Below are 144,179 nucleotides of genomic sequence, written 5' to 3'. Positions count from 1 at the left end.
TCCAAGAGATCCAAGGATAACTGCAGGGGGTTCTGATAGAGTTGTTTGTGTCTCTCATACCTATTACCTTGATTAGATTTGTGGTTCTTCCATCACATACAATGTCGGCGAGGGCTGTCAGGGAGGGAAAAGTGCAACAAATGTGCAAGACCTAAGGCCTCTGTACAAAGGAAGGAAAGAGCAGGCGATGTTAGGTGATGAAATTGCATAAGGAGAACACTGTGTGTGTTTGTATGGCTGTAATGAGGTATGGGTGATGCCTACTTTTCCCACAATCACTGCAGCTTTTTTCCCAGTGTGCTGCGCAGTCAAAACCTGGCAGACCATTTTCTGCTCATTTCCACCACATACATTTGTAAGATGAAAGCTGCTGGGTTTAGAGAGGAATATTGAGCGTGTACCAACAGATGGTTGGAAATTATTGTAATCACTTTAATGACATGGCTCCTCTGCTTCCCCGATGTTCGATTTAGATCAACCGCTCACAATCAGAATATGAGAATATTACCAAACGCTGTAATAATTGAAGAGTTACATTTTGACTAACTAGAACAACATGAGCCGTGTCGGAGGCTGATGTTGTGAACACATTTAGCATCATGGCTTATATTGATTTCTATCCTCACATGTAGTAGAAAAAGAGATATCTACACACTGCTCCTGCTGCTCCAGTATGAGACGTACCCTGATGAGGGACTGCAGGGACTAAAAAAATCAGTTTGATGTACTCAATAAATAAATCTCTTGAATGCAAGAGCTTTTGTGAGGCTAGAAAGCACATAAGACATGAGTGAGTGAGCTCATCCCCAGTGAATTAATACTGGATGTGCCGGGTGTATTTTTACACATGTCACAAAAAGCTGCACACATTAGTCAAAGTGTTCACAGCTAGAGGAGAGTTCATCATTTTATCTAACTGCATTCATACTTTAAATAGGTTAACATACATTGACTCAATCAAATGAAAATGGAAATTAATGTTACCAAATGTGAAGTTTAAAATGGTAAATCTTGGCGACATTATGAGAGAAAAGTTGATTGAACTCTTATTAATTCAAACTCTATGTAATTACCAAGTCTGCAGTCTGTGGCAGTGGTGGAAAGTAACTAAGTACATTTACTCAAGTACTCCACTTAAGCACAATATGCTTTATTTATAATATAGCACATGCTTTTGGACTTTCACTCACAGAAAGTAAGATTTTGAAAGGAGGACTTTGATAGACTGGCTGTTTTTGCTTCCTCCACTACAGGTGTGCTGTAGTGGATTACATTATAAATTGTTCGAGCATTTTCATATAAAATACACTTTAATTCAATATAACCTCAAATGGCTGACATGAAAAGTTGCATAGAGTTGACTCAAAAACCAACTACACTGAGTTGCGCTCAACTATATGGGAGTCTGTGTTATTGTTCTCATCACTTGTATTTCTTCTTGGATTAACTACTCGCCATTGACTCTCATTGTCGTGGCCACATATATCCCTCTCCCTCTCCCCCTTTCTCTGCAGAGACAAGCCAGCCACCCAGTCAGCCAACAAGGCAGTCGACCAGCCTCTAATGCTCTAGCGTGTTTGGCTTAGTCCTAATCCCCCTTGGCTCACTTTAGCCATTATCCAGTCAGGGCTGCAGTTAACAGGCTATATTATGATCAACCAGAGCCATCCAGGGTCAAGAAGAATATGCAGTTATGGGAACAGACAGCTCCCAAGCTTTGCATTTTCTCCTAAGGAATGCAAAGGCTTCTCCAAATCTTCACATTTCACTCAAAATTACTGACAGATATGAGGAGAAAGGTGCAGTCATAGTCATCTGTCTTGGCATGACATTAAAGAGCATAATACTGCCTATTCACAGCTAAACCACCCTTTGTATGATGTAATGAAGGTGTGGAACGTTTCAATGTGAAGACTGTGCGGTTTGAAAGAGGATTGAGGTCTTAAGGTAGATTAAATGCAGCAGCGGGAGATGAATGTCTTCCTTTAGAGTTTGTATTTAGAACATGTCATGAACTGTGTATTGTGTTCACATGCAATCACAGATGATTGATAGGACTCCTGCTCTACCTACCAGTTCCTGTCACTTTAGGCACACTCACAGACTCCGTTAGCGTTTCTTGTGATGTCTACAATTGTCTTCTTGATGATGATTGACTTGCTCCTGCCTGACAGTGCTTTAAATGTGCCATGGAGCTTCTGTGCCAGTGTTAATCTCGTCTTCTTGCATGGGACCTTTTGAAAGCAGTCGTGGAAAGATGAATCAATGCCAGAGCTAGCAATAGACCTGCTGGTCCACTGGTGTCAGGGTTACATTTTTCCTCACCTGGGTGTGAAGAGCACGTTCTCACTTCGCAGTCGAGTTGATAATAAATAGGCACAAAGAGTATGAATATACTTGTGTACAGGTATTTGTGACTGTTACCTACATGATGAATATAACTTAACGCATGTAAATTTTAAAAAGTCAACTGATTTTCAGATCCATGTGGGACACAAACCCCGGTTTCCTGGGTGAAGGTCCTGTGCTTGACCCATCCATCCACCTCGACCTCCTCCATACTTGTTCTTTGTCACTCTTTATACTACGCCCATCCATCCTTATCGCCCCCTGCTGGTACCGCACCTTCATACTTTCATACTTTTCACATCCGGGCAAGACAAAATGTAACACTTCTACGTTATCCTCTTGTAGCTCGGAGGGTATATTACAAGCTTTGGTGCATACTATCGTGGAGTAGAATATAACATGACACAGAGTTGTTTTTGGTGCCAGAGAGTGCCTGCAGCACAAATGTAAATCGCTGTGTTTATGTCCTTTGCAGGGAATTGATGCCCAAGTCATCAGACGGCCAGCTGACCATGGAGAAGACCCCCAGCTACTATGTTACCAAGGAGGTCCCTGCTCGTATCTACACCATGTCCAAAGACACAAAGCTCATTGTAGTTGTGCGGGATCCCGTAACCCGGGCCATCTCCGACTACACCCAGACTCGCTCCAAGAAGCCGGACATCCCCTCTTTCGAGAGTCTGACCTTTAAGAACATGTCAGCAGGTCTGATTGACACCACATGGAGTGCCGTTCAAATTGGCATGTATGCTAAGCACCTTGAGCGCTGGCTCCAGTACTTCCCCATGGAGCAGCTGCTGTTTGTTAGCGGAGAGCGCTTGATTAGCGACCCTGCAGGTGAGATGGCTCGCGTCCAGGACTTTCTTGGGCTAAGGAGGGTGGTCACGGAGAAACATTTCCACTTTAATCCGGCAAAAGGCTTCCCATGCCTTAAGAGACCTGAGGGGAACAGCAAGCCGCACTGCCTGGGCAAAACCAAAGGCAGGACCCATCCTAATATTGACCCAGAGGTGGTGCAGAGGCTAAGAGACTTTTATAAACCCTTTAATAGCAAGTTTTACCAGATGACTGGTCATGACTTTGGCTGGGACTGAGTGGAAAACTATGATGACAGACTCATATGGTCCCTCGTCTGTGTTTTTATAAGTTTATCATGGAGATATTGTTATACATTGTATGTACACTATTTGGTGGATGTGTAAAAAGTTCAGAAGTCTATTTTATGATAATTTATTGTTACGATATTAACTCACTAAGCTGCCTAGCCAGGTTCATTCATGATCCACCACACACAGTTTTAATTCTCGTTAAGTACATGAACATTTTTCTATAAGCACAATGTTTTTACGGGTATTATGAGCAGGGTCAGTATACTTTTTTTTTTTTTTTTTTTGGCTTCTTGAGGATAACCACTACTCCTCCTTTGACTTTTTGAAATTGCTGCTTTCGCTTCACCTTAAACTGAACGAGATCCAACTTTACAAACAACTGGTAATATCCCCTTAACATTTGCCTGACCCTCTGAAGTCTGTGGACCCACTTAACCCGGTCGATACAGGCCTCAGCTGATCCAGTGCCACTTGCCAGGTGGATCAATACAGTAATAGCTCCTCATCATGTCAATTAGACCTGAGTGATGGCACTGCCTTGATCTCTCGAGCGGCGTAATAAAACATGGATCCATTAATGGTAGTAAGTTTATGGTTGACCCTTGAGCCAACTTCAAGTTAATATAATAAGATAAATTTCCACTGCAATATTTTGACGTAACCACTATTTATATAATTTCTACAAAGGAATGTGGATCCGGATCCAAAGTAGGGTCGTCTCACGATATTTTGGGATGTTTTTATCTGTTTTCCAACAACCTGCTGCACAGGCTTCAGAATGCCTAATCATTTAATGGGCTCTCCCAAAAGAAAATGATTCATAAGGCTTAATCACATTCATTGATCTGTACTGAAATGGCTCTCATTGATCATCCTGTACAGCTTTTTTGACCAGAGGTGATACTAGATGTATTCATGATACGCTTACCCATGATGCACCAACTGACAGAAATAAACATTAGTCTAAATCTTTGTAGATTCAGTGCGAATTCAAATGAGCCTACCCTGAGACAAAAATTTCACGTTTAAATTTCATGTACGGTTGAGTTTTAGTCAGCCTTTATAAACATGCATTTGTTGGCATTTTAACAGACGTCATTCCATAAAGATGCACTGCAACCCCACTGAGGCACTATGTCGCTGTATGCATCGCTTTACAAACACGGGAACGAAGCAGGTGAGACTGAGAAGTGGAGTAAAAGGTGCAGTCATGTCATTTTTATGAAGTAAGAAATAAATCTGTTTTACCAAAATCATGAACAGTCTTTGGCTTCATATTCTATTAAAATTCTTTTTCCGTATTTATTTTATGTCATTGCTCAACTTTAACTCTGACCTTGTGTGACTCGTTAATGCACTGCTCCCGCCTTACCTGCACAGACTTCTGGATCCCTGCAGGCAAAGGTGCACCGCTGTGTCTAATTCACCATCTTGCACATTATTACGCTAACGGGCTAATTAGCACAGCGCTGTTAACTATTTTTTGCTGTCTCGGCCACCCCGCTGCCACCAGTAAGAGTGTTTTGTTGCCATGACCCCCACAAACACAAAACAAAGTGTCAGGTTTCTCATCTGGAGACAAGTGACATGTGAAAAACACTGGCATTCTTTCATGTCCCTGGGTGACACTTAACACGCCACAATATGAAGCGAGGTCAGGTTTCTGTTTGAATGTGTTCATGTGGATGTAAACATGAACCACCACCTGAAGCAAAAGTAGTCTTTGTCGAGCTGCTAATGCTGCTGATGATACAATATTCAGTCGCAGAATTACACAACACACACATTTGTTTTTATCCCAGAAACAGGTAGTGTCTTCTGTCAATACATTCCATCATATTTTAGCGATGCGCCTCAGCTTGTCTTGTCTTGTCCCAATCAACCTGTCCCATCCATCACGCAGCACGGCTAACCGCAGAGCTAAAGGTTATGGTCAGATATGAATCGGCCCGCTCTATTAACAAGCAACCTTTATTTAACTCTGCAGCAAAACACACTCATTTACCTGAGGTGATGAAGCCAGTCTCCCTGGTGGCAGGCTAGCAGTCTGATCGCTCAGGAAGCGGCTCCCTTTGCAATTACAGGGATAGAGGAGGGGTGCTGTAATTGCTTGACTCCCAACTGGGGAATTGCTGTTAGCACACATCCCCCCAGGCTGTTGTAAGGGAGGCTGCTGTTGTTTGAAGGTTGGGAAGACAAGGAAAATAGACACCTGGCAGCCCTGAGCATCAGGCAACTTCACACATTCACTTGGCAGCCACCACTGGGGAATAGAATCAGAGCTGCTCAATAAAAGTGAAACAAAATAAAACATCACAGAACAGCAGGCTGTTTGGTATAGAGAACAAATGCACAGAAATTTGGAGTTTGGGTGCTGGCAGCAGGATGAACTGTAGCCTCATTATGATGTCAGTGAAAACAATGCGTTTTCTGCCAAAATGTCAGTCATGCAGGAAGTGAGTTAAACATGTTTGGTCTGTGGAAGTGATTGCAAGTCATTCATCCACTCTACATGTGACTCGATTGTGAGTCACTCCTGTCAAATCAGTGATTAAGGACTTTAGTCAGGTTCTCCAAAATCACGCTGTGAGGTTAATAATTCAGCCTTTATGTGACATTACAGGCAGCGAATGACAAAGAGAGGGAGACAGGAGGTGCTGACATGAGCGGAGGTGCCAGACCACCAAAAATATATCAGGTGTATCACAGTGTTTGCATATGAAGGTAGAATACTTCCCAATTTAGCTGAAAGAATGAGAAATCAAGGCTGAAGACTTTTCCTAAGCAGCCCTTTTTCTAATTTTTGCTTTTAATTTTTAGATTTATTTTTATTCTTAACATTTTAGTGACTGTACTTCATACACTACATGCTTTGCATTATATAACTTTTCTTTATGTTAAATTGCCCTTCTTCTTCTTCTTCTTCTTCTTCTTCTTCTTCTTCTTCTTCTTCTTCTTCTTCTTCTTCTTCTGTACTGTTTTGGACTATAAAAGACACCGTAGAGACAATATCAAAGACAGAGCTGAAATGTATTGAGCACTGCAGAAAATATGACATCAGTCAGGTTAGCTTCTTCCTTCACCTTGCTGGGATCAAATTAACTTTTGTTACTCTTTTCATATTTGGATTGCTGACCTTTTCACTCTCTCCTGAATTGACTGAGCTCTTAAACAAGGTTAGGCAGCGCATGCCAGCCAAACAGGATGTCAAGTCTATTTTGAAGCATGTGTTTGTATTTTTAGCTTGCTCTGAAACTTGTCTTGAGAATCTAAAGAGGATCGCGAAAGTTGAAAAAGGCTAAAGAACAGCAAATGTTCAACACTGTTGTTTCGGCTGAGTCATCGACAGGAAGCTCAGTTTCCGTCGCAGCTGAAGCCTCTTTAAACACTGGAGGTTTTCATCTTCAAGCAGCGTGAAAGCCTGATCTCTGGGACAGAACCGACACCTCTGATATCTGCAAAGCACCAAAATCAGACAGAAAAGACCAGCAAGAAAAGCATTGTTAGCTAAACTTTGTTTCAGAGGTTAATAAGACAATTGCTTTCCTCTCTGTTCCTTAATCTTTTCTTCTGCATTGTCCAAACCCTAATCCTAATCCGATAGGAAGGGCAAGCATTAATCTGAGACAGTAGACTTGGAGTTGACACATATGTGCTGACATAGCTAATCCAAATCTAATCCCTCTTCCAAAAGGGCTTCTGAGCAGTTAGTGGGACCAACTTGATTTATGTAACTTCAAATACAACACGGGTGAGAATTTATATTGGAAGATGAGGCAGATGTTACTCTAAATGACTGATTTGTGCACAGCACACCCACAGTTTGGGCTTGTCGGGTCAAATCTAAGCACTGAATTCACTGCTGTCAGACTCTGATGTGCTGCTACTGTACCTCAGATCCTCATTGGCAGCATTTAGAGCAGTGAATGCTCTGTTGCATCTGAAAACAACTTGTCATAACAGATAGCGTAACTCAACATTTCTGAACACGTTGTCCCTCAGACATTTAGGCAGATTTCTCAGGCATCTGTTCAAAGGCAACAGAGCTATTCACGTCCGAACGTCTCTCAGTACAGTTTAACAAATCGTCTGATTTTCTCTTGTGGGTATCTTTGCTTCTGGGCTCAGTGTGTAAAAAGGACAATTCAGTGTGAAACAGGATTTTCATAATGTGTGTGCAAATGCTTATTCAACATCTGTGAATTTGAATGATCTGAGGAAGAGGGGTAATCCCCCCCCCATGATAGCGTCTTCAAAGAACTTACCGCTACATAATGTAACAGCGTCGCTAACAATGCGACTGCTTCATTAACACTACATTCTGCACACATTCGCAATCATGTCAGCTGAACATAAAAGCTCAAATAAAATATATTAAAACCACATAAATCTGCTTGATTCACTCTCAAATTAATGTTGTTATAGTTCAGCAATTGTCAAGACCTTGCTACAGCTGCGAATGTAAACAAGTCTCTCGAACATCTTTCATCCTGCTCGTGCTCACAATGATCTGTGGCTTCTATTCAGCTCATCACAGACTGAAACTGATAATGTAGTAATTGCTTCAACTCTAATTAGCCTTCAGGTATTAGCATAGCTTGAATGCTGTCGGCATTACTGTTGAAAACGTTGTTTATTGTTGCAGCTGAAGTGTCCAGAAGACAGAACCTTGTGTTCTCTGTCTTTAAGCCATTAACCTTATGCAAAGCAGCTGATTTCCCCAGTGCTCTCAAAGGGTCGGCACTTCAGGATTTGTCCAATGAGATTATTAGACTTGACATATGGCACTTTAGCATGGCTGGTAATTTGAGCTTGGAAGTTGATCTGAATTTTCCTTTCGTCATCTTGCCATCACGTCAATATAGGAGGCTTATCAGTCCATACTGTTCAGGGGATAAACACACTGTGATGTTGCGAAGAGGGGAAGTTGCATCACCAGCAGTGAAATCCACGTGTTGTAACCAGAGATTCCCTGGAGGGCAGGGATGAAGGCAGAAGTGCCCTCTAACCAATACTGGCAGTTCTGTTGTTAATGTTCACTCTGTGGTCTCACAGCACTATTTGACGCAGTCGCCCGCCTGCCTGGTACCACTCTGGACTCTCCATTAAGCCAGACCAGTCCTCTCCAAATCCCAGTGGCATGTCATTGTAATGACTTTATCACGTAGCCTCTCATTGAGTCCCTGATCCCAAAACCATTTCTGCTTCAGAATTGTGGCTTGCTTGTCTTATCAGATTCAAGACATTTTTTAAAAGCATTTTATGTCTGCTCTTATTTCCTTTAAATTACATCTTAATCAGCATTAGTTGCTTGAGCTTTACCACCTGTGACCCCATCCAGCTCAGACATCTCAGTGTTTTTTCAGTTTTATCTTGCTTTCTCTGTAATGGGGTGCGCATAGCCCCCAACTCTCCATGGACCAATGTCACCTTCATAATCCAAGATTCGGACCTTGAGGGGCAAGGGATATGCAGGACCCTCAGTGGGATTACTGACTAGACTGTCTGTTGCATGGTCTGTCGTCTGTCTGCAACCTCCAGAGAGGCCGAGCAGGAGGATCATTGCCCCTTTAGCTGCTACTAATCTGGAGTGGAAGGCATAGTACTGTCTGAGCTGACTTCAGGGCCAGACAGTTACATTTATCTGTACATATGTGTGTCACAGATAAGGATATTTTAAAAATAGTGCTTCTGACTGCAGGACAGCTCCTTCTGAACATGGCAGATACAAGTCCTACATGGCGTAAAGTTATGTTGTGGAACATATTTCATTATGACAAGCATAAAAAGGGCGGCTAGCGGAAGTTCATGACTCAATGACTTGTTGGCTTCAAATAGAGATCTTACAATAAAAAATGAACTAGGGACAATATGTGTGCCTCGAGCGTCGGAGAAACACTTCACACAGAGATCATTTCGAGGCTTTCAGGGATTTAATCTGATTTTGCAATTAATTGGTTCGTTAAACTTCTGCTCCTGGGATTAAATGAAAATTAAAGCAATGCCAGAGTGGAGCTGGAAATTTCCCAAGACGGTCCCTGTACCAGACTCTGCCGTTTATCTGCCATCCATGCAAACGCGTCGCTTCTCTCTGTTGTGTATTTCTGGTGCTTCGTTGCAATAGGCCAGGTGCAAGTAAGAAATAATATTCCACATATTCTGATATATTTCTGGTGGTGATGGGCGCGACAGTGCTATCCATCAACAGTTGGCTGTGTTGTCTGCAGCTGTCATTTGCTGAAGTCAAATTCAAGGCAGAATCCCTGGTAGGGTGTTCCATGTGTCATTGTGGTGATTCTACAGTTTATCTCACAGTTGTTGAGAGAAAGGAAAAATGTTTTTTAAGTTGGAGTTGTAAAATTTGGCTTGGAGGGACCATAAACAATTCAACAGTATCTTGCATCTGACAAGGCTTCAGACTGGAGTTCTCTGTATCATGCATTCGTTCAGCTCTGTCATTCAGTCTGAGAACAGACTTTAGTTTTTTCATTCCTCTTGTGGGAATTAGGATTGAGAATGTTTTAATCTTAAACTAGATGAAATAATGAACAACAAGAGCAAAGCATAAGTCATATGTCTTTTGACTGATTTGGAGATTTCTTCCTTTTTCCAAAGGAAAGTCATGAGCGCTGAGAAGAGCACAGAAAAAGGGAAAACTATCAGACCATTCAATGATTTCCGAGGTAAATTACTGTAAATAACAGATACTAATCCTCCCTCAAGGTTCACCAATGATGACAGATAGCCTGCATCTTATATTATGATCATTATTGGTCTCACCAGACGCGTCCTGAAATTTCAGCTGCGGTAGGCCAAGCGATGCAAACCTGAAATCTTGATCTGTTTTTTCCATTTTCCTGATTGAATTGAATAATTGAATGAATACTTGGGTCAGCTCCCTGGATCGTCTTTGATTTTTCCCTTTCGGTACCTGTGGCAACACCAGCGCAGCGCTACAGTATTTATGGTCGGAAAACGTCTCAATACATTGCAGAGCCGACACACTCGTCACAGAGCATTAAGTGCTAAAACAGGTTAAAGGTGGAATCAGAGGAATCCAGACCGACGGTAAGTTAGCCGCAATAAGTAATGCTACACGGGTGGAAGTGCCCAATTCCAGGATAAAGAATGTGAGGTCTGCTGTAACATATTTTAATAGCAAGTTGGCAAGGTAATGCCTCACATGTTATTTACGTTCATCTAGCTATCTTACTCACCGGTGTAGCTCTGTTGTTCCTGGATGAAGACACGGTAGAGGAAGAGGGTGCAACAGGTTGCTGATTGGCTGGAATAGGGTTGTGTGACTCCGTCTGAGCCGCTTTCTTTCCCATTTACAGAGCCAGGGCTGTGTATGAACACCTGATTTATTTTCAGCACGCACACAGAACAGCCAGCTGGCCCACCGTGAAGAGATATTTGCTGAATTTGACGAACGGTGTAGCGGATTAGAATCAGTGAGTGCATCTTTAAAGGAAATTTGCGGCTCTTCACACTTCCAACCCCTAAATTGTTGTGGTGATTCATAATGGTGGGCCTTAAATTGATTCCCAATAAGAATCCACTCTTGCTATCAAATTTCTTTTCTTTTATAAAGCTTGTGAACCGTTCCTGAGCTGAATGAGTTCTGTCCTTGATCTCCCTTCCCCTGCTGTCCTCAGTTAGAGAGCAGTGAGCATCAAGGTCCTCATTCGTCATGGGCTCTATTGAGTAAAATTCCTTGTGTTGCCATGGTATCAGGGAAGTACCGTCACTCATTGTCACTGAGATGACAAGCTCTCATTTCTTTTTCTGCGGCTATATTCGCTCTTTTGAGACAAGAAGTTGTTGCTCCAACTCGAAGCAGGCTGCAAAGTAAAACGTGTGAGATGACAGGAGGGAAACACAGATGCTGATGGTTCATCTGCTTGCTACCAAACAAACTCTAATCATTAATTTAGCCAAACAGTGGCTCTGCCAAAGAATTTATCCCAAGTCGAGCTCCACCAAACTACTAGGAATCTACCCCGGTATCTTCCCACTCCTCTTCCTCTTCCCCTCCATATCCAAGCCTGTCCTGCATCGTACCACATCTAAAAGCCTCAGCAATTATCCTGTAATTCATTCAAAACCTTACTCTCCGCTGCTCTTCCCTTTGATGACTTCCATTAAGTCAAATTGTGAGACAACAGGCTGAACCCCAGAGCCCAGTTTTTCCATTCTGTGGGTGTACACCAGCTGGTCACAGTTATGTGGAGGAACTATTATGGTAGCTCCTCTGATCCTGTCTCTTTCCGTCCTTGCGGCACAATGAAGCTGCTCTGTTGTAGCTTCACACACAGTCATTGGAACATGACATATAGAAACTCTGCATAATATCAACCATGGGTGCTTTCCCAGTGTTATTAACGTCTTCAGGATCTTTGCAGCCCTGCACATTCGTCAGTCACAGGTTCATCCTTGATGAAGTACTCAAAGTGATGCTTCCATTCTCACAGCTTGGCACTGTATGGAATTAATGTCAGCCTTTAATGCAAAATAGATCTTTATCTGGGTCATCCATCCTTTCTATACAGCAGAAACTGCCTTTGTTCTGTTGTTTTCCGTCACCGTCTATTTATCTTTTCACTGAGTGAGTGTTACATGTGTGTCAGCATGGGTGCTGAGGGTGCTGAATGCCGCTGTGCTAGTTTGAGAAGGTGAGGCTCCAGACCCATCAAGGTCTGTTTCAATCAAATACCTCCAGTTTATCCTTTATACGCACACATTATCCAATGTCAGAGCCTGTACGAGCAGTCAGAAAGACTACATGTTACCAATCATACAAACAGCAACACTAACAGGTGCAAAAGAAAAAAAAAACAATTACAATAAATGAATAAATAAAGAAACATAAATAAACATGGCTCTCAACCATCTGCTCTTTCATTCAGGTTATCCTCCATCCATTAGATTAGCAACATCAGCATATTTGACAATATAAAGGCACTTCATTATATATAACACGCACATACTGTAGTGCTTCAAAAGTATCTTTTCCATCAGCATTATTGATGCCATCTCTCAAAAGCAGGGGTGCCCAAACCTTTTCCTTTGCCGGGCCAAAGGAGAATTTTTAAACAGCATTTTACCTCAAAATACCTCATAAAAATAAAATTGCTTATACAGTGATTTCTAATTTTTTTTTTTTTTTTTTCTCACAAAAAACATCTGGCAGGCCAAAGAAAAACTTATGGTGGGTCAACTTTGGCTTGTGGACTCCACGTAAACCAGCCCTGCTATAATTTGCATTGGCACTCAGTTGGTCATTGTTTTGTCCCTTTAACCCTCTGGACATCCTGAACGTGCAAAGTAAAATACACTCATCATAAGCAAAAGCATAAGCCAGCTTCAGACATGTTATAGGAAATAAAGAACTGAAAACTTCTGTTCAAAAGGTTGTTTCGAAACCTTACATTATCTTCAATGCCAACCTTTTTCAACATGCACTGCCAGTAGTTTTTGTCATTCTCACTCTCTGCAGTATCTGTGCATGGAAACTATGGCTAAGGTTCAACTATTCACTCCAATTTCACCTTTAAATGCAAGTCTTTGAGACTTTATTTGCTATGTGCCCAGCCTATTGGATGTTAGTTCTGTGTGTAAATGTGACTTCATTACCATTCCTTGTCTGAACTCTTTCTCCACTTACTGTAATTTAGATCTTGAGGGAGCATAAATCCATCACACATATGAATAAACCACTAAAACTAAGGCGGTCATTAGTGATTGACAAGAGGCCATAACTTGTGCTGCATTGTTACAGTGACGAGATTTAAAGGGTTACAGCATGGCACCTCAAGGATGGAGAAGAAAAGCAAATAGTTGGGTAACTTATTAGATTCAACAGAAACCTTTTTAGCACAAGGCCAAGGATATTTCCTCACCTCATGCACAGAGATGTTTTATAGAGCGAGCTTGCAGACGACCACCCGCTCGATCCTGCTCCCTGCCCATCGCTGACTCTCCTGACTTGGACACGGCTGCAACCTTCGTCAGTGCACACAGAGGAAAGGGTGGGAGGGATTATAATGTGGGTGGTGTGGTTCAGCTTTGTAACGCATGTCCTCATTGTTTAAGCACACACACATATACACACACACCCTTGCGAATGGATGTCATCCCACATTTGCAGCACGGGGTCACTATCCCCGCTCTATCCAGTTATTAACACAGTTAAACAGTTTGCGTTCCTCTCTGGTCACTTGGTAAAGCATTTCCACCAACCAGTGACCCATAACTCAGAGGACTGGGAGTTTCTCTATATTAGGAGAGACAAGGCAGACTAATTCAATTATTTCTGCAGTATTACGGTTACTATTATCATTATAATGATTGTATTATATTCAGAGAATAGGCTGCATGTGGCCGTTTTATGTGACTCATTATTCAAAATAATTGAGTTTCATGATTGTAAGCTAACTTTGACATCAATTTTCTCTAATTTACTCGTTAAACTGGTTTTGGAAGGACTCTTGAGAGAAGATATCCTTTACAATTTACAATCCTCCAGTGACGCTGTACCTTGTCACAAGCAGGTTTGTGAGCTGTGTTTGGTGTTCTAGCGTGACGTCTTCGCCACTTGCACAAGAGTTCGCTTTGGTTTTATTGGACCGTGACCTTCACATTGAGGACCACAGCCTCCAAGTCTGATGGACTATGAGGTTTGATGAGGTTTATCTGCAAGAAAAAGGAAAACACCCTCTCCTTCTTTTCCTCCACACTGAGCAGAACCAGCTGAGGTATTATGGACCTCAAGTTGTTTTTCGGAGATGTTGTAAGCATAACCACCTGCCTGAAGACTGCTGAAGGCATTAGAAGTGGACTTGTTATTCACTTTAGGGGTACAGCATAGAGTGCGATACATCATACATGACCTCTTGCTTTCCTTTTCACATACATGCCAACTACAAATCCAGCTTTAATCTCCCAGCTGGCCTGAAAGGGCCTGAGGATCCTGCAGGAGTCACTGGAAGAAGCTGCGTGCTCTTTTTTCCTCCACCGTAACACTGACCAGGACAAGCAGCAGGAACATTGATGGATGCCACTTTCAGGTTAGAACCAGTAATCCTGTGTTAAAGTGAGTTTCCACTTCCATACAGAGAGGGCATGCAGTTCAAACAGTCTGCTGTGGTTACAGGGATATAAGGAGTTTAAGTGATGACAGCTTTTATTTTCTCTGGGCCCTGTAAGCATGTGTTTTATGTCTAAAAGGAAATAAAATGAAAGGTAATGTTCTGTTCTTGTTTACACCTGGAGCATCCTCTGTTCGCCACGTCCTGTGCTGTAACTGCAGTGTATTATACACTGTGCAGTAAATTCTCAGCGGAGCCACTTTCCAGTACTATGATAGTTAGTAATCCGTTATTTAGCAAATTCTTTCCCTACGTTTTTTTTATTCTCTAACATTTGGCCTTCGGGGTGACATTTTTCTTTCCTTGTTCTCCAACCAGAGGAAAACAGGCTGTGTTCCCTGCAGTGCTGGGATGCAGTTTTTTTGGAGTCAGCTGCATGCTGGCGTCTCTCGCGTTTGGTCTGTCAGCGCCGTGCGACTGTGCTGAAGCACAGTTAGGGCTGAGGATGAGTGCATGTGTGTGCGCGTGCGTGTGTGTGTGTGTGTTGACAGGAGGGGACGTATCCACATGAATGAAAGGACCAAATTCCACATTAATCAGAAACAAATCATGGCAAACCGCAGGATCAAAGACCTGTCAGCTTTAAGGATGGCTTCATGCCCTACAGACTTTGAAAAATCGCTTTTAGCTCATCAAGAACTCAACTTCCACCGAGAGACATCATGACTATAGCTCAGAAGGTTCAGAGGCACTTGGCTTCTTTGAAAGGGCTTTCTCTCTTCTCTTCTCTTCTCTTCTCTTCTCTTCTCTTCTCTTCTCTTCTCTTCTCTTCTCTTCTCTTCTCTTCTCTTCTCTTTCCTGCAAATAATGAACAGACTGAAATAAAGCTCAATATCTGACCTACATTGTGAGAGCCCGGTCTGAAGCAATTAATCTTTCGAAAAGCTTCTTAAGACAGGAAGCAAGTGTGCACCACCGATTGCCTAATTTAAAGTGAAGGCAGTATAATAGCTGACATGGCTGCGCTGTCGTCGTCCTCATCACTGGTTATCCCAGCGCCCAACACAAATCCATGTCAAAGTTCAGCCACAGCCTGGAGTTCACACGGTACTTCATGAGAGATATTGTATAGGGCGTGAATCAGGAACTGATGCCATATGTTATCATAAAAAGTTGTAGGATTTTGTACAACAAACATAAATTTTTCCATCATTTCCACTGAGAGTTACGAATTCAAGAATGTAATTTAATTTGGTTAAAGATCCACACATGTTTTATAGCATATAAAATAGCATGATTATCTGGACTTTCTGTAGAAAAAAGTTCAATTATCTTGTTAAAAAATATTTTGCTCCATTCACATCGCACTTACATAACTATTGGACAAGGATTAGCTTCCACGCTAGTTATAATGTAACATAATCCTGCTCATACTTGCATGTGTTGAACTCAGATTTAAAGGTCCGGTGTGTAAGATTTAGGCAGACTGTGGCAGAAAAGGAATAAAGTATCTTATGTATAATGATGTGAAAAGAAGAATCGTTGTGTTTTCTACAGGAGCTCAGAATGGACAAACCAAACACTGACCCTAGAGAGTGTTTTTCACATTTCTCACGTTGTAGTTGCAATTTGCAGCTTAAGCGTTAGAGGCTACCGAATCTGACACACCGGACCTTTGAGGTGTCACAGGAAGTTTCAGCAGATAAATGTGAAAACAATCTTCCAGTGTCAAGCTCAGCACATGCATCATTCTGCACAGGGAAGGTCAAACATCCAAGTGAGGCAACAACAAGCAAAACATATTTTTAAGTGGAGTAGGGGGAAGTCAGGAAGTTATTTTCTCAAGTTTTTGTCGAATAATTGAAAATCAAACAGCCCTCTGGCGGAGTCCACACATTGCTTCGACTGATAAAACATTTCCAGAATCGAAACTCAGAGAGGATTTGCAACAACTTAACTTCAAGGTGTGCCAACAAAAGAACCTTGGTGAGAACATTTCTGGTGCTCTATGTCCCCACTTTATTGAATTAACTTAAGGTTGCACCACAACAGACATCCTGCAACATCCTGCCTCACAGTGACTTTCACAGGCTGCACCGAGATCTGACAGACTTTGGTGAGCCACAGCCGTCAGGGTTGGTCAGCTCCACTCACCACTCGTCTTCAGCGGTGGTTGAATAGGACTCGTGAACCCTCACAGGCTTAGCATGAGGCCGCTGTGGTCTGGACATCTGGCTGGGCAGTAGCCACACCAACACACACTGGACATTAAATGGGGCAACTGGTTGTGTATTTGTGTTTGCATGCAAGATTCTGCTACAGCTAACACGGGCACGCTTCTTGTTTTTGATTGTAAGTTTATAAGAAACATTTATGAGAGGTTTGAGAGTGTGTGTTGAGCTCATATTCATACTAGTCAGGATAAGAATAAGGTGCAAATCAATGTGTTAGTGACTCAGTAAATGTTGACTTTTATGGCCAGAGCAGATTTATGGTGCTTGTTGTGCAAGCGGGAAATAGGGGGCAGAGGTAGGAACGTGTGACTTACAGTCCTGCCCTTGCATAGTTCACCTATCACGCATCGAAAATCGATGCACCTCTCTGATTGAGGTGGCACTCAGGAAAGAAATGACTGCTCTCATCGATATGTTTTGCTGCGCTGAGTTGTTCTTTATGTATATTTATGTACATGTACTTTTGCTGTGGCCCCTTTTCACATCATATTGCATGTCAAAGTCCCACATGATGCGTTCCACTGTTGGCAAATCTGTTTTATTTTAAACAAAATGAAGTGTGTAACATGACACATGGTGCCTTATTAAATGCTTACCAGTGGTTGTGCTTTACTGGGATGATGTACAGCTTTAAGGCCATATCAAGACTTGACTGCTGGCCTCCACCGCAGCAAACAAATCCCCATCTCACCCCTGGCTAACCTAGAACTTCCTCCCATGAATTCTGCTTTTTATGACCCAGAAGTTTAGTGCTGATGTTTGCTCCACCAACGGTCATATGTCAGAGGGGGGTGAACTTGGCAAAAACGAACATGGTGTGAACTTTGGAGCTGTCAAAAGCCTTCTTGACACCTTGACAGCCATAGATGGAAAAGTCTCGTTACAGTGCACATGCACAATCGAGGTGCCAATGGAGCTGCTCGTTACTGCTGTCAAAGACAGCAGGATATCCACCAGAGCTATTTCAGACTGTGTGTTTAACATATTTATTTTTTCACTGAGTGCCCTCATTCTTACTCAGCAAAGGAATGAATTCATGGAGATTTTGATGCATATCTGCACTGTACAGACAGCGCAGAGAGGCAGGCTTATTTTTCTTGGATGAATCAATGGGAGGTAGCAAAAGGGTCAAGGCCCTGACAGTCATCAATTCCTGCTACTAGCTAAAGAGGAAGCACTTACAGAGATTATCTCCAGCCAAGTTTGCAAATATCAGAAAACCATGAAAAGAATGTGGATCTGTCCATGTTTAGCCATCAGACAATACAAAAGTATCTCTTCGGTCCATCAGCCTACTCACTTTTGGAGAGGTGTAATTTACATTTGGGATGAAGCATGATTGTGCCATGCATGCAGCATAGAGCTCTGTGAAAGAATGCAAATGCTTCCCCTTTTTAACAAACAAGAGAACAGAAGAAGACGGATGATTGTCCTCTGCTATCCCGGTTTGATGGAGGTGACCCAGGGCTTCATGCTCGACTTCATCGGCCAATCAGGAACCCTGTGTGTGCAGGTTGAAAGGTTAACTGGCTCATTAGTCGATGCTCTTTTTGATACGGCTAATGATCGCCATTGTTTGCCGTTGCCACTTGAGGCTTTGCAAAATATCCAAAGAATGCAAATTCTGTTTGAAGTCCGACACTCTTGAAGAATGAAGCAATCAGGCCTTGCATGCGGGATAGTGTTTCTGATAATATATAATCAACTTATACTGCCCATTTCTATCTCTGTACTTTTAGTTTTTTTTTAATAATAGATGTTTATACATGCAGAATAAACCACATTCCACGAGCCACAGATATATCAGGGAGTTATGAGGTACATGATGCCAGCTGTGCAGAGGGTGCGCCTGTTTTTGGGAGAGGCATATTTTAAGTGTTTAAGTGTTTTCTTGCTTAACCACAATTCACTCATCAGATCAGACTTTTCCAAAACACATTTATAGGGTTCACCGCCTCATGTGGGCCCGGGGCACTCTCTCTGCCCGACACCATCAATGAGCAATTGAACAAGAGGCTCTTAGAGACGTTTGAATTAAGCTGACTTGTCTCAGTTAACTGTTGTTTTGACACAAGCTGCATAATAGAAAGTGTGTTGTTTTCCAAAGAAGCAGAAAGACACATCTCCGGGGCAAAACGGTGGTTTTCAACAAATCATTCCTCCAAGGAGCTCCAGACGAATGGTGGATCATAAACTTACTTAACTTTTAATCACTTCAGTAACAGATTCGAATTGTTACGTGAAATGTGAAACTGATTGAGTTACACGACAGCCTCACACGTCATCGTCTTGATCTTATGTTTCATGTTAATTTGCTCAAATGTTTAAAATTACACTTGTTACCCAATAACACAGTGGCTGAACTGAAATTGCATTGTTCAGATAATTAAATAATGTCCCTCCCCAGACATAATAATATCATTATCTATTGAAAATATATAGTAGGAGAAGATATTGTTTCTTGCCTCTCATTAAAGTCAGATTGCTCTCATGTGATGCCTGATGAACTAGTCCGCTGTGCATCCTCTGTAGCTCTCCTTTTGTAATACATACCCCGAAATCTCCCATCTCTGCTGAGGGCAGTCTGGGTAATCATTAGCGATATGGTTTTTAGTACATCTGGACTGGTCTGGATTTGCTCAGGACAAGAAGTGAAGTGATCACAGAGCAGCTGTTTGGACTCTTCAGCCTGTGAGATCAGACATGGACCGGGTCATTAGATGAGACTACACTGTCAATATTTGCACTAAGCAGATGTTCAGGGGTGCCTTTTAACCCCATTTGAACCTAGGGGCCTGTACTCTGAGCAGATATTTCTCTGGGTCCTTGTTGTCTTTCTCTTCATGTGTCTCAGTGTTTAGGTGTCTGAACATTTTCACTGAGAGGGTTAACTTTGGGATCACAAGCGTTAGACTGGCTGCTTACAACTGGGGTTCCTTAGTGTTTACAGGTTTATGCCAGCAGCTTTAAAAAAAGTTTTCTGGCCTCCATGCTGCTTACATTGTCCGGTCTCTATCGCATCAACACTCTTCAAAGCCCTAATTGGGATTTCTTGCTCCTACACTCTTAAACTTGAAGTTGGGAAGTAATCGCTGCCACTTTAAATCTCATCAAAATAAAAGTTCAGTTTGGTCCATTTGAGGATAACACAGTGTTTATACCTTCCGAACATTATCAAAATGCCTTTTTAGTGCTTACACTCAGTCGATCGTTGTATTTGAGTTCATGTTTGTCACTTTAAGAGCAGACAAGAACACAGAGAAGCAGCTGAAACAGACACTAACAAAGCTTGTAGCTCGTGGTGTGGTCCTAATGCCATAAGTGGACCACACCATTAACGAAGCTGCAGCTGGTGCTGTGTAGCATAGCACGTTTTTTTATTTGTTTTTTACCAAAAATACCTTGGGGCTTTCTTGCAGCAAGATATTTAGGCCTCAGCCAACTATTAATTGATGACAAACGAGGATGAATTTGTGTAAACTTAACCTGGTTTGAAGAGATGAAGAGGAAAGAGGGGGGGAAACACATCCAGAGGATGTAAGCGATCCAGGGGATTTTGCTGCTGGTGAGTCGACCCACCAGAGTGGCCACAGAGTCAGAGAGATAAGAAAAGAATCCTGGCATGGACTCTGGCTCTGTCTGAGCAGACAGAGTCTGGGAACGAGCAACTCCTGGAGTATGTGAAGCTTTCAGCTGATGTAAGCGACATCCACCTTCTTTGCTGAACAAAACTTGAGTGTTTGCTAAAGGTGTAATTCTAGCTTTCCTTCTTCCAGACTTCAGCAGCCACCAGGTCTCTGACTCATCAGTCACCCTGAGAAGGGTTTCGAGGCTGGGAAGACAAACAAAGACACCCACTCTAAACACCTACAGCTTGGCTGATCTTGATTCTCCGTCCACTCTGAAATCCACCGGGCAGACTGGGGCCAATGGCTGGGGTCAGTGAGGTTGAAATAACACAGCTACTTCAGTTTGACCCCTCAATTAGGCCCCGACCGCCATCCTTCATTTGATCTGCCAGCAGATATCACATCCGCCACTCAGGCTTATTTAGCCCACTGACAGAGGAGTGGCTGATTGGATCTACTTATGCTTACTGCATGTATGTATATATGGATGGATGGATATCTATGGTCTATACTACTGAGAAATCCAATAATGGTGCAAAGCACACAATGGATTGTAAAAATAATTACAGGAAACTACATGTAAATAAGATGTCAATATTTGGATTCTATTATATTGTGAACAAAATGTCAAAATAGTGTTCTGAGTTATCTTAAATGTATTAATTTGAAATTTCTAGGAAAGATTAATGTGCAGCAGTCAAACACATGAAGACAGTGAGTCTGATGCAGATGCTAATACTCTACAGAGGGATTTCTTTCTTCTCTGACACCACAAGCAGTCACCTCATGTCACAGCAAAGACGCATCTCCATGGACAAAATGATCAAACATATCTAATATCTTCATTTTGGGGTTAATGGCTGCTCCGTTTACATACAGACAGCAGAGAATCTCTTGCCCCCTCATGTTTTTAAATCATTTTTGTGCCATCTTTGTGTGTAATTATCTTCATGTGCCTGTATGTGCAAGCTCTCCCAAGCTCTCTCAAATTATCTGCATATTTTCATCTCCATCTCAAATGTGGGAAGCGTATTTGAAGCCCATAAATGGATCAGCAGTCGTGTAACCGCTGCTCCGTGTTTCCCCACAGTGATGCATCTCGGCACTGTCACAGTGCTCTCTAATTTGGAGGAGCTCTGCTCGGGCCTGAAACACCAGAGAGCGGCAAGACACTCTCCAGCTCACTGTTGTATAATTAAAGGAGAAACGTATGCCTCAGTAGCCTCGTCACACCAGTATAGAAACCCTTGTTAGCCACCAGTGCTGGATTAGAAGGTCTTTGTTGCTGGCTAGTGGCCACACAGCTTTTGAGCGAGTCTTAAGTGTGCAGGTGTGTGTGTGTGTGTGTGTGTGTGTGTGTGTGTGTGTGTGTGTGTGTGTGTGTGTGTGTGACAGAAGAACAGACAGAAATATGAAGGGAAACAACATACTGAAGCACCAAATGTTAGAACTGCTCCCCAAATCCCTCCCCGATATTTATGGAACCAGATTTAACGTGTGTAAAAATAGCAGTGAATAATTGATTTTTCTCAGTCCCCCCCCCCCCCATACAACCACCTCACTTCTTACTCAGTGATTATGACTGGCTGAATCTTGCTGCTGGCACTAAATTATTAACAACACACTGTTTTAATTAAGTCTCGAGTTACGGGTGCAATGTTTTGAATCAAACATTATTCAGGGTCACTTGGGACGAGCGGATGCACATTGTGGTGGTGTTTTTTTTAAACTTTAATCTAAAACTTCAGCAAAAATCTAGTCTTTTTTTTGTCCATATGCAGTGTTGAAGTTTTGCAGTACTTCTGGCTCAGCTCGATTCTTTAGGAAAATGTTTCACATCTGTGCTGTGCTATAAAGAGCATGAAAGATGGGTGATTTAGTGTTTGTGGGATTTTATGAACTCATAATTTAGAAGGAATGCATTAACGTTGGTCTGGGCATGTTTGTAAGTTAATTGTGCGGGTGTGCGTATGCATATGTGCAGTCGTGCATTTGTGGTCACGAGCGTGTCAGAAGACATTTTTATTTGAAAACTTTTCTTTCTTGTTCCCTTGTCATCTTCATCCTATATATCTTCATGTTTCCCTGTGAGTTTTTAGGCAGTTTAAGGCAGGAAATGGAGCTGGGAGATTCCTCTGCATGGCGGGGGTCTGAGGAGGACGCTAGTGGCAAGATTTAACGGCAGGGGTCATGGGTCAAAGGTGCCTCCAGGTTCCACATTTGCAACTTTGCCCAGATCCTATCCGGGCTGCCGTCAAAGTGGGCAGCCAGCCGCACTCTAATGTGTATTAGCAAGACAAAGGGAGAGGAGAGGGGCGGGCATTAGATGGGCTTTGATTTCTCTGAGATTTATGGGCGTGATGAAATCAGCTTTGAATAAAGTGGGATCGCCCATTTTCTCTATCGTTTAGCTACATCTGAAGGCTCAGGGGTTTGTTCCGGGAGACAGACTCCCTGGATGAAAAGGCAACAAATCTAAAAAGAAAGACGAGAGGAGGGCTGCAACCTCCTCTGAAGTCCTCACATGTCCCATTCAGGCACCCATCAGCTGGCTGCAGCTCATTGTATGTGCTGCTTCACGACCATTACGGCCTCGCCAGAGAAATTCCCAACCGTAGACGCATGGAAATGATCCTGGGACACCGACATGTTAATACTCTCGGCTGTTGTTTTTCAACAGTTTAACACTAAAGTGAGTCAGACGTGTCAGTGAAATATCCTGGTCTTTATCAAGTAGTTAAACAGTGTTGATGTAGGTATACAGCCACCAAAGTAAGTACCCAGAGGATGGTGATGAGGATGGCTTCCTCTCCATCGCCTCTCCCCCAATCCTGCATGTCCTGCAGTAAATACTAAGTGCCCCCCAGTGACCTTCCCCGTGATAAATAACCCTTAAGGTTAACCACGTTTGAAATGGAGCTGTGAGGCCATTATAGGCCTCCGGAGTTTTCTTGACATCCCCAATATGTTATCTGTATGCCCAGGGACTTTTACCGGAGCAGCATTAACTGGCCTCTCTTTTGTGTCAGGACTGATGAAGTGAGGTGGAGCTCTTTAAACCAACCAACCTGAGGACGAGATTTTAATCCTCTGTCTGCATGTTCAGTCGCCATAATATACAAACAGGTTGTATAGGATGTGACGTGTGTGTGTGTGTGTGTGTGTGTGTGTGTGTCCTTGCACAGGGACTGCAGGCGACGTGCACATGAGCATACAAGTGTGTTCACAGATGGCGTTGGGTACTATGTGAGCTAATGGTAATTGCACCTTGGCGTCTGGTAGGCAGCTAAAAAAAGCTTGCTGTTTGTCTTTCATGGCTGCTGCTGGTTATCTGTGAAAATGTCTGGAGTCTGAAGATGCTCTGATTCACATCGTGTATAAGCAACATGAAAGCAACAGTAATTCTGCATTTCATCTGATCAGCATGTGCCTAACATGTATGCATGCATGCCGCTGAATAAAATGAATTAAATAATACTGTGTCTGATATAATCTGCACATAAGATGCATATGTTTTCAAGGACTGTAAAGGAGAGTGATTGTGATTAATTAATACTGTCAAGCTTGGTGCATATGGAGACACTGGGGGCTGTGTATTTTTTAATTTGCTTTAACTGCTTTACTGTATTAGAATAATATTTGTTCAGATCTCACTTCCTCTAATGTGCAGCCATCGCTTCTCAGAAAATGTAAAAAAAAAAAAAAAAAAGCCACTGGTTTTGTAGTTGAACATCATGTGCACACTGTATCGTAGTTTTGCAGATTTGAGAGCTGGAAGCCGTAAACTTTGTTTCTGATGTTAAGTATAAGACATCTAGAAACTGCTTTTGATCAAAGGCAGAATCCTATTTCAATAATCCACTGTGGTGCCAACTTCAGAGAGGGAGAACGAGAGAAGATTAGTGTCACGTTACCCCAGTATTGTATACTTCAACTTGCAAACAGAGCAGGAGAACGTGTCGTCCTCAGTATGGGAGAAACAGCAATATATTTTATACTATACGACTTTGATGGTTTTTCAAACTTCAGTAGAGAGCTGTGGAGGAACTGAGTGACATGAAAAGTGTGTTGCAGTCACCACCTAGTGGAATTAAAAGCAATGAGATAATCAAAAGATTTTCTCTTTGCCATGAACGTTCACTTGTTGAGTGCTGAGCTGCTTTACGCACGTTAGAAAACAATTTAAAGGATGAGCTGTAGGTTCTGCAGTCAGCATAAAAGCAGAGGTGGAGCGTACTTAAGTGTATCACGCTTAACTTAACGCACTTGATATTCACATTTCAGGCTACTTTATACTTCTACATTACATTTTAGAGGTAGATGTAGTACTTTTTAGTGCATTATACTGCATTTATTTGACAGCGTTAGTTACTTTACTTTTTATTTTTGCTTTAATTCAGATTATCATTATAACTAAACTAATGAATGATGGTATATTTTTATAGATTAACCTACCAAACATTATAAAGGAAGTTCAAATGAGCTCCACTTTTCCCGGCTCTAATATTACGGGTGCTTACATATTAAATTAGTTTTACTTTCATCCTTATTCCATCTTACTTTTACCGTCTTCAAGTAAGTTTCTCTTTTATTCTTTTTTTTTTATCCATTTTCATGTTCATTATGTAATTTCTTTGTTTTAAAACACTTTGAGCTGCAATTCCTGTATGAAAGGTACTATACATATCAAGATTATTATTATTATTATTATTATTATTATTATTATTATTATTACTTTGAAATAGGTTATTTTTCAGAATGAGTACTATTATAGCATTACTCTTGATATTCAGTATATTTTGATAATATTTTGGTTTTGCCACTATTTCCTCCATTAATAAAACAAATACTAGTAGATAAGGATAAATCTTCTACTGACATCTAATGGTGATTCTTGGACCTTGGAAAATTCAGTCTCCAATTATTTATTTATATAATGTGTAACATTTTTGACTACCACAGCGAGGAGAAGAGCTACTTGGATTGAAGTGCCATCGCTGTGATCAGCTCAGTATTTGGAGCTTAAGCATGTGATAAATGTAAAATCTGTCAGGAAATCTTGTTTGGCTTAAAGAAAACTCTGTCTTTTACAAGAAGCTTCACATTGCTGTGTAGCGGCCAGTGATCCAAGCACAATATTTTTAGAAATGTTATTTACTTTTCCCTCACAGAGACACTGTTGAGGGATTTTTCCCCTGAACTGTTTTAACTGGATTTTTTTCCTTTTTTTTTTTTTGCTGTTTTGTTGAAATAATGTCTGCACATGGTGCCAAGTTTCCAGCAATTGATAAGCATGTCCTCAAACTGAAGCCAGGTGGTGCTATTTGAGTTTCCAGCGTGTGTTTCCTTACAGTCTGGATGCTTGGAAATCAATAATTGCAGATACATGAAGAGCTATTTGATCAGCTGTGTGACTCAGAAATAATTTTAATTAGAAGGAACTTTGTGCAAAACAGTAACTTTTCAAAAGCTTTGGTTGTACTTGATTGTTCGAGTTGTACTTTTCCCTTCATGAAGACGCCGATCTGTATTCAAACATAATGTATTTGCCTGAAAATAAGACTTTGCAGTGCCCAGATGTTTTCCTCAGGTGAGTGAAGGGTCAGTACTGGGATTGTTTTGTGTGTCGTGGCTCCACCTAGTGGTGAATACAAGAAACTACAAGGAGTCTTCAACGGTTGGCACTTGTTAGTCCATCAGCATACCATACAGCTAATATATCAGTTAATATGAGTTCAGAATACAACCACTGAGCAAGAAATATATGTAAAAATGTCACTGTGTGGTGTGAACTCTATGTGTACACTCATCAGCAGTGTAATTATGCGTATAACTGGACGTTGCAACAGTCAGTAGAATTAATTTCAAAGGGTTTATTTAGAAGAATACTGTCAAAAATGCAAACTTAGGTTTGTACAAAGCAAATTAATCACAGGACATGACACACTTGCAACACAAAGTATACATTTCAAGAATAGTAGATAAAAAGCACCATTTTTCAAGACTAGATTACAAAATGCATTAAAAAAAGGGTTTACTGGGCATATCAAGTACAATGATAATTCAGGAAAACTTCATGAGTTTATGAACACTTCTTAACTTTAAACTTTTAGTCTCTGAGGATGTTCTCGTTTCCTTCAAGAAGAACACAGCTATTCTGAATAAGGCACATGGTTCAAAGCATTGGACACTCAAAAACATAAAAGAAAAAAGAAAAAAAAAACATTTAAGAAGCTTGATACTCTGGCATTTGAAGCGACATCTCTTTGGCACAGCTGCATGATTTTGTGAGAGACATGAACTCTATCACGTAAATGAGCATGACAATGTTAACTTGACAACACTATGTACAAAATGTATGTAAAAATGTTATAAATATGTCTAAAAACCACAGACACTATGTACATCTTTGTACTGAAGCAAGGCAGGATTACTCGTCTTTGTTATCACGCACGATGGATTTGTGGAAGTCGGGTGCCAGCATGCAACAAAAGTCAATATGTCACCAATGCCGTTCTAAACACATTCTGAAGTTACCGCAGGAAACATGTGCAGTGACACTCAGCCTTTGTTAGAATTCACAATGTGAACGGGTTTGATATTTTTCAGCATGGGATGGGAACATAATGCTTTCTGAAATACAGCTAAAAACAATCCCCAGCAGTGATAAATGTCTCCATTTTGTGTTTACAATTGTTAGTGACACATGCACTTTTGTTGTATTGTTGGGATGTCAGTCTATGGTCTGTGGGCAGTAGGCACAGTGCGATGTTGTTGTAAGGGGTATCCTTACTACCCCTCCTCTTCTCTCCTCTGCTCCTTCTCTCATTCTTTCTTCCTAAGGACGATATAAATGAGGCCGCTGATGAGACAGAGAGGGAAAGCCACCCAGGCCAGCACGTAGGCATAGCCGAACTGCAATCCATTATCCGGACTCATCACCGTGTAGATGATCGCCCCGCACATCACGAACACACCTAAGGGAGAGACGACAGGAGAGGTGAGGGGGATCTTGCAACTCCACCCTTGTCTGCTCTGGGTGTGTCCGGCCGGCATGTGATCGAGTCATACTCACATGCCAAAATCTGGAAGATGGCGGTGAAGAAGAAGCGTCCGCCCTTGACCAGTCTGAACAGCTGATACAAGAACGCAATGAGGGAGAAGAAGCAGAAGAGTATCGACAGGATCATGAGGGCTTGAACTGCCTGGATCCAGTCTGGAAGAGAAAAGATGAAGAGCGAGAGTTTAAACACTTGAATGCACAACGCATCACTTTGGCTTGTTTTCTGGGATTGCTGACAAACCTTCATTGCTGGCTGGTTTGCAGTGGTAGCCTCCACTAGTTGTCATGCAATTGTACCATAGATCTGTGCTCCCATCTCCACCTACAGTCCAGGCCTGGGACACACAACAACACAGAACCATTTAAACACACTGCAGCACGAGTCTGACCCTTTAACAGCAACAACGATCACACAGTGAGCAGCTGGAGTGTGTGCCAGCTTACTCACATTCACAGTTTAGACTGAAAGAAGTGGAACCTACACTGGCTGCTGTGGACACAATGAGAAGAATGAGGGCGATAAGGTGCAAGATGAGCACTCCGAGCAGGATGAGCAGCATTTTTCGAGTAGATCTAGAAGAATACAGACAGAAGAAGTCAATCCACATGAAGTTACAACCCCGCCAATCCCCCTTGTCCACTATCCGCGCGTCTCGACGCTAGATGGCGCCGTTTCCTCACTTGGGCACCAACCGCAATGTTTACCTCAATGTGAAAGTATCCGCTTACAAACGTAGAAAGAAAGACGGAAGGAACTTTAATTTCTTCCCGATGGTACTAAAAATGGTCAGAGTTGACTCTGGGCTGTACAAATCGATTCTCGAGTTGATTTCAATGAACTTTTGATCCGCGTTGATCCATTTACAAGATTTAATTACAGTTCGTTAATTTAAACGAGGCGTGTTTGCATAATGAGTCTGAAAAAAAGAAAGCCCCAGACGATGAAAAGCTTGGCTGTGGGTCGATAGGAGTGAACGAAAGAATGATTCACGACTAATCGATGCATGCTGCTGGAAAAACAAACTCAACCCATCTGCATGAAAAACATTCCAGCGTAGTGCCGCCATGCGTGCGCCTCCACCTTCTCCACTTCAGTCTCTGCTGTGAGAATATAAAACATATCTACACCTAAAGCGGGAGCAGTCGAGCGAGCCAGGCGCCACATATGAGACTAAGTGCGTTTTCGCGTCATTTACGTAAATCCAAAGTCGATTTAGAGTCCAGGGGTGAAGTCCTGTTGCATGAGTGGAAAAACAAAGTCAATGGAAAAAGAAAAAAGAAAAAAGAACAATCATTTCACAGACTAAAACAAAAACTCCGACACATTAAGTCCAACTTACAAGAAAAGGCAAAGCGAGAGGTTTTGAGTCCGTGAAAGGGGAGCGCCGGAGTGAAGAGTTGGGGAAAGTATCGGCGGGGATCTTCTCCTCTCGACTCTTTCTCTGTAGCTACTATTCCAGATGTGGCTCACACACCCCAGTCAGACTCTTTCTCCGCCTGAGAACACCGCCCTGCAGGCCCTGCACGTCACCAGAGGCCCGCTCCAAAGCCTTTCCTTTTTTTCTTCCTTTCTTCCTTCTCCTCGCTGTGGTAGCCTATCATCAGGATTGTACTAAAGTCCGCAGGATGGAGTATCCTGTGGTATCACTGTGCAAACCGCAACGCCTTAAAAACGTAGTGTGACTGACTTTGCATTTATGCCCCCCCCCCCCCCCCCCCCCCCCCCCCCAAAAACAGCTTTTATTTCATACCTGCTGATAAAACAAAACGATTACATAACATTTCAGTTCCAGTGAGGGCATGTTGTGTCTGTGGTACTCTGTTTTTTTTATGAATCATGTGTTACTGATGTATTTTATGGCTGTGATCTTTCTATGATCCCTATAAACAGCATGATCCTGCACCCCAAGCTGTCCACTGTCAACATACTGCACATTAATTGCAGGATGAGCATATTCCTTTACTGTCATACAACTAGTCTGTATTCTACATCAACACAGCAGAAATTCAAATTTTAAGTGGCCCCATCTGGCCACCCACATGAAAGATTCTGGGGCCCCACTGACCTGAAATCCTCACAACTTGAGCTTTAGCTGGCAGGACAGTCAGGAGGACTCTTCACCTCGTTCCAGATGGTTGACAGTGGCGCTACTGACCCTCACTGAGTGGCTGAACTTAAATGTACACATTGAGCTTCATAAGCCACACATGTCTGGCAGTTTTCTATCCAGATAGTGTGTGTGCTTGCATGTGAATCAGCCCTCTGGAGGCCCCATGGTATGCCCAGAATGCCCGTGTGTGTGTGTATGTGCGTGTGAAGCAGGCCTCCTGTTTACTCCTGCGTCTGCAGACAGAAGGGAGAGTTTGTCCGCTGCCAAAGGGAGTTAACACGGTGCAGTGTTTCGGTCATGCTAAATTGATGCAACGGCCTGGCTCTCCACGCACCCACGACTGAAGAGTGAGTGACAGGGACTGCCCGGCACAGCCTGCCGTGGTTCCACATCCCTCATTTTGCTGTGGTCTCAGGCCATTTCCTCGCAAGTGACGAAGCTGTAAACCAAACCAGAATGCGAACAACAACAACAACAACAGTGTCAAAGGAACGAGTACACATTTGCTTGTTTTGAAACCCTCCCGGTCCAAACGTGATTGTGATCAGCTGCTGCAGTCAGAGAACACAGCTTTAACGCCCCCTCCAGCACTCTCTCCTCTTCCTTGCAGTTTCTGGCTCATCAGGTGGATTCCTGTGGCCTGTGTTTGTAAACACGCGAGGGGAGGAACTGCAAGCTGCTGCCCAGGCTCGCTGTGGGATGCCGGGGTGAGGCAGGAGCCGAGAGTCCCGGCAGAGCTGGAGGAGGCAGGGGGAGAGGCGGCTCTTTGACAACCAGCCGACCACTCAGCTGGACGTGGTGCTGTTCATGAAGATGTAATTGGTGCAGTGGTGAGGTGCAGGGCAGTGCCAGCAGCAGCAGGGTGAGGAGAAGTCAAACCTGGCTGCCCAGCTGGAGCAGGTGTGTGTGGAGTCTATAAAATGTCACAGTGGTCCAACTCTCCTCTTTGGTCAGGGAGGATTCACACATAATCCCGCCCTGTTACTCACCATGTTCAGGGCAGAGGAGGAAAGGGCTGGATTGCTTTTTCCTGCTGAAGTGTAAAAAATGTAAAGAAAACATCAACAAAGGTATCTTTAAATTCTAAATCTGCTCTGTTGTTGTTGAAGTTCTCGTAACGGAGCATCTGTGATGCATTCCTCAGCAAATGAAGCTTCTCAGAGTGAGCTACGGTTACAGGAACCCCACCCTTTCTTCATTACAACTTTTATTAACTTTAATTTAATAAACCTTGAGCTCGCACCCATCTTATCATTACACAGCGGTTGGATTTTTAATAATTTTTTATAAAACTGCAGTTGTTATTTGAGGTTTTGTGACAATTATTTCAGTCTGAAACACACCCAGTCATAGTGAGGACACTCTAACAGATGTATGTGCCTGGTTTCACACACTTTACCTCGCTCGCTTGTTAGCACCAACCTCTCTGACTGATTACTTTGTGCTGTCAGTGATAGCTCAACCATAACACCGGAGAGTTATGATCTGTTTCACACGGCTGATAACACTGGAAACCATCCAAAACCTTTTACCCCCATTAAAGGAAAACACACAGCTCCTCTTCTTTTGAAGGATTACAGAGCAAACAGGCTGGAGCAGCTTCACCAGTAACTATAGTCATGACCATTGTGACAAGGCCGCGGCTGAAATTTAAAACCGACACACCCTGCTTCATTGATGGATTCACCAGGAGACAGGTGAGCTGCTTTTTAGAGAGCTGGTTAGTGGAATTGCCAAAGTTTCAGGATTTTTAACGGGAGTATTTTTCCCCAGATGAATCTCACGGAAAAGCAACAGTGCTGTTAAAGCAGTACCTCGAGCAAAACAGCTGACCTAAAACATAACCACAGTGGCGTCATTGTGATTTCACTGATATTTACTGAAAGTACAAATTGTAACGCTATTAAAAAAAAATGCTTTGGAAAAAAATCTGTTTTTAATAGGAAATCACACCATCCTTCATGAAAATGCACGTGGATAGCTCCAGTTTGGACATGATCCTCTAATTCTTCTAATGTCCCTACAACTATAATATATTGATTTTACTGTTGGCTTGATATGGCTGTTAAACTTTAGATCTGAATGTACAATTGCACCAGTTATTCTGGATCAGCTTCATTGTTAAGGACAAGGTGAGTGCTAACTTTCGGTTTTCTTTTTGATGATGTCAGGTTTGTGTTCACCTCACATCGCATCAAAAGTCAAGTCGAGACTTGTGTTATAATCGAGGCGTATTACTGGAATGGTCTTCTGTTTCCTGACAATGATTCATCCTCATTTCAGGCCCAGTCTCGGTATACAGCGCTGGGCTCCACCTGCAGGAGTGGCCAAATGACTGTTGGACTCTGCCAGCTCCAATAGCAAACAGAGACTGAGAGAAGAGTGAGACAATTAGGGATTAGGTGGTTTTGGATCTGACCCTGGCTTGCCTTGCCTGGAGGACGTCTTAGTAGGACAGCTGGACAGGCATATTTTACTCGTGGGAATATGAAGGAATGGCGGAACGCCTCAGTGCTCCTTCACCTATGGAAGCCGCTGCCAAAACAAGAGGAAACACTAAAGCTCTGAAGTCAGTCTTGCCACATGTCATCAGGAGTAGCTGACAACGCCTCTCCAAACACACACAAAAAAAGTCAGGTCATCTCACTGGTCATCTCTGGCTCATCACAGCTGGGAAATCTTGAAGTCTACTCCAGCTGCTCTGCAGATCTCCATGCTTTTGTTACAGCTTGGGTTAGTTTCATCTGTTTGTGCTGTGACCCTGTTTGGTGAAAATGCATCCCTCAGCTCGCTTTGAAACCATAGACAGCGACATTCCTCTTGCAGATGCATTCTCGGCTTTCCAGGATGTGTACGGCTCTTTCCTTGTGCTGCCCCATCCTCAGGCCTGGACTGGCCTGTCTGTGTTGCTCTTAGTGTTTGTGTTTCACCACTTAGTGACTATCAGATAACATCCCACAGACCACGCAGGAGGAACTATAGAGGAGCCCTCCAGAACCAGACCTATGTTAAAGGATTGCACACTTTCCAAGGCCATGTTAACACTGTTCACCCACTATGACAGTGACGCTAGACAGCATGTTGACACGACATGGACCATAAATATGCACAAAACGCACTCGCAAAGAGACAAGCACCCTGGATTCTGTCATCTCAAATGTGACCTGGCCTCAGTCTGCAAGAGGCAGTGTCTGCAGCTTATCTTTGTGAGGCTGCTCTATCAAAAATCTCTCTGTCCTGTGTGAAAGCAACATAATATGCGCAAGTTTAAAGCAGGTTCATATTAGAGCATCTGTGCCTTGCATGCCCCATCTCACCTCTCCCATTTTAAACTCTGAAGCTCCAAAATGGACCATGACAAAGCTGAAGATCTCCATTGGCTGGGAGCAAAATCAGATAACACGGGCCAAGATGTTATAGAGAGGAGAGTGGCTCCATTTCTTTCCCTTTAGAAATGGGCCTGTCCCTCCCTGTGAAACAACAACAACCAAATAAATCAGAGACATACGGCATGACGAGCTCCACATTGTGGCACCCTAGTGATCCTAAACATGTGCTAATCATTAGCCCCTGGCTTCCTGTTGGAGTCGATGTCATCAGCGCACACATCCCAACAGGCAAGACCAGCATACAAACTGTTGCTTCAAATCAGAGTGATACTGGCCTCAGGGGTTTGGAATGAAGCAATAAAAGCTATGAAAAAATTCAATTTGAATCGCCTTGCTCTGATTTCTACAAGATCTCACAGCTCCATTATCTACAGATAAATGTCAAAGCTACATCAGATACACTCCATGCTAGTTATTTTCAATTGCAATCAAATGTGTCTGAATGAACACTCATGGTCATATGATTCTTTCGCTTTGAGATCTGCAGCTAAAATCCCCTTTAATTCCCAGCGAAGAAAAATAATTCTTGCCTACTTCTTATCAGTGCCTTCCTCATTCCTGCTGTTGTGCTATCTTTTCCAGGCAGAGTGTCTGTGCTCCTTTGACAGCTAACAGTGCAACACTTCCTTTATAGGCTGCCAGTTCAGGCGCATTGTAAAGAAAGGTGTGCGCCAGGGTTTTGTTTCCTAAAGTGTTGCCAGTACTTTGTAGATTTGGAAATCTAATCTAGCTGGAGAATAAAGAGATGATTCTAAGTGGTTATTATATAATCCATTTATTTGTTGGATGTTTGTAGAAATCATATATAGAGGTCAAAGGTCCGAAAAGGCCATTGCAAACAGCTATAGCACCGAACTCATTTACTCTCTGAGATGAGATGTGTTTACATGATGAGCAGGGGTGAGCGCAGCATGGTACCCTGAGACCATGAGGACATTTTTACACCAAGTGTGAGGTTCTGACTGAGGACAGCTAGCAAGTGCTAGCTATTGTGTTGTGGGAAAGAACAGGCGCTAAAGTAAAAAGCATGAATACGGGCATCCTTAAGCATGCTGCTGAGCGAGCCTTATCTCTGTCCAGATCAGGCTCTCTGCTTACATTGTGAGTCATGTAGCTGCTGATACATGAAACCAAACTTGATAATGGAATCCATAATACTCATGATGTTTTGGCTTCCTTGTCTGTGTTTGTAGAAGATGATGGCTGGTCAAACTTTGGTTTGCGTTTGGGGAATGTGGTGATACACATACATGTCTGACAGCTAGCCTAGCGACTGTACCGTGGCCTGGCCAAAGGAAGCTGCGGGTGTGCCGTAAAGCCTGGCTTGGAGCGGAGTCTGTGTGGGAATCTGTGTTGTGTGTGTGCTCATCCGTCGGCATCGGTCTGGACTGCAGCCTAGAGCAGCCACTCACACGAGATGTGCGCCGAGCCCACTGACAGCTCCGCTCAGTGGAAGAGTGAAGGAGGAGGTGAGGATGGACTGATAAATCCTGGCAGACGCAGAGATGCACAAGCACGTGCTACAAATCCACACATGCACAATGCCTGTACTTGAAAACAACCACAAATGCACAAACACCCTTCCCATACTCCAAAATGAACACAAACACTGTCTGTGAAATGCCTCTCCCTGGCCTTAAAGCAATAATGTGTGAGAAATTCATCTTTTTTATGCTAGCAGGATATGGTTCTAGGGATGGCAAATTTGGTTGGTCAGTCTGATTGGCAGTTGCTCAAATGCGTGAAGACTGAAATGTCTACTTGATAAATTTCCATGAAATGTTTTACAGATTTACAGATATAGTCTCCTCAGAGGATGAATCCTACTGACTTTGGCGACCTCCTGATTTTATCTCTGGCACCACCAATAGGTTGACATTTTTATTTTTTAGTGAAAAGCCTCCACAACTATTGGATGTATTACCATAAAGTGTTGTACACACAATAATTTTCCCCCTTACAGTGAATTTTAATAACTTTGATGATCCCTTAACTTTTCATCTAGCACCAACATGAGGTCAATTTATTTTGTTTATGGCCAAAAACCTGAAAAACTAACTACATTCCCATCAGCCTGTACTTTATTTTTGGTGCTAATTGCCAAATGTTAGTATGCTAAATGCTAAACCAAGGCAATACCATCGTAGATGGCATGACATGTTAGCACACTGACATTAGCATTTAGCTCAGCACAGCCACACAGAGCAGCCGTCAAAGCTGTGGGCTCATTGTCTTTTTACGCCTTTTCATCATTTGTATGATGTCATTGTGATGAGTTCATGAAGATTTATAAAAGCTAAGTATGTGTGTGTGTGTTTGTGTGTGCGTGTATGTGTGTGTAGGCTTTTCCAAGAACAAAATCTTCTCTGGCTAGTAAGAAATGAGCACTAAACATAATTGGATTGAAATAGATAGAAAAACAATTGGTTAACCGCCATAACTGACCACAAAAAGGAAAGCCTGTTGCCACAGAAACTGAAATCTCCTTGGAGGAAAATCTAAGAAAAAAATTATCATAGTACTGGCCGCATTGTTTGTCTGCGGGACGACATCTTTAAAATGTAGAGCATCAACTAAACAGCAGCCACTGCCCATCATGAAATATGTGTCCAAAATCCCCATAAAACACAGATCTACAGTTGATCTAATTCAACTCTAACTGCAAGACAAACTAAAAAGTTGCCTCCTCCAAAAAGTGCAATTTTTCCACAAATATAAAAGAAGGTGCTGGAAGAGCTTAATTTATACAGACTACTACATGTTCCTATATACTACTCCAGCTGGATTTAAGACATAGCAGATCCTACCCACTCCCATCCCCGCCTAAACTCACTCTCCATCCAGAGCGATGAGAGATGTTGGGATGTATTGTTATGCTTTATGCATTCCAGATGAGACCATAGCCTGTTCCCCCACCCATATGAGTGTTTCAAAACATGTGTTCTGCTACGTTCCTTTGACGTAATGCATTTCACCCTCTCATGACAAATGAAAAGTTGGGTGTGGCAGCGTTACAATGATAGTAAAAAACAATATCTAAACATATTCAACGTTTCTTTTCTTTGGAAGCATTTCCTCCCGATTCTTTCCATTTGAAAGCAAAAGGCTTCAGGAGGAATGATTAGAAATGAGGCCTCAGCTATGACACCAAAAACTGAGGTTTAAAATGTGCGAGCGGAAAAATTACATTAAATCCCATTCTTGGCCATATGCTACAGGCAAGTTGTGAACTCAGAGAAGAAAATATAGCATGGCAGCTTGGATTGAACTACTTCTTCAGAATCGTGGGGGGGAGGGGGGATGGGGTGGAAAGACTTAATTGAAAACAGGGGTTGTTTTTATATTTTTCCATTATAAAGTTACCCTCTCAAAACAATTACCTGGGCTCTCATTACAGTGGGCCTACAGTTCAGTTTCAGCCTTGTTAAAAAAAAAAAAAAAAAGCTGGGCTCTTGCAAGACCTAATGTCTGTCTTTTGGGCTCAATAACCAATGTATTGTATAAATACCACAAGTGCAACCATGTGCTGACTACATACACAACAGCAAGCATGAGCTGGAGATGCATGCTCATGGAAACAGTCAAATATTTGAAGCCGCAATCAATATCTCTCTCTCTCTGCATCTTGCTCTCTCTTACACACACAGAAACTACAATCACAACGCAGCTGACAACCTAAACTACCACTTTGGGGATGTGGGGGTTTTCCAAGGAGAATATTTAATTCTCTGAGGTCATGGTTGTGTTTGTAGATCTCCCAGTCTGTAAAAACTACACACATGGTTGTGGGAGGAGGGAGTGGGCCGTGCTGGCCAATTCCTGAGAATCACCAGACTAACTACAGTGTAAGTGTTGCACAACGGATGACTGGAAACCTGACTGGAAAGTCTGTGGTGACGGCAAAACTGTTTCACCTATCACCACAGCATCCAAATATCAGGAGGCTCGATGCCAACTCTGTCAGTCTCAGGATTGTATATTATATTTCATATTTGTCAGTCTGTGGTTGCCCCATTTAGAATTATAATGAGCAGTGTGGGATTATCTGTGCCACCGTTAAGGCCTAAAAATGACCAGTGATTAAGTCCCAATGAAAGTGCTGGTGACCAGGAAATTCCAAATTCTTTAAGCAGTTCTTTCCATTGAGTGGCCTTTCCTCCATCTGTGTGTGTGTGAATGTGTATTACTCACGTTGTGGGGACATATGTAAATCTCTTACACAGTGGGGACTCATCTTTCTTATGGTGACAAACACAAGTCCCCGTGAGGTAAATCATTCAATTTTAGGGTGAATGCTTGCGTTAGGGTTACGATTAGGATTAGGGTTAGGCAAGCAGTGGTTATGGTTATGGTTAGCGTAAGCCTTCAGGAAATGAAAAGAAGTCTATGAAATGTCCCCAAAAGTGAAGCAAACACAACTCTCTGTGTGTGTGTGTGCTTGAGTCACTGTCTGGCTGGCTCTCTTCCCTCAGTGAGAAGTGATGGGACAGGCTGTAGACGACAGGCAGCTGGATCGACCGAAACACACACAAACACACACTGCAGGCCACCCTGGTCACACCCAAGGCATCCCAAGCACGCAGGGCCAGGCACTCACACAGTGGTCTCTAAAAATGCCTACGGCTTCGTGGGCGACTCACTCTCACTATGGGAACATGTGTGAAAGAGGGGGTCAGTGTTTGATAGCGGAACGCTGTGGATATACCATATGGTGAAGGGCTCAGTTAACAATAAGATTAAGAATGAATAGATAGAGCTGTGACAGTGGGCCAAGTGTCTCTCCTCTATCCTCCCATCCCAGGGGCTAACAGCATGATGACCTCACCCTGCCTCCACCCCAAACACTCCCCCTCCAACACTTCCTGGCTGGCCCACAGCAGCAGCACAGCTGGAGCATGCAACAGGAGAATAGTGAAAAAAAAAGAAAAGTGATTTGGATGATTACTTAAGCGTTCCTTCTCTATTTGTTCCATCCTGCTCTGATTCACATTTTGTCCAACCTCGCTCTCGCTCACCAAGTCGGTCAAACACCCACGTAAGCATACTTGCGTACTTGAACACACACACACACACACACACACACACACACACACACACACACACACACACACACACACACACACACACACACACACACACACACGCGCGCGCGCACAAACATATGCACGCCCCATTCCCTCAAAGTTTGAGGTTTTCTCTGTCAACATGACGTTTTGCTGGAGATTGTGGTGTGAATGAGGCAGTGCTTCGCTTCAGACGAATCTGGTACAACTTTCTTTGCCTCTCTGAGTGAGCTGTCAGTCAAAGTAAACAGCTACAGATGGAGAGGGCCTTAACCAGGCTTAACCATGCTAGGTACACTGCCAAAAGGCAATTGTCTTATAGAGGAAAAGCCAGGAGATGGCCTCATGCTCAGCTGCGTCTTGCGTGCTCAGAGCCAGACTTGCCTTTGCTTTGCATGTAAAGCGTCACATTGTTTATGTTTAAAATAAACGCTGCAGTTAGATTTGAATTTCAAGCCTAAATCCACCCAGACAGAAAACTATCTCATGAAAGATAGGAGAACGTTAAGGTTGTTTAAGAGATCAAATAATTGTGCAGTTCTGTTTTTGGCAGTGGTTTTAATCCAGCATTTAAGTGAACATTTGCATTTATAGCACGTATGCCTGCAGGACGGTGGCTGCTTTTATGAGTGATTACCACTGCGGTACAGTCTTCTTTTTTGACACTCAGTAGAGCAGGAAAACGTATACTCTATGGTGAATTGATTATGTGCAATGTGTAAAAATTTTGCAGATTACTGCATCTTCATGTGCTTCATCTTCTTTTAGAACTCTTTGAGAACACTTTGCACATCACCCTGTTCCTCAGTCTGCATGCTCTGCTGGTTTTGACCTGTCTAAATTAAGTGTTTTAATTGTTTTATTAAAGTGAAATATAAATATAAATCCAGAGTTCAACTGTTGAATAATCAGAGAAAATAAAATAAACACAGCTCAACCCAACCCCAACAGTCACACAAACACACTCAAAACATCTGTTTATGGTCTGCTGCCTCTGATTGGCTGCGTAATCTCAAAGGAGGAGGAGAGTCAGAGCCTGGACGGTAGGACGATGAAGAGAGCCAGCATCGGCCGGACTTTTCCCCCTCTCCTCTCCAGCTCAGCCCTGAGGGAATCCTGGCCAAAGGGAGGGGAGCGAGAACTGGATGACAGAGTTGTTAAATGGAGGACCAACACCCAGTACAGTGTGTTTTAAAGTCATCTCTCCACATGGAGCTCTGGGATTCTTCACCCTAGTGTTGTTTTCTATCTCCAGACACACCCTGATTTATGATGCTGTTGAGATTTGAGGAAAGTCAATGAGCCTTTAAGCTGCTGCAGTGTTTCCACTAGTGGAGGCTGCGTATGAAGTCCCATGAAAACAGGAAGGTGATCAGCTGTAATGGAAAGTGATATTAGCGGGGTGCGCTGTGAAATCACTGAGGTTCAGCCCTTGTGAACAGTGGACACTGTGTGTTTTATGAAGCTAATGGAGGAATGCACAGCGGCCTGAACACGGCCCCTCATCTCACCCGAGCGAGTATGAAGTAAGAAGTGAATAAGGAAAAGTTTAAATAACCTTTAACTTAGCTGTGAAATTTGAACTATTTTGAGTCGCATATCTTGGTATCCTTTTTGACCCTTGCTTATGAGTGCAAAAAAACCTCCAAACTAATATTCACTCATGTAGACTTTAATTTAAAGTACTTTGGAGGATGTGGAAAGTTGAAATTAGTTTGGAGAAACACAGAGAACCTTACTTTCAACATGCAAAGCCAGTATATATTAAAAATAACTTTAAATTGCTGAAGAAAAGAGGTGCTGAATGAAGGAAATGTGGACAAAAGGAGCCACTTATTTCCAGATAATCACCAGGCATCAGAGTGTCCTTCAGTTCCTCCTGTCCCTGCAGTGAACGAGTGGCACTGGCATTACTCATTATGTCAGGAGAGAGAGGGAAGATTAAGTTGAAGAAGGACTGGAGGGTCAAAGTTTAAAGCCAGCCGATGGGAAGTGACCTTTTGTGATCCCTCACTTCCTGGTCAGCTTTGGAGTATTTCGCTCCACAGTGGGCATGCAATGTCTACTAAACAAGGAGGGTATTGTATGGACATACAACCTCTGTTGGAATGGCGCCAAGTCTGTGTTGGCAAGGATGTAGCCTCACTGTGTGATCGGCAACTGAAGCCTCCTTTTATCAATCCTGCACTCACCAGTCAAATAACTGCTCCTATGGCTACCTCCAGAGTCTATATGTGGAAATCCATCAATGCTAAAAAAAAAAAAATTGATGCATGAAAATGTACTTTATTAGATGAAAAAATTCTTAAAAGTTTGTGCATGGAAGTTTACATTTCCCAACCTAAAGGTGTGGGTGTATGGGGCAGTGCAGCATGTGTGTGCTCTCCTTCCTCCACTGTCAGCCAGCCGTGGACAGGCCCTGGAAGGGAAGCAGCCCCTGGCAGAGAGGAGGGGGCTAGAGAGCAGCAGAGCCCCCAGCCCCATCCTATGTGGTCATGGCTGAGTGCAGGCCAGGCCAGGCCAGACCTCCTGGGGACGCACATGGCTGCAGGAACCGCTCTTCTCTTCAGCAGAGTGAGACAGGGTTTGCACAGCAGCGCACAGACAGAGGGACAGAATGGAAAATGAAGGGATGAATCATTGTGTCTGTGCTTATGGCAAAAATGAGTCCTCCACGTTCTGGATGCAGAAAATGGGACAGGACATCTGAAGAACCATGGCGGAATGTGATTGTGAAAACACACTGAAAGTTACATATATTTGTTCCAACTGTTTGTTTGTTCATTCATGGCAAGAACAATAAAACTTTGTTGCATACATTGTTTCAGTCTGCTGAGTTTCAGGCGGATTTAGCAATTGTGGTTCTGCAAGATGGAAAAACACGCTGCAGCGCTGACGAGCTCAGCCCAAAGAGGTTATGACACAATCTCCAGATTCATAGAGGAAACTGCTCCTTGCACAACAACTGGGGGAGAACGAGAGAGACAGGAGCTGCGTTTCCCTTGGAATAACTTTTCCATCTGAGAGAGCCGTACCCACATTCTGACATACCTGCAACAATCCCAGAGCGGGAACGCTGCACCGATGTTTAGAGGATGGGCTAATTTTTCACAGTCTTCGGCACAGGCATCTGAAGCTCTTTAAGGCAAGGACACCGGAGAAGTCTGGCATCCTCCCCGCTCCTCCTCCCACCACGTGTGTGTGGTCTCCTGCAGCTCCAGGGGTTTAGAGGTCAAGAGGTCAAATCTGGGTACTGGAATGTTTATGTTCGCTGCTCCTGTTAACACCAATATCCGTAGTGCTGCGTCTTGCACTCTTAGAGCGATACCTTGAGCCTATCTGTGAGGACACAAAGGGGAAGAATCCTAATGACAACATTTGTTAGTTTAATTGTTACTTAGCAGATTGAACTGAGGGCAGATGTTGGAAAGGCAAAGATAAATTACTCTGGCAATAAGTACTGAGACTCAATCCACGCAAAGGCAGCCAAGGAGACATGTCTTGAGTGAATGACTAACAAATATACATGATGATCTCATCAATGACAAAAACGTTTGAAATACAGTCAATCTTTAGCAGAGGGAGAGAGAGATCTTACTCCCTGGAACATTCATTTCCCTCTTTTGCTTAAAACTCACCCCAGTTCAGATTCTATACATCTTTTTATGGGCGAGCCCACTCACTGGGGTACAGTATGCCCTTCCAGATGTCGTGCATACATTTGGTCAGAAATGTGTCTGAAGGCATGGGAAAGGATGTCTGGATGCCATCCAGTTTTTTCATTCTCGCTTCCAGCCACAAACACACAGTTGGGGCTTTCTCGACCATCACGCTCGCCTTCCAGTTCGATGCCAGCAAACAACTCAATACACACACACACACACACACACACTCTCTGTCATACACACACCACACCCACTCACACTCCCCCCTCAGCGCAGAACTATCCAGCAGAAACGGCTGTTTGTTTATGACCCATTAAAAAAAAGGATTCGCAAAATGCTGCTGCAAACATAAAAGAAAAATGCTGGAGCTGCTTGGGGAGTGGTCTGGATTTTTTTCGGGGGGCTCACACGCTAATGTGTGTGCATGTGTGTGTGTGGGAGGGGAAAGGGAACAGAGCCAGGCAAAGGGCGGTATATGAACAATTTTGTATTCTGTTCCTTTTCTCCCCCATCCCCCACTTTTCACTTCCCTCCTTCACCCCCCTGTTCCCCTCCCCCTCCCCAGTCCCCTCCACCAGCAGGTTGTTTAATACTTTCCAGATTTCAGCATGCCGTCGGCCTCCTGGAAGAGCTGCTAGTCTGCTGATGGAATTTGGCGGAAAAGGTTGTGGGTCCAGGCTGGGGCTCCTGACATAATAAACCTAAAGGCAATGAGCGCCTCCCATTGGTGGCTCGAGTAAGAAAACACGATTTTCAAAGAGAGCTGGGAACCAAAGGGAAATGACATTTGACAGCCTCTGAAGCAGATGAGAAACTACATCCAGGCTGTTTGAGAGGGAGGAACAGCTGCAAGGCAGACTCAAATTACAATGAGTTTCTATGGGGGAGGGAGGTGAGCTGAGCCTCCTGAACAAATCTGCCATATCAAGTTCAAATATGCAACTCGAACAGTTGTGTTCACATCCTCCCTCTTACTACAAATCATCCAAATTATCTCATTTGACAGCCTTGGTGAGGCGTTAAGATTTTTTTTTTTTTTTTTTTTTCCCTTTGTTGACTGTTTGTCTGTAAAGTGTGGGTGTTGTTTTGGAGTGTAAAATGAAATAAAGCTTTTTACAGCCCCCAGTGTTAAATCAGCCAATTCTCTGACACACCCATCACTAGATGTGAGCCTCATGCTTCCACCACTAGGTGGCAGTAGATGATAATATTTAGACCCACAGCACACAAGAGAGATGTATAATTCAGTTAAGAAAGAACAAGACTTTTTGAAACAAATGCAAAAGGGGCGACTGGAGAAGATTTAGTTTTCCCCTCTCAAAGAAACAAACAAGAAAATCCAACGATCCCTAAAAAGAGTAACGACTGTATACAGAGAAAAGTAGGATCAATACCCCCACTGGTTTGTATTGACCATAACAATCAATATAAATGGCCTGTTTTTACCACAAGTGTAAGAATAATGACTTTTTCCAGCCCTCTGGCAGATCAGATGCAAGTATAATGTGAGGTGAAGGATTGAATGCGGGGGGGGGGGGGAGCAAAGGAGAAAGGAGTTCAGCATGTAGCTTCAGCGTGAGAGAGGGACGAGGGGGGACACGGGGTGAGACCTTGAACTGTCTGCACCGGGTGTTAACCACACAGAGCGCACTGAACTTTGACCGAGCAGCGAGGGGCTCACTAGCGTGTGAACAGCCAGAGCGCAGCCCGCAAAATGAAAAGTGACAGAGCTGTTCTGAGTCCATGATGACGAAGAGGACCCTGGTTTTAGGCGACCGCCAGACTCATCCATCCTCCAATCAGCAGGTCGAGAGGAATTACCTGTCGCCGTTTATGAATGCAGCTCCCCATAATGAACTTCACCTTCCTCCATCCATCTTTCACCCCTCCTACATCTGTGCTGATGAGAATACAGCTGCTCCATGGGGGTGTTCACTCTTCTCTCTCACATACACACATTTATTCATGAGTCACACATCATTTTCAGCTTGTATAGTAAATACTTAAGAGATATGTCCAACTAGGCCTCGATTGCTTCCTTCCTTCCTCCTCTGGGAGAGCCAGAGAATAGTGACAGGAAACGGAGGAGGAGGCACTCAAAGAATTCCTTTGCTAATGCTGCCGATTGAGCAGCACTTCTACCGCATTACCTTTTGACGCACGACCACAATAAAATATGCAGCAGCAAAGATGTTCAGGATCTCTTTTATTGAAAAATATAGGTTATTTAGGATAATACAGAAAAAGGGCTGTAAATATACAGTAAAGAAGACAACAGTAAGGCATAATATACAACATTATACAGAAAGACGACACTTCTCATTCGCACAACATTGTTAAACCCTAGAAACGACCTTGAACGCATCATGTAGTGTTTGAGTGATTGGAAATATAAATATCCAGTTATGCAAATGCATTAATTTCCTTCTACTTCCTGCATGATATCATACCTCAGAACACTTTTTTTTTTTACCCAGGAGATGAAACTCAGTCTGAAGTTAAATTCAACAGTGATTACCCACACAGACAAGGAAGCGACAGAGAAACTTGACAGGCCCTTGCAAAAGTGAGCTTCGCGACTGAAATTATTTTTGGCGCTGAAATTATGATTTGGCACATCTGTCAGCTTCCGTTAAGGCAGTGAAATCAATCAGCACTACTGAGCCTCAACACTTCTGGCCACAGCTTTTAATGATGCAAGAGATACAGTGAAGCTGCAATGACTATGCAGCTTGCATAAAAATAGCAATCTTTTCTTAATGCTCTTGCATGTATTACTGGCTGTGTCTTTTTCATCCACTCTTCAAACATAGCAAAGGCTTTTTTTCATCCAAATATAAAAAAACAACAGGTATTAAACATCAAATGCTTGTAGTGTCTGGTTTAATTGTGCATGTTGGTGCACTGATTTTCCCACAACACATATCCTAAAGCCCTCCTCGTAAATAGTAGTGGAAACTGTTTTGTACGTTAAGGCAGCCCGTGGACTAATGAGGATCAACATCTTTTACAAGGTTCAGTTGCACCACTGCAGCTGCTCGGATGTATGAAAGCAAGGAAGGAAGTGGTTACCAAGCTCATTTCTGTTTCAGCTTGAACTGACAGATTAGTCGGAAGAAGGTAGCCAGTTCACGTCCGCTCACGGAACTCTGTAAAATCATCATCTTTATGGCTTCAAGATGAAGAAAACTGATCTGATCATTGGGAATGAGTCGACATACACATTTTACAGTCCCTCTCCAGTGTGACACACACCACTCTTCACACCTCTGGTTTCCTGTAGTAACAACAGGCTTTATCGTTAATTCAGGCCAATGTATTTGCATGAGCTTTACAGCCCTGCTTTTCTCAACTCGACACTGAGTTGAAGCCTGTGTGGCGCTCATAGGGAAGTAAAAAGAGAGGAGAATTTTGGTTTTGGGCTTTGTGGTCCGGCTTCACAGCAGGAAACGACAGCCTTTGAGCAGCGTCGCAAGGACCCTGAGTTACATAAGGGAGAAAGCCCCGACAGATCTATGGCACTTTAGTTTCAGATGACAGAGGCTCAAGGCAGGGCTTCACACTGCAGTGCCAAACACAGACCCCTTTATTGTGACAAGGTACCTACCAGTGATCCTGTGGCGACAGAGGCATGATGTCCCACAGCCAGAGAGAGAAAGCAAAACAAGAGACAAAGCAAATGAATAAAGCACATGTGACACATCAAGTGAGAGGAGTTGGAGAGAGAGAGAGAAAGCGTGAACTGAGCTTTAGTTCTGGAAAGTGTTTTTCCTACAAAAGTTTCTTTCTAGCCCGTCCGCCCTGCTTACTTCTGGAATGTTCCATATTTAAAAAGTGGCTGCTCTTCCATGTCGGTTCCCTCAGTGTTCAAAAGGGAGCAGCAGATTGACAGACAAACAGAAAGTGAAGGGTAAGGCTCTCTGACAGATGGAGTTTGGGCTCGGCCTAAAGCAGCAGTCAGCAGACCTACTGTACAAAGCAGGAGTCCTCTTCTTCTTCACAGTTCCGTTCCCAAAGAACCCGACAACAGTGACTTATTTCAAGTGCAAATCCACGCCGTCAAAGGACTTGCCATTTTCACAAAAACTTCTCCCAGATCTCAGTCCTATTTTTTTTTATTTATTTTTTTTGTTAAGGAAGGCTTCGGGTCTCATACGCGAATCTCATCGTCTTCATCCTCCAGGAAAGAGGAGAAGTTGCTCTCCTCCTCTGGTGGGGCACTGAAGGTGGCGCTGTCTGTATCTCCTGCATAGGTCTGGCTGCTTGGTTTCTCATCCAGGGCAGCAGAGCCAGAGCTGGACATGGAGCAGCTGTCCAGATGTTGCAAGTGTTTGGGCCGAGTCTCGGGAGTATACTCCGGGGTGTAGGGCCCTCCGTTCTCATGGCCCAGATCGATGGAGCTGCCTGGATGCATACCGGTCTGCTGCTGCAGTTCTGCTTCTTCTTCCTCTGCTTCCATCTGCTCCTCTGCATCCTCATCTTTTTCTCTCTCCACGCTATCCTCTTCCTCACCGTGGGTGCTGAGAGGTGGCGAAGCACGACCCTCGCTACTCTTGCCTTCCTCGTAGCCGAGGTCATCATCCTCCTTCTGCATCACCTCCAGGATGTCACCCAGCATGGAGGGCCCCAGGTCGACATGGAAAGACATCACTGACTCGGCGTGCTTCATGCCACCTCCGTAGTGACGGGAGCTCTCCGGAAGCTCGGTCAGCTCACCAAAGCTTCGCTCCTCCAGCTCCAGGAAGTGAGTAGCTGCGGCTGCACCTCTCCCATCAACCTCCTCGTGCTGCTTTAAAGGGCTCGAAGACAAACTCTTTGCCACCATGCAGTCCCCTCTGTCTCCGTCACTGAGGAAGGGCAGAGACATGGCATTCTTCACATAGGTGGGTGACTCACCGGGGATCATCAGGGTGTTGTCTCTCTGCTGGTCCACTCTGGTCACCGACTGAGAGCGTTTGCTGCTTCTGAAGGTGCGAGACAGGAGGCCAGGCCTGGGAGAGCTGGGGTAGGATGTGGTCTCTGGGGGAGGTTCCCCTGAGCGGGTGCTGAGGAAGGAGGTGTCTCCAAACGCATCACCACTGCGGCCTACATGCATGGTGTGGCGGAAGTCGCCCAGTGGAGCACTGATCATCTCCCTGGTCAGGTCCATGCGTGAGCGGCGCTTGGTCTGGGAGCCAGACACTAGTTGTTTTAGGATTGGCATGGTGGCTGATTAGTAGTTTTGTTTTGCACAAAGAGGTAGTCAAAGATGCAGCCAGGCTATGAAATGAGCTTCCAAATCTTGAATATAGTCCTTGTTAGAGACCTTGGAATGAATATTGACGGTTCTCAACTGCAGTCAGCCTGGGAACCTGAAAAATGAACACAGAATAGAATAAATGTCAGCAAATTTATTTCCATTTAACTTTGCTGATAAATTTATCCTTCTATTTATATATTGAAAAAGGTAATTCCAACATTTTTACACCTGGGCTGGGGTCTAAATGACTAAAAGGTAAGAAAAGATTTGGAATTAGGCCAGTGCATCGCCTCAGCCGACAGCCACAGGACAGGCTGCAATAGCTGCAACATAATCGTTGAAAGCAACTGCAACCCCTGAAAGCACATCCACAAAAAGAGCAAGATCCTTTTTGTTTAACCAGAAACAGCCGCTCTATCACTCTCCTTAAAGGCACCAGACTCCACTGACAAAACAGTAATTTTACCTTGCAGGCCGTAGCAAAACACACTTCATTCAAACTTGACAGAAACAAAATAGAACTCACCAAAACCGCGTCGGTTACTCTTTCCACTCTTCCACCAACTATCACCCACTTGGTCAAAATAAAACCTTAATTCACAGAGTCAGACACCAAAATATCGTGAGAGGAGCGAGAGGGCGGTCAGGCATCAGAGGCAGCGGGGAAAACAGCGTGCAGAGCAGGGATGTTTTCACATGTACCGATGATCCACTGGACCAGCTCCTAAGCTTTTGTACAGCTTGGTCATTTAGACAATGTAATATGTAAAAAGAAAATAGCCTGCGTGTTTAAAACTACCAGAATTACCCGTCAAGATGTAATGCAATCAAAAAAAGAGACATGAAACCTGATCAGAAAGCACTTACTAACACAGATCTGCTCTGTCGAATCTCCATGCCAAACACATTTGCTGATGTCGAAAAGCAAATCAAATAAGCGTAACCTTTAGACACCTATCCACTGCACGACGTCCACCTCAGTGACGGCAGACTCTTCGCATTTGGCTGTTTAATCCCATCAAGTAAATAAAAACATTTCGAGGAATTTCAAACGTTCCACTAATTACTGGGAGCTGAGGCTATCAATTATGCAGCTCCGTAATGATAAGCAGCATCTCTGTGAGATGACCTCTGAAATGCACTGAAGAAAAAAAAACAAAAAAAAGATGGGGAACACCACAGGATTCTGCTTCAAAACTGCATTATAATTGAGAGCAAAACACCAACCACAGGCCGACATGAATCGGAGGAGGATGGCTGAGAGCTGCCAGGGATTTTCTGGTGGGAGGCTCAACTTTGCACAACATGCAGCATACGACCAAAACACTAATATACCAGTCACAGAAACAAAATCTATTATACAAGCATCAGAGAATAATAACAGCCCTCTCAACTGGGTATGCTATTCAACAGTCACAGAATTGCTGTTTTGACAAACGTACAGGAAATTGCGATCAGAGAAATGAGATGCGATATTCCTTTGCCATCTCTTTTTCTTTGACAGCAGCGTTGAAGCGGCGAGAGGTTTGTGACTGGCAGTCGCCGGAAAACGTGTTTCTGCATTATTGAAACGTGCAGCCCAGAGAGAGGAAACCTCACCACGGGCTGCCAGCCAGCCAGTCACTGCTGCTCCCTCGGGTGCTGTCTCATTAGCGACACATCCCAACATATAAACTGCACATACTAAGATCACGGTGGTCTGCAAAGTGAGGCGCAAGCGGTTTCTGCAGACAGACATCAGAAACACATGTGCCTCTCACATGTGGGCGGAAAGTCTCCATGGTTTTACACGTAAGCTGGCCTGAAGAAGAAAGTGCTTACCTTGCCGCCTTGACTGTGCACCTCTTTGGTTTGCACATAGCGCCGCTCTCTCTGTTTACTCACGCTACCGCTGGAAGATCATTAAAACAGTCAGCGACTTAACCTTGACTTTGGATTTCTAACAGGCAAGCCTTCAAAAGATATTTAACTCAGAGCTGTTCTTGGTAGAAGTGCCGTGGGGAGATTTCAGCTGTTTAATGTGACAGGCTTTTCAGTGCGTTGACCTCATTCTTGTGTCTCCACCCCCAGTCTTTGCCAGCTGAGCCTCTACTCCTCTTCCTGTTAATGCCCTCACCTGCTTCGGTTTCCATGGAAACACCCTCCAATAAGCAAGCAACAGCGTTTCCTGTCTGGGGCTGCAGGAGGCTTCAGGCTTCATGAAAGCATGCAACACATGGCCTCCCTCTGTGTCAACCTCGAGCTCAGACAATACACCGCTACCCCGTTCACACTCTTCATTTTTGATGTTTGCTATGTTGTTGCTCATTCACCTCATCCATGTTGCGCACATTTTTATTGATAAAAATGGAAAATCACAAAAAATATAAATGTTTCAGCACTTCCGGCAAGGAAAGAGAGGCCTCTGTATCAAGAAGAGAAAGAAGAACATTTAAGATTGCAGCATTTTTGACTGAAGCTTAGACACGATATAAAAACTTTTCATGAACTACAAATGGTTTTGTGCCAAAACACATAAACAAGGTTTTCACAGAAGCATATTTATTATTGAAGCTGTATGTCCTGATTTGTTTTTGGGGGATATAATGAGGGGAAATAATTCACACCCAGCCAAAAAACAAAGTTTTTTTTCTCTGCGCGGTTGCTTCTGGGTGGCATAAACAGATGAGGGAAAACAACCAGCGGATGAAAGAAGGGGAGATGGTGAAAGCCCGGCTCCCACTCCTCCAACTCACCACCCCCAGGCCAGGATCAATCTGAAAAGCTCAACGGTGCCCCCTTGCCAGGACTTGGGTTCTTCTTCAGCTGGATCTAAAACAGATCCGGAAGCTCAGCGCAGGCCTTCAGCAGTTACTCCAAACCCAATTCACGGCCCTGCCGTATTTATAGCTTTGTGTATCTTAGTGAAAGGGTGCGTGCATGCACGAGTGGGTGTACACGTGAATGAAAAAAGTGGAAAAGGGCCTGAGAAGGCAGCAGTTAGCGTGGGAACTACGGGGTCACGGTGGGGGGGGGATTGACTTTATAAACAGACTTTCACAACACTCGGGATCTGGCTGCAGCAGAGCCCTGCTGGAGACGCGCAACGTGGGACAGAAACAGACTGAGCAGACAAACCAAGCACATCTCATCATTTCGTTTTGGCGGCAAAATTGAGAACACACGCTGCACACTTCTCTGACCGACAGACCTTGAGCCCTTTGACTGATGTGTGATCCTGAAGACGACAGACCGGACTTGACGTGGTATTTCTCGGCTGCTGGGTAAAAAAGCAGCGGTGCATGCATGCATGCATCCGCACGGCGATAAACTCGAACGCACTGGGAACGTTTCCAAACCGCTGCCAATGCTGCTTCACTCCTCTCGTCTGTTCACATCTGCTTGCGTAAATGATATTCCAAACCCATTCCCCCAAATGTATTTATGTCATGGGAATGTAATGTTAGCTCTGTTTACGGATCACATAACTCAATTATCAATATAAATACCTAGCCTGGGTCTAAGGAGGGTTCTAAATACGCTTAAATATCATATGGTTATAGCCGCTACTTTGTGGGAAGAAAATACACACCCAATTCTTCTGAGGGAAAAGCTCAGAAATAACACAGGAAGGAGGTAAACAGAAATGGGTTCTTTTACTGAAAGGGTGAAAAGTGGAGCACTAAATCGGAATGTATTCACCCGGGAGAATTTTGTATCTCAAAGGAAACGCTGCATTCATTCCTTTGCACTGTAGAGAGATGCTGTAGAACAGGAAGTGAACAAAACAAGCTTAAGCTATGACTCAAAAATCAGTCAAGGTTTCAGGTCTCAGCTAACAGAGACAAACCGCATCAGGGGACTAAATTGACATGTTCGTGTGACATCCTGCTAAACATCAGAGAGAGAAAACTGACCCCCTGGGGAATTTGCGTGTAAGACGAGCATAACTTTTCACCTCTTGTCAATTCTCTCACGCGCGGCCGGTCAACATCAATACACAGGAGATCACTCACAGATGCGCACACACACAGACGCTCACTCTCAGACTAATGGCCCATTTGACTAATCGAGTATTGATGCGTCTTCTTTGTGCTCAATTCGTCTAGTGTGTATTCTACTGTCTGGGTGAGGGTGGCTGCTGCAGTGGTGAGGGGCTTTCTGTCTGCCTCATTTGAAGGCACTGACCTGGATGGACAACTGCATGACCTGAGGGTGAAATGACATGGGGGGGTGGGGGGGTGGGGGGTTGGGTTTGGAGAACACATGCACCCAAATCTGTGTGCAAAACAGGGACTAAAATCACCGGTTTCCTATTGGACATCTCAAACCGCTCTGCCCAGAAATTACTCCGCCTGTCAAACCATTTGCAAACACGCCATTTGCTAGTGAAAACTCTCACTCATTCCCATATGTTTAAGCCCAAGAAGCACACAGCTGGTCAGTAATACGCTAGCACACACATGTTCGAGTAATTAAGCAGACATATGGCCTCTAGAAGATAGGTATCTGCCATGCAACTCAGTTAGCAGGGCTGAATATCTCATTTAAGAAGGAGCAGCCCAAGGAAAAACAGTGGAAATCACATTATCTCTCAATCACAGAGCGAGGGAACAACAGGCACCAAGCTAATGCTGCCCTCTGAGATAAACGCTGCGATGAGAAAACACACTGTTCTAATGAAAATACAAATAAAGCCCTCCCAACTTGCATAAAAGCCAGATTTAATGGTTGCTTAATTGGCCAATTTAGAGCACTGTAAGCATCCTGCAATTTGATTACGGTGTCGTGGATTCAGATCCAGTTGCTGACCTGCAGGGTCTCTCAGGTGCCCTCCTGCCTCACCGCCCATTCTCCGTGCCATTCTCCGCTATGCAGTTCCAATACAGCGAGACAGCCGAAGGCTCATTTTGATCAAAGTGTGAATCCTCTATGGTCGAAAGAGTAAGGCAAATCCAAAATGTGCTACTGTGAAATGCCGGACGTGATGAGGAAAAGAACAGACTTTGGCTGAACTTCCTGACCAGGCGCTGTTGACACCAACCTTGACCTGTGTGTGTGTGTCTGCTTCTGTTTATCAGACTTTTACATCATAGAGCTCAGACCCTCTTTTGACAATCGATTCATCATTTGTTCGAGCAAAAACACCAAACACGGTTGTTCAAGTTTGCCCAATGTCACGATTTGCTGCTTTTCTCAGTTTTACATCAGTTAAAATGGAACATTTTGGGGTTTTAGACTCTTGATCAAGACAGCTGGAGACATCTCTTTGGCATTTTTCATTGTTTTATGGACAAACCCATCGATAATTGGTAGTTGTAATCCTGAACAATTCTAATCAGATAATCACACACACTATGTTCACCATCCTTAATCATAAATAGAGGAATGTAACACCTCAATATGAGCACAATTGCTCCAAAACTAAGAATAATGCAGGAAGGAGCAGATGAAAAGCCTGTCTGAGTGTATTTCTCAGCCACAAACAGCTAAAAAATCCTCACATGTCAGTGTTTCTGCTCTCCCCATTCATACCTGGCAAGCTGGTGTGAGGCGGTCTGTTATGCTAATGTCACACCTCGCCCAGCAGGACATTCTGCTCGGTAAGGATCAAAGCACAACAAATTGTTAGAGCTTTCCTGTTAATGAAAGCGCCTGTAGGTCTTTGAATTGGCATTCATACCAGCGAGCACTAAATCTGCAGCTATCCTGAGATCAGTGAGTGGAATATTTGAGGTAAGCAGCTTTGGCTGGAAGAACAAACTCACAAGAATTCAGCAGTGTTTAAAAATAACACAGAGTACATTGGGAATTTAACGCGCACCTAAACAGACTGTTAATTTGATGCAGCCACACACAGTGTGGCAGCTGCATTAATGGAGATACTCCTCAAACCTGAAAGCGTCAGCGGAATCATCAATAGGAAACTATAAGAGTCCCCATTAGCTGGACGAGCAGAGGGGAAAAGTGATGGACGGATGATGAGCAGGACCAGAGCAGAGACACTATAGTTTTCAAAAGAGCCTCGACAGCCAATGAAAGGGTTCCTGGCAGAGGAGACAGCCTGCAGCCAGTCAACCCGACATGTACCAGCTGACCTGTGATACCCGAGAGGAGATGACTCGTCTCTTTCACATTTACAGCCAACACAGCCTCCAGAAACAGCACTCCGTCTCTTTCTCCTCCGCTCTGATGCAACTGACAGCTTTTATTACTGACACGAACGGCGAGTGGCAGACAAGAATGCTGCGCCCCAGTTTGACACGTTCGAGAATGATGAGTGTACTCTGGGCTAAACGCGATAAACATTTTCATGGATCTAAAATTTTTGTTTTTAATTGCCACACGATACTGATATTCCCGCTCTGCGCAATCCTCTCTGATCTGGTTAAAAGTTGCACACGTGCAACTGAAACTGCAGCCAGCATGGCACGACATCAACGTCACCTGTGCGCTGGGCATGGCATCTAAAAACAAACGGAGGGAGGTGGTGGGGTGGGGGCAGACAGTGGCACCACTTCAGCAGTGTCTCAACATAATCAGAGAGACTGAGCAGAAAGCAGGTTGACACTGGCGGTGTCAACACAAGAGCATGCCAGAAATAACCACTTAACATTATTTAGAGTGTTTTTCTGTGATGAGACATGGCTAAACCCGTCCCTGCTTTCTCATTCTCACCCAGCCGGACCTGCAGGGGCAACGACAGGCTCCAGGTCATAAATCACTGCCCCTGCAGGCTTAAACTGCGTATTCATGCACAAATACCACCCTATGACATCAGCTATTAGCTCACTGCTTCCCAAAAGCACCGACTGCACGGGCGTAACAACACATGATGGAAGCGTTTCACAGAGAAACATGCTAGTGTGGTAGGGGGTGCATCCACAGGAAGGGCAGGGAGAAAATAAGGCAGTAAACCCTCCCATCTCTCCGGAAATCTACTCAGCCTGCCCTTCCTGGCCACTCGTAATGTAAACAAGGCTGTCCTCCATCATACTGTATTACCGGTGGGCTAACCAAACAAACACAGCTTCTATCTCCATCAACATACAGTTTTAATAACCTACAGGGCTGTGTGCTGGCGTTGGGGCTGTGTGTTCGACAACAGGCCTGTAAACGAAACATGTATCAGTACATGGAGAGCCTCGGGTTCAATGACATTTAATTACAAGAGAAGCCGAACACAACCGGATCTCCTGATTCATCGCTGATGACAGCTCCGACCTTGGGCCCAGGTGTGCGTGTCATCGGCCGGGACAGACCGGCCAGGTATCGCTCAAGGGCTGCAGAAGAAGAGCGAGGGTATATTTTGAAACCCTCGAGTGGAAACCCGTGCTGTTCCTCGGTGGAAAGAATGCAGGGAAATTATGGGATCTGAAGAATCTTGCTTGAAAGTGTCATAATTATAGGGCAACAAATGCGCAGGCTGGAGAGAAGCCAAAGGAGCAGCTATCAAACAGCGGAGGGCTCTTTTTGTCAAACACTTTAATTTTTTAAAAATACAAGAAACCACTCGACTTACGTATGGCAGCTGACTCACTCCTAAGTGGATAATAAGTGCACTGTACATGGGTTCTCTTTCAGTATTTAATATCCAATTAGTGGATAATATGAATCAAATAAGGGCTGCATGGTGGCGCAGCAGGTAGTGCACGTGCCTCGCAGCAAGAAGGTCGCCGGTTCAATTCCCGGGTCGGCCCTTCTGTGTGAAGTTTGCATGTTCTTCCCGTGCATGCATGGGTTCTCCCCAGGTACTCCGGCTTCCTCCCACAGACCAAAAACATGCTCATTAGGTTGATTGGTGACTCTAAAATTGCCCCAAGGTGTGAGTGTGAGTGTGAATGGTTGTTTGTTTGTGCCCTGCAATCGGCTGGTGACCGGTCCAGGGTGTACCCCGCCTCTCGTCCGTTGACAGCAGAGATAGGCTCCGGCCCCCCCGCGACCCCGAAAGGGATAAGCGGCATAGAAAATGGATGAATGGATGAATCAAATAAAATAGGCTGAATCAAAAATGGACTTTTTTGTCAAAAAACGCCCATCTTCTGGTCAGCCATCGTGACATAACAAACCCTCATCATTGTCTGCCGCTGCGCTGATATCCACTCCATCCAATATTGACAGCTCGTAACGAGGAAACGGGACGGCAGAAAAGAATAAGCACTTCCTCCAGCTCACAGCACCAACCCCTGCCTCGCGGGTCACAGTTCAGCATGCTGGATTAGAGCAGAAAACAATGCCACCAAACAAAAGGCACAGGAACAAACACGGCATTCACACACTGACATACGAGACGCCGTTAGAATTTCATGTTGGGACAACAAGGGCAAAAAGAAAGGTGGGTGGCAGCACATTAATGAACTGTTGTCTTGTGTCGCAAGTCAAACTGGAAAAACATATCCGTGAATGGTTTACTGACAGGAAAAAATAAACTTTTTGCAGGCCACTGGTAGTTCACTAACAGCAATGACAACAACCCAACATGTTACTTATGCTAAAGACCAGTCGTGTTCTCTATAATAAACCAGCAGTTCACTATAACCATCCTCGGAGGCATTCCAGGAAAAAAAATAACAGTTTATATTGGTATTTCCTGGAATGTGAAGGGGCCGGACGGGACACACACATTGCCTCAAACGAGCACACAAACTGCAGACATGTTCAAACATGGACGCAGGACTTTACACTCGCCGGCCACAAATTACACCACGAAAGTTGCACTTCAGCACCCCCGCGAAAGGATTTTCAGACGCCAATTATCTCCAAAATGAAAGTGAGGCGCGCAAGCTTGCTCACTTTTGTAAACTAAATTCTGAGCAGGTTGTGTTTCCTGGGCCGTGAGCCAGCAAATGCTGTCTACGCTGCACTGTGCCCAATAACAGAGCGCTTGGCACAGTGTCCAACGCCACACAGAGGAAAGGTAACTTTCACCTTCAGGCACTAAACACATGTCTCCTGCAGGCAATTAGATGCTTTGTAATTTAAGAGACAGAAAGTTTGAGAGAAGCAGAACCTGTGCAGGCTGGTTAAAAATGCTTTCAGGGGCACGTCTTGAGGAGAAAAGCAAACAGGCCGAGCTTAGGATGCATAAATCTTGGTGATGAGGGTTGCTCGTTTGCTGTGTCGTCAACCTAAATCCATCACAGTGTCTGGGCAGGGCAAGAGGACATCTGACAAAAGGCCTCTGCGTGTTTTGGATAAGACAGGTCAAAGGTCATATTTGAACCTGCGAGAAGAAAACAAAGCAACTCAATTTACCTCACATGCAGAGACTTCTGATAACAGTATCTCCTCAAACAACTGCTGAGGAGTTCTTATCAGCATGGCGGTGACGGAGCGCTGGCTTACAGAGCTCAGGCCCACTTTATGCCAGTCAATGAGATGCATCAGATGCCACCAGGACACCCCTGCCAAGCGAACTGGACATGGCTGCCAAGCGGACAGGCTCTGGGATACATGGGTAATGGACTGGACAAACAGAACAATCGTGCACTGCATGTTGGGTTTGCTGAAAGTGTGCAACGTGTGACTCATCTGATCATGGAAAAGCCAATGTGTGCCAACACAAGTTCCTCTACTACCAAGAGAAGACATTTCACTCACTCTTGAAGTTTGCTCAAAGGTTTCAAAATACATCAAGGCTGAGAGAAACGTGTGTTTGTACATCACACGAACTCCAGCGCAAATCAAGACGTCATCTTCACACACGCTTGGCCTAATTTTGAATATTCTGAAGCTCTTCTGTTATGAGGCCTGTGAGAGTCTTCCTCTGATGAAAGGAGCACAAGCAAACGAGAAATCAATGCATCAGTTGCAGCTTGAAAGCGTTACAGAATCAACTAATATTACGAAGAAAGGAATATTGTTGCTGAGGGGCTGCAGACAAATGAGCTCGATTCTCAATCGTCACCCACCCTCACAAAGAAACGCTTCGGAGAGTAAAAAAAATACTTCTTTCTAGGGTCCATTTGACAGCACTCAATCCGCTCTTGCGTTTCACGCTGTGCTGTGATTCGATCATATAACAATAAAGCGCTGATTCTGGGTGGGTCAATGGCAGGAGAACAATAAGCAGCTGACCACAAAAGAGTCAGCTGCCTGGCGCACCGTGCGCTCCACGCTGAATAAAGCCGACTCTGATAAATAAACACGTGAGCCGTACAAACAAATGCAACAGCATTATTATTATTATTATTATTGTCATTAATATCCTCGTTTTTTCATATGAAGTTTAAGCGCTATTGCAAACACTGAAGCGCACGCACTTACCGAGCATCCCATTCATAAAGCCGGGTGCTGCTTCACTTTTAGGCCCCCAGCAGGTTGACAATGGGGGTGCGTTCATCAACCGAGAGGAGACGCAAAACGCTCAGAGCGACTCTCGGAAATCCAAATACCTGCTTTAGCCTCTCTTTGGTTCGTGTATGTTTCTGTTGCTGTCACCGCATCCCCAGAAGCGGCGCGGCTGCTCTGGAGCGCACTCAGACAGACACTACGATGCCTCCTGCCTCGGTAGTGACTTTGAACACGCCCTCTTTACATGGCTCCTTAAAGACACAGGCTGCCTGCATGGGGGCCGCTCACACAGGCGCGCGCTCTGAAAGGCGGGGTCATCTGTGTCATGAGAGGTAATGACACAATGTGGAGAAACAAGGGGAGTGAATCGTCATAAAAGCTTAAACGTCACCGCTGCATGGTGTTTCAGTGCCATGGATATTTAAAGACTAAATAATGAAACCTCCAAACCCGTGTGTGCTGCCACTCAAGGCAGCAGTTAGGGCTGTATTTATAATGCAAATAGCAGTGTTAACCTTTTGCCAAGGTGCTGTTTATACTCAACATACTTTGCTTTCTCCCACTGAGAGGGAGAATCTGTAAAGTCATCCTCTGTGACAACACCAAACATATTCAAGAATATCCGTCTTGCAGCATCCTACATTACATTTTTGAGGAGGTGCATTGAACAATGAGACACGCCTCACTAAATTTACATGGAGAGTAGAACACACAAGCTAACAAGGCTAACAATGTTTCTTTTTGTGCAAAAAATTGAATTTTCTGCATCTTTTTGCATCTTAAATCTGGTACAATTACAGTTAGGCAATGAGGATTTCATATGTCAGTGGGATTAAAGTGAAAGTATGGAATTTAAAAATAGCTTTTAAAGTCACAAACTCCAAACTTTAGTCAAATTATTCACACTTTGAGAACAGATGGTCAAAAGCTTTTGTGGATTTCTCCCATTCTGTGATCACTAAAGGCTTTTTTGAGTGAGTGAAGCTTTTTTATTTTGACCTTGTGTATTCCAGGATGATCAGCTGCCCTCTGCCATTGACTGCTCATTAGTACCTTTTGCAATGGAAATGAGAGGGAAGCAGCCACAGTACACCCCAAAGCTGCGCTTGAGCTCAGGGGAAAGGAATGTGTGAATGGTTGATAATTATTAAAGGGCAAATGTCAGTCTCCTCCACTACCTGGACGGAATAACTATTCACCTTTGTCTTTCACAGCCGTTTCTCAGCCTATCTACCAAAGCTATTCTTGAAAATCTCAGCTCTGAGTTGCATGGAGAGTATCCATCACACACATTCAAAAGTTATTTCCTGCCTTTGGCTATGTTCCCAGTATGCTCTGTCCCTCCAGCTGATGGGAGAACAGGGCCCTTTATGGTGAGAACTTGACTGCAGTGGCCTTTTGTCCAGACGCAAGCTGTGCTCACATTTTCATAAGTTGCTTTTTATTACATACTCACGCCGCAAAAGTATGAATTCTAACACTCTTATCTGGCATAAGCTTAAAATGAACATGAAACTTGTGTTTAGGTGCTCCAGCCTCCAGTCTCCTACTGTTGCAGCTTTGTGTATTGCATTGGCATCTTTGACGTCTTTGTTCAGTGGTACATCAGCACAGCAGAGCACTGCAGTTTGTACAGGGGTGTCTCAGCCTTTGTCGTACCCTTTGTTAAGGTTTGATGTTTCTGAACCTGTCAAAAAGTCCACTCTCAGTTATGGCATTGTGGACATTCAGGAGCATCTTAAGCTGTCTGGCTTCTCTGTTTTTACCATCTGCTGTGCAGTGACGCTCAGAGCATCAGATGTTGAGGTTTCCCCCAGATTGTACATGGGACCCCTTTAACCTTCCAGTATCTCTTCAGCATGGCTGTTGTGATGCCGGCAGATCAGATGAGGAGCTGTGCAGAGGGATCTTGGAATGGATCAAATGTGACTGGTACGTTGTCAATTGTGTTTTTTTTTTGTTATTTTATAGTGAAGGGTGAAAAATAGGTCCTGGCTTCACAGCTAGGCCTAAAAGCATACAAGATACGACTGCTTTGTGGATGACAATTGCTTTATGTAAGGACAGATACCATGGCAAAGGTCTATCAGCCTATCTATCTGCCTCGCAGAGAAGAAGAAGAACCTATAATCCAATCCATTCAAGGGCTTTGCCCGTGCTCCCAAAACTAACATTAAGATGAATAAGATCAGTTTCACTGATTGCTATGAAGGAGTCTGAACAGACTGACTAATGTGCCACACTTGTGTGTCTGTGAGATGAAATACCTCAAACTGAAGGACAAAATCCTTTGATCGTCAAAACTTTTTAAAACATGCAACGTCCAATTTCCCCCTGTGCCATCCATCGTGATTTTGTCCTAATTTTGGAGTCACCAGTCAAGTTGTGTTAGCTGTGTTGCAAATGCGCTCTGATGCACCCCAGCAAGCGCAGTCAGAATTAGGACGCGGTCTGTATAAGCCGGTCCCATGAGGAGATACTGAACTGAAACGTAAAAAATGTAAGAGATTTGTTGATAAGGAGCCATGTCTGTGTGTGTGTGTGTGTGTGTGTGTGTGTGTGTGTGTGTGTGTGTGTGTGTGTGTGTGTGTGTGTGTGAACAGAAGATTTATCTGTGTGTCTTCTTGCAGTGAATTGGCAGAAGGTGGAAAATAGTCACGGTGGCGTCGAGTGTGAAGAATTACCATAATTCTGAGTTACAAAATAGAATTATTTAAAACGTTACAAAGCAATATGTCATATTTAGTTTTTAAAACTGAGCTTTAGTTTTCCTGCAGAAACAAGTTGGGCCATGAAATATACATGAGATGTGATGTGGCTGATTTCTCCTCATCACTTTCAGACCTTATGCGGGGGAACGTAATGATTTGCATAATGATCAATTATCCATATGTGATGGCCCATCCACTTTTGCAGATTTATCTGTCAGTGTCATTTACACTGACATTTTTTTCTGTTAGAGCTTTTGATGGGGAAAATAAAGATGTTCCAACTATCTGTACCCTTGACATGACATTTCTTTTCCCATTTGCCTTGCTTAAGATCAATGTTTTCCGGCCTGAAATAAGGAGATTACCCAGGCGCACTCTCCCACCCTCCCCCAGCCTTTCAGCATGCTTGCACCGGATCAGGTTCTTCTTCAAATTCTTCCTTGTAACTCATGCTCTTGTGCATCCCAATTATGTCTCTGTTGTGGCTGAGAGAATCAGGTCATTTCTGCACTGTAGGATCAAGTGTCACCTACACTCACTTTGTCTCACAGACCATGAAAATAGGTCTGACTGTCAGTGTAAAATAGCCGTCTGCAGGCTTTGATATGGTTTCTATTTTCTTTAAACCCCTCCACTGTTTTTAAGATTTACCACTTGCTTTATTTGCCGGTAGATATTATTCCTTTATATTGTAAAATATTCAGATAAGCCATGAAGAAAAAGCCATTACAAAATAGAATAATTTATTTTTGAGAGCTACCATGAATAGGTCCATAATGTTTCCTTTATGATGTATACAGTGATGTTCACATTGGAAATTTGACAGATGATATTTTGGACCGACTGTCTAAGTTTATACACTATGGGTCCACCTCCAGCACAGCAATGTCCCATTCAACTTTTAAAGTAAAGATCCAGCATATACAAAAGTCTTGTAGAAAACATCTCATCATGACATAATGTATCCGTATGTACTGTGAGCATAAAACACATTTTCAGTCATCGTACCGATGCCATGTTACACTGTAACATGTTGAACACACATAATCTCACATCCGCGGTGATGCATTTCATGTACAATGCATGCATCCTGTCATTGTCCATCGTTAAGTAAAGCTTCTTAAATACACACAGATGCACAGTTAAGCTCCTCTCCAGCCTCTTCCATAAACAGAGATTGAAATACATAATATCAGCTGTCTCATTTTGGATTTTCACTGTCTGTAAGTGACCAATTTCATGCTGTCTTTTTTTTATAGTGCTATCAAGAAAACACATTCTTTAAAAAAAGAAAATTAGAGCTTTCAGTTTAGTCAAAGTTGTGAAAAATAACATGCCGGTCTCTCTCTTACATTGGTAAACCTGAAGCAAACCTTCTTTGCAAACTCATCATGTTCTTTATACCGCAAAGACAATTATTCCTGTACTTCTTTGACAGCTATTAATAGCACAGTGTTGTGATGTGATTGCGATGGGGTAATATCATTTGAACCAAGAAGATTTGTGCTTTTGGTCCTCAGTCGTATTCTGTGAATAACGTAAAAGCGAACAGATGCACATTAAGAAAGTGTTCTTAGCTTGTATATCTACTGACATGAGTACCAGTGCACAATCAACACATTCCCCAGACTACTATAAAGGTGCCACAATGCTTTAATGTGATTCATAACATTGTCACTAGCGATGTTCTGAAAATGTTTAGCTTGAAGCTGATTGATATAAATATCTGGTAAACAATATGAGACAAGTACATATAATTAACACATAATGCAGTTCCAACAATGATTAGGCAGAGTGAGAAAGTCGAAGGCAGCCGAGGGCCACAGTGACCTCTGGCGCCTCTCTCCAAGTCCGAGTCTATTCCTCACAATAAGTTTTGTCCTTTGTCCAAACATCACATTATTCCATCAGAGTTGGTTTTTCCATTGTACAGTCTCAGCAAGCCAAGTGGTCCATACTCTATATGGTTCTATGTGGTTGTTTTTCCATAAAGCTCTCATATTAAACAATAATACAGTGTTTTTAAAACAAGGCGTTCTTTTTTCAGAACCTCAGGTTCTGTTCTCCCTTGTTTACATGGTTGTACCTTCAAATAAATTCACTTAAGCAACGCATAAAAACTTTCAAATGATTGTCTTTTCATAAAATACAGACCACATGAGATTAACCAACCATACGCGCTGCACACAATCATACACACACACACTCTTCACAGAGGAGAAAACGCAATTCAAGATGCCTGCAATGCTTAATATTTAGCAACAACTCTGTCAGTGAGACAGAAAATAAAAGATAAAAAAAAAAAAAAGAGCAAAATACAAATAAACCAACAACAACAAAATCAAAGACTCGTCCTCAGGGTCCTGTTGTTATTGGAAGGAGAGCTGTGTGTCAAACAAAAGAGGAGAAGCCAGCGGTAGGGGCCTGCGCGGCACAGCCCAGGCTGCTGGGGGGTCGGTAGAGGGTGCTGTGCTGGCTAGGGGGTTCGGAGGACAGCAGGGAAGGGGTGGGAGTCCGGCTTCCCTTAGACCTGAACAGAGTGCCCTGGCCCTGGCACTGGGGCTGTGGGGACGGGGCGCTCTGGGGGAGGAGAGGGGGCAGGGGGGGCACGGGTGGCGGGTGCTGCCGTGACTCCTGCTCCACCAGGGGCTCGGGCTGGGAGTAGCCATACGCCGGCGGACGAGAGACGCCCTTCTGCTGCCGCCGCCAGGAGTTGTAGTAGGTGGGGTCGCTGATGTAGTGGTTGACAAAGGAGTGGGTCTTCTGTCGGCTCTGATCCATCTCATATTCGCTGTCGCTGCCCTGCGAGCCAATCGGGAGAAAGAGTTAGAAGAAAAGTTTGAAGAGAGTGAGATCACTAAAGGGACGGTGTTGGCTGCAGAGATTAATGACAACTAACGCTAATACAGCGTCCCTACAGTCAAACCACACAATACTGAGTCAGAACACAGCAGGATACATATACTGAGAGACAAGCGGAAATCTATTTATCCAAGTGCAATTCTACAGAGCACATAATCACGTCTATTGCGCCTTGTTCACACACAGGAGCTCACCCGCAGCTCTGCGGAGCACAGATGTGATAAGTGTACAAAAGCGAGTCCTGGAATTGGACAGAGACAATGTTTACAGGATTAATTTGCTTTTGTCATAATATGAAGCCATCAGTCTTGGAGGTTGCTTGTAAAATGTTTGCGTGGGTGAATTCTGTCACATTTCCAGTAGACTGAACTGGCTGAGAGACGCAATTGCAAAAAAAAAAAAAAAAGAAAGAGCAAATTGCTCTCACAGAAAACATAACACACTTGGCACATTTGTGTGCCTGACAAGTGCCTGCCCATCTACTGCTCTATTGAGACACTGCAGCTTAACAGATGTTGAAGCACCATTTATTTGCACAAGTGGCAGGTAAACAGTGGGAGGCTATGCGGAGGAAAAGAATAACACCAGTTTGTGTCTCCCGCGAGAGCAGTGTTTGTTCAAACCGGGTTGAACAATGTTTTGACTGTGCAGGTACCAGATAAATTGGCCTGCGAGTGTGGGAAGACAGATGTTCGCGATCTGCCACAATCAGCATCTCCGCCTTTTTGCCTCATCACTTCTAACCTCCCTGCCTCTTCATCAGACCTCCCTATTCCACACACACACACGCACATACTGTGCCGTTCATATCATCACATGACAAGCTGCAGCCCAGATTAACGCAACATTTCCTGTTTGAGGGGAATTAATTAGATGTGAAGACATCGCAAGACGCACGGGACATGAGAATCAGCCCCCTGCTTCCTTCCCGTGAGAGAAATCAGTACGAAAAACTCAAATCCAGAGATGTCAGCCATGACTGGCCTATGCTAACAAAGGACATTTAATTTTGAGGCTATCCACTTGAGTCAAATTGTTGTTTACCCTCTGAAATTTGGCTCCATAATTAGACAGCAGTCTAGTTTTGCATTGTGAGTGGGATAGAAGGAAAAGAAAGTGGAATGAGAGAGTATTTTTGAGTTTGGAAAGGTCTTTGCCATGGAGGACTTTCTCCCTTCAAACAGTTGAATTTTACTCTTTAATTCAAGTTCACTGCCTATTCCAGACCCGGAGGACCAGACATGGGCTGCAAGCCAGAACTGCCGCTTACCTGAGAGTCAGATATCTCAGAGGGTTTCTCGGTCAGACTGCTGCTCTCTGCTGGGATCAGGTCATTGTACTTAGTGCTGACATCTTCATCCGAGTAGTGCAGACTTCCAGGACTGGGCCTTGGCGGAGACCTGGACGGATGGAGAAACGGAGACAGAGAAAGAGTGTCTGTGAGAGAGAGAAAGAAAACTCAGAAACTGAGAGAGAGCAAATGGTTTTATATGAATTTCATCATCATATTTCCCTTTGAGATTCTTCTTTGAGAAAACATTTGAGTAAACACTGAAACGCTTGATCATTCCAGTGACTGACATCGTTCAGATGACTAATGAAAGGCTGCAAAATAGTTCTGAAAATGAAGAGGCTTCACATCCCACAGAGGGATCAACATGCACAGAAGCAGCGCAGGTTCGTCGACTATGAAAATGATATCTTAGTTCAGACAGGCCCAGAACGGGTTATATGGAAGCCACTAATACACAAAGCAGGGAAGAGATTATAATTGGTTTAATTCTTTGACTGTTTCCTTCTGATCTTTGCAAGGTGTCAGGTTAGAGTTCTGCATGAGCTCAGATGCACAAACATGATCCTGTGCAAAAACAGATGAGCATCCTCATGAAAAGATTCTTTGCGGTGATTAGAGACGAATGATGTATGGTTTGAGTCAGTCAGGGATTTAGACCTCCTGCAGAAAAGCTGCCCAACTAAGCATGGCCCTGAGCTCAGTAAAGTATTATAAAGTTCTTTTATGAGCGCAGGTCAAGTAAAAAGAACCCCACGCTTCTTTTCGGGCTCCGGTCATTAAGCCCATAAAGTGAAGCGCAGAAAAACATCTGTGCGGACAAGCATTTTTCTTCCTCTACAGTAATGACTACTGCTGCGTTCAAGGTCTGCTGAGACTGAATTGGACGGTCAGAGGGCCAAAACTGGACCACTACCCCTCACATCACTGAGCTACATCAATGGGCTCAGTATGTAACTCAGGCTAACAGAGCATTAAGAGAAGAGATGAGGAAAAAAAGACTAACACATTATATAACCTAGGAATGGCATGAAAATAAATGTTTAAATGGTCTGAAATGGAAAACGTTGTACGTGGGGGCAGAAGAGACAAGCATCAAACGCTGCGATGTCAAGTGTAATATTAAGGCATAAAGCAGACAACCTTGACGAGCTCTCAAATGAAAATTAATATGTACTGAGAAATATGCGGGAGCTAAATCACTGGAAATGCCAAGAACTGGAGGCTTAAGACACAACATGACAACGGCCATGAAAGGGTTGACACAACAAAGGGACATCTCCTCTGGGTTAAAGGGGATGACGTGAGTGGGCGGACTGTGGAAGAAAAAAAAGAAAAGGAAAACATCCACTTAGAATTCAGGTTGAGTCAGACATTAAAAAGATGAGGCCACATGAGCGTATGGGAGGAGCGATGGATCCCGCTCCCGATCACACTCCGAAATGCTGCCAGTGAGCGTTGAATTATTTAGGAGTACTGTATTTTTCCCCTTGCCTTATCTGTCTTAATTCATCCCTCTTCCCCTCATCCTTTCAAATATCCCGTAGGGAACCCTCCCACTCTTCCTCCTTAGTCCACAGATCATTAGCAAAGAGTACGTTACCAGATTGGAGCTCTTCAAAGAGCGGGAGAAACTCAAGACCCTTTGATCCCCCTCTTGGCCTCCTTGGTCAAGGAGAAAACAGCACAGATTCAGCTGCCCTTAACGCAGCCCTTCTAGCACATTCCACCATAATGTGCACATCGATGTGTAAGAAAACATCTTTTTTTGTTGTGACAAGAAGCAGACTCTGAACTCCCATCCTCCCCAACACACCACATCACCATCCATCCAGTCCCTAAACGTGTAAGTGACCCATGCCCCGACACAGAACATTCCCTTTGCTTTACTGCAGAGTTTGTGAAATTCCTCTTATCTAATGTTTACCTAAACATTGCAAAGAGCCAGCTGCCAAAGTCCTGCTGACGGCTAGAAGGACGTGCTCATACCGACGGTGCTGCACTTTATGTTGAGAAAGCTCTAACAGCACTGCACTCGAGAGAAACTCCGGGCTGAGGGCCAGAGGAAAACGGCCGGCTCTGACCCATAAGCGCCCTTTGTCTAAAGCGGTGATGGACAGACAAAGAGCACACGCAGAAGCTCATGAATGCTAATTAGCTGGTATTGTGCTGTCGCCTTTCTATAAATTGTTGCTCCACACAAACACTGAATATCAACGAGGGGAGCGGAAGGAGGCTCAAATCAGCAGCTGGGCTTCTCGAGCCTCAGCCTTGTTCTCTCAGGACTGACAGGCTATTGTGAGGGAAGAGGGGAACACATAACGCTACATTATTAATTCCTGTCAGTATCATGAGTAACACTCTGAATAGCAAGAGGAAACTCAGACAAGACTGAGTTAACAATATGCCTGAGAGCACGCAGGAAATGAATGGTTTCGACGGTATGACTGATGGCACGCTTGCTGCGGTTGTGACTGACCGTGTGTAGATGCCGTTCTTGCGGCAAAAGGAGTTTTTCACGGAGAGGCGTCTGTTGTTGAGCTCCAGGGCCGGGAAGCGTCCCTCATCCAGGCGCACCATCTCTCCGTGGGTCAGAGGCAGAGCCGTGCAGTTGGAGTGGTTGCCTGGACAGGGGTATGAGGACAACACTGTGGGTTGTGGAGTGAAACAAGTGATCCTCAGTCAAATCTAGATTTAATTTCAGTCTTAAGGATTAGCTGAACACATCACAATAAAGCTCAAGCACAAGGCTTGAACTTGCACACAGTCAATTTACGACAGAAGTAAAAATGCTGATTCTGTATATCATCCATCTGTCGGTCAGGCGACTGTCCAGCTCTGGCTTCTCGTAAAACAAACAGCCAGATCAGCTTCATGGCTGAGAAAATTGGGGAGGGCTTGAGAGGGGCTAAAAAGTCTTCTTTGTGTCCCGACACAAACACAGTCCTTGTCTGAAGTGGTCTTCCCAACTCTGTTTACTGACCCTGCTAACCCGGACACCATGCTAAAGGCTGACCAAGCTAAAAAGTCACAAGCCCCCCCCAAAAAAATCTCCCACCTCTCTCTCCTCTAGCTGCTCCAAGCTGCTGGCTGACTAGACCAAGTCTAAAAAAATTAGCCGCTGATGCCCTCACTGTGATTACTCGCCAACCATAATGTGAAGTATTAACAGTAAGTCTACTAATATTGATTAACTTCCCCTACCTCATGTTTTTGGGATTGAAAATAGAAACGCTGATGAAGAGTTTCTTCTAGCAGCAATGTCACCTGGGATAATTCACAACCATGAAAATTGGCTTCTTGCTACAGTGCTGTAGTTATATAATTACCCTGAGTCTGACTAATGACCTGAGCATTAAAGCAGTGCCGAGCCATTTATCCCAGTATTGATCCTCACTGCAGTTAAACATGAACAATAATGTTTATTCACCTGCCTATTTCAGCTCTTTCACCGGTAACCTTTACTCTCATCTTTCCCCTGTCAGCCAAACAATGCTGATGAAATCTAGGTAATTTGTCTAATTGTGCGAGCCTTCGCACTCCCGTTTCCAAAAATAGACTTCGGATGTTCAGTCGTTAAAATGCACTTCTCAGCAGGGCTGTCCGAGAGGCAGACAAACTCCAGTCGATAGCTTAAGTTGCAGCAACGGACAGAGAAACTGAGGCATGGGCAGCGAGTTTAGCAGACAGTCGCGCTTCTTACCTGAATCTGCTTTCTTGGTGTACTTTTTACTCTGGCCTCGGATGATGAGGATAAAAACAAGGAGGAGGATGAAGATGAGGCCCACCAAAGCGATCACGACCAGGAACCACCACTCTTCATAGAACGGAGACACTTTCTGGGCTGAAGTCATGACATATAACAGACATTAATAAACAAGGAAGAGCCAAACTGGCATTGTTTTCTGAACATGATTTTTCCATTTAAAGTACCTGATATAGAGGGGGAGGGGGCGCTGGGTGACCCGTAGCCATAGTCATTGACCGCAATTACTCGAAAATCATAGGTGACGCCTTCCCGTAGCATGTCCAGGTTAAGTGTGTAGGACGTCACTTCTTTAGGAATGTCTTTGATGAGGATGTCCCACAACCCTTCATCTAAAGGCAAGACGAGGAAATATGTGAATAAATTGACAATCAAAGCTGTAGTCACTGTGTCGAGGCGCTGGAAACCCAAAACCTGCTCCTGTACGTGACTCACCAGAGGGTCTGGCCTCGATGACGTAACGAGTGATGGGTGCACGGCCTTGGTCTCCGCTGGTCCAATGCAATGTGAGGGCAGTGCCATACCGAGAAATGAAGGGTTCTCCAGGAGGGCCTGGGGCTCCTTCAGAGGAGAAAAATGGTGGATAGTTAGAAAAAACTGACTCTATCAGCAAAGAAGGCACTCTACAAGATTATCATTGACACAAAGCAGTAACACGTCCCAGATTTAGAGAGTCCCACCTTCTCCGGGCCCAGTCGTGATGTTGGCCTCTACTTCAGGACCATAAGTGAGTGTTTTGGCCCGGATGCGGAAGTTATAGGTGACACCATCAGCCAGGTCTTTGATCTTCATCCACAGGGGAGCACTGCCCTTCACATCTACTGTCACTATCTTACTGACACCTGGAGTGCGAGGAGAGGAGTCTGTACAGAAAACACTAAGACTCTAGATGCTGCTTTCTACAAGCGACAAATAGCCAAGCTTTGTGCATGTGAACAGACACACACACTCACACAGAGTCAGTTAGAAGACAGACTCAGACTATCAGAGACATGCATTTTTGCATAAATAGCAGAAAAGGTCTATTATTCCAGCAGCCCTCTAGATATCCAGATAGGAAGAGACACTAGGACCTTTTTGTAATAGACTTTTTATAATATTCCCCGTCTTTACTGCTCTGTTCGGCTTTGCTCTGGGTCCATTAGTGGATAGCTGAGGGACCACAGCAGCCCCAGCTCAGCATTCCATCTCTGCTCCCAATTACTTGACAATCTGGTCCAGGCAACCACACTTAGCCAGCTATTAGCCATGTTTCTCTCAGTGAGAGAAGGAGTTGTGAAGTCTCACCAGAGCATTCCAACATATTCCTTTATCAGCCGTGCCATATATGTTACTGCAGGGCCTATACTCATCTGTAACAGATTAGAGCATGAGCTTAAGCAGCGTGAGTTAAAAAAGAATATGGTAAGGCAAGGGGTTGTAAATCACTGTCTGCGAAAGCCAGCTGAGGAATGTCAAGACATGGCAGGGTTATTAGGCTCCAGACAGAGTTTCTCACCATCTACAGGAGTGCAGGGCTCATAAACCAGCCGGTAACCCTCAATGATGCCGTTGGCCTGCTTGGGCTCTCCCCAGGACACGTTGACCGAAGTGGTGGTCAGCTCGCTGAAGTGGATGAAGCTGGGAGCGCTCGGCGCTGTTGGTGAAGAATGAAAGAGAAGAGGTGACAACAGCCGGATCTCTTCACAGCGCTGAGACGACACACTACATGCTGCAAAACTGCAATGCAGTGCAGCAAAACATTTGTAAATTCTCAGTGACATTGTTAGACTTCTGTAATTAAAGCACAAACTGGGACACACATAAATAAGAAAAAATAAATAACTAAACTCATTATTTATTTAGAATACTTATACAGCAAGCAATCTGAATGTCACCAATACTTATTTCATTAATTCTTGACACTCCTCTCCAGTTTTCACCAGCCAGAGTAATAATTTAGCACATTTCCGACTAGTTAAGTTGCTTTTGTTGCAGCTTCTTTCCCCATTTGTTCCTAACTCTCAAGACATTTGGGCAAATTGGCAACAAAAACAACACTGGACCAGAGCAACAGAGGGACATCCAAAGGCAGAACTCATAAAGTCTGCAGCAGGCAATTTGACATACTTAGAAAAAGAAAAAAAATCATGCTATGAAACACAAATACGAGAAGATTTTAGAATGAAAGTTTCATTGTTGAATACGATGTTTTGTGCATGTAAAAACGGGTACCCTGGTGCACAGCGCGTTTAAGCAAATGAGTCACTAAAAAGCAAACTCCAAGTTGACAAAAGAGTCCGTAAAATCACACTGCGACCTTGAAAGAGAGCCGTGAGAATTCTGCCTGCTGACTCAACTCAGATCCAGCTAAGTGTCAGGATTTCGCCACAATTCTGCATTAAATTCACAAAAGCTTGTGTTGGCTCACTTCCCAGTACCCTGTGGTGCAGAGAGCCAAAATTCCTGCCTGTGTTTTTAAGTTCTCAGCACTTTGTACCCCTCGCCAATGTCACAGCCTTCAAGGGGGCGGAAAAGACAAGAGAAATTTATACTGTAAACCATTTTTGTGCTGAAACCGCAGAGGAGGGACTCTCGCTAGCTGGTAAACACAGACGTCTTTGTGCAGTAGCGGCCAAAAAACTAATCTACATGTGTCCCCCGCACTCCGCATTCAGTGCTCTGCCGCTGTCATTAGGCTTCCACCCCCATGACTTGTCCTGGAGGAGGTGCCAAGGAGACTCTGATCTCTTAAGTTGTATCCCACAGGACGGAGCTAAACTCTTGCGTGAAAGTGTTCTATTTCTTGGTGAACAGGAGCCGGTCTTACATTATTTGTCTTAAAGCTGCAGTACTTCAGCTCCAGATGGAGTTTGTGTAACACAGTGAGTCGACATGAAAACACACTCATCATCTATTCTTCAGCTTCTGTGACTGCGGAGAGGACTAACCTTGAGATATTGCTCTACGCAAGCACTTGAGGAGCATAAACAATGCAGTTAAATGAAAAGAACTGTGTAGATAACAGAGGGAGACACATAAAGACAAGACAGAGGGGCATAAACAAATGCAGAAACTAAGACTGTTAGTGCTAAGTGGTGTTGGCAGGTGGTCTTAGCTGCAAATGAATGCCACTGATGTTCAGAACGTCAATGCAATCTCCTCCACCGCATCTGGTTTAACTGTAACTCACCTGCTTGCTGAGTGCGCCCTCTAGTGGGCACAGAGCGGGGCCCATCCCCTGCAGCGTTGAAGGCTGCCACACTGATCATGTAGGTGGTGTAGCCTGTCAGGTTCTTCAGCTTCACCCCGAGCTCCGGCAGGAACAGAGTACGCAGGCGCTCCGTCTCATTCTGGAGCTGAAACTCCCAGAAATAGATCTATAAACAGAATTTAAAAAAATCAGGGTGCAGAATTAATATGTTTTTCAATGAAAATATAATATCAGAGAGGCATGATGTAATCTTGGCTGATATGCAGCAATACAGGAAAAAAAAGACACATTATTGATACCTTGTAACCCTGTATATCCCCATTCTGAGCATCCAGAGGAGGAGGGTCCCATGTGACATCCAGCTGAGTGGCTGTTGAGGACTGGACCACTACACTTTGGGGAGGGGAGGTTGGGACTAGAGTGGGGCAGAGTGAGAACAAGAATACTTGTCATATGTTTCATGTGACTTACTAAACTTAAGGGTAAGAGGACCAAGACACATGCGGCACAGTGAGAGAAGAAACATACCCGCCTCTCCAACAAACACTTCCTGCGGTGCACTGCTGGGACCCTCCCCCACAGCGTTGTACACACTGAGACGGATCTCGTAGCGTTTGTGTTTACTCAAATCTGCAAGAAGAGAACCCATAGCAGCATTATAATAGAACAGTTAAGATGAAAGAGCAAAATGAAGCTACTCCAGAGAGGCCACACAGTCATAGAGACGCCGGTGGCAAGACAACATCACAAATTGAACAAAAAAGACAGAAGGGTGGAATTATAAGGCAAACTGATGAAAAGATGGGGTTGTTGTGGGGACATGGGGAAGATTTGTGAGTGATTAAAAAGAAAGAAAACACACTGAAATAATGACAGGGCAGCTCAGAGAGATTAAAGTCATATACACATCATAAGAGCGAGCGACAGCCCCTCAGAGGATACAGCTGGGAGTGTGGGAGGATGGTGCAATGTGCACTTGCTGTAAATTATCATACAAATGGCATAATTTGTGGAAGTACAATACAACAGCTGACACGCAAACAGATGGAGAGTGAAGGAAGGGAGACATAAAGGGAGGTGTAAGACTTACTATCCAGTTCGTATTGGGTGAGCGAGGATTCACTTAAGTTCCTGACGCTGTAAGGAGCTGGAGTTCGGGTAGAGGATGGGCAGGGTTGGGAACACAAGGGTGGCGCACAGGGTTGGGAAAGAGGTGCGGCAGTATTAGCTAACTTATCTGTCTATTTTGCAAAACACACTGTGAGCCTTGCTGATAGCATCAAGGCAATGTTTGGTTGGAAAAAGCAGCATTTCCTGCATATAACCAGTAGCTGATGGGTAAGCAGTAAAAAAATGTAACTCACCAGTGAGATCAGCCCAGTTAGCGGAGGGACTGTTAACTGTGCGGACACTGAAGCTGCGTAGCCGGTCGTAGTGTAACTCGCGGTACCTGACCCTGAACCCCAACAGGACTCCATTTATGTGATCCTCAGAGGGGGGCTGTGAAGAGAAGATGTCTGCTTAATGGCCAATATTTAACCAACTTTCACCCCTTTCTTCCATTCACAAGCAGTACAACAGCTTACCTGCCAACGGACCATCACAGACGTGGTGGTGTGAGGTGTAACGGATAGAATTGTTGGGGCTTTGTCTGGGGCTAGAGGAGATAGGAAAAAAAAAGAAGTTTGGTATAAGCAAACCAACACAGCTGAAGAGAGCGATACATAATTCAAACAGTCTGGCAGCGAACAGCTTGAGAGTAAACACGCACACTGTTGACGTAAAGTATGCACCGTGAAAATCCAAAGTTAAAACACTGATGTAAAGGCATGTTCACACAAGTACAAAAGCGTTCCGGCACAACTCAACAGAAAAGCAGCAGATTATGACTCGGAGCTGCATGCTGGCATGTTTGGTCTAATTACATCAGTCACAAGCTCTTACCATCCTGCAGTGTGGTGATGGCCTCACTCTCCTGGCTGTATTCACTGTCCCCAATGTCATTAGTGGCTTTCACACGGAACTGATAAGAAGTGAAGGGCTTTAACCTTAAAAAGAGAAAGAAAAAAGCAGCGTGCACGTCACGCACAGCATGTTCTGCCCGTCTCCTTTTTTCTGACTGTGTGAATAATAAAAACTGCTGACACAAGCTTCGCTTTTACCTGTCCACGATGTAGGAGTGTGTCTCGTGGCTGACGGACGCGGAGTGGACAGTCCAGTTGCTGTCTGGAAGCTCTCTGTACTGGACTGTGTAGTAACGAACCGGGGACAGGCCGTCGCTGCCTGGTTCCCATGACAACAGCACTCTACGAGCCTGGACTTCCTCTTGAGGGACCACGGGACGGCTCGTGGGTTGCGGTCGGGCTGGTGGGCGCACACACGCGGCCAAACTCAATATTTAAAGGTGATTCATTTAGAGGCACAGTGCACCCCCAGCAGCATCGTATGCCGACATGTGACTCTGCATCAGCTCATGACTGGCGTACCTGACACCCTGCTGGAGGATGAGTGATGGAGCAAATATTTTATCACATCATGCATTTAACGTGTGGCATTGTTTGGGTATATGAACGAACAGCAACAGTAATAGTTGGATTAGTGGCTCTAATTAGCCAGCGAGTTTAGCCATCTTCAGTCTCGCTCGCTAATAGGCATAGAGGTAGACAGTAATTACGTGTCACGATGAGAACGTAATTACAACATAATCTGTTGAGTTACAGCAGTGACAGCGATCGGCAAGACAACAGCAACACCAGCTGATTATTTTTATGTCCAGACAGGAGAATTTAGTGGAGCCTCTCGAGCTTCAGACACAGATTACACAGTGTCAGCCTGGCTGCTGCCTTTTTATAAAAAGTCCAGACCTCACCTGTGTGCTGTTATCGGCTGGGGGCTACACACCCACTGCCCAAAGGTTGCACCCCAGACGCACCCCAACCACAAGGAGAAAGTAAGAAAATGCAGGCAGAGGCCAGGATCCCTGCAGATAAATACTCCACCACGCACTTCCAGTGGGTCGTAGGCGATGGTTGAGAGGGATTAATTTTGTAAGAGTCTGTATATTGTTTCTTTTTTTTTTAAAAAAAGAAAATCCTGCATTGTATACCTTTGAATAATACATTTTACCTGCAGCATTGTACACTTACCTCTCTTTTCTGTTGTGACAACCAAAGCCTCAGCAGCCTCCCCCCATCCCTTTCGTGTTTGAGCAGTCAGGCGAAATACATAAACCAGTTCTGGTTTCAGTCCAGTCGCTGTGTACTGTCGCGCGCTGGGGCTCAGCACGTCCACGGTGGCGGCATTGCTGTTTGAAGAGTTCCTTCGGTATGTGATCTGATAGGCTAAGAAGGCAAACGCTTATCAGTATAAAGCCATGCATAAAAAGGAGCGAGAGCAAAGAGAAAGATTCGGCTGCACTGCAAAATCAAACCACAGAATACAGAGACGTTTGAAGGACAAAAGCAGAATACTTCGTCTCATGACAATATCTAAGTTCATCGATGAAAGTCTGTAGAATGTAAACTGACCCAGGATTATGCCATTGGGTTGTGCTGGAGGTTGCCAGATGAGCCTAACTGATGTGGTTCTGACTTCTGGGAAGAGGATGCCGACTGGAGGGCCTGGGACTATCACACAGAAAAAGAGAAATAACAATAAGAGTATGACATGTGGCAGGAATCCAAGGATAGAAACTGGATCAAGAAAATATATCCATCTTAAAGGACGAGTGTTTAGTATTAAGGAGAAAATGGTAATATTTGTTATAACTGGTGTATAATCACCTGAAACTAAGAATCTTTGTGTTTTTGGTATCTTGATACAAGATGATGAAGGGAAATGATCCCAGCACATTGAAAAATACAAATTCAAAGATAACAACCAGATGAAATAGGCTGGTAGGATGCATATGTTTACCATCGTCCAGGGTCCTCTCCAGAATGGGTGGCGAGCTGCTCCGTCCGTCTCCTATACGCGTGAAGGCCAGGACCTGGATCTCATACAGGACGTACTTGCCAAGACTGCTCAGCTGGACACTGTGGCTGGTGTTGCCTTCCACTGCCCAGAAGTTGGGAGCCGTGTCTGAATCCTTCTCCTTATACACAACCTGAAATACCCAGATGATGAACTTAATACATATATTCTGAAATAGACCTCAGATGAATGGTATAATTGGGGGGGTTGGCTGTACACTGCTGACCTTGTACCCTAGGATGAGTCCATTGCGATCTGTCTCTGGGACTTCTCCCCAACGCACCAGGATACTGCTGGAGGTGGTGGCGAAAGCTGACACGTTGGTGGGACCACTTGAGGGCACTAGAGTGAGAGGATGGATCTTAGTACACTTCAAACACACCTGCATGATTAAGCATGTGTTTGGCATGTGGAACCACGTATTTCCATCCTCACCAGACTCCCTGGTCCTGCCGTGGACTGGCTGACTCCAGGGCCCAGAGCCAATCCCATTGATGGCCTGAATTCTGACCTCATACTCGGTCCACTCCTCCAGGTCCTCGATTGTGAACTCCCTCTCCAGCCGGTCCATAATGGCATGAGAGAGAACTCCCCCTTTAGACCCGGCTTTGGAGTACTGCACCCGGTAGCCGACAAGATCTGGATTCCCATTGTACTCCCACTCTGGAAGAGGCTGTGTGGATTTTTTTTGGTTGTTTTTATTCCCCCGGTTCAAGCGAGATCAATATAAATGACATCATAACTGAGTGCATAATGAAGCAGTAAGCCATGAGAGGTCGTACTTTGCAGTGATTTTACAGCAGCTAAGAGGGGCTATCAGGAGAGACAAGAGGCAATATGGGAAGTGAAGCTAAACCCTCTCAGCATTTAGCGCTGCACTGAGTGGTTTTAATAAAATGTGACAACACTCCATTGTTTTAAAATAATAGCACATTCACTAAATCTGCTCAATCAATAATATAATCCAAATCTGTAAATATCTTTATTTCAGCAGACAGCAGAGCTCTTGAAAGGCCATTAAAAACATTAATACTGAAATAAACTGTTGTGCAAAGGTGTGTTTTGAGGGTGTTTGCGAGCACTGTAAAAGTCACTCAGCCAGCAAGAATCTGTTTTCTATGCAGTATATTGTACACCGACACTTGCACATAATTGAGCATGATAAGTGATGTACTGGGTTTATTTCTAAGAAGGTGCTAGTCCTCTTGAAATTAATGTGAGCTTGACTCAGACTAAGACTTCCGTGTCACGGCCATGAAGTGGACCACAAAATTTTACTACAGTTTAACATCCAGCTCTTGAAAAGAGGCGCAATCATCGAGCTATGTCATTAAATTGTAGAGTCATATCACACAGCTGACAGCCGTCTGCGGTTAAATCCAGGTAACATGCACTCTTTATAATCCTGCAGGAGCTGCAGGAGCATCTCGACTCTGTCTCTCACTGTCTGGCACCGCTCAGGCTCTGGCACAGTGGTGATAATGGACAGATGTAGCAAAGAATACATTGGCCAAACGCTGATGCAGGGAGCAGCAGCAATCAAGGACAGAGTGTGTCCAGCTTTCCAAAGCATTATCAGTGCCATCACCTGTATTTGTCACATAACAGCTACAAGAGCACGAGACAATAGCACAGAAGAATGAAAAGGCAACATTTCCCGGATGAAAAAAACAGCGCGCTATGAGGACATAATGAGAGCTAAAGAGCGGTGCTTGTGAGACAGCTGAGTTGAAGGTAACTGCCATGGAGAAAGTCATCACTTAATGTCAAACTTTTTAATATATGAAAAATTGGATTTTGATGGGCAAAATGAAATTGCCTAAATCTGATTTAACAAAGCTTATCTTGAAAATGTTGTATCCAACTAATATTCCAAGGGCATTTGGCCTATTCGGGCACAACGTGATTTTCCTCCATAGCAATGAGAAGGACAAAAAAGAAACACCGACAGCAATTTCTAATAGCTTATATGCATGCAAAGGCATCTACAGCACAGAAACTTTCAACAGTCCAAGTCTGAATAGGAACAACCCAGACATGCATATCCAAATCTGATAATAATCTTATGAAACTCCACCAACTTCATACACACTGAGTCAGGCCTGATGTGCAATGAGTCACGACAACTTACCACCCAGCGCAGCCACAGGCTGGTCTCACTGGCTGTGCGCAGGGTGACATTGGCGGGGGAGATGTCTGGAGGGGCCTGCAGGGTCTCGATCTTCCTGGAGGGCTGACTGGGAGGACTGGTACCCACAATGTTTACCTGACGCATTCGGAACCTGTGGCAAAGGAAACTCGCTGGGTTTAATCACGGTGATGGGGGAAAGGATTAGATTAGATTACTTTAGATTAGATTAGATGAAACTTTAATGATGCCCGAAAGGAAACTAGGTCATTGTAGCAGCAGAAAATAGGATCTATTTACGAGTAGAGAACTAAAGAAAATAATTCTGGATTACAGTAAGTTGATTGAATTCATGAAGATAAAGGATAATCAGTGACACATCTATAATTTATCAGATCTTCCACTTTGCAACATTTTCATAGTGTGCTTTTTATAAGACAGGTGTGCAAGAGTTTGTCTTTTCATAGAAATACATTTCACATAAAGCAGCTGTATCAGTGTACACGTCGTGTCTATGCGTGCTCACCTGTAGAATGTATAGGGGTTCAGGTCCAGGACCTCCAGTGATCTGGCATCAGGTTCATTGGACAGCTGATGAACCATCAGCCACTCTTCATTCTCTCCTATTATACCAATCTGAAATGCACAGAGAGAATGGGGTGCAATCAGCAGCTAAACTAATCAAAGAAACTAAATGGTACTGTGTGCACCAATACTACGACAAAACAAACAACCCCCCCCACAATGCTCACACCATCTTACCTGGGCTTCAACCAGCCAACGGGAAATGGAGGTCTTGCCATCGTAGCCAGGTTTGAACTGCAGAGTGACGGAGCGAGGGCCGATGTTGGAGATGGCTAAATTGGTTGGAGGACCAGGCAACTCTGCAGGAAACGATGAAGGAAAGATAAAAATATTCCAAATTATCACAGCCTTGAGAATCAGTCGAGCTACAGTAAGAGGAATGACTCATTTTAAAATAGCTGTAACCCTTTCAGTGGAGTCTTCAAGCACTTCTACATTCTCAATTTTAAGTCCAATAGTTCATCTGACCTGGTGGTACACCAGAGGAAATAGTGGAGGCAGACAGCTGGCCCTGGCCCTTGGAAGTCATGGCTGCTACCTGGATGGTGTAAGTGGTGAGGGCAGTGAGCCCTGTCACCTTGTACTCCTGTGTTAAGTTGGGCAAATAATGGGTCACCCGAGTATTGGTCCTGTTGAACTCCTCCCAGGAGATACGATAGCCTGGAGGAAGTAGCGTAAAGTGTTAAGGACAGGAAACACATCTTGGTGACACATAAATTGAGAGGAGACGTGCGAACATTACATAGTTACCTGTGAGAACACCATTTTTCTCCTGTGGCTCCTTCCAGCTGACTTTTAGTGAGGTGTCCAAGATGTCAGTGAAGCTAAGGTGTCCTACAGCACCAGGAGCTATAAAAACATAATAAAAATGGGTAGTACATGAGCAAAACAACCACCTGACTTCTACTTATCAGCATATAATACCCTGACTGGGAACACTCACTATCCTCATGGGTGCGTAAGCGCTGAGGCGGGCTGCGTGGGCCGTCTCCAGGGGTAGTGAAGCACAGTACTGATGTGTAGTATTCTGTGAACCTTTTCAGGCCAGAGATGTAACCAACATGAACGCTGTCCTGGAAGTTTGGACGCACCGTGACCACAGTGACCTCGTTCGCGCGACTGGGCTCCCATGCCAACAGCTGGAAATGATGACACAAAAGGAACGGGCACACAGCTGGCAGCGTGAAGACTTTTTTAAAGTCAAATAAACAGTCAAATAAAAACTGCTCACGTTTATTAAATTTATGATCCACTGAGAAATTTAGGCGTTCAGCGCAATCAATGTGACAGCTTAATGGGACTTTGCCGACAGGGTGCTGGTCTGCCTCTGACCACTAGAGTGCACTAGTTGACAGAAAGGGGCCGCTCACCTTATATCCCTGGTTGATTCCATTGATAAACTGAGGGCTCGGGGCACTCCAGGTAAAACGCACCGTGGTGGAGTTGACAGCCTCAGCTTGTACATTTCCTGGTGGCACAGTGGGCACTGATCCAGAGGAAGGAGAAAAGAACAGAGACAGAGAGGGGGAGAGATAGAGAGAGAGGGAGAAAAAAAGAGAGAGTCGTGATGAGATAGGGGAGGGAAAAACTTGAAAATGTACAACAGGCACTTTCAGACAGGCCTCGTGTACAGCGTGAGAAAAAGGCTGGAGATTTTTTTTTCTGCTCATTTGGGGAGGTAAGAACATGCCAATCAAACCGGGTGTGAGAGCGGTTGCCTCAGGCAGCTTCCAGGTGAACCCTGCAGCAGTTTGTTTGATGTGAGCTTGCGATTCTGATGCAACACCGGAAAACGGTCGGGGAGCCACACGTTAATGAAGCTGATTGGCTGGTATTGGTCCTCATGTCCCCACGCTATCCTCCACACTCTTTGAACGCATTTAAATGCACATCATGATCTGTTCTTGTGCCTTTAATGGAGTGGGTGACGGAAATTGTTCCAATTAAACAACGCAAACGTCTCGTTCACTGTCATTTTTCACTGACAGTGACTTGGATGATGAAATTATTATTTATTATCTGCAAGGGAAGTGGCTTGGAAATATGGCAGCCATGTTTGCCGTAGCTTGTGGGTTTCAAAGTTTCGCTAATTAAACACAACAATCTTTCTTTACAAATGCAGTACATTTGATTACTTGCAAACGCATCAGAGTCTAATTTCGCGGCGCTCATTAATTGATAGACTGATCGGACATCACAGAAAATAAGGCGAAGTTTCAAAGGTTTCAACGATAATGTGTGCCAGGTAGAAGGCGTAATTTCTGAAGTGTTTGAAGTACTTTGTAATCATCCAGCCAAAATAAACTACTGATATGGAAGCCATCTTTCTGCACAAACAAATACGCACACACCTGCTCAGTGCTAATGATATAAATCATCTGGAGAAAATAACGTTACACAGCAGCAACGCACCGACCCCCGTGTTACACTGAGAGCCTGGTTCAGGTAAGGATAACAAATACTTTATACTCTGCGAGATTTCTGGATATTTTTTGCTCTTTTTTTGTCTCTGCAAAGTATTTCAGATTTTCTCATTACAAAAGCTATATAAATAAATTAAAACCAGTGTAAGAGCCTCATGTACAACCTGGACAATCTAATGAAATCAAAATATCTGCTGATTCACCCTCTCTAATAACAGCATCGGATCAGGGAGTGGAACAGAATAGGAAATGGAAACACTCCCAATTTTCTTACGAGTGCTCTTGAGAATATTTAGCGAGCCTGGTGTAGAGGATCTCTGTTCATGGAGTGGATTTAACATGACAGGGATTCAGAGATATGTGAGTGTGTTAAGCCGTTCAAAGCTTTATATACAAGTTAAAGGAATTTAAAATCAAACTGGGAGCCAGTGCAGCATATCTAAACCTGGAGAGATATCCTCTTTCTTGTGTTTGTTAAAGTCTAGCGGCAGCAATTTGAACGCACTGTAATCTATGAATTGACTTTTTAGGAAAGCCAGTAAAGAGAGCGTTATTCAGGATTGTTGTACTAAAAACACAGATTAACCTTTCAACTCACTGATGCATTCAATATATCTTATTTGAGCTATATTTCTGGACAACAAGTCAGCACGTTAATGTGACTTTTACAGTTACGTTGTTAAATCTTTGGCTTTTTACGCATCCTCTCTTTGGCTTTGGTGCCAAAAATAATCTTCGATTTGACTTTGGTATAATTTCACAGCAGAAAGTGTCACTTTCATCCTCTGAAGATTTTGAATAGACAGGGAGAGAAGGAGCATAAGGTGTTGGAATCACTGGCCGTGACAGAAATGTGTAGCTGTTTGACACCGGGGAAAGTTCACAATGTGTGTTCTAATTATACTACTCAGCATGTACAATGAGAAAGAAGTCAACCGAGGCAGCTTCCTTTGGCAGCACCGAAAGGTATGTCTGACACACATCGTCACCTGGTAATTTATGTGCAGAATCAATTGAACATGTGCACAGAGAGATCGACCAACATCTCCAGGTGGCCACTATCAATATTTTTCTTTTCTGTGAAGTAGCGCAGTCACAAAAAACCCTCAGTTACAGCATGTGTTTTTACTTCAGAATCCAACAGCGGAGATAAAATCGGTAAATTAAATCATACAAAAATACAGCGAAAATCAATAGGATTAAAGTCAATCTGAACAAAAACCGATGTGAAAGCTTGGACGGATTTTTTTAAAGGCTTTCATGGAGCTACTGTATATTCTCATGTCTGCGCACAATTTGCTCTACAATACTGCAGCACTTATTGAGAAATTACCTACATTAAACCTGACAAAAACAAATAAGCAGTGCAGAGAGGCAAATAGCACTTACATGACCATCTTAAATTCTTTTAAAAGCCCTCCTGCTGCTGCTGCTGCTGCTGCTGCTGTCTGCAGTCTAGATGCTAACTTCTGATTGAGCCGAGGGTAAGTAGTTTTCTTAACAATGTGTGTGAATCACCTTTCCAAGGTTGGCAGAGGATTTAGGAAAAAGCTGTGCTGGGGAGAAAACATGGCCGTACAACTGTTAATTTGATCGTTAAAAACAGATGATTGGATCTGTCACAAGTTTTGCGCCGCAGGCTTAACATTATCCAGGGGACTAACATGATGAGGCTGCAGGTAATGAATGGAACTTGTAGAGCTAAATAAAGCCTTGTGCTTATAGCAACTAAGCTGCAGGAAATATGTTGAAATTCATAACGTGGCGCTTGCAGACAATCCTTAACTTGAGCTCGGCTGCTCGGATCGCTGTTGGGAATACACAGTATTTGATGTAAAGCCCTGTGTGTTGGCCTCACCTCCTTGCAGTGTCCATTCAGTGACTTTGTGGCTATAGGTGCCCCTGCCTGCTCCGTTATAGGCTGCCACCTCGATCTCATAGTTGGTCCAGATGATGAGGTCCTCCAGGAGCAGACTGTTCTGGTCTGGGTTGGTGATGTTTTTCATCTGACAATCAACTGGGAGCCCCGACAGACAGTACCTGGCAGCAGAGGGAGTAATTGATAGACAGAGGGAGGGGGAGACAGACCACACAGACGCACATAAATATAAATACATTAGAACACAGATTCAAGGAAAAAAGAGAGGGAGGGAGAGTCGTAATGGAAGAGAAGTCATGCAGAACAGTTATAGAACGGTTATAAAAAGAGAGGTGACAACAGATGAATGGAGAGGAAGGTATTTAATTGGCACCAATTATTCTATTGCGGCAGTGAGCAAGAATGAAGCGAAATGGAGAGGAAGAAAAGGCGCTGACATAACAGTTATTATCGCTTCTGAATGGCATTGGGCCAGACAGGCACCTATCCCTGGGAAGAAATTAGGCAGGTTGTCATGGTCTTCTTACCTGATGATGTAGCCCTGGAGTGGACCATTCTGATGACTCTCCGGGGGTGGCTGCCACTGGATCATGATGGACTGATTGGTGCGGCCGCTCGCGATGACTGTCTGAGGGGGGGCGCTGGGAGGCTCTTCGGGGAGAGTTAGCCTGAGAAAGGAAAAGAGGGGTGAAAAGAAGAGACAAAGAGTGAAACCATGCATTAATTATCGTGAGTTTCTGCATATTTCTATCCCATTTCATCATAGACATCAAATCATAATAAAACCCATTTTTTGTATTTTTTAGAACTCCATAAAGGAAAGGAGTGAGTGTGGCTGCGTCTTTGTCCAAAACATAATCTCTGTAATACTGTCCGCAGAGGGACATCTAGCCGTGGCACGACAAGGATCAAAGAGGCCTCGGTGAAAATGGAGCAGCACAATAGAGAGACAGCACGAATGAGAGAAAGATATAAAAGAACAAGAAAGAGCGATCCAGGCAGACTTTTCCCTTAAGTCAATTTAAGATGACATCTTGATTTCTTCCCAGTGCACCGGAGCACTGCTCTGGAGGAGATGAAGCAGAGTGTTTAGGATCAAAGAGGTGTGCCCGAGAGATGCCTCAGAAAAGCCCTGCACTCTCTCTGACGCTCAGCCTCCCTCCTGCGGTGCGCTCTTGTCTGGGCACATTCACACAGGAATTCAGCTCGGTGAATGAGTGTGTGGTGCAAAAAGGTGCGTGATGGCTTTCAGTTTGAGGGAGTTCCTTGCTGCAGGTGTAATGGCGGGAAATGGGTTGCGTTGATGCGGACAAGGTCAGACAGCAGCGTGCTCAGGTGAGTTGTGATGGGCTAAGAATGTGTGTGCTTGTGAGCGTGTGTGCAGGGCGCGTGTGTGTGCTGTATAATTATGACTTGCTAGTCAAGAGAATTTACTTGAGATTTGAGTCAGAGTGAAGCTCTGCCTCTTTCAAGCCTCTCTGTATTTTACTCATGAAGTATGGCAAAGACAGTTAATAGGAGGGAGAGCGATGAAGCCGGGTCAGCGCACCCATCAAGTCTTCACAAAGCGCAATTTCAGCTCATTCACAGTTTTATCTTGAAAAAGGCCGGTCCTGAAGCTGGCTCATCTCTCACTCCCTCCCACAGGAGCGAAGACCAAAAAAAGAAAAAAAAAGAAAAAAAAAGTGGACTTACAGGAAATAATCACAGGATTTTCTGTTGAATTGCCAAGACGAGGGGGAAGAACAGGCTGTTCCAGAGCTGTGAAAGCCCCCCTGTAGCGCAACACCGTTCTCATGAGCAGCACATGCATGAAGTTACACAGACTAGCAACAACATTTCTAATATTCAGTCGATGCAGAGCAAGCTAAATGCAGCACCAACCGATCAGTCTCTTTGCTGAACTGGCCTCTGCCCACGTCGTTGACAGCACACAGGCGGAACTGGTACGAACGTGCTGGGATGAGGCCACCAACAGTAACCCCGGTGGACTCTGGTTCAATGTTGGCCAGCAGCACTGTCCAAGGGGCATCTGGGATGGAGAACAGTGAATAGACACAGCTGTGAGCAACAGCGAGTGAACGGTAAATGACCTTGCGAGAGCATTTACATTCTTGAGAAAGATCTCTTCAGCACTTACAGACTCCAATTCAAGCTCAGTGTTATTCCTGACGATTATTGCACACCATTGCTTCATTTCAGTAATAAAATCGCAGCTGATAAAAAACAAGTCATTTATTTTGTATACACTCCCTCTAAATATCAGATTGAAATTCAATTATCCAAAAACCAGATCCCATCTGCATCCTCGGATTCATTTTCCTCTTAATGAGTTGTCATCTTCTCAGTTAGCCCGAGCTACGATGAGGAATGGCTGAACGATTTACTCTCTGTGGGTGAAAAGCGTTTCCCCTTTTTTGATTTTATCAAGCGAAAGGAAGATAAGAGCATTGGCCATCAACACAATTTGGTTCCCCTGATCATTCACAAGGAAGCGTGCAGGTGAGGCTATTGAGTTATACTGATTGCAGAAGGCAAGAGAGGACGAAACTGCCAATTTAAGGGACACAATGGAAATACAATATAACAGTTGGTGTAGCAAATGAGCATTTCCAGGGAGTATGGAGTAAGAGCATTGCCTCTAAAATGACTAACAAGAAACAATAAATGCATCAATTTTCTCAGCAACACGCTGTGTTAATGGTGACGTTGGCACATCGGTGATGGGGAACCGTACTGAACCACTCACTGTTTTCTGAGACCTCCAGGATGTAGCGGATCAGGGGGCTGTTGCCATCAAAGGCCTGGGCCCATGTGAGGTTGATGGCCCTCTTCTCTGTGGCGCTCAGCACTGCTACTGGGTTTTCTGGAGCGTGGGGCAGCTGCCTGCATGTACATTTGTGCGTGAGGGACAAAGTGATAGATAGCGAAATAGAATCAGACAAGAGAGGCAGCAAATAACAGAATTAAACAGCCAAAGCGAGAGCCTTGCATTGTAAATATTAGAGGGTTTGATGGATTAGAGAGGAGAGCAGTGATAAACCACAACGGTGGAGAAAACACCCATCCATCACGTCCAGGTCTGACATAAATATGAGAAAAAAACAGACAGCAAGATAAGACAGGAGAGGCAAATATGCAGACCTGACTCTGAGGTGGGCATTACGGGAGTCATTGCCACCCACTGAGGTCACCCTGCAGGTGTATGTTCCAATGTCACCCGACCACGTCTGGGAGATGTGCAGGGTCCCGTCGGGATCCAGCCGCAGGCGGGGCGACGTGCTCACGTCAATCACCGCGCCGCTCTTCTCCCACACATACCTGGAGGTAATACGTACATGTGTGTGTCAGAGCCCGTACACACTCGTGCACTTTAACACTCTGTAACTGCGCGTGTTGTGACAGTAAATCTGTTTGCTCTGTGTCAGTTCATAGAGCAAAACACAGAAGGCGCTGACACCGATGAAAAGCCTCGTGAGGCTGATGGCCTCAAAGTGATTTGAATCTCAAAACCATCTCTCTCTGTCACACATACAGTGCATAACCTCTCCTCCATACATTTCTCTTCTTGTCACATACCCAACCGCACATATGGACGCCACCCTTCCTCACATACACGCGCACGCACTCAGAGCTCCGGTGATTAATTGCGACTGTTCAGGCTTTCCAGCTAATCTCCTCTGTGTTGCGTTTAATTAAAGGCGCTGTCTGAAGTTATTACTCTGTTTACATATTCATCTGTTTACCCCCCGATCTGATCAATGCCGTGGGCCCACAGGTGACAGGCACTCTAATCACTGGGCTCCACAGACATCATTTCACTCCCTCTGAGACAGATGCGTGAACACACAGTCTATCATGCTCAAGACTGTCTGAAGAGTGAGGAACTAATTCCTCAATCAGACTCTTAGAGTTTCAAAATCTTCCCATAGGAGGTCGTCTAAGGGTGGATAAACACTATAAGATCTCTCGCCGATTTCGTAAACTAATTAAGTGCGACAAGCTTGTTTTCTAGAATGGGGTTGCATCAAGAAATAGTTGTGTGTGACATTCATAACATTTGCAAAATTTGAGAAAATTCCAACATGTATCGCAGGTGGATGCAATCATTACCTGATGGTGACACTTGGGTCGTGGGTCACGCCACAGGTCATGACAGCCTTGGTCCCTTTGATGACACTCTGGTCCTGTGGAGGTTTAGTGATGCGGGTGCGTGCTGTGAACACACAGAGGATATTATTGTTTGAACAGCGGGTTGAACACAGCTCGCCGGTCTCATCTTTCACTGAACGTGTGCCTGAAATGGGGTGAATCATACAGGGTTTCCACTGGATGGAGTATTTTGCAAGGCTTTGAGGGAGCAGAAATGTGAATTTGTGATTATAAGTACACGTATGAGTCATTAGACTATAGTCAGAATATCTTGACAATGACCTCCAGGAACCAGGCTTACTGCATCTTCAAGTAAACAAGTCATGGATTAAAAAGAAGGATTTTCTTTTCTTTTTTTTCCGATATCTTCCAATGGTTTAGCTTGTACTTTGCAGCATCTTCCACATGTGCTAGACAGGGTAGAAAATGAAGGCGCAGGGATTTTCCAGACGATGCAAGGAGCATGAATGATATGCAGATAGTATCCAGTTTTTGTTGTGCTTACCCCAGACCACGAGGTCAGCTGAAGCTTCATCAATGCCCCTGGAGTTACTGGCCATGCAGGTGTAGGTACCAGCGTCAGACAGGTGGGAGGGACTGATTAGCAAGCTGCCCGACTCCAGCAGGGTGAACCTGGGCAGCTGGACCGAACCACTGGCCAAGACACGTTCACCTGCAGGGAAGGGCGGAAGTGATTGATGGTATGGGGTGGAGGGGAGAAAGAGAGATTAGGGTATTGGAAAAATGTCAGGGAAACAAACAGGAGGGAAAGCAACGAAACAAAAGTACAGAAGCAAAGCTTGTTTGGAGAAAATGCATATGCTCAGTCCTTTCCATAGCCCCCCCCCCCCCGCAGAGGCTCACGCTGTTAGCCCACGCACCTTTCTGCCAGGTGATGGCTGGCCGTGGGGCCCCCGAGGTCTCACAATGCAGAATGACTGACATGCCGTCAATCACAGCGCTGTCAGAGGGGCCAGCAGTGATGTTGGGAGCAATACCTGAGCGGGGCAGGGTTAGCCACACACACACACACACACACACACACACACACACACACACACACACACACACACACACACACACACGCACACACACAGACACACACACACACACACACAGGCAAACAAAATCAGGTGAGACAGAGGTGATAATGAGAGATATAAACAGCTTTCTCCCTAATAAAGCAGACGGCAGCTGAGAGCTTAATAGACTTGACAAAAGGGGCGGCTGTCAGGTCTCATTTTCAGGGACAGCTCTGAGAATCTGACAAGGCAAGCCTCCGTCTCTCTCCCAGCTCCTCCTGCGCATTCTCTGATTCAAAAATAGCCAATAATTGCCCGAGCATCCAGGGTGACAAATCTGTCAGTGCAAAGAGATATATAGATAGATGGGTGTAGGAGGCAAGACAGAGAGAGGGAGAAAAGAGGATTAGAAAGGAGAACAGTGGAGCGGATTTAAGAATAAAAAAGGGAGGGAACAGAGAGGGGAAGATGAGCAGAATTAAGCAGCAGACGCGCAGATAGCTTTGGAAATTTTTCAAGGGGACATACTTGTAACAGCTAGGTAGGTGTTAGTCTGGATCTCTCCGGCGAGATTGCGGGCAAAGCACTGAAACATCCCTGTGTCATCTGGCAGGAGACCGTTGATCTGTAGACTGCCTCCTACCAACACCCTGTACCTGGGGATCTTTACCGGGCTGATGGGCACTGCATCTTTATACCACACTATGTCTGGTTGCGGTGTGCCTGCAGAGGAAGGAGAGGATTAATTTTTCCCCTCTTGTCACCGTAACCCTCATGTTCTTTTGATTCTTTTTGCTCTTCCGCACAGCACACAGAAAAACAAACAGCACTAACCTCGTGCCTGACAGGGGATATCCACCACCTTCTCCATCTCTGCGCTGATGTGACTCGGAGGCTCTTTGACAAACAGAGGATACTCTGTTTGAAAGAAGAGAAAGCATGAAACATGGCTCCATTAAAGTCTTTAAAAACAACTCACAAATCATTTGCACTTTTTTAATCTCCCAGATAAAAACATCAGCTCCATTACTGAAGTATAAAATGGCAATAAAATGTTCTCTCAACATGGGGTTAGCAAGCTGATGCAATATTTGGATAATGTAGGCTCAGCTGCTGTGTGCGAGGTTAAGCTGTGGGTTATTTACCAAGAACATGTAGGAAGGCCCCGGCAGTGACTGAGGGGACGCTGCTGCTGCGGAGAGACGCCTCGCACTCGTAGTAGCCGCTATCGCTGACTGCAGGCAAACTGATGACCAATCTACGGCCGAAATCTCGGATCCCCGTATTGACCACTGCACCATCTTTCTTCCAAGTAATACTCATTTTGACGAGAGGTCTGGAGGAGAAAAAGATGAAACGGAGAAAAAAGAGAGCAAGAGATAGAGAGTGTGGTTTTTAATACGGATTCATATTCTGTTTCAAGGTTACGGAGCATTGAGGGAGCAATGGGATACATCTGTCATTCTGATTAAGTCTTTGAATAGGAGATAATAGTCAAAATTCAGGGCTGGGATTGCGCAAGACAAGGAGAACAGAGTGAAGCCTTGAATCAAAGGGAAGAATGGAGGCGAGGTACAAAATGAGAGACGTACAAAATACTTTTCCATCATGTTCAAACAAAAGATTTCAAGATTCATTCAAATCACAAAATATCAGATGTGAAGGTGAGAGAAGGCGGAAGTTTTTTTTCATAATGTGTGCATGTCTGCCTATTTGTATTTGCATTTGTGCTTTTCCGAGGCGTCCATGTGCGTACGTGTTAAAAATGTACCTTGCATTGGCAACGCACTCCATGATAGCCTCGTTTCTCCCCACGGTTACGCTGGTGTTCTTCGGGGGGACGATGATCGACGGGGCGATGGGGTCGGCAGGTCCTCCCACATCTATCACATACACAGAAACGCATAGAGGTGGATAGAAAAATGTGGAAAAAAAAAAAATCTATAAACTATACGCAGCCTTCAGATTAAACCTGTGCATCTGCCTGATATGGCCAATTGGGTGTGACTGGATCCTGACATAGAGACTGACAGTCTGCCACTACCACCAGCAGGTAGCCAGCATGCTATCACCCAACTATTAACACCCCTGTCTTTACTTTAGATCCCTGTTCTAGTGCACACAGAGTTTCCTGAGCACGGTGTTAGCCCAGGTGTTAGAAGCCATTATGTAGCATAATTGAGACAAACACAAAAGGCGATTAAATGCAGCACCATCACTCACGGGTTTCACGGAGCCTCCAGCCAACCATCGATTCACTGCCCTCAATCAGTGATCTCTCTCTGAATCTGATCTCATTTTCCCCCACCTCCCTGGAGTACAGGCATGGACCTGTGCGCTTGTATGTGTTTGAGTGATTGCGCGTTTACGGTGTGTACTGTATGCATGCGTGAGATGGTGCGAGTTTCTGTCAAGGCTACGCCGGGTTAATAGGGTGCCTAATCAAGTTTTTATTATCATTATTGCTATTCTGTTACCTCACTGTAAATCACAGCCTTTCAAGGCCCATTTTTTTGTGGAATCTCAGCAGTGTAATGGCAACGCTTCCTCCACAAATACTGCCTGAATGTTGGAGCGGCCCACCTGATGGGTTATTGCTGTTTGGTTCTGCTCTCCATTTGATTGCTTCATTCAAGTCTCCAGCTCTCCAGCCGGAGAGTTTAAAATCATTATTTCACAATTTTAAAAAACCCAGTTTAATACAGAATGTTGAAAAAGTTGCTATAACAATACTTTTAAACAGTTCTGCCCGTGGAGCTAGATTTTTTTTTTTTTTTTTTTGTGGGGCTCGCATAGCATGAATACTTTTTTATAACATAAACACACAAGGCTGAGATTTACATTTTAAAATCAATGTAAAGCACAGCCTTGACTACAAATGTCCACAGCAGACAATAAGGTGCCAAATGGATTTAAAAGCAGCGTTTTTAGCTGATAATCTGGACACTGCTAACTATGATTTTACCACTTCAAGCACAAACTCACATTAAGCTGCGGCTGACATTTTGCTGGAGCGTTTGAAGAATGCATTTAATGTTTTTAAATTGCAGCATTTGAATTAACCTCAGAGCAAACATTAACACAGGTGCCACACATGATTCCTCATGGCACCAGAGAGTATATTAAACAGGTAAAAGGTGACCCCTGACCCTGACAAATTGAAACAGACAAATGTGTTTTTTTTTTGTTTTTTTTTAAAGAGACATTGATTGATACTGTATGTAATAAGATTAAATTTTGCAAGGCTCATTCCATCATGGTGTTGCAATTATCATCATCTTGAGGGCATTATTGACATTATTATTAATTAGCGTAGTGAAGATCAATCTGTCCATCTAGAACAGCTTGCTGTCAAGTCATCAGAGGAGTCCACAAACTGAAAAAGATGAAATTAAACAGGTTGCAATGATTCGCCGAGGTCCTAAGGATTTACGAGGAAAAATCTAAATCACTGGGATCAGGAGTTATTGGCTGAAATGTAAGATTACAGGCATCTGACTGATCTGTGTAATATTTGTTGCCTAATTAATGGGTGAGATTATGTTGAAAGTTTGATCGGTGTGGGTTTCTGACCGCCTGACACACTCAGTAGAGAAGACGTTGATGTGGAGAGGAGAAGGAGAAGAAGTGATGGATGGAGAGCGAAGAAGAAGAACTCTATCAGCACTAATATTCCTGTTCTGAGACGAGGAGCATGAGATGAAGAATAAGCAAAGTCCCTGCAGTCGCTAATTGGCAGCAGTATAAACAACAATAACGACAATAATCTATGAAAGGTTTATTAATTGTAACTGATGATGGGAGCTGTTAAAAAAATATGATAGTAGTTGCACTTTAATATCTATTTAATGAAATGCTTTCCAGTTTTGCGCAAATATCCAAACTCAATTGGTTTGTGGAATTAAACTCGACATTATGGAACGTTGTCTATGTTTGCCAGTGAAAAGTGGGAATCCATTTGACTTGTCAAATAACTCATTTTATTTTCTAGAAGACATGGTTGGCTTCTTGGCAGACACTAATTAATGTATTGCAGTGCATAAACACTCAGTGTTGAGAATACCTCAAGTGTGTAATCTCCTAATTAAATGGGCAAAGTAAACAACATGATGACCTGCATAGCAAATTCAAGCTCCTAATGTCACCATATTGTTTGCGTTTCTCCAAAGACAATTGTAAGCCCAAGTCAACTGTTGTGAATTTCACACTCTGAAGAATAAAACAAAAGGCAAAATGTCTGCCCAGCTGGAGCATTAACCAATGTCAGTTTTGACTCAGCTCTGTCTCATTTGTATGTTCCCTTTGGAGCGACGCGCTCCCTCTCCTGCATATCTTTTCCGTCTTTTCTCCACAGACTTGCTAAAATGAACAAATGCAGCTCTAAAAAGCTTATTGACTTTCAGATGCGAAATGCAGTTGTGTGATCCACGAGGCCAGATTCAGTGATATTCCGCGATATCTGGTCCCCGCAGATTGCTGCGTCATGCGCATTGAATTGCAAACACTGTATTAATGATATGATGAGCAGATGCTGGAGCCAGCAGGACGCTGATACTGAAAATGTGCAAACGTGAACTGGCTAAAATCCTCATAAGATAGTCCAAACCAGGCTCAGATAAATAATACAAATAATATGTTTTATCTTTTATCAAAGGTGGCTATGTGTAGCACATAGTATCATAAACATTATCTTCAGAGCCAGTCAGAAAATACACTTGGTGGCGCCTTTAATTGGCCGCTCGTAGTGAGCAGAGAAACACTGAGTTTGTTTTGATCAAAGTAAGTAACGGCGAAAGGGACTAGCACGCAACCACGCTTGCACAGGCAACGCGGACCCTTATTTGAAGTGGTGAGCATGCTTTGTTTATAAGTGAGGCCGACCTTCTAATCTGATGTGTGTGCTTGAGTGGGTGTGCGTATGTTTGATCACTCCCCGCTCGCTCAGTGTCATTTTCATAAATCTGCTTTTTGTGGGGAGCGATTAAACTGAAGGTCCACTTTATGGGCCCTTACTTCCAGTGAGTCAGAGAGGTGCTGCTGGAGCTCTACCTAAAACACATCTTATGAGCGTATAATTCACTGCTTGAGCCAGAGGTTAGAGGAGGACTGCGGAACAAGAGGACAACTATTGTGGTGAAGGTAATGGGTATGATTACGCCTGCTGGACAGATAGAAGAAATGGCAGAAGGGAGTGATATGATGAAGGGGCGCGCCAGTAGAGGGCGCTATCTCTGATTCTGCCAAGCCACCTGTTGTGTAGCTGCTGTGCTGATTGAATATGTGCATTCAAGTGTTGAGGAATATGGGGAATACATCCAGTTTTGCCTTTGCAACAACCTGTTAACGCAATCTGCTGAGTGCCCAAACAATCTGCTGCGAGGAAGTCTTGCATAAATGTGTGCAGATGCATGTGTACTTACTCTCCACTGTGAGCGTGATGGGCTGACTGGTTTTGTTCTCCCCATTCTTGTCATTGACCGCCTGGGCGTAGTAACGTCCTGCGTCAGGCGCCACAGTGGACAGGATGACCAGCGTGTTTTCCAGGGTGATGGCACTGCAAACATTCACGCACACCACACTCACACGTCAGTTCAGCATACTTTTAAGGACGCTGCATTGGCTCACACTCACTCCCGTGACACCCACTTAACCTCAACCTTCCCCTAATAAAGACACAAACAGCTTTAGGTAGTGTTGAATGTAGTTAAATCAAATTGGGGTCACCATTTTGGCTTCCAATTAATCATACATCCCCAGTCCACTGGTGCTGCATTTCAAGATTTGTCCCCCAACACACCCCCGAACCCTGCACACATGCGCACATTAACGAGCTCACAGACACACTCACATCATTAAAACCAGTGAGTAGTTGTTTCTCACAGTCAATAAATCCTGAGGGTAAATTGACACACTAGCACACGCACACACACACACATACACACACATATAAATTATATCTGCAAAGAAGCACACAAAACCAATTTTTATGAGCTCTTCCGTCTAGAAGGTACCACAGTGTTTTAATGGAAATGCTCAGAGTTTCTCTGGTTATTTCATACCCTGTTCCTGCAGTACTTGGTACAAGTACAAAGTTTTCTTTCATTTTAATCGCCATTTAGATAAGTTAGGTTAAGTCAGACTGATCTTGTGAAATACCATCCTGGAAAAGAGCCTTAATATATCCAGACAAATAATTGGTCCCGCAACAGCTTTGTGCAACTAATAAACTTGTCTGCGCATTTGAAGTATAGCTGTTAGATGAAAGCCACAGTCAAAGCTCTTCGTTGTGCAACCTGCCCCATTATATACAGATGAATAATTGCAACAGACAGATGCTAAAAGGATAAGCACACAAAGTCATTAATTTAGTATAAAATATTAGCCTGGCTCATCTATGGAGGTTCTTTTAGGCTTGAAATAGATTTTTGATTTCTCCCACATTACAGTAATTATGACAAGCTACAGAGAACACAAGAAAAATGATGGTCAAGTGTAAAAAACTGCACGTTAGCAAATGGCTTGAAAAATACCAATCTATTCCTTCAAAATCATTTCTGTGACTGTTGCATCCCAGCAGCCTTGAGAGCGGCTAAACGCTGGTTAGGCTGATGGTCTCGAACGTTTGAGAGGGCGCCATTAAATGAGATCTGACGCTAAGCACGCGGCCAGATTAGACTCTTCGTGTCTGCTGGCATCTGCCTGATCGGGGAGGGATACACAGACACACTCCTGGACAATTAGGAGCCGTGGCTCTAACCGAGTCAACAGACACTTATACAAACACGCAAACACCAATATACACACGCGCCTGTGAATATCAATGTGGCCTGACGCAAAGCGAGCAAACAAGCAGTAAATGCAGAGTGTCCTGTCAGTGCCTCTCATCGTCACAGAGCAAAGCTCCACCGTTTCACTTGTGATAAGAGTCAGCGGCGTAGTAACCAGGCCTGGAATCGGTCGAAACGTTCATGGAAGGGGTTGAATTTTTTTTTTTTTTTACAATTTCCATCTGCTTGTGGTGTGTTCCTGCAGGCCGGCGGGCGGAGGATGCACACAACAATCCATTCATCAAGCGAGAGCATGCAACTTGAAAGTCTTCATGTCAGCTGCAACATGGTAGAACTCGCCGCTGAATAACAGATGAAGAGGTGGTTTCTGAGGAGTTGTGTACTGCCTTCCTCTATTTGTCTGTCTGGATGGCAAAATTAATCTCAGGTGATTACCTTCACAGTAGTACAGCCTTACACAGATTCTTACCACATGCAAGTAAGCCCACACACACACACACACACACACACACACCCCCCCGCACATAAATCCACCCAGGGGTGAGTGCTGTCAGTCAAACATATCATCAATTGAGGCCTTTTGTCCAATTTTGTCTAATTGGTTCCCCTGCTGCCTGCTCTATCTCTACCCTTCAATCATTCTGCCTGCAAAGTCAATAGGGGCGATATAATAACCCGCTTTATCACTCAGAAGTGATTCAATGATGAACACAGGGCCTGCGCCAAAATTCGCTCATCAACCACTCTGCTCAACTTGAGCATGGTGTGAGGAGGATTGGAGAAAATCTGCACGCGGTATTGAACTTCTCGGAGTGAAAGATATTCTGCTTCGGCAGCTCAGCCTTGGCCAGCAGCTCGGACGCGAGCAGAAACACACCAGTCACAGGCGCTCTCCTCGCACCCAACAAGCCGAGCTGAGATGAAAGTCGACTTACATGCGGCTGCTGGAGGGAATCTTCCGCCCATCTCTGAACCAGGTGATCTGCGGCCTGGGGAAGCTGTGTATCCGTGGTGCGTGGATGAGAGCACCCTCACCCTGGGATACGGTTTGAGACCTCTCACCCTCCACAAAACCACCCATGTCTAGCCAAAATGAAAAAAAGCATGTAAGAGGGGAAGACAAAGAAAATTAAATATTAATACTAGAATGAAAAATGTTGCCAACATGTTGGAAACGCATGCCAGTGACAAAGAAGATGAAAAAGAAGAATTGTCATTATTACCACATTTAATACCTTTCAAAACCTAAGCTCCTTTACTCAGAGTGACTCATCCACATACCGTGCATCACAAGTCTTTAAGACAAACACTGTCTCCCCCTTAATCTGTAAGAACCGGGGATGTATAGAAAGAAACCCACACTTACAGGCAACCTGCACTTCAGTGCTGCACTGCATTATGGCACCCACTCGATTTCTCACAATGCAGCGGTAGTGGCCAGCGTGCGCTCGGTCCAGCGAGGGGATCAGGTACCTAATGGGCACACACACAACACAAAGTGCCATTAGTCATCATCAGCATGACAGACAGCGACATTTGTCATCTTGACGCTTTTATCCCCCACACTCAAGATGCTAAATTAATCAAGATGTTTCATTGGGCACCTGAAACACGGCTTAAATGGCGCTCCCCTTAGAGTAGCCAACAGAAGGGCCTTGAAGTGTGATTTGGTGCTGACGCAGTTCAGGATAGCGGATTGTGAAGTTATTTTATGGCTAACCGTGGAGCGAATAGCAAAGACAAGAGTGTGGCAGGACAAAGCCTCATTGCTATCCTGCATCTTCAGTCAGTTGAATCAAATCATATGAGCACCTCTCACATGTTAGTCCTGGGCAGCCACAGCTCTGGCAGTCCCCTGATGTGCATTCATGTTAAATGGTGTGTGTGAAATGCGAGCTATAGATAACCTAAAGCCGAGTCCTCTTTAATTGGTTTGCTACAGCCACTTAGGAGTGCGGAGTCCGCCCCTGCCATGTTCCCCCTGCACTGCAATTCAGGGTGGGGGTGGGGGTATGGGGGGGGTCTGATTAAATGGATTCCAGTTTTCCTCTTTGATCAGGGCTGGTGAAGAATAACAAGCAGAGGGCTGGCCTGTAAAGCCAACCCAGAGACTAAGCCACGTGAGAGCACAGCCAAATGCTGAGGAAAGACAGGGAAAGAAGAAGACGCCGAGGGGGAGAAGGGGTAATGTGAGAGAGGGTGTAAGACAGATGTGGAGGGTAAGGTGTGTACAGGGAGGAGGGGGGCAGGGGTAGTGATAGCAATCAGACAATACCACCTGAGAGTGTGTCTGTCCACGTCTAGGCGACGAGACAGACTAGAAATTGACTTTCACTGTGGACTGCAACTGAGACCTGTGAGCTCACATGCCGGCACACCAGCACACAAGCATACAGTACATGTACAAATGGGCATCTTGATGCATACGCACGCACGCACGCACGCACGCACGCACGCACGCACGCACGCACGCACGCACGCACACACACACACACACACACACACACACACACACACACACACACGAGTGGCCTTGTTAGCACAGGCTGGGGCTTTCTCTTGCCACACTCTGTGCAGTTACTCGAACTGTTCAGCACTGTGGTTAGAGGCTGAAGTGTGTAATAGAAAGTGCCCAGTAGGAACTCCACAGTCAGTGAAACAGCATCTTATTGCTGACATAGCAAAGCCACCCACACTGTACGATCTGAATCAGAAAAATATGCATTGTGCCATTTTGTTGCAGCAACGATGGTTTCAGCAAACAGCACGAGGGAAAAGAAGAGTTATCTGCTAACACCATCTCTGAATGTTGAAAGCAGTGTTAGATATAAATCAGAATAAATCTGACAATCCCCTGAACACAAGATGTTATGTCTCAAGGGAGACATGCAGCCAAATCAGTCCTGAATAAATCCATAGAAATGAGTCTCGAATATGAATAAAAATGAGTGATTGAGCTATTAGTTACAATTAAATGCTGCTAAAATGTCCTCATGTAGTAAGCTAATTATAGTTGATGAATAATAATAATAATGAAAAAAAAAAAAAGATAATAGAATCAGTTTTGGCAGGCAGGCTTGTGTTCCTCACCTGTATTCCAAGGAGAACCGTGTGAGCTCGGTACCGTTGTAGATCCACTTGAATTCCAGGGGCCAGCTGCCCTCCGCCATGCAGGTTAGGACCAGGCGGTTCCCCTCCAGGTGAACCTGGGTCTGAGGAGGCTCCATCTTAAAATAAGGTGGGACATCGTCTACTGGAAAGAGAGGAAGAAGGAAGGGGAAAAAAGTAAGGGCGATTATAAAAAGACAGGAGGAGATGGGATAAAAGAACATGAAGCAGTGAGAGGGGGTAGTTGGGAAAAAGGGCAGTGATTCAGACATCCTGTGGGCAGCCACACAACACAATTCCAGCAATTCACAGGAAATGAGGACTTCAGAACAAGCTATTTCCATTTTTCTTCGGCACTGATTGGGAACTTGAAGGTCAACAGAGAAGCCTGCCAAAAAGCGTGTGGAATAAGTTGTTACTGCACAAGCAGCTTACTGTTTTTATTTCATTTGAAATGCACTGGCAAAGAGGTAGACGAGCAATTTGTGCAGCAGAGGAAGTGTAAATGAACACTTCCATACCTCTAGATCAGTAAAAGAGGATGGGGAGAGAGAGACAGGGAGGCAGAGGGAGATTGAGAGAGGAGGGAAGGGGGAACAGACAGAAAGCAGATGGAGAAAAATCCAGTTGAGATTGTGCACAACAACAACAAAAAAGATCGCAGGCAAGTAGGAGGAAGAGAGAGGGTGGAACTGGGAAGCCATGGGGGGTGGGGGTGGTAGGGGCTGCTTTAGAAAACACAAAGTTTCCAAGCCTTAAACCCCCTTCTCTGACAGGATGAGTTATGCTCTGTGCCTCCCTTCATTTATCTTTATAGTTCCCTAATGCAGCCAGATTATACAGGCCCCATCCGCAACACTGCACACAGCGAGTGCAGCCCCAGAAAGCCTTTAAGGTGAAGCGCAAGGTCCAGGGCTGAGCTTGGAGACAAAGTGCTTTCATTTGAGCTGATGAAAAAGGCATGATCAGACCTATTGATCTGTCTGCCTCACCAGCCACAGGCGACACTGAGCCGATTGTGCCAGTGTTTGTGGCGGGCTAATTAAAGTCTGTATTAATAGTTGCAGTAAGCCGCCAAGGCCTGGAGCACGCCTGGTTCTTGGTCTACCACACTAGCTGACTCACTCTCTCATGGCTGATTACTGGAGCCTCTCTCTCTCTCCACAATCATGCGCAAGTTTGCACCCAAGATTTATGGTGGTAAATGCAGATGATGGTGTGGTGGAACTGGGTGAATGCGAGGGCAGCCGGCCTTGCTGAGCAAGGAAGGGGATACGGAAAATTGAACCTGATTGAAACTGTAAATAAAAGAATGACTGTGCACCTCTGTGTTTCACACAAGCAGCCATGCGTGCACTGTGTACTTACACACACACACACACACACACACAGCAGATAGCGGGACGCACACATACACACCGGGGCACACAATATCCCTTTGAAAGCTGCAGCTTACTCCCCTATCAATAACCCACAAACACACCACTCATAAAAGGAGGCAAGCAAACAACAGCCATCTCATCGCTTTTCTGTTTTCAAAACCTTACTTTTTCATTTTTGGGCGACAACAATACTCCAGGCAAATCTGTTCTTTCTACCACCTTTGCATGGACTTCTCCAAAAACAAACAGTCAAACCCAACAGGCCCTTGAAACTGATCCCTGTCTGAGCCCAAATGGAGGAGCCATCACTATTTTCCTCCCCAACACTAGCCGCGGCAGAGGTGGCTTTGCTGTAATTCCATCCACTGGTAAATGCATCTGTACTTCACACACACACACACACACACACACACACACACACACACACACACACACACACACACACACACACACACACACACACAAAAAAAAAAAGCACACAAGTACACACACAATCCCAAAACATTCACTTATGCCTGAACTCACGTACACAGTCAACATCCATCCACTTCCAGCTTGGTGGCATCATGCACTTAGCAATGCAGCTATCAACAAGCCACCATTAGAGACCTGCACACACCAAACCCAGACTCACACAGTGATTGTCTCTAAGGCAAGGAACATGCATACTACCAAGTTACCCATGTGAAATTGTGGAACACGGCATTGAGCGCACAGCAATCACCAGTGTGGTTACCTGTTTCCCCCAACATGGCGGCATTTGTGACCAATTTTACATTTACAGCGAAGTGTATATTTTCAGGAACAAATCCAGATAGAGAGAAAAGCCATTGTTTAACATCACATAAACCACGGAAATCTACTTCCATGCTGCTAAACCCAAGATTGTTACACAGATTGCTCCCCATGTAACACAACTGAAGTGCTCTTCTCTTCGAGACTCAGTCAGAACTTAAATGGTCACTGACCGCTGACAGTTCTTACTGCTGAAGGAAGATAGGACCAGTTCCTCTGCACACTGGGCTCTGAGATCTAATGAGTTTCCAACAGAGAACCTCTTGTCTGACCCTCATTCCCCCCTTTCCTCTTCATCACTGTGCTTTTGATCTTCACAGGGAACCTCTGAGGTCAAACGCCGCTGATGCATGTTTCTATCTGTGGTAGACACAGTGTGTTTAAAGTGTGGTTTCCGTGTTTCTTCTGATATTTTTTATATTTTTTTTCTTCGGATACTCATCAGCAACTGCGGATGAGTTCTGAGAGTACAGTCATTCAATCAGTTTGTACGTGTACGTCAGCGTGGGAATGTCTTATTTTGTTCATGCTGATGTGATATTTCTCAGCACAAAGGTCCATACAGTACGTACAGTAGTGGCAGCTCAATGCAATTGCTCTTGTCACTAATATGTCAGCTTGATGCGTTTGCCTCCAATCTAATGCGATCCATAATTTGTCTCAGGTGTCATCTCGTTTTAGAGCACTGTCACTTGCGGGACACGTTTATTTACACACATGCTTGTCGACACAAACACGCAGCAAGTCGATGACTGGACGACATGTGTCCATCTGACTGCGGCTGACTGGCTGCCCTGTGTCAAGGTAAAGCTGACGTCTTCTCTGCTAGAGACGAGGATGGAGGGAGGACGAGACGGAAGAGCGCTGGCCACGAAGAACTGTCGCCTCCTCCATCCCAGTAATGAACAAAGGGAGGGTGGTGGGTTTGGCAGGTGCACAGCAGCGCCTGCTGCAGGCTCCAAATCCAGATGGAAACCTAGAGGGCAGTCCTTCTGGACCAGGCATTCCTGCAGCACTATGAGGACAGATAAAAGCCAACCAAAATGGGTCAGACCCAAAACAGGCATGGGAGCACCAGGAGGGCTTTAATGTGGCTGCAGCTGCCCCCCCAACAGTCAAGCTACACCTCCACAGCCCATTCACCACAGATATAAAAACACCTTATTCTAACCTGACAGCTGAGGTTGAATGGTGGCATGGCTCCAGCCGGGTCCCCTGCTGCATACACAGAATTTTAATGGCTGTGAGACAAAGACCACAGGCGCTGGGGCAGCTTTATAAACCTAGACCCATTGTGCTCACATTACACCATGCTGGCACGCAATCACACAGACCGTGTTCACATTCGACTTTTGTCTTGCATTTTTTTTCCTGCTTGTTTTGTGCCTCAGCTCCTTACCCCTGTTCCCCTCCAACAGCAGGGAGCTCTTCCTGCCCTCTGTTTAATCCTCAGGCACCTGTGTTTGAGCCTTCGTAACCATATCCTAGCTGGCATTTGGCACTACTGTATCACTGAGAGATGCAGCGATAAAAGTGGAGCCCCTGCTTGTCGAAACGTTCAGAGGTCTACTCGCTTGTTATCCTTTCGCCCTCCATCTATTTCTCACTCATTCTACCTCACCTCATTCCCAGACAGACATGCACACGCATACATATGCACATAACTTCCCTGCTCCACCGACCACGTCCCGTCCACCTCGTGGTGCTTCATGTCATGCAGGAAAATTTAGAGCTATCATTTAGCCTCTCCAATTGGACTTTAACGTGCAAGATGGGTCATGGTTAGCCTCACTGATGGGGGTCATGCAGCAGTCATGGCAGTGGCCTTGGTCTAGTAATGGGTTGGTGAAAGGGTGCTGATTGTGGGGTTGGTGGAGGAGGGTTAAAAGCATTCTAAAAGCTGATGAAACACCCCCCCCTATGGATACACACATGCACAACAAGCACACGCACACATTCATACTGAGTTGTCTTCTACGATTCATCTGTTGCTCCACAAGTTGAGATGAAACATTTGGGTCAGAGCATGAAGCTGTTTTAACAAACGCACACCGGCGCCCACCCACCCGGTGAAAACACGGCCCGTCCTGAAGGTCAGGCTCATCTGTCACTCTGTCACAAGTTGCTGTCACCGTGACAACAGGCACCCCACCGATTTACACTCCATCACTTAGGTGAGTCAGAAAACAGGCGGACACCAGGGCGGGGATTAAAAAAGAGAGCGAACAAGAAAAGACAGAGAGGAGGAAGACAGAGTGACGGCGAAACAGATGGTGAGGGAAACGCAGGGCTTAATGACGAAAACAAAGAGAGATGGAGATGTGATGTGGAGGCAGGATGAGGTGAGCTACTGAGAAGGGGGGGAAAAGACGAGAAAAGAGAGAGGGGGTGGGGGTGGGGGGGCTGTCCTCCAACACTAGGCAGCAAGGTGAAGCGACCCATTATAGCCGAAGCCAAACAAGCAAGCCAGGCCTGAAAGACAGGGAGGGTAGATGGAGAGCCTCCATCTACCCTACATTCATTTAGAGAAATGGCCCATGGATCAGCATCTGCATGCTGCATCTGAGGGCCAGTCCATCACAGCTCGATGTCCCCCCCCCCAATTATTTATAGCCTCTAGAACATGTTTGTGCAGCAGTTAGTGCGACTACGCACTGTGCAAGTTCCCTTGGTATCTATGTGTGGCAATATAGACTTCATGGCCCAAGTAACAAGCATTTAAAAGCTCATAGAGTCATGCTCACTGCTCACAGGAGGAGATGAAGTAGAAATATGGATTTTCATGTTAAGCTGTCTAAAATGTTTTTCTTTTTGATGATGCGTCTGCTTTGATGTTGCAGAAAAAGTCCCCAGGTCGCTGCAGATGAAATGCTGCCTGCATCCCAGCTGTGTTTAGCGGATCGCCACGGGTTAATTGATGCGTAATTGATGTGATTAATTGAGGTGTAATGTACCGCGGTGACGTGTCTGGTATCCCACTCGCTATGGGCCCTGTGTGTATGTGTGTGTGTGCGCGTGTGCGTGGGCGTACCTGTGTGTCTATCTGAAGCTACGGCAACACAATTAGAAGCAGTAGCATCCAGCCAACAAATGGAGATTTAATTAGGAGTGAAGACGGAGCGGGAGGCCAGTCAATGGGCAGCAGATTGAATTATCTGGACACACACTCCAGCAGGCAGCGCAGACAAATTCACAGTCGCACGCGCACACACATACGTATGCACATGCACACACACACACACACACACCCTTTCTGTTTGGAATTCTTCCCTGTTTGCCTCGCTGCTCCTCTGAGTGCCTTCCTCTGCCTCTCTGCTATGCTCTGCCTGCCTCACATTATCTTTGTCTTTTTTGTTCTGTACCCATCTTAAGTTTCTCTTCTCTTTTACCCGCCACAATAACAGTTTCCTCTCTGTGTGTCGTGGCAGTCTCTCTTTCTTTGGCGGCCTTGATCTCTCCCAGTACAGTAGTTTTCATACTCTCTCTCTCCCTGCCCTCTCATCAGTTGTCATCTCTCACACACACACACACACACACACTTCTCGCATCCTTTCCTTCCAGCTCTCAGACCAGAATCTTCTCCATCTTATTCTGTGTCTCTGTACCGCTCCTGACTCTCTATTTTCCCCCTTGCCCTGCTCTCCCCATCTCTTTAGCACTCTGTTTCTGCTGTTTCTGAGTCACTAGCAGTATATTGTATGGCACACCATGGGACATGACTGTGATATCCAGGAGCCTCATTAGCAAGTCCAGCTCCTGGCAGAGAACACGGCACGCAGAGGAGCACAGGCACAAGGCCCGGCGTCAATTAATGAGACCTCACACACCCACAGCCACCATTACACGCCCTCTGCAGCATCGAGTCTCTCGTCAGCTCAGCCTTGTCCGATGAACAGCGGGAAACCACAGCCGAACAACTGTAGCTAGATGTAGAAAGTTATGTCTTTAATCACCAAGGGATAGTCACAGCTTTGTAAAAGATAAAAGAGGGATTCTCTTCTGACTTTGTGGCACTCAAATAAGATTTATGTCTTGTAGCAGGGAGCTGTGAGCATATTCTTGGCGCCAACAGATCAATGCATCAACTTAGAAACATAAGCCAGACACTATGGCAATTTCTTACTTTCTAAGGACAAGATATATGAAATTGTTTTTTTTCTTACGGAAAGTGAGGCTTGGAGAGATCTTATTGAGTGGAACACAATGGGAAATGATCCAGCCTTCCCACCCGTTGAAGCGCGTGTGTGACTGACATCACAGTATTATTTCCCAGGTGTGACAGACAGCTTCGACGATTTGGAAGAAGAAGTAAGGTTTTTGTGCGCCAGATCACACACACGTTTCTCTCTGACTTTCTCTCTTTTCTCTTTACACCAGGGAGAAGGGAGACGGTGGTGGTGGGGGGGGGGGGGGGGCGGAAATAGGTACAAATTTTCACTTGATCTTTGAGAGAGCTAATTGACATTGTTTGAAAAAAAAAAGCCAAAAAAAAAAAAAACAGAGAGAAAGCAACACAAAACAGATAAACGACAGTAAATGGAAGAAATAGCAAATGAAAAAAAAAACAACGAGCTGCGACGGGAATAGGAGGCGGGCAGCTTTTCTCAAGGCATGAGAAGGTTGGAAATAGGCCTAAGTGAATTTAGAAAGTAGGGCAAAGACTAATGGAGGAAAATAAACAAACGCGCTGAAATGTGAATTCCACAGGGCCCCGGGTCATTAGAGTTAATACTGCGCGCTATGCCATCTGCTGCGATTGTTTACACTAGCCTGGATAATTAGATCCTAATTAGTGGATGGTATGGTGGGGGAAACATTATTTCACACGCATTGAGATGGATGTGATCAAATGCACCTGCATTGCTGTGCTGCCCGTCCATCCTGGGACCTCTGCGGGCAGCTCCATGTAGACATAACTATCTGACAGGTCTTGATTTAATTGCTTGATGCACCAGACAGACTCTGGATCTCTCTCTTCCACCATTAACATATAGATAGAGTTGTACATTTTTGGAGGAGAGAGTCATCTTTGCTCTTGACATTATGAAAACCTGTCTGCTCCTTGTTCTCCCTTATCCCTCGCACAGTATGTGTGTGTGTGTGTCTCGGTGAAAATGTGCATGAATACGCTCATCTTTGTGTGTTTGTGACTGTGTGTCTTGAAGATATGCACTCTGGAATATTATCAGACAAAATGCATGGATTCAAACTGCCATGTCCCATCCGTGCTTTTCTCCCCAGCCGATGCCTTTGAATCTCTGAATTGGTGAGATACCACTGGCATGCTAATAGTGTTTTGCTAGGTGCGAGGTGTCGGGGCGCCTGCCATTGTAATATATGCATGTGGAATGGCTGGTGATTGTGATTCTTATCAGTGTGGCAGAGTGCATGGGCGCCAAGCAGTGAGTGGCAGGGGCTGGCAGTAAATGCTAATGGCAGAGAGCAGCTGACAGAGAAAAGAATTATTATCTCCCTTCATTACGCTTACACTGCCTGCCTGTCTGTCTCACTTCCTTCCTCTGTGCCAGGGTGTGAACAGCAATCAGTGCTGGCAATGCTTTATTTACCTGTTTTGCAGAAGACAAAAACCTTCCTTGGTGTCAATGCATCATCCGCTCAGGGACTGGGATCTGAGGAGTTTCTCAAACTGACGATACGCCACACAGATTCGATTACACGTGAGCAACGACAGGTCTTCGGCAGGAAATAGTTAGAGATGATAGATGAGTAGAGTTAAAGAGTGCATGGAGGATTCTTTTTTTCTAATTTTGGTGGAGGTCTGGGGTGATGCGTAGCAGGATCATCACCTTTGTGAGCAGGGCAGCCTGCAGGAACACAGAGTCCCGGTTCCTAATTGAGACCTCTGGAGTGTGAGAGCTGACAGAATGGAGCTTGTCACATCACTGCCTCTCTCCACCGCATTACAGCGAGGCCCTCTGACCACTATTTTCTGCCATCATCCATGCTAGAACGCCAAGTCCTGCTCTGTGATTGTGTCATAGCTATCCCATCACCCCCAAATCACTTCCTTCAGACGGAACCTCAAAGGCTCCTACCCAGCATCCAACCAGGCCTCATCTCTGACCTCTGAGGCATCCACACGCAGACAGAAGAGTCGTCTTTGCGTCCCTGTCTCTGAAGTGCACGTGCCCCCCCAAGCAGGAGGAAAGACAGAGGAGGAACGCAGCTTCGTGGCATTGTGTGAAGACAGGCAGCCAGCACTATGCCAGCAGGCAGACAAAGATCTGAACGCCCTGACATTATGCTAATGGAAGCGTTTGGCTGGTTCTTACACGGCTTCACACCACATTGCTCATCTCAATTATCAGTTACAGTAACGGGTGCTGAGTGAGAAGCATGCAACTCGAACAAAGCGGGAAAAATTCTCAGTCAGGGATACTAATTGTTGTGCTCTCTCCACATGATCCTTTAGGATGATTTAGTGCAAGAAACACAACTTGTTAAAATTGGATGTGCATAATAGCATCCTATGTGAATACGATGAAATTATGCATGCTTGAGAATGAAATTAATGAATAATGACTAGACGCTAATTCTGACAGACTGCACCAGAACATTAAAAATATGTATATTTCTCTTCATTATTTGAGTACATAACTTAAGATAACAAAGTGGAAGATCTGTCCTCTTAACCTGATTATATATTTGTTATATACAAGCAAACTCTCAGTGTAATCACCCATCTCCCTCTAAAATGCCATTTAAAATTGTAAAGACTGTGTCATTTTGATGTAAAAACTGCAAGCAAGAAAGCGAAACCGTACCCCTTGATGCTTATCATAACACTGGCACAAACTACAGCTTGGAGCGCTGTGCCAACAATGCTATCTAATACATGAGGCTGATGATGTTTTTCTAATTATATTCTGAAGCTTGCACTCAAGCTAACATTGCTCCCAGTGTTGCTGCAGTGATGTTGGCAGGGTTGTTTTCTTCCATTTAGGTTGTGGGCAAAGATTAAGGAAACTTGCTATTGGGAAAATCCAGGATTCAAACCTTCAACTCTTTGTACCCCAATGAATCCAGTTCATATGCCAGAGAACATGAAGTATGGAAAGCTGTCAAGAAGTTTCGAATTTGCGAAAGTAAAAACCAAAGTTAGCTCTATTTTTGTTGACACGGTCTTATACATATGCAAGAGCTCTTTATATGAAAAAAAAAAAAAAAAAAGAATTACAACCACAGCAATTTTAGTCTTCACACAATGTCATGTATATCCTGGAGGTTATCGTTAGAAATTACATAAATTTAAATAGTAACACTATCTCCCATCAGGTTAATGTATTCAGAGAGCATTTTTTCCCTTGCTGTGTTATTGAAATGTTCCCACCACTGCTCTTTAAAAAAAAAGAAAATCATGTTGGTAATTCTCTGAACTTTCTCCGCCTCGAAGGACCTACAAAGCGGAGGCATTGACTGTTGTTGGCTGCAATCAAACATTGAAATATGTGCAAACGATCAAGCGGATACAGCATAATGTTTCTGGCACCCAAGCAACGGCATGAGTGATTTGAAGGCTTAATGCGGCCCTCCACACCACACAGAGTTATAGCCTGTGATTTGCATCATAAACGTCTGTTAAATTTCCATTTTTGGAAATGCATATCACCAAATGACAACCTGACAGTGAGCCAGATGGGGGAGGTAGGAGTGACACTTTTCACGTTTGTATTTTCCACCCATGATGGGACCTAATTCCATATTACTACATCTATAAGCCGTTCATAAATACACATCAAATAGCATTTTTTTCAAGCCTCATAATCCCTGGATAATCTTCATCTACAATATGAGCAGCACTAAATTGGAGGAAAGATTCGCAAATGAACATATTTACATCAGTCCCATTAGCGAGACACTGAGGAGATAGTGCTCCGAGATCTGCTTCTGCTTTGAAATGCCTGTAGGCACTTAAGAATTTTATTAAAAGCACTTGAACGCTCACCATGCCATGATAAGTAATGTGCTTTAATACACATATAATGCAGTGGATTACAACTCTGGATATTAATAAATCATCTGTTTTATTTATTACTGCTTTTTACCGCAGCGAGTAAATGACATGCGTAATCTCTGTCATGGATTTCAAGGCTTTTTGTGCTTTCCTGCTTATGTATGTGGAAGCGTGTGTGTATGTGTGTGTGTGCGTGCGCAAAAGGCCTGAGTATCACTGCATACTTGTTGACCTTCTGATACAGTAAATTCACATGTTTGTGAGTGTACACTAAGTGTTTACAAGACTCTATACGTGTGAGTGTGCATGTACAATTATTCTACATGTGAATACATGCATGAGTGTGTGTCTCTCTGGCGAGTTGATGTATATCTGAATTCTTCATCAGATTAAAGAGACGTGCATGTACTCCACAGTACCTTAATGACAGACAGATCAAAGCCCATCATGTTCCTGGCTGAGTTGAGCTGAGGGGGATCATTAGCGATGGGTCAACGGGGCATCATTAACCAGCATGCTACCCTTGCAGCGTGTTTACTCTGCTCTGAGTCTCATTGTATGTGTGTGTACGCGTGTGTGCGTGCGTGTACCTGTGCAAGCATGTGTGCACGTGCCTGTGGCGCGATCATCAAATGCATCCATATTGCTCTCTGATCTCTGCACAGTGTGTGGGAGGAACACAGGTCTCTCCTGTGGACCATTTCCCCACAGACAAATGCCGCTCCAGCAGTGAGAGCTAGCCTCATCTATTGTACCTCCTGCCTCCATCAACTCACTTTCCATCTATTACGACCCAACAGGCTGATCTTCATGGCTGAAGCTCATTGTAAAACCCTAGCCTTGCTGATTCAATAGGCTCTGGAGGGTTCTGACAATGACCAATTCACTCGTGACTATTATTCATCACAAAACCTTTCCAGCTCTCCAATAAAATCCACCACCCACCTTTCCTGCTCTGTTTGGTATGCTGTAACAATCCATCATTTCCAAACGCTGTGCTACCAAACGTGCCATGCGCACACAAACACATGCGTATGCACAAACATCACTTTTCTCTTACAACTCCACTGAACAAACTCTTTCTCACCTCAGAAATTGCTATTTTGGTGCAGGGCTATTCCTCCTCTCAGCAGTTTCACATAAATTCTTCCTCCCTTTACAAACATTCCCTCCTGGCTCCCTTCTACCAACCCTTCTCAACCGCAAACTGCTCTTTTCCACTGCCAACTCTCTCTCCCCCTCCCTCTCTCACCTTCTGATGCCACCCATCCACTGCCTCCATGCCTGACTGCTTTGACAGGCCCCAGACTCAAGCGGGGGGGGGGGTTTGATCCCTCCGTCGAGCGGAGCTCTGGCAGTGGGGTCCACTCTCCAACCGCCGGACGCAGAGCCCTGAGCCACCGATTAAAAAGTCATGAAGGCTTTTAGGGGCATGCAGGGCTGCAGTTTCCCCGCTCTTCTGTGGATTGGCTGCCTGAAAATAGTCTTTGTGTTCCTGAGACAACAGTAGAATATGCAGGGGGCGGGGGGGGGGGGGGGTGGCAGTGTTTGAGGAGATGCGGGTTAACAGAGCAGCAGTGCGTAGGCCACCTCGCTCTCCCCTGTGCTCTTAAGCAGCACTCTCCCGGCCGCTTGCTCCCTCAGCTTAGATGTAACACCCACAGTCTATATCCACTGTACATCATTAGCCTCTATATGAGCATTGTGTCCTGGCTTTACGAATGCTGGATGACAGCTCTTTTAAGCAGCACCCTCCTCCTTTTCTTTACACCGTGCTGAGATCAGCTTCGGCTAGTGAGGGTCACATTCAAGGTCAGGCCCTTTCCACCTTGCAGCGAAACACCACTCTGTCATTCTCTCTGCATGGCTTCATACACAGACACACCTGGCAGTAAATAGAGTATCGACGCCTCCTCTGAAGATGAATAAACAGACTAATGAGAATGGCTGTGAGCTAGTATATCATCCACCTGAATAGCTCACTTTCAGAAAGTCACACACAAATCAAGCAGGTGACCATTTGCCTCATAATGGCTGCAAGAACGGGTCGTATACAACAATACACGTGTGAAACAAGACCTTAATGCGGTAAAAAAAAAAAAAAAAAAAGGCACTGGCCTCCAAGCATTAGTTTAGTCTTACCAATGGCAACCATCCATACCATTGTCACGAATAGCAGCCAGCCACTAATGGAATCAATAAAGCCTTGCAAATATTTACAGGACAAGAGAGCCTCAAGGCAATCAATTCCAATCTATAGGACGATGGAAGGTTTCACTGTGACTGTGTTTCAGGTTAGAAAAATCAATAAAGTCAGCTTTGGAAACACAAGGAAAAAAATAAATAACAACCTTATTGCAGCGGCACCCCTCAGTCTTTCACTCATACGCTCTCTCCTTCCTTCCATCATTCTGACCCTTGTGTTGGTTCCTCCTTTTTTCCCCAAGTTTGACATCGACGGCTGCGCCTCCCAGCAGGAATCGGGAACCGCAGGGAGTTCATCCAGAAAGGTAGTGGGAGACAGCTTTTGAAGAAGGGAGAAGCTAGTGGATGTGACAGGCTGTTGAAAGCCTGGGAGATAACAGCATCTGCTTCTGGAAGTCTTAACAGGTAGAAAGGTAAAGTTGCGGGGGGGTGGGCGGGGGAAATGGCGGGGTGAGAGGGCCAGGCAAATCCTCCGGATAATAGGATATAAAAACAATGTTGCTCCCTTTCTGCATACATTCGCATGCAACAAGGAAGGCAGGCTGAGTGACGGAAAGTGAAGCGTAGAGGCAGTGCAGAGAATAAGAAGTAGGGTATATTAAGAACAGATTGCTTCCATTTCTCTCTGGGGGCAGATTTTTTTTATTCACAAGGTTGTAATCCCTAGTTTATGTTCTGTAGTAACTAGCTCGATAAAATACATCAACCCGGCACATAAAAAGTGAATAAAATGAGTATATAAAAGTGTGTCAGGGTGACAGGAAGCTATAGAAGTCAAGACCGCCCAGAGTGACGGCTGATTTATTGATGCCTGGTAGTGCATTGACGAGTTCAGCAACTTCTGATAAATAGGCGATAATGCCAGGCTTTTCTCTGGTAGGCACGCTGTTACCAGGCCTCATGCAGCTCCTCGGTCTCCAGCCTAATGAGCAGGTAGTTGAAGGGAGAGGATGAACAGAGCAGAAAGAGTCTCTCTCTCTCTCTCTGTGATGGCACTTGCTGTGTTTTCGCTCTCTCATGCACAACGTTCCTAGAGAGAACAATCAGACGGAGCTACAGCTTCTGCCAGCGGCTATCAGTGTCTCTTTAACAACTCCACCTTCGCTTTTCGGTAACATACATGTGGGCAAAATCTTAAATAGCCCCACAAAGACCCCTCTGTGGCCGGCTTTAGCATAAACAGCGCATTCTGAGCAGCTTGGGGGCTTTAGTGGCTTCACACGAGCGTACAACAAGTGTGCAGTTAATAGCAGAGCTGCGTGTCACCAAACATATCACAATGCATTGCACCGCCCCAGGGCTTTAAACCTAAGCACCTGGTCGACTGCTTCATCACTTAAAGTGCCCGCCTCAGTGCGTGTGTGTGCGACAGTACAGATAAATCAAGCAGATATGTGCATAAATCAACTCTTCCACGATGGTTTATGTTTTGCTCTCTATGCATCATGCAGATATGAATACTGCATGGTCCACACTACTGAAAAACGACTATATCCTGATCTGAGAGATTTTTCACAGCGTGGCTCAATTAATTGAATTTTTCAACTGAGCTGTGAAATCCATAAAACAGATCAAACTGAAAATGCAACTGACGCGAAGTGTGTGTGTGTGTGTGTGTGTGTGTGTGTGTGTGTGTGTGTGTGTGTGTGTGTGAGAGAGAGAGAGGGAGAGAAAAGAAGAGGGGCAGAGAGAAAGAAAGAGACTGACCGCACAAACTTGAGGGCCCAGTTGGCAAAGCATATGTGGTTCTGACTGCCAACTTGAGAAAAATGTCAATTACTCTCTCAACATCTAAAACTTTTATGAAGCCTTCTAGGCTGTATCAAAGCCTTCCACCTCAGCAGCTCCCTCGAAAATATTTTCTCTCAGAGAAAATCAGCTTTAATTATTGAGAGCGTGGCTTCAAGTTTATTAGTGTTTTTCGGGACTTCCTTCAAATAGCTGTCCAAGGCGCCGTCGTGCATATCAAAATGATCTTATTGATTCTAACCTGCTTTCTCTTTCGCAAACAGACAGACTGTCAAAAGCCTCAGATCTGTTTCCTTCAGTGGAGGGCTTGTGATGCATTACAAAGACAACTGTTTGTAGACACACAGGAAACATGTAATGGCAGCAAACACAGATATGATTCTGGAAGGAAATGGGAAACAGAGAAACAAGAGGGAGATGTGCAGTGCAGAGAGGTTGAAAATATATCAAGATGATGATACTTGTGATCAAAGCATTGAGGAGGCAGGTGTTCTTATTAGCTGACTATGGAGTGGATCAGACCTCCTGGCCCCACCATGAACTGACCCAGCCTCAGACTCCACAGCACAGGGCTGTATATCTTTCCCAGCAGTATGCCAGACAGACAAGGGAAAAGGCAGCCCTGATCTTTCTACTTCCATAAGCAACACTATTTTAATCCCTTCTGGATCAAAGGAGGCAGCGAGCTTTGCCTCCCTTTCATTAGGGAGGAATACAGGGACCGTGTGGAAACCCTCGCTCTTCTCCAGGACTGAACAGCCAGGTTTGATCAATCAATAGCAGTCCACTAGCTCTGGCCTAAGTGCTCCTGCTCTAATCACTCTCCTCTGAAAAATGGAGGGTGAGGTGGTGGGACCAGAAACACACCCGCACAAACCTTCATCAAAACAGTCTTTGGTCTGGGAATGAGTCAAATTATACCGTGCTTTGTTATGTTCTGTTCCAGCAGAAAATTTGCTGCCTGACAAGCACTGCCTCAGTACTTAAGTCCCATCGCTCAAAACATGAAAGTCTGGATGCTGGTGAAAGGACAGAATAGGGATCAGCCAGGCTGACGGAGTGGCTAAGTACAACTGGGCTGCTGTCTGACTTTGCCATTGTTGTTCACTGGTGGAACGTAATCTTCTTAATCACAAGCTAAACCTGCAGAACAATTGACCCATTTTCATATGCAGCGTCTTATCTCTGAATGCGTGCCCATATCTCATTTAGAAGTGTTAGAAATCCCTCTTCAATCTAGGTGATCTGTTCTCACCAACCTGCCTCCACATTCCTCTAATCCACTCTGATCTAATCCAATGCATATCATCCAGGGAATGTCATGTTTATATATTGAGCGCTCGGGTTCTGCTGTGCTGTGATGTTGCAGGTGTGTTTAACACTGCTGGGATCACAGGATGAAAATATGTGTTTTATATTTACAGTTCTGACGTCGAACTCCAGCAAAAGCAAGAGGCGAACGACAATTTGATTTGGAAAAACAGGCTCGTATTCAGGCTAAAAGTCATCACAGCTACTGGTGTCACAATCAGAGATGTAAGCTCACATCTAAAATTGGATTAGCAGGTCCAACCCCTAATAAGAAAAGTCAAGTTGAACTTATTTGTGCAGCGCTTAATCACATTAGTCTCAAAGAGCCACACACCCACATTTTAACACAACAAATGGCTGATTGCTTTTCAGCGTTGCATGAAATCACTCATGATTTTGACAGGTTTTAACCGGAGGGAGTTTGACATATTTTCTGCACATATTGTGCAAGGGAAAAGGCATATGTCTTATGACTTTACAGCATGGGTGAAAACAAGCCACTTGGCTGAATCGCTCTGCTCTGACCAATGTTGAGACATCAAAGGTACTGTGGCATCATTACTGTGCATGTGTGCAAGTGCAAATGAGAAGTCATTTTACCACAAAATTTGCTCCGATGAGGTCAGAGTGAATGTTCAAATCAAACCAAAAACATCCTCCCCGTGTTTGCTGAGGTAACCTGCGTTATGATAGACGACTGGTGAGGAGTTTGCAGAAGGGATTGAACACTGAGGTTTTACAGCAAATATAGCAACTTAGCATTTAGCTCCTCAGTTGATCATCGCCTCTGCAGATATTTCTATCTTGTTCTTGTGTGATTCAACTTAAATCAGTTTTTAGACATGTTTCTGTGACTCAGGGGGTAGAGCAGGTTGTCCACTTATCAAAGGGTTGGTGGTTCGACCCCCCGCTCCTCCAGCCTGCATGTCCTTGGGCAATATGTTGAATCCTAAACTGGTACGTCTGTGTCTGTGTGTGTGTATGTGTGTGTGAATGGGTGAATGTGGCATGTGTTGTAAAGTGCTTTGAGTGGTCGGTAGATGAGAAAAGCATTATATAAATGCAGTCCATTTACCATGCAGTCCATTATGATTAGAAGTGCAGTGATTAATTTGTATTGGTAACTGTATTTTTATCGCTGAAAGTGAGACAGCGATCCCTGTGTCAAAATATGACTGAGCAGTTTGCTACCCTGCATACAAGTTGCTTACGTGTGTGCAAGGCCTGTTTTATATAATCTGTGTGTGTGTGTGTGTGTGTGTGTGTGTGCATGTGTTTATCAGTCTGACAGTCTACCTACATAGCAGAAGAGGGGTGTTACTGAAGGATTACCATCGTGGTGGCAGACTGTCTGCAGCTCAAAAATCAGTCTTTTTCCTTGACTGCATGCCAGTCAGCCTCCCTCTTTTTTCCCACCTCTCCACTCTCCCTTCCTCCATCTCTCTCTCTCTCTCTCTGCATCCCTTCTCTATGAAATGAGAAGGGATGGGCTCTTGTCAGTATGAGCAACGGTGGCATTATTGTCAGCGTGAGCTGTCTATCGTTGCAGTGTGTCAGGCCGGACCCCTCCTGTCGGGCTGTCACCGTGGTGCGGGGATGAGATGTGAAAACTTCGGCGGATTTGTCGAGGGGGAAATAAAGCATGGCACCCGACTGATCTGACACCCTTATCTTCATGGTATCAGTCCCCTCACACAGACAAGTCAGGCAACTGGATCAAATATAAGTAACGCACAAAAAAATCAATATAAAGTACATCAAAGGCTGCACATCTACCAGTCCTTATGAAATTAATATGACATAAGCAGCTGATGCCAGGCCTGGGCAGTATCAAAATGAGAGAAAGCCTGCATCGAGAGCTCTGACCTACATGAAACAGTTTCACTGAAGTTAAACAGCAGACTGGACAGCCCAAGAATGGACGTCTCTCCTCTTCTCCATCTCTCCCCCTCACTTCCACACAAGTTTGGAAATTTGAAATCATCCCCGCCAGGAAAAAAACTGACATCTGGAAGCCATATTCTTATCTACGAAAAGTGGTATAAAGCACAAAATTGCACATCTCATTTGTGATTTCTTTTGAAGATGTCTGCTTACAATTCTGAATGTCTTCTCTGGAGCATACATGAAGCCACCTAGTGAATAACAAGCCTTTTTTTCAATTTTTTTCCCAGGATGCCAGAGCTCAGGGAGGAAGTGTGGCGTAGAGAGGAGTGAAGCTACCAGCTGCTGACCTTTACTAGCATCACACAACAGCAGGGAGTGCCTTGGTTCACCTGACTCACATCTTGAAAACAGCTAATCAAAAGGTCTCTAATGGGTTACCACCTGTGAGGAGCTGTGTGTGCGTTTGTGCACTGGGTAAGTATGTGTGGACGTGTGTGTGTGTGTGTGTGTGTGCATAATTTTGGTGTACATATGCTCATATAATGTTTTGATTATATCATTACAAGTCAACAAGGAAAAGAAAATTACCTCTTTGACCCACTACAAAGTGGACGTGGGCTGTGCGGCGAAGGCCCTCAAAGTGGGTGTGAGTCAGTGAAATGTAATAAGTCAAATCCGAGTTTCATGCTCATCCTTTAATTTGCAGTAACCACACGACCGTTCCAACCACTGCTGCATTTCAACACCACAACCACACCTTAAAAAAAGGTCAGATGAGGTCATGGTCTGGCCACCGTTGACTACATTCCTCTGTTAAGGCAGATTTAAAGCTTTTCTTTCACTATGGGGAGCCAGCTTCATATTTATGGGATTAAACTAGCTATACTGCAAGAGTCTGTAGAAGAACTATTGTTCTAAAGCGCATGAATTGACCTGTCATTCAATTGCTGAATATCAAAATGAAATTGTTTCTGTTTCCACATTCGCTGTTAAATGTGTTAGTTGTGTTTCTGATTCAGGGGTGAGCTCTCCCTCAAGGTGTATTTATGCTGAAAGCTGGAGAAGAAAGTACTGCTTGAGAAGAAAGCGCAATTACACCAAATAAATCCCCTTTCCCACAACCTAACCCACTTCTGAGAACAATCTCGCCCTTTTCCCCGGCAAAGGAATTCAACCCACCTCGTGACTCTTTGAGCAAACCTCCCCGAAATCCCTCATAATCAGCACCGCTCCTTGACAGACTCTGTCTCCACGGCTGCTAAGGCTGCCCTGATAAAGGTGTGCCTTGCGTCAATAAGACGGGGTAACACTCTTAGATATCCACTTATTGATCAGATCAATAGCGGCCAAAGAAGCCGGGTGTCTCTCACTCTTTGGCCTGTGTGCGAGGAAATGTAGCAAAAGCGGAGAGAGAGGGAGGGCTGAGGTAAAGTGGATGGCGAGAGGAAGAGGGGAAGTGAAAAGATCTCACTTGTGATAAAACCCCTTGATCAAGCCAGGGAGGGAGTTTGGATGAGGGCTGGTGGAGGCGGAGGAGGGAAGCGGGGTAAAATGGGTGAGGGTGGTGAGAGGGAGTGGCTTGGCTGCTATTATAGCTCCCGGAGAATAGGAACTCAATCAGCAGCCAGGCGAGAGGCCCATTGTGCTGCGGTGTAATGGGAACTGTGAGATTTTATTAAGAGAGAGCAATTGCATGTGCTCCTCATCAGGGTTTCCATTGTAGCACTGGTGGTCACAATGACGTCTGGGGAAGATAGAAACAAGGTATTTACTGTCTCACATTCGGAAGAATAGACAGCTCCCAGAAATAGGGTTCCACTTTGACGTTAGGGGCTCTGTTGCCTATAATTGTCATGGCATCCTCTTGTTCGATCTCTTTCCTTCCCCATTCCTCTCACTCCATTATTCCTTCAGCTCTTTGCCTTTCTGAGTTACTCTCTTTCCTCTCTTTCTCCAGCTATTTCATTTCTTTGCCCTTTCATTTTCCCGACTCCCTTCGTCTGGCACTGTGGCGGAACTGCGCTGCAGAAAGTCAACCTTAGCAAGTTTTGTCTTTTCCAGTGACTGCATGCATAGCAAGGCTGCACTGTGGCTATTTAGAGGAGACAAGTGGAGGGAGTGGAGAGAGAGAGACGTGGGAGGACAGCGCTGTGAGAAGGTGTTTCAGCTTGACTAGTGATGGACCCAGCCTTGTCTGTTTGATGCTGTCAGAGTTGGGTTCTCCAGCACACAGACCATAAATACATCAGGGAACTGTTCATTCATTTTCCCCACGGTCAGAACAAATAACTATAGGTAATGGGGATGTTGTTGATTGCTCTGTGTTTGTGTACAACATCATGGGAGGAAAAGAATAGATTTTCTGTCTGTGTAGGTTAAATTACAACTCCCTCACTATTAAGATTCGAGAGGCTCCCATTAACTATATGTTGGACTTTACTGCAGAAAAACGCTTGTATTCTCTTAAAGCACTATATTGGTTGTTTTGTGCAGTTTTAGTTTACTAACTACCCATAAACTGGGATTTACATCATTTAAATGTTTGAATTGTTTTTAGCAACCTACTCACAAACCTTGGAGACAAAAGTATTTCTGAATGCTTTTTGAACGACTGAATGTTTTCAACACAGGGCGCTTTTAATACAGTGTGCAAAGCAGGCAAGAAAATTTGACAAAGGCTGAAATGAAACCAGCGTCTGCCTGGAGCATAAGAAATCGACAGTCATCTGAAATATGCAACAAGTCCTCCGACTTGAAAGACAACACACATCATGCACAACTGCCCTTCAGAGCGACACAGACATTCAATACATGCGCCGATGAATCTTTAGCAACAAACCTTCACAAACACTGAATCAGTTGCTTTTATCAGCGGAGCTCCACTTACTGGTGACTGAGAGCGCCGCTGTCAGCCTTGATTCACAGTACAGTACTGCCTCTTTAAAAGCACATTAAAAGGCCGTGAAAGCCACGCAAACAATCACAATATGATAACTCAATTGTAAATAATAGGCTGCTTAATTATTAACCGTATGCACGGTGCTTCTATAGGCTAGCTGTGTGCTGAACTGAACGTGACTGCTTGGACCAGCAACAGACTGAACGTTCTGCTGAACTGAAGTCAGTCTGAATCAGCACTGAGCATCAGGTCATATGCACTCAAACTGAGGTACATTCGAACACTGACGCAACAGCTCAGAAAAATATTGAAAAACCTTGATTGATAGTACCTTGACAGACACTTTATTGATCCTGAGGGAAATACAGGCATCCAGTGGCTTGCTTGACACATTCAAAACACCAGTACAAACAAGTATATAAGAATAGAAACAGAAATAAAAACACAGCAGTGAAGTGATAACCAAGACACCTGAACCACTACAGAGAGCTGTCAATATAACAGAGCATGTGGTAATGGAGGTGGTGCCAAGTGTGGAAGGTGATTAAAAAGTGAAAACAAGAATAATGATTTTTAATATGAAATGCAAATTGAAGATAAACAAATACAAATGCAGATTGTGCTAAGGCTAATAAAGTGATTACTGTGCGTAATAGAATAAGATAAAACAGTGCATGAATGATGATTACTGTGGAAATTGAAAAAAGTAAATTGAATCAGCACAATGATTTGTGATTTCAAGACGCTCCTATCTGCAGGTTGACATAATTTGTCAGTCCCTACCGAACGCTGTCGGAAATATAGTTCTGCTCTATTGCCTGGTTATGGTTTGGCCATGTTTAGGCACAAAACTGAGGTGAGGGCTCAGGAAAGATCATGGTTTGGGTTGAAATAAGTATAGTCAAGGTTGGAAAAATATTTAGGTTTTGGTTAAAATGACTGTGGTTACAATAAAGCTACTAGGTTAAAATTAGGGAAGGACTGCTGTCATGGTAAAACAAAATGAAACTAATAATAATAATAATAATTTGCTGTCTGTAGGAAACAGGAAGTGAACAGTGGTTTCCAATTCCCTCCCTATGTTTTTCTTCACCTGACTCCCTCCTCCACGAATGATGGACAAGAGTCCCAATTACTGTTTGTCACGTCAGTTTGGTGCATTTGCAGAAATGAATGCTGCTGTTCGTCTGGGGAGGACAGCATTACAAAAACATAAAACAAAACAAAAACAAAAAACACTGCTGTGGTCCTTTAAAATGGTAGTTTATAAAGCATATTTTCAGTGGGCTGTTTTCTCTCAGTTAAGGAACAAATGTCATTGTCTGTGAAATCGCTTCTAAAATACAGTAATGTGAGTTAATTATAGACGTCAAGTTGAATTGTAGATTGCTGCAATTATCCAATCCAACTGGCAAATGTATTCCCTTTTTTAGGAAAGAGCTGATTCTAAAAGTACTTTGTAAGATGTACTTTGACTGTGAGATGATTTTCTATTGAATTATGAGCCACTATCATCACTCTCTGTCCTGATCTGGCTCTGTCCTAATGAATCCAAACCTGCTCCTCTCTGGTCCCAGCCACTACTGCCTCTCCATCACGGCCAATCTGATAAAGGGATGAGAGAGGATATCATGTGTTCCTCACACAAATCCTGCCTGTAATCCGTACATTGTTGTTGTTCTACTTCTCTCACTGTAATCTCCTTGCAAGTCCATTCTGTCCCCCTCAATCCACCAAATATAGAATATCAAACATTCCGGTCGGCCACTATTTGGGAGAGACAAAGGAAGACAAAGGAGACGGTTAACTGAAAACTTAAGGAAGCACTTGGTTTTCTGTGAGAACGGGTGTCTGACAGTGATGGTATGTGGCATAATACCGCCACACATGCTGGCCATCTGATAATGAGGCAGGGCAGAAGAGGGTGGGGGGTAAGATTACATCCACCAACTGGGACGGGGACCAGCACATGCCATATGTGGTCCAGTCCCTCGTAATCTCATTTTGACCACAGCGCACTTAAAGTAAAAGACATCTGAGGAGTGGAGGGCAGATTGAGGGATGGAAAGATGTGTTTGAAATAAACGGATGACACGGTGCTCAGGACGAATGTTACTCGATCAACAGATTAATTCTCTACCTTAAGTCCATCAACGCGGTGGGAAATCCTGAACAAAGCTCTGCCAAATGTTGTTTTCTCCACTTTTTTCCACCCCTTCCCCCCAGAGCTGGCTTGATCTTACCAGTGCCACGTTCATTGTGTTTATTTCACTGTATGCCACGCTCCATCTGCTCAGTTCTGGCAATGTAAAGTGATTGCTGTCGCACATAATATCTCCGATGCGGCTGGATATTTGTCGCAAGCGTGCCCCCAGAATGAGCCACCCGAAGCGTAGGTAAAGTTGCATGCACACATACGCGCAGGTAACACTTTGTCCCCCAAATACACACAGACATACACACACCTGAAAAAGCTCCATCTTCAACCGGCCTTTAGTTTTTATCCAGATGCTGACAGTTCCAATCATGCAGGGCATCTGAGCCCATTAGCTTCAATAATATGCTTTGACAAAGGGAACAAAAACCTGCAAATGGATGCAGACACAGTGAGAAGCACCGTGAATTACACTAACCCCGAAAAAGGCGCAATGCAGCACAGCTCATGGAGAGCAGACGTCTGTGGACATGACGCGAAGCACAGCACAGGTTTGGGAAAAAAAAATCTATCATCTAAAAAAAAAGAAAAAGAAAAAAAAAAAGATCAAATTTGAATATCCTGTGATGTATAAGCATGGTTCAGGTCTGACACGAAATGCAATAGCTACACAGACATTTTTGTTGAGACTGGCCCCTTTCCCATGATTAACAAGAGAGGAGCCAGGTGTTGTTGAGCCGCAGGGTCAGATTGGGGGCTCTGTTGGCTGGTGGATCGTGGCAAAGCTGCACTGAACACTGTAAACTTGACTGTATGCCACAGGATTCAATTTACAAGCTGTTGGTTTAAGCTGGCACGGCGAACCACCCCGTTGTTTGCACCAGGACACGCCGGCTGTTTTTTTGGAGGCTTTTTGTCCTGCAGTTAACGAGCACTCTGATGGGAGAGAAACTGTAATGGTCGATTACGGCTGTGATAATGGTAGACTCTTTTGTGTACTCCTCACAAGAGGAGAAAACCTGTCCTCACCGAGAGGAAGGAAAACAAATGAGGAAAAAATAAACTCTCGGTTTGCAATCCTGCAAAGCCTGGTGCTTTTATGTGATGTGCTGACTGAGGGCTCAGTGCTCTCCGCCTGTGGATCTGGATCCCAGTCAAGGGGATCATGCATGCCCAACACCCCACCAACCCTCTCTCATCCACTTCCTCTTCCCACTACACACACACACATTTACTCCCCTACAAAGGTGTTCTTAGAGGTACACTGGGGCATTGCTCTGTATTCCTGCTGTATTCTATGATTTTAGGGGTTATTCAAATTCATAAACAAGGCTGCAGGCATTTCTCTGTATTTCAGAAAATGCCGACTGAATATATTAAATGAATATTCCAACTCAAGTATCTAATTTTGAGGCTGCGTTGGATAAGAAACTAGTTTCAAAACCAACATATGGCAAGTGGCTGAGAAAACAGGTTACGCATTGAAAAGTGTGGGGTTTCAGGAATGAACACAAAGAGCTCTGGTTATTAGAGATTTTAGAGAAATCATGTTGGATGTCTGCACATCACTTGTTTGTAATAACGCTCACTATCGACTGCACAGGGGAACACACTGTGCATTTGGCACAAGGCTACAATAAGACGAGCATCCACTTAAATTTTATCTTGATCACTCAGAGAAAGCAAAACAAACATTCACTTGCTCGACAATCCAGAGAAAACAGAGAACACAAACAGGCGGCATAGAAATTCATAGTGAACCAAGCACAGGGAGCGGACGATCAATCCTAAATCTATTTCACTAAGAGATCAAAACTCTTAGAGATAAAGGGTTTGAAGAGGACCAGAGAGATTTTTCTCCATCACAACAGGTCCACAGGTGTCTGCGGTGAAGAACCACTGCCGGTGTGAAGAACTGCTTCTGTTGATGGGACTGAGATGACAGCATCAGTTAGCGGTGAACAGCACAATTAATCTCTGACTAGAGGCTCTTCAGCCGCAGCTACAGTGTCAGCCTGGTGATGAGGTCGTGCTGAGTGACCAGGCTCTGTCTTCAGCTGATTAGTCCTGAGAGTTTACAAAGCCATCGCAAGTGTGGGCAGCCATTTGTCAGGCACCCTGTAATTAATCCATTTCCACGGGAGCCTGTTGGGAGTCTTCGGGGATCACTGAGGACGCCATTGAAAGGCAATCATTAGACGTACAAAAATTGAACTGTGTGTCACGCACAAGACAGAAACACAGAGGCCTGTTTTGAGTGACACAGAAGTATCTGATGTGTTCCCAACCCTTTACCTCTCAGTAAGAGGGTTGATTAGAGGGAGGCCATAGATCAGAGCCTGATGCAGCCGGCACAGTCGGAGACAGGTGGAAAAGAAAAAAAAAAAAAGACTCTTCTCTAAGTGGACTCATTTATCCCGGCACTTTAAGGTCATCACTTGTCTTTTTTGCGATGACAGGGGATATTTGAGAAATGTGAATGTTTGACATTTCCAGGTGGATGCTTTGAAGATGCCTGGCAGAGCACGGCGATGATGGGAAAGGTAATTCACATACAGTATCTACAGGACAGGAAGAGGCCTATTGCCTACAGAGACAACGGACTGTTATTTGACCCATGGAATTGAGGTGAAGCCATGCTATGCTAATAGCTACGTCGCCCGTTGATATCAATCCGCACGTCGCAAGAGGCGATTTATGCTCAGTAATGGAGAAAATGTTTCTTCAATCGCACAGGTGCTTGACACCATGCCTGAGCTCACAATGTTATCTCCAGCTCGACCAGAGAAAACAGATGTCTAGACTCCCCCTACAGTGCAGCGTCCCACTCCCACCGGGTATGCGCAAAGTCACCCAGTCACCCACGCATTAAAGAGAGGCAGCTGCCAGAGCATTAGTGTCCAAAAATTCAGCCGAGAGACAGACATAAACAAGCATGACAGTTGGTTTTGGGGATGCGAGGAACGCTGATTGACAGTGCTCTGTCGGCCGGATTAGAGACGTTCATTTCGTCCTGAACTCAATTATATTTTACAAAGGCTGACATCCCCAGTTAATTGCAGCCTTTCCACATGAGGGAATTATTTGCACTTCTCAATTCCCTGGCCATGTGTACTCTGTTCCGCATGTGCAGGCTTCATCTAATATGTGGAAATATTGCAAATTAGATCAGTAAAAAAAGAAAAAAAAAATCTGGGAAAAGGAAAAAAAATAACTTAGGGAAGTGTCGAGAGGCAGAAAGGAGTGAAATACTGGAACAACTTCAAGAGAGAGGCGTCTGGGTGAGTAGTCTGCCTCTGTCTCTCAAGTGTGTCTGGATCTTAGCTCAGAGACAGCTTAGTTCAGAGACAGATCCAGAGTGACAGCATTGTGATGATTGACACGGTGATGAAGAGGAGAAGAGGAGAGCAAGGGAGGAGAAAAAGGTTGTGCAGCGCCACTGGCTCCACTGTAATGAAAATGTGAGTCTTGCCCATGGAATGATGTGACAGGAATCCCAGGCTGGGCTTGTGCTGAGGAGGTAATGTCAGGGAGGTAATGTCAAGGAAGCCCACAGGCTCATGTACGGGAATGTCTGCGTATGTGTGCAATATGTGCCGACACACATGTATGTGTTTCTGTGCGACTGGGGGTTGGTGTGGTCAGAGGCTCTGAGGCTGTATAGCCTGGATTATCCCGCCTTTTCCAATTCACCCCAGCTCCTCTCCAGACATCCCATGGTTGACATGTGCCACCACACACAGTCAGATTAACAGGTCTCTAATCCACATCTGAGGCTCACTGGGTGGGTGAGAGGGCTGCGGATGATCTGCCACACCAAGAATAATCCAGCACCTAGCATTTCCACAGCGAGAGGGAGGGGGTACATGTTGTTGCTCTCCTTACTGTCACCGTCGCTGTTTGCTGGAGGTGCCACGCAGCAGCCTTGGATTAGGTTTGTTGCACTGGCTGACATGTGGACAGACAGCTGTCAGCAAGATGAGCTAAACCAAAGCGCTAGGCAGGCCCGTATCTCTCCGCTGCCCTTGGGCTGTCCCTGATCGGCAGGCAGCTAATCCTGTATCATTGTTTCGTGGTTTTGTTTGTTACAATGGGTATCCATGACATCACTGGTGTTGACATCAGCTCACTAGCAAACAACACCAGTGTTTATCTTTGTCTGTGAGATACGGGCTGAAAAACACTCCAGATGGGAGCATGCCGCTGCCAATGACATACCAAAGTAAATAGGTAGACAGGAAATATTTGCTGATAATAATCTTATCAAACAGATGAATGGAGGTTCTCTTTTGTCAACAACGAACATCTTCTTTGTTGTGTTTGCCACGACCGGTAGGAATACTATGCGATTTAACACATTCTGCATGTACCCTGGCAAATGCTGCATGACAGACAAGCAGGAAAAAATACTTGCCTGAATGTACACATAGACAGAGAGCGAATGATTCACATCGTGGTACAGATGAAACAAAGATTCATTTCCTACTTAGTGATGGTGCCGGTCTACGTGCGCTGTGACTCATTCACTGAGTGCGCCTGGGTTGTGCTGCACCTTCCAGGGACACTTGACACTGATCTCTCATTTGGTCAGTGTGACCCTACTAAGAAGATTGTGCAAGTCCCAATAAGACTATAGTATTTCAGATCTCCAGAGGGCTATTGCAGTTTCCAAACTGAACATCAGCAAATAACTCTCTAGGGTTCTTTCGGGAAAATAAAATATTCTCACTGAATCAAGGCTTAAAGGGAAAACTTTTAGTTTAACATGTATTACGTTTTATTGTTTTTGTCTGTTTCGGTATTTCGAGCAGTTCAGTGTTTATTGAAAAGACCTTGGTGAGGCAAATCTGAAAACATCTTCCTCCAACTGGAGGGGAGTCAGAAGGAGAGCTGGACAGCAGGGCAGTAGGACAGGTCAGGTCTGCAGCAAGCGCAGGGACTCCCTGCTGCTGCGAGGCACTCCACTGATTAGAACAGGCCAATCAGACTTAGTGTCAATGTCAGGTCTGAGAAGGACACAGCCTCCCTCTCACCTTAGAGAAGGAGAGTAGCGGGCCAGAGTGGCTAAGGGCCAACACCGGTTCAGCCAACGCCCCCATTAGTAGGAGTGAACCAGAAAAACCCAACCTCAGGAGACCCCTGACTCAATACAGGGCAAATCCGCCTGCTTATTAAACTCGAGGAGCTTCAGGTTAGTCTAGAGTGCTTGTTGCTGTAATGATGTAAACAATTCAGACTGGTGTAATTCTGTGAGATGGAATTATTTTGCAAGTCATTGTTCTGTCATTGTTTTGAGAGTGGGAGTTGCACTCCATCTGGGAGATAGGAAAGTCATTAACTGAGCACAGCCAGTTTCCAATCACTGTAAAAGTAATGGTGAAATTGCTGGAAATTACATAAAACTAGTGTCTATAAAATCCAAGTAGCAGCACTTACAACCTTCCTCTCCAGATGTTGGTTAAGGTCAGAGCTCATACGGTTGCCGGATATCGAACAGTGACTTCTAATTTCTACATGTATAAAACTGTTGAGAGAAAAACAAGGAAAAAATAAATTCTCAGGCAGCTCCTTCCTACACCAGTGTGACCTCAGTGGTTATCACAATATATGAATGATGTGCAGACAGTCATCATGATGGAGTGTCTGAACTAGGCGAGTAGGGGATATGTAATATATTTTCTATGTGTCCAGGCCGGGCTGTTCAAACACTATCTTAATGGTGGATGTGTCCCGGGAGAGAGCAATGCAGAGGTTAGACACAGAGACACAAATTGAAGACCGGCCACCTCTCCGCTACAGGGCCTGGCCACCAACCTCACAGAATTTTTTAATGGCACACTAAAATGCTGCGTTAAGACTAAATTGCTGCCCTCAATGGGCAACAGATGATGGAATTAAAGAGATTTAGAGCTGTGGGGGGAAATGGGCTGCGTGTGTTTGATGTGGGCCTGGGAACGAGGGAAGAGAGGAAGGAGGGCAGCAGAGCAAACCAAGGCAGCATCTGGCCCTTGTAGGGACAACACAGCTCTCTGGGAAGTCTCTACGGAGCGAGAAAGGGGCTGACTGATAGCGCTTTCTAACACCCACTATGTGCACAGACTGGCACTCAGCTACTAGTAACACCTGCTGCACCCATATGGCACTACAATATCACCCATCACCTAAACAAAACTAGAACACGTGAGGCGTAACAAAAAGTTCTAACTGTGAAATTGCGAGACCACCACACAAAAACCCTCATTCCAAACCTACCCCTGCTCCAGGTAACCATAGCAACCCCTCACCTGTCGTCTCCTCGACAAGAATAGGCAGACAGCCAGGTCAGAGTGACACATTTTCTCTAACTCGCAAACACACAGGATGATTTGTCATGTGTCGCGCAGTCCCCCTTACTCTCTCATATTCCCACCTGAGCATAAGCAGACGCACATGGCTTCCTCAATGCACAACGGATTTATCATCCACCTTTCCCCCTCTCTCTGGAGTGCTCTCTCCTTTCTGCTTGAAGGGTTGGGAACCGCAATGTGGTTCCAAATGAGAACCGAATGCAAAATGCCACGAATCGGGTGCCCACAAAAAAATATGACTGTGGTTCTGGTTATCAGTTCCTAAACGCTTTAACCCTTTATCACTGCAAACAAAGCCTACATATTTACAGGGATATGTCTATCTGACAGGGCCTGTCTATTTCACGCATCAATGCAACAGCCCGTCGGTGATTGGCTGGGGGGTGGGAGCTAGTGAGGAGCGGGACTAGCTGAGCTCTGAGGGCAGCGAGTGAGAAAAAGATGAGAAATGTAACGTTTTACAGCGTAAATTGAGTTCGCAAGATATAGTGCTGTACAGTAGGAACGAGAGTGTGTTGACACTGCAGACCAGAGAAACTGTGTGTGCATGCTGGGAGTGGGCCAGTGAGTATCAATGCAGCAGTGGTAGTTTTTTTGTTGTATCTATTTAAGTCAATTTGTGGAGGCGTAGTCGTTCTGTGACATAATCACAGTGAGGCCAAAAAAATGTTATTGATCATTGATATTAAATTACACAACCAACAAAATGAATAAAACACGAGAAAAAAGGGCTTAACTAAATCAAACTAGGGAATTAAACTTTCCGCATAACCATACTGGAAAGTGGGAATCGATAAGAACCGGAACCAATAAGCAGATTCGCTAAAATTCAAACGATTGCCAGCCCTGTCTCTCATTCACCAACACTCAGTGCTGTCACACGCACACTAACACATTTTAGCTTCACTACTCCCACTGCGGGAAGCTGGCAAAATGCCTTCCGCCGCCCACCAAAATGGCAACAGTTATCCTGACCTGGCATATTCTGAGCCCAAGTGAAAACGTGGCCCTGCATAAAGGGCCAGTGGGCTGCGGCAGCCTCTCTATTCACTAGAGACAAAACCTGGATCTGTGGCATGATCTGGCTGGCTGGACTTATGAATAGAGCCAGCAATCCAGCAATGATAGCTCCCGTTATCCCTTCTACTATGAGGCTCTGCCTTGCTGTATACAACATAGATGACGAGGGAGGTGCTGGTGTGGTGTAGTAGACTAGGGAGGGGGTAGACATAAAAAAAAAAAAAAAACTGGCACTGATGATGACAGCTCTGTGCTGCGTGTGCGCTCATGATAGAGCCATGTGCCGCATAAAGAGACTAGGGATTCCAGACACACGGCTGCAATATACAGGGCGACAAGCAGTCAGTGAAAACTCCAGCAAAAATTTACTAACCGCAGCCTCATCCCTCACTACTCTCCCACACAAACTTCTGCTTTTATCTCATCCCAAGTGTGGAGGGAAGTTAAAAATAATTCAGAGAAGAAAGGGGGGCTAGCAGACTGACACATTCAAACAAGCTTGGGCGTAAAGGATGAAGCTAAAGCACAGCGGTTGTTGATAAGTTAGGATGGGACAGGCTTTATCCCGGGTGATAAGAGGGGGATGGGCCTCGCCACCTAGGCTCTCATTTTCCTGCCGCTTTCATCTCGCTGCACACCGCAGACCCAGTGACTCACCCAGCAAGCAAAACACAACCAAAACCAATAGCCGGAAGATAGTATCTCTTACGCTAACAAGCTTTTCACTTGGGGATACCATCAGCTCCCTGGTTTTCTCATACAGCTAATTAGAGATGGACTGAGAAGCAGACCTGCAGCTATCTATCCACGCTGTTTTTATCCTCTCCCTCCTCTCACTCTTCTTTAAAATCTGCTGCTTCTCTGTCTCTGTCCTGCCTCTCTGTCTCTGTCATTCTTCCTGTCTGTCTCTCTGACACATACACACACACACAGATGCACACACACACCTCCGTCTCAATTCAGTCCACACTCCATTCACTCTATGCATCTACCTCTCCATCTTCCAATCCACTACGGCTGCTGCCAGCACCGCCACTGTGTCCAGCCCAGGGCCACTACTGCCTCTTAATCCCATTAGACCAAACACAATCAATTACCCAGCCAGCCATAAGGATCTGAGAGCATTAAAAGGTTAGCTCTGGAGATTTAAAGCCATTGATGTCTATGACAGGAATGCACCCTTTGGCCCCCTCCCTTGAGCACTCCACGCTTACCAGCATGTCAGTGTCTGCATATGTGTGTTATGTGTGTCAGTGCGTGTTCATCAACATGACACCCCGGCACCAACTTGAGCCACCATGCATTGCTGACGGATCTTTAATCATGTCCCTGCAAGTCCTGGCAAATTACTGCCTTGTGATGGTAATCGATAAAGCGATAAACGCAGCCAGGGACTGCAGCTGCTGGAGCGAAGAAATACCGCTGTGGCCACTGGTTGAGTGTTTTTTTTGTTTTTTTTTTCTCATAATCTGATCCCTTCTTGCCAGGAGTAAAGGGGGGAAAAAGTTCAAAGAAAGACTTCCAAGCAGGAGCGAGGAGAGAACAATGCACCCTCACACACCTGCCTGGCATTGAGAGGCGGAGGAGTTATGGAGACGCAGGTGCAGGTCAATCAATACTATCAGGCACATAGACTGATAGAATCATATTGTAATCTGGAGACTCTGCACCCCCTCCCCCACCACCACCCCACCCTCCACCACCATCCCCACCCTGGCGGTCCATAAACTCCATGCCCCTGTGCCGCTCCATTCATCGCTTGATCTAACTCTCTCACTCCTTCCCCTTTATCTTTCCCATGCACTCCTCTCCTCTCTGACTTGTTCCTTCTCAGGCGAGAAAATTAAATATGATCATTCCTCTTCAAAGGCACCACTATTAGCCACATAATGAATATTCAGTTAATGTAGCAGAGAGAAGAGACTTGTATGAGTAACAGAAATAAGTGACAGCAAGAAATGAAAGGTGGAACTCTCAAACTCATTTTCAACAGCCTTACAGCACGACCACAAAAAAAGGTCCGAGCGGGCACCAGCATATCATTTCCCATACAGACTTTAGAGCCAAAAACATTAATTATTACAAATACCTTATTACCATGAATTAACAGCCCTGTGACATTTAACGATGTGATTGTAGATCTACCTCATCAGAGTCCAATACATCATTTATGGCTCATTAATATTTCCAGTGATGAATCATTGATTATGGAGCTATTATGAAATACTTCCTCAAATCTCATGTCCCTGATGCGACCTCTGCTGAAAAATCATTTGGCTAAGGCATGAAAGGCGACGGAGCACTTGTGGCTCCAACTTTAACTTCACTCCTAAGGACTTGTCAGTCTGCGTTTCAGATGCAGCTCCCGAGCACCTTCTCCTCTGGGATTCAAATGTGTTTCCTCATGCAGACACGATAGCCACTTTCCAATTTCAACTTCATCTTAAACCACCAATTTCTGCTGCCTTGCCGGTGATTGAAATATGAAACCCTGCATATATACAGGCCATTACGGCGAATACAAGGCCCCAGCTGCTGTGTGTCTGCCCAGGGAAGTGAGAGGAGGAGAAGAAACAACAGGGATCAACTACAGCCGGAACACATTTCTATTTATTTATTATTCAATAACGCTGAATTGGCCCCTGACCCCCCAGCAGAAGCTCACGCCAAACTACCCTCAAAAGAAAATGTCAGACTTGCTGAATCAGGAGGAAATCAAACAGGATCCCTGGGGCTCAGTGGTATGAGAGTTCAAATCTGACAGAATTTGATGAGTCTCCCCTTTGAGTAAATCCCTTTTTGCTCTCATGCGAGCATACTGTAAGTCAAAAGCACAGACGCTCACTTTCTAGGGCAGCACCATGTACACAGACATGCCAACATACGAATAACAAGTAAATAAATGAGTCACCCCATTAAGCTGTGTTTTTATGAGGATCCTTGACAGTGATGAGCATTTTTCTGAGCTTACTCTTGCATCTGCTGCCCCCCCGCCTCCCTCCGTCTCTTTCTGTCTCCTAACCCACAAACCAACATGCTTTTTCAGGGGCAACATGTAGTGCTTTTATCTGTCTTTTATGCCTCTCCAATTTTCAACAGAACAGTTTGACGGGAAGGTACTTCTAACCTAATTTCAGCTGGAGAAAAAAAACGATTATAAAGTAACTGTTGTTCAAGTGCAAAATAAATGAACTGAGTAGCATAATACACATAGCACAGACACCAGAAAATGGTGGGGGGGGTGAGAGTGGTGGGGGGGCAAAGGCTGCTAACACTCTGTTGTCTGCAGCTTTCAAGGTTGTTTCAGCTGTTAATTAGTTCAGTTTGATGGCTTGCATCCATGGGTGCAGTCTAACCCAGTTAAGTCAGATGCTCAATGAGTTTTCTCTGGGCCTTAAATACTGAGCCGCAGCTCTGCAGGAACCTGGCTCAAGGTTAGCGCCGCAGCGTCAGTCAGGCCCAGTGTCCAGCACTCACAGTCTGCCGTGCTCCTCAAGTGGCTGCCAGAGAACACTCATCAAGGTTACGTCTGTCAGAGCCAATGAGTATCCCACTTATCTCAATCAAAGCCCTCCACAAATCGTTGAGGGATTGCTCCCGACTGCGCTTGAAACTTGGAAGAATAAGGATATTATCTTTTGGGGGGAAAAAGATGGAAGCGGGAGAAACAATCACGCTGACGCACCTAAACTGAACAGCTTGACAAATAACATCTTGGATTATTAAGCCGCAACCAATCAAATAAACATCTTCAATTAATCAATTAAAGTTCTCGCTTACCGAGGGAAACAGATGAACACATCTGCATGTTGTTGTTTGCCATATCTCTCATGTGTGTTACACTGTGATGTGATGTGATGGCTGTGTGGTGGGATGGCGGGATCACTGGGGTTTTTTTTTATGTCAGGGTTCTTGATGTTGATAAATAGAAAAATGAAACAAGCCTATGTGAGATTGACTCCACATGTAATAGATTAGTCACAGTACTTCTTAGCAGGGTCACACTGACACAGAAGAGAAAACCTTCTCTGCATATTTCTGTTCCCAGCAGCAGGAGCGAAACATCACGCTGTAGAACTAAAAGCATCCCTCCTTATATAGAAATGCCTTTCACTTTACATTGATTCTTTATTAATGGCCAGGTATGGTAATGACTGTGTGTAAATGCCAAATGGCAACCACAGAGAGATAAATTGACATATTTTCATGTCCCTGAAGTCAGTCTGAAAGTAATGAATTGCGCGTTAAGCACTTTGTTTCCACAGGAAACAGTCTATAAATTGGCTGACAGGTAATGTAAATGTTTTGTTTGTGTGGCATAAATCACTTGCTAACAAAGACACCTGTGGATTTTCAAAAGTAAGAGAAAAACTCTTTCGAGCCACCCACCTGCTCAATATTTCAAACATAATATGAATGATCTATTTGCTGCGGCATCATGCACAAATGGAGCAATTAGCTATGATGGATACTGGGATAATTATTATTTCAGGGAGGTGGAAACAGGCTTTGATATATCAGATTGTTTGTGTCCAGAGAGCAAACAGTATCATGAGATGACATGACTGTCACTCTTAAATGCTGGAGATTTTTTGAATGTCATCATATTGGGGCATTCGTCTGTGTGTGATTTTGTGTGTGTGTGTGTGTGTGTGTGTGTGTGTGTGTGTGTGTGTGTGTGTGTGTGTGTGTGTGTGTGTGCTGTGTTGTTTGTCTGATCCCTGCAACATCCTCCATCTCCAGGGGCAGCAGTTCCCTCTCTCATCAACCGTGCCCAGCCAATGTGACTGTCACTCCCAATCTGCACTGAGAGGGGAGCCCGTGCCTATTTTTATAAATGTATTCATATTCATTAGCCCTGAGTGTCATTCATAGCAGCAGTTCTTTAATGCGGTGCGCAACCATCAGAGGCTGGAGGAGCCTGCCTCCTCTCATCTCACAAATTAATAACACAGGCAATCACTGCAAAGGTGCCTACTGTCAAACAACAATGGCTTCTGATTTCCATCAACTGCGCGCACTTCCTCATTTCCACACGACGCACACAAAAACACTCATCAGCAGTCTCCCCTTGGGGAATCTCCGCAAAAATGCCATTGTACCAGCCTTTGAAATATGAAATCATTAATTTAAGCGAGAATTAATTACAACCTTTTTTTCCCTTTGACCCACCGCAATATTCTGCCTCATAACATCTTGGTGGCAGCCAGTTAATTGTGCAGAATAACTGGTGTGAACGCTGGCTGCTAATGAGAGCAATTAGGCATCAGACTCACACGAGATTTAACTTCGCCCACTCACTCAAAGACAGCACACTCTGCCTTGATTGGCTTATATGTGTCACATAAAGCACATGATGAACTAATTCTACAGAGCCAACGAGCGTGATGGAGTCAAGATATCTGGGAGACATCCTGTTTCTAGTGGGACAGATGTGTCTGAACATGTTGACACATAAATGTAGTTTCTACAGAATCATTAGGACCCATCATGTGTGAATGTTTCTCTCTATACCGTACAACCACTTCCTCATGCACCATTTTGGGCGCCATGCCTTCTAAAGTAATGGAAGTGGGCTGCTTCTCACAGCCTCACCATGTTTTTTTCATGGCCATTGTTTCTGCTCCACCCCACTTTAAATCAAGAGCACAATGCATTCCCCACCCCAACACCGCTACCCCACCGTACTTCACTCTGGACAACATTAATAAAACAAGCTTTCAATGATGCAGAGTGCAACGCCACATTGGGCGCTGAGCAGTGGTGTGATTAAAGCTTTTAAACACCGCCACCCTTTGAGTTTGCATATGTCAGCTCTGCAGACTGTGTTTGTAAGAAGGCTGGTGGGGTACATGTTCTCTCTGTCGTTTACCTTGTCTTTTTTTTTCCTCCTCTTCACTTAATGCAAAAAGGGCATGAAAAGTGCTGGGTCTACTATAACATATATAGCAATAATAGGAGCTCCAACAATAGAATCAGAGAATCAAGAGCAGGTCCTACAGAGGAAGATAAAAGTGGAACAGTAGTTGCTGTGCTACAGTGATTGCGTCCATTGTCCCTGCACATCTTCCTGTCTTTGTCCACCGTACAAACCCAGCCATGTCCTTTGTCCACTCTGCTCCTTTACCCGCCTACAGTGAAGTTTCCTCTGTTTTTTGCACCTTTTCTCTTATTTCAGAGTCCCAGTATTCACTGTGAAGAGCAGTTCAAAGACACGAGCGGATCAGTGTAAGAAAAAACACACTTTTAGTGGTCGTTTTTTTTTTCTCCAACTCCTTCTCTAAAATATGACTGCGATTGAAGGCGGCAAGGAGTAGCTTGTTCGGTTTCTCATATCTTTCTTATACTATTCCTAAAAGATGTACAGAGCTATAACTTTTGAATCTTAGAACAGCGACCCCTTGAGTGATTATTGTGGAATGGGAATAAAGCCTTTTAATTGAATTTCATGAAATTAAACATCGGCCGGAGCAACTTCATTAAACTGATATCATCCCACTGACTCTCCCATTTCTGCTGTCCCCACAGGCAAAGAACATGTCCAGCATTTCTACAATATGTGCTCAAACATTTCCTTTCACAGAACAAGGAAATCACTCTTTGAAAGCACCCCCCCCCCACCACCACCACCCCCTCCACTTGCAAATTAAAATAGCTTGACCAGCAAATTGTGAAAGCTCTGACGACAATGAAAGAGAAATTTAGCCTGAAGCCTCTGCAACAGCAACACAAGTCAGAGCAGCTGCAGCCATCATGTGTCCATACGCAGAATCTGCTCACAAAAGGGGAACAACAACGGCGAACCCTGCCTTTGTCACTGCCGTGATGCTCTCGCTTAAATCAGGCATCACAAATCAGTCTTGAGCCATCATATGTACCTCACATGTGATGCAGATCCGATTTGGCTTTACTCTCTTGGGTGGAGCTCTGTGCCAGCTTTGAGTGTGTTCACATGTCCGCTGCATCTCCAGCGTGGCGACAGGGGGCCAGCGTTGTCAGAAGTCCTCCTAGTGCAGTACAGTACCAAAACCCCAACAGGGGGATGCTTGGGCTCGTTTGTTTAGGTACGTCTCTGGCTTTGAGACAAGAAGAGACAGTGACCGAAGCGTTTGGGACATGGCAGTCCCCTGCAGAATTAAACAGGCTGCGTCTCAAGCCCCAGTGACAGGAAATCTCACTCAGATCACAAAAGGCAGCACTGATTGCCTCTGACATGTGCATCCTCTTCCCTCAGATGCAATGTCTTTGTTTTGTCTGTATCACTTGTGTGTAGGCATTTGTATTTTTGTGTAGCCTGTGTGTGTGTATGTCTATTACTCATGTTATGGGGACATAAATCTGTTAACCCAGTCACTTTGTGGGGACTCGCCTTCCTTATGGGGACAAAATGCAAGTCCCCATAAATCATTACATTTTAGCGTGAAGAGGTTGGTTAAGGTTAGGTTTAGGAGTTTCGTGGTGGTCCTCCTGAAGTGGACTGTGTGTGTGTGTGTGTGTGTGTGTGTGTGTGTGTGTGTGTGTGTGTGTGTGTGTGTGTGTGTGTGTGTGTGTGTGTGCAGGCATGGGCAGGGGTGTCTCTTTCCATTCAGCCTACTTCTCTTCTAAAATTGAAACGGTGACCTTTTTCTACACATTGCCCGTCTGTGAGAGTATGTAAGAGCTAAAGAGTGTATAAAGAGGCTGATTCCAAATTAAACAATTAGACTCAGGGGAGGATAACCAGAGATGGGTTGTGTCTAACAGGCCGAATACACCACTGAAATATGGGGTGAATGTATAAAAAGGCTGGCAGTGCGAGAAGTGGAAGGGTTACTGTTTGGGCTCAAACTGGGCACACTAATCCCTTTGATCCCCCCATTTTACTGTCAGCTGTTTCCTAGCTACCGTCGGATCTGCACAGAATTTAGGATTTGTGCTACTGTACACCACAGCAATCTCTACCCCACTGATGCAGCGGTGTCCTTTCTTTCCTCAATGAATACCCCACCCAGCCCCTCTCCTACCCCCCGAACCCCCTACCCACTGCCTCCTCACAATGACCATAGCGATATTCATTTCTCTTTCTGTTCCTCTTTCTCCATCACCTCACCGCAGTTGGCAGCGACTGCGCCGTGGCAAGGAGACAGGTTAAATTGGAAAGTATTTTGCACAGAGGACCATCAGAGCATGACGCTTCACACTGAAAAAGCTGATTCTGATTTGGTCTATTCACACGAGACACCAGGGCTGTGCCCCACTTTCATTAGTTGTGCCGAAAACAGCATTCAAATGCCGGTTTGGTCTTTTGAGAAAGCTCCATTTAGCAGTAATGAAACAATCTGCGCACGTTCGTGCAGATGCAAGCGTTTGAGGAAGAAAATGTGTTTGCGTATTAGCGTACAGGCTCACTTTTGCTGTGTGCATGTTTGTGCATTTGCTAACATGCATTAAAGCAATAATGGCACCTATATTAGATCCCTCTGTCAAGCTGTCTTTGATATTAAAACAAATAGGCATCTGTATCTGCACAGGATCTCTTTTGTCCTTGTCAGTATCGGTTGCTTTCAGAAGTGCAATGCCCTGCAGACTTCCCACTTAACCTCTGAGGAGCTCCCCCAAACTGATCTTAAATCATTCTGGGCTGAAACACAGGGACGGACTCGATTTGAGTACTGGCAGACTCTACATGCTACACTGTCAAACACTGGATCTCCATCGCAGTGCACCTATTAATCCTGTAAGCATGCAGAAGCAGAGAGAAATACAATTCTCAATTTGCACTTTTCAATAGGAGCGGCCTCGCTACACTGATTTCTGTATGCGCTGTACACTTACATAATTTCTATCATTCAAGCAGTCAAGCTCCCAGATCACCACTATTTTTCTTTCTGGAGCCTTTCTTAATTCTCTATGTTTCGATTAAGCACTTTGAATATCACCAGCCCATTCTTTCTTCAGCATATAAATGAAAATGCAACGCTCCATTACATTATTGGTATAATGACAATAGACATTATCTGTAAAGAAAATTACGGTCAAATAACTTGCCACTCATTGTGCTCTACAGAAGTTTTGTTGTATAAATGCCTCCTTAGCTGTGAGAGGTTAAATGAAAATAAAAAAGACATATCCAAGACATTACCACAGTAGTCATCAGGTTGAAGTTTGTATTTTAGGTCTGTGTATATCTCTCTACATGCAATCTGCCTCAGGAGAGGAAAGCAGGCAGTGTTGGAAGAAGGCTTTGTCTTGGGCTTTCTCGAGGTTGAAACCCGCCATATGTTTTCAGTCTCGCACCTGAAGCACTTTCATGCCTTCTGCTGAGGGGCCGAAGAAAGGGAATCCAGATGTGACATGAGCCAGAGAGCAGAAGCCCGCAGTACTTCTGTCAGCTCTGATCATCACCACACTTCTTAACTGACACTGCTGATGTTAGAGGCAAGGACAGTGATCAAAGATATGTGTACATTAAAGTGCTGCCATGCCACAATGACAACCAGCTCTACTCTTCGCCATGCATACCAGACAGCAAGTCGTTATCAGCCAACACAAAGGCGCTGCTCGATGACATTGTTGGTGGGAATTTCTTTGGATTTATCTCAGTTGATGCCTTTGCATGTTCTGTGCTTTAAAATCCACACTGACATTTCCAGCTATCTCTGTTGCAAGCCATTTGTTTACAGTGAAGGTGGAGCTCTGTCAAAATGTGACAGGAGTAGGGAGGGCCTCATGTTGAGCTCTGCCTATCTTGAGGAAGAGGAAGACGACAGGTGTTGGGAAACAAACAAACGTGATATCAAACATGATATGAAATCCCATGTGGCTAAGAACAGGACAATGGGGGGTGAGAGTCAGCTCTGGTCCTAATCAATACTGAGCACAAGGCATTGAGATGCAGCTTGAGGCACTTCGCCAGGCCCCCTAGTGGGACTCGTAGGCATGCTGCCAAACAGAGCCTGAGCCGAGCAGCAAACTCAGCCCTGCAGATGGAGAGCACGGAGGCTCCTTCCTTCCAGACGAGACCCTCCTTGTGGACTGAAAGTATGTCATGGATGGAAATGGTTTCAACCTGCTAACCCCGCCTCAATGCACGGTGGTTAAATACAAAAAAAACCCGCTCTCCTCAGCAAGGTGAAAGATCATCAGTTGGAAGATGCAGCTCTGAAAGTCCAACGAACAGGCAGCGAAGACCAAGTGGAAGCACAAACTAAATCGTTTTTCCGATCTTCTCCGGCTCAATATGTTGTGGGCTTGGGGTTCATCTGACTCTCTTCTATTTCCTCTTCCAGGCTTCTGCATTGAGTGAAACAGCATTATTGGCATGCCTATCCACATCATCACTTACTGCAGGGGAAACTTGCAACGCTGTGATTGGCTTGGTAGAAGGACGGCGCAGAGTGTGAATTCATTCGTGTGAATGTACAAAGAAAAATGGATTGGTACAACCAGTTGTTTTTACGAGGAGAAAAAACAATCCACGAGCCTCCCACCCCCCACAACTTCTCCCCCATTTCTCTATTTCTTTGCCTCTTTTGCCATTTTATTCACAACACAAGAATACACTCACCAGTCCCCAGGAGGGGCAAGCTGAATGAGAGCAGAGATTCAGTGTGCACATTATGCTGTAAAAAGCATTGTTTCTCACCACAGTTTTCCTTGAGTTGCCTTTGTGTTGTTTAAATGTTTACATGGAACAGCTTGGGGGCTTGAAGACAGATGTATGGTCCAAGAATACCGCCTCAGTACAATCTTCTTTTCCCTGGATGAAAGTAATGACACCATTCTGAAAGCTTTTCAAATCGCTTCTTAGAGTGATGCTTTGATGAAGCAGCGTGCACAACATCTCTGCTCCCTTGTCAAAATGATATTAGACAAATTAAACAAAAAGCGCCACTTCGAATCCCACTCCCCATCCAAGGTCATTTCCTCTTCCAATTTCTGTCCCAGCTCGAGGCCTGTTCTGAGACGTTTCTTTTTGTTCTTGATAGTTGAAGAGGTGCCTCCTGGTCCTGTGTCAGATTGATTAGACTTTTAGCCAGGAGAATTAATATGTGAAGAATTCATCTGCCTCCCCCTACAGCGCTTCTCCCCTCAGTCTCATCAGTAAACAAGGAGACATGAAAACAAACCCACTCCTAGCTATGTGATTAAAATTAGCCCCCAAAGAAGGACTTGCCTCCTTCCTCAATGCTGCTACCACTGAAAACTCTCATTTGAAGAAGCTTATACCTTTTTCCAAACTGTATTTTTCACCAAGTAAGACAAAGCAGGGCTGTCTGTGGGTGAAGAAAAGCAGTCTACCTAACACAATTTTTTAGGGTGAAGAGTTTGCCTTATCCCACAGGTTGCATCATACCTCGCAGTCTCCAGCCTATGATTAAAAAGGCCCAGGTTTGGATGACTGAGTGTCTACTTTGGCAGATAAAATTCTGAACATAAACTCATATCATAGTCAAAAGTACTTAACACTAGCACAGCAAAACTAAACTCATGAATATAGTAACATTTCAGCCAGCTACCCTAATATGGCAGTGTGACAGACACATGGTGGGAAGATATGAGTCTTTGCCCCATGCAAATAGCCATTACCATAGCCCTTTGGGCAAATGGCAATTACTGGGCAAGGGGTGAATGCCAAAACCCTGTGGTACAAGTTAATTTGATTACATTTCCATTATGAACTATAAACACAGTTTTGCTGCTCGACTGAGCCAATTAAAGGCATCCTGAAGCTAAAAAACGTTGACAGTGCAGCGGCCCTATTGTTCTTCAACAATAAAGTAGATCAGAATCATTTGTCACCCTTAAACAGGTTTGAGGCACTTGTCTTTCCTGTCTTTTCTGAAACATTACCATCTTTTTTGAATACATATCAGGCTTTTCCATTCATTTATTTCAAATGTCGCTGCCAGTGAGCACACTTTTTTTTTTTTTTTTTCCTAATTCAGCTGTGATATGTTCCATCTTGGTGAATAAAGCATCCTGTGGCAACATGAATAAACATGTGTAGACAGCATTTGGCAGCCAGAGAAAAGGCAGCCAAGCAGCCAGACATGGAAGGCAGGCACTGAAGACACACAAGCAGTCTGATTTGGAAGTCAGGCTGCCACCGCGTTTCACCTGAGGCTGTGCAAGCCACTAGCTGGTCTTTCTGGGCATGTGCCACGTTGCAAAGAAAACAAGCATTTAGTCCAAATTTCAGCAGACATCTGTTAGCTCTCTGGAGCAGTAAACATGTTTAATTAACTACATTTCAGCAAACGGGGAGATACATATGTCATAAATATGCAATGTCTGTAACTATGGTATGGTTGCTGAGAAGTTACAGCACTCACACTCCCACGTCACTGAGCGCCATACGGGACTTGTGACGTGATCAAAGTGCTATACGTTTAGGATATGATTTCACAACATGGGGCTCAGGATTCAGTATCATGTCTACAATCAGATGCTTGAGGCCAGCGTGGCAACAATGGGAATATGTGGGTCTACTTTTGTGGAGCTACATACAAAACAGATTAAGCCTTCTATTGTTTGTGATGGAGTGTTGTACGTGTGGGTGCATACGATCGGGTTTGTCATCACTCTTTGATGGAACTAGCAGATGCCTTTGATTCTATTAAAACTGTATTATATTTCTCTTGATGGAGTTGAGTAATCTTGCACACATTGATTTTTCTATCTTTCTGTGGACGCGTTTGCATGCGCGTGTGTTAGTGTGTCACCGATGTAGATGAATTATGATCTGGTATCCGCATTAGAGCAGGGAGTTTTAATCACACAAGGATTCAGAGTGTTTTAAACAAATGTTTTTTTGTAAGCATGCTGGATTATCATAAGATTTAAAAGATTTGGAAATGGCTGACAGCTGTCAAGCTCCATAATAACGTACGTCCAGAAAATTATAGCAGCTGCCGGTTGGCAGAATGTCAATGCTGCTATCTAGATTAAAGCTCAATAGACAGGAACATACAGCAAGCACCAGCAAGCAAACACACACGCACAACAAGATGCACATAGAAACACACTCACAAGACATACGGGTAGATTTCAGCAGTAGATCTTTCAGGAGGGGTGAGACACAGAGACCACTAAGAGGTGCAGAAACACAAAACCTCACATCTATTTACTTGGTATTTCGATAAGGGGGTCTAAATGACTCTTAAAATTGCCTGCTGAGAGCAGCCTGAAGCAGGAGAGACGTTCCCCCGTGGACTCTATCAGGTATCCTCTTGTGCACTAAAGCAGCCAGCAGTATAAAACACAGCAGGAGCCTCAGTAGGAACCTGCTGAAAAACAAGTACATGCCACCTCCGGTTCCGCGGGGGCCTCGTGTGCCTGTATGTACGCCTAATTTATGACATCCTCAGAGGGCCTCGGCTCTCAGGGAATGACTACCGCATCTCTTAGTTTATGCACAGGCACAGCTGCACTACCAGTCATTTGCAAACACGGATGCCCCACGAGGATGAGATCTGCTTCCTACTTCAGAAGAACAAGCCCTCTCTGGCTTGTGAGAGGACCCCTGCAAAGACTGCAACTGGGTTTTCACTAAAGAACCCAACGCAGCGATTGTGCACCATAGAGGAGGTCCTTCTCAATTGAAAGAGGAGGCAGACAGGAGCAAATCTCTCACCAATGCTAATGCGCAGCCGGGAACATTCAAGGGGCCTGAATAGCAACTGCAAGGAATGAGAAAGAGGTCTGTTTGGGGAGGAAAGGTAAAGCCCTGTGAAGTAGCCTTGAAGCGCTCAACAGATCCTCACAGACTCCAGGCATGTTAGTTCGAGAAAAGGATGGTAATAACAGCTAGAGGAACTGTGCCCTGCATAATAAGACACGCCTGAGACTCTTTTCCGATAAGGTTGGGAGCACTTTAGAGCAATGCGACCTGTTCAAAGACAAACAAGCAAAGGGATTATACTGCTTTTAGCACTTTGGTGTACTGTGCATTGTGATTATAAGATGGAGAGCGCATAGAGAGGCCACATATGGATCAACTTCAAATACGTGAGATTTTTTTTTCTCCTCTGGGACCTTTGGAAGTAAATGCCTCAAGGATTTGTATGTCAAATATGCGTCTTTCTTTTGTGGTCCCTCTGTAATAAACACCTCGGCTCTGTGGTAAAATTCTAAAGCACAAGGTTAAATGCTATTTAATGTGTGACCATACATCAAGATTGCTGATGAAATTCACAGCCCACTCAGCCAACACAATACACTCTGTCCTTTATCAACTTACCTTCACTTGTTGTGACATCTGGCAGTTATGATTTTCCAATTATCACATATGGAGGCAAGAAGAATTTGCTCTCACTGGCTTTTTGTCTCAATCTCGCATCTAAAGCATCTCATTACCTCGTCATCGGTCAACAGGTCATCCACTGACAGATGACAAGTGACAAGTCAGAGCAATCTCACCACAATTGTATGATTAGTGTAGATAATGTTCATGCCTTGATATCTCCAACAGTGCTGGATGTGAATGAAACCTACATGAGATTAATTCATTCTGTGTCACGTTGATTACTTTCACACAGCCTGTGAAGAAGAGGGCAAAAGTGACATTAGGCAAATGCAGCCTTCAAATAATGGCCCTTCTTCATTGTCCCATAGTCATATTCATTGAGGTTAATGACTGGTTCTGCTGGGCTATTAAGGCGGCCTATAGGCAGGAGTGGTGGCCCAATATTCAAGAATTTGTCTGAGGTCTTTTTACAGGTTTCACTGGAGATTAAGAGCATTTTTACAGGTCATGGGGCCCCTTACAAAATAACTATTAACCCCAAGCCTTTTAAAAAAAAATGGAAAAACAGTGTCACATGAATGTGATATCTAGATGATTTAAAGTGACAGACACGAAACACGTTCGTGTTAAGGTAAATGCATCTGAAATAGCTCAAAATGACAAATCCAAGAGGCTCGTTTAAACCAAAAACCATGTGAAGTGTCCAGTTGTGCATAGGCAGGCTGTGCTCCTTGGGCATTTGGAGCATGCATGTGGCCTTGTGGTCACAGTGGGGAATGTGCCGACAGTTCACACACGTTGTTTGTCGGATTTAATCTTATTTAGTGTGTGTCAGGCATTGTGCCATAACCGGTCGAAGTTTGGCTGTATGTGCACATGTTTAAAAGCATGCATTTATCATTTCTGGAGCAATTTTTGTTTGCCTTATATTTTTGCCTCATTTACCACTATACATCTCTGCCACTGACTTTCTTGTGCGCTTCTCTGGTCGCTTCCAAAAACAGCAGCAGCTACAACACAATGTGGACAAAATAAAAAAATAAATATCTGAGTTGCGCATCTTACCTTGAGCCTGAGCGCTGAGGATACAAGTCGCCGACAGCAGAATCCAACAGGAGACCCACACCTGTCCGACCTGTCCAGTCCGTCCAGCTGTAACCATGGTCCGCGGCGCCACCGTCGAGCCCCCGGTGCGCCTTCCCCGTCTCCGCGCTGGGAACATGTTGCTCGGTGGCCACACACTCCCGGGAAGAGTCCTGGCTGCTGCTGGTCCTGTGCGTCAGACTGCTTCTCACTGGTGATGAGGGTGAGTGACTGGAGGGGGGGATTGTGGCGAGAGCTCGCTCCGTCAGAGAGCACCAGGCATGCAGACAGGCACGCCGTAGTATGAAAAGCCTGTGGACAAGTCCCGCATGAGCAAGGCGGAGTCAGTCCAATTGAATTTGCTCGGCTGTCAAGTGTGCGAGACGGAATATTGACATCATCTTCTTACTGCTCCGAATAACCTCTGAATGCATCACAGCGAGATTAGTGAAATATAGAAAACGAGATGGTGGCTGCACGCAGTCTCACACAAGTTCATGTGATGTGTGGATGACAGCTTTTTGCCCGAACCGAAATTTGTTCGTGTTATAGTCCTCTGGAATAAAAACAAGGGGTCAGTTATTTATTTGTTCTCTAAACAGGCAACCCGTCCTTGAGCAAGGCACTTCAGCAAAGCCAGCCGCTCCTGTCGCTTGCACTGTAGCTCCCAGGTGTGTGTGCTGTTTGAAAGTGTAAATACACTCAGTCCACCTTCCCACAGAGGTTAAAAGGGCTTTCTTACGCTCAAAAAACGACCTCTATTGTGCTGCACATTTGTCAATACGTGATTTTTCAAGTTTTTTATTTTTTTCCCTCTAATGAATTGACCATCACATAGACTATGGCAGTGCGCACAACCTGAGCCGAACAATGCCAGGACAAGTGCTCTGTACGCTATTGCCACCACGCGGCAGAAAGAGGTAGGAAAGATCTATTTGGACAGCTATGATTGATTGTTGTCACATTAAAACCCAAAGCCTGGCTTTCAAAACTACCTGATGGCAGCCAAAGCTCTCCGTATAGCTGTTTTGGGATGTTTTTGCTGCCGGGGATGAAGCATTAAACTGGGTCACAGACTAAAAGTAAAACGCCATGTAAATATTTTGCCTTGGCCCCTGCGAACCCTGACCCCGTGGCGTGGTTTAAAAGCAGCCGAACCAGCACTCGGATGAAAAGGATACAGCTTACACCTGAACAATTTAATGTGATTCGGAAATTAGCCGGAGATCAAGCGGGACAGCACGCTGCCGTGTTCTGTGAATGCTCACCCCATCAGAGCGCTTCCTCTATCACCAGACAAAGGATAAAAGGCAAGTTTGAGCGCACAACTGGTGGGCACTTCTGAAAACAGAGGAGGGTACATATGGGCTGTGATATCAGCTTTGTTGTCCTTGGTCCTTTTGAACTCGCTGAAAAATGCATGCAGGGCGAGGTGAGCTTCAAAGAGCTGTCACAATATTTCCGCCTAACACCGGCATGCCTGTATGTGTGCCATTAGATTTGGTGGCGCTTTTGAGGACCGGCAGTAATATTGACTAGCTGAAGCCTGCCGCTGCTTTTCAAAGTGTAAACAGAGGTGATACTCTGTGCCTCTGGGATGGTGCCTCGCCTCGGCCCCTTTTATGCTGCGCCTTGTATAGTCCCACAGTGAATCTGTCTCCCTGTCCTTTTCGCTACAAATAACCAAGTTCCCCTTTTCCCTCATGCGCTACAATGTCTCATTGCTATCAGGGACTCATTTCGTGTCATCCACTGCTCCCTCCTTTTACTTCCTCTCTCCTCACCCCGCTGCCGCCCCATGCACCAGCCCCCTCCTGATAATGATGTGCTGATTATGAGGCTCTTAGGCCGGCAGATTGCTCTCCAGTCTCATTCGCATGCAGTGGAAAATTGCTGCTGTCTTGGAGCCCCCACCCCGCTGTGCATATCAGGCAGGTTGACATTAGCAAGCTGCTGGGAACAGTGCTGAGGCACGAGGGCAGGTGCTCTGTCTCAGTCTCTGGAAGTGTTCTGCAGCAGAGGAAACAGAGGCTGCCTGATGCTACAAGCCG

The 144,179-nt window shown here is 44.6% G+C and overlaps 4 protein-coding genes across 6 annotated transcripts in view; 1 reads left to right on the top strand and 3 right to left on the bottom strand.

The window, feature by feature from the left end:
* Positions 1-4,708, top strand: part of hs3st3b1a (heparan sulfate (glucosamine) 3-O-sulfotransferase 3B1a) — a 12,752-nt gene extending 8,044 nt beyond the window's left edge. The window contains exon 2 of the mRNA XM_070981848.1: positions 2,825-4,708. Within this exon, the coding sequence (XP_070837949.1) occupies positions 2,825-3,443 (619 nt within the window). The 3' untranslated portion in view covers positions 3,444-4,708. The remainder of the gene's footprint in view (positions 1-2,824) is intronic.
* Positions 4,709-26,271: 21,563 nt separating this feature from the next.
* On the bottom strand, positions 26,272-28,969 carry LOC139343600 (peripheral myelin protein 22-like). Its single transcript, XM_070981334.1, has 5 exons — positions 28,815-28,969; positions 27,957-28,047; positions 27,716-27,809; positions 27,487-27,627; positions 26,272-27,388 (listed from the first exon to the last, which is right to left on the bottom strand). Exons 2-5 carry the CDS (start codon positions 28,032-28,034, stop codon positions 27,237-27,239), a joined length of 465 nt encoding a protein of 154 aa, XP_070837435.1. The 5' UTR covers positions 28,035-28,047; positions 28,815-28,969; the 3' UTR covers positions 26,272-27,236.
* A 15,678-nt stretch (positions 28,970-44,647) lies between these two features.
* cdc42ep4a (CDC42 effector protein (Rho GTPase binding) 4a) lies at positions 44,648-57,413 on the bottom strand. Of its 2 annotated transcripts, none has more exons than XM_070982045.1 (2): positions 57,187-57,413; positions 44,648-47,053 (listed from the first exon to the last, which is right to left on the bottom strand). In XM_070982045.1, the coding sequence occupies exon 2, from the start codon at positions 46,903-46,905 to the stop codon at positions 45,853-45,855; it is 1,053 nt and encodes a 350-aa protein (XP_070838146.1). In that variant the 5' UTR covers positions 46,906-47,053; positions 57,187-57,413; the 3' UTR covers positions 44,648-45,852. The 2 variants fall into 2 exon arrangements, with proteins under 2 accessions (XP_070838146.1, XP_070838147.1); XM_070982046.1 differs by lacking the exon at positions 57,187-57,413 and adding an exon at positions 48,763-48,916.
* A 3,237-nt stretch (positions 57,414-60,650) lies between these two features.
* sdk2a (sidekick cell adhesion molecule 2a) lies at positions 60,651-142,347 on the bottom strand. 2 transcript variants are annotated; one of them, XM_070981815.1, is made up of 45 exons: positions 142,111-142,347; positions 97,076-97,235; positions 95,352-95,458; positions 94,921-95,068; positions 92,618-92,751; positions 88,969-89,080; positions 88,343-88,533; positions 88,032-88,115; positions 87,726-87,920; positions 87,057-87,173; positions 86,681-86,848; positions 86,137-86,239; positions 85,168-85,344; positions 84,773-84,909; positions 83,908-84,055; positions 82,551-82,691; positions 82,003-82,184; positions 79,092-79,207; positions 78,665-78,860; positions 78,472-78,570; positions 78,190-78,381; positions 77,899-78,020; positions 77,663-77,772; positions 77,140-77,290; positions 75,444-75,681; positions 75,235-75,350; positions 74,952-75,141; positions 74,564-74,662; positions 74,183-74,377; positions 73,199-73,400; positions 72,981-73,084; positions 72,623-72,693; positions 72,401-72,536; positions 72,127-72,183; positions 71,565-71,666; positions 71,336-71,451; positions 71,016-71,202; positions 69,342-69,479; positions 68,524-68,706; positions 68,279-68,404; positions 68,011-68,175; positions 67,781-67,921; positions 66,557-66,701; positions 64,057-64,186; positions 60,651-62,726 (listed from the first exon to the last, which is right to left on the bottom strand). In XM_070981815.1, the coding sequence occupies exons 1-45, from the start codon at positions 142,265-142,267 to the stop codon at positions 62,316-62,318; spliced, it is 6,699 nt and encodes a 2,232-aa protein (XP_070837916.1). In that variant the 5' UTR covers positions 142,268-142,347; the 3' UTR covers positions 60,651-62,315. The 2 variants fall into 2 exon arrangements, with proteins under 2 accessions (XP_070837916.1, XP_070837917.1); XM_070981816.1 differs by having other exon boundaries at positions 68,524-68,685.
* Between the last annotated feature and the right edge of the window lie 1,832 nt (positions 142,348-144,179).

The sequence above is a fragment of the Chaetodon trifascialis genome, chromosome 15, assembly GCF_039877785.1.
Source record: "Chaetodon trifascialis isolate fChaTrf1 chromosome 15, fChaTrf1.hap1, whole genome shotgun sequence".
In the NCBI taxonomy this organism is placed as follows: Eukaryota; Metazoa; Chordata; class Actinopteri; order Chaetodontiformes; family Chaetodontidae; genus Chaetodon; species Chaetodon trifascialis.
The sequence above is the reverse complement of the archived record's forward strand: the minus strand, read 5'-3'. Positions and strand labels throughout refer to the sequence as shown.

Coding starts and splice junctions, on each gene's coding strand:
- LOC139343600 (XM_070981334.1), bottom strand. CDS start 28,034: ATGCTGCTCATCCTGCTCGGAGTGCTCATCTTGCACCTTATCGCCCTC. Junction 27,628..27,715: donor CAAACCAGCCAGCAATGAAG/GTTTGTCAGCAA, acceptor TTTCTCTTCCAG/ACTGGATCCAGGCAGTTCAA. Junction 27,389..27,486: donor CATCTTCCAGATTTTGGCAT/GTGAGTATGACT, acceptor TCTCTCCCTTAG/GTGTGTTCGTGATGTGCGGG.
- cdc42ep4a (XM_070982045.1), bottom strand. CDS start 46,905: ATGCCAATCCTAAAACAACTAGTGTCTGGCTCCCAGACCAAGCGCCGC.
- sdk2a (XM_070981815.1), bottom strand. CDS start 142,267: ATGTTCCCAGCGCGGAGACGGGGAAGGCGCACCGGGGGCTCGACGGTG. Junction 97,236..142,110: donor CCTCAGCGCTCAGGCTCAAG/GTAAGATGCGCA, acceptor TCTTTCCAGTAG/ACGATGTCCCACCTTATTTT. Junction 75,682..77,139: donor GCCTGTGGCTGCGCTGGGTG/GTAAGTTGTCGT, acceptor AAATCCACACAG/CCTCTTCCAGAGTGGGAGTA.